Source organism: Camelus dromedarius, chromosome 6 (genome assembly GCF_036321535.1).
Source record: "Camelus dromedarius isolate mCamDro1 chromosome 6, mCamDro1.pat, whole genome shotgun sequence".
Classification (NCBI taxonomy): domain Eukaryota; kingdom Metazoa; phylum Chordata; class Mammalia; order Artiodactyla; family Camelidae; genus Camelus; species Camelus dromedarius.
In genome coordinates, this window is record NC_087441.1 from 26,127,820 (window position 1) to 26,255,264 (window position 127,445).

A 127,445-nucleotide genomic window follows, 5' to 3' on the forward strand; every position below is an offset into this window, starting at 1 on the left:
AATGGTACAACTCATTTCCGGGAGAAATGAATCATGCATCCTCAAACTGGATGTGGCTAGCTGGGTCTAGAGGGTTTCTTTCAGTCCCTGAGTCTTATACTCTCTAATGTCAGCACTGTATTTACTTAGAATGTAAATTAAATTCCTGAGCTGGGACAAGCCAGAGGAGAGACAGCGAGCTGAAGTCACTGCGGTAGGAAAGAGTAACACCAGGCACAACCTCAAAAAACATATTAAAGATGTAAATTTGGGTAGGAGAGATGCTGCGTTGTTGTTGATTATCAAATGTAGTCTTTTAATTTGATTTTTCAGGAAATTTGAATTTATGGAGTTATAGGACTCCATGGAATCAGGAAAAGCTGAAGGAAGTAATGTTAAATTCTCAATTCAGTTTGGTTGTGGATTTCTTTTTTAGATGTGGGGTAAATGTAATAACCTCTTGGTGGTTTATTTTATTCTCTATTTGAACTATAGTAATAAAATTATGGACAGTTTTGGTGGTTCGTTTTCCAAATGAGGTTTTGCTGATTGGATCTTTTAATAAAGTCATGGACTCATTAGATCAAAGTTTCATGCCCCAAGATTCATGTGAGCCCCTTTGCCTTTGCTGTCCCACTTTGAACCCCCACATATAGTCACACTGCTTGTCACAAGGAGAACCAGAGGAAAGACTATAAATAAGGGAGCATGTAGCTGATGCTCAATAAATAGTGGTAAAATGAATGTTGGTTGAAATCACAGCCTCAAATGCTTCCTTTGACAGCAGTTATCAATAAATGTCAGCCCTTTTAGCTACATCTGGTTCTTCCATATCGTAGAGTACGTCTGAGGATGAAGCAATGAGTCTGAACGATACTAAAATTAGTCATTTACATGTGTGACCAATATGGGTTGTTCCTTGACACTTGAAATGCAATAAATTTCACCATCTGTGGGACATTCACACACACACACACACACACACACACACACGCACGTGGAAGGTTCCAGATCTAGCTTGCACCCTACCCCAGGCTACACTGCTCAAGGGACCCAGACTTGAGAGAACCACAGCTCTTTTGAAATCATCTTCCCAGAGCCTAGCAATCTCTTTCTTTTTGTTGGAGAACTTGAAAGAAGAAGCTGTCATACATCCCCTGAAGCAACAGAGAACCTAGAAGGAGATTCAAAAGGCTATAGATTCAGCCTATAGACAATTTTTTGTATTATAGAAAATTTCAAAATTTAGAAAATTTTTTCATAAATATATGTTTGCATGGCTTCTCCAAAATTCTAAAGATCTGGCATCACTGGGCTGACATTTCCATGAGTGATCACTTGTTGGGGCTGAGCAGCCACTGCCCTTTTCAGAGGGCCCTGTTCACTTCAGTTTCCAACCATACCCAACTGTCTCACTCATTTCCGTAGCCCACCTGGCCCCTAACAAGTTTTAAGTTTTTGACCTGGCCTAAACATTGAGGGTGAGGGTGGGAGGTCTAAAACAGGGAGAGAAACCTCAAAAATATAAATTCATTTATCAATATGATTGTAGAGCTGACTCCTTGCCATAACTTCCATCCTGCAACTTCCCATAGCAACAGGCAAATAATTACACAGACCTTATCGTGGGTCAGGAAATATTTTCAAATTCATAGATTAACTCATTTCAATCTTCACAAAAACTCTATGAGATAGTTCTAATTTTACCTCCATTTTTAGATGAGGAAACTAAGAAACCGAAGTTAAGTGACACGTTCAAGATCACATTGTAGAACACAGTGCCAAGTGAAGAAATAAACCCAAGTAGTCTGACACCAGAGTCTTTGTTTTTAGTCACTATAATATGCTCTCATACCCTGAATCCACTCAGTTAAAAATTCTGTTCTTGAAAACATCTTCCCATGTCTACAAAAGGTATTCTGGCTAGTTATGCCTCCTATGGGCTCCCAGACACCCTGGGTGTATTACCACCAGAATCTCCATGACACAGCACTGGAATTGCCACATGAACTTTCTGTCTAGCTTTGAAATAAGGATGGTGTCTTAATCACCATTATCAAATATATAGCAGATATTTAAAATGTGTTTGCTGAATCATAAAATAGAATACGTGCTTTTAAAACTTTATCTTGGCTACCCTCCTGGATCAAATGATCATCATGTCAAAATTGGACCCATTAACATTCTACTGAATTGTCTCATTGCCTCTGGGCTCCCATCTTTCCATTGCAAGTTTCTCCTCCACAAAGGCAGACATTAATGGCTTAAGCTCAGGGGTATTGTGAGGATTAAATGAGATGTTTATAAAGTGCCTAACCCAGTGTCTGGCAGTTAAAAAACACTCACAATATAATACCTGCTGTTGTAATGCTGCTAGAATATTTCATTTAACATCCTTTTTATAAAGTTACCCCCAAGTCCAACTTAAACTCATGCCTCCAGCCTGCATGTGACATCTTTCTCATCTTCCCCTTGTGTTTCTCCATCTGGCATAAAGGACAGAGTGCCAGAAGCCACAAAATAAGTAGGTCTCAGCCCCCAGGAGCAGAAATTATACTTGAGGACTTGGAATGCAAGGTGAAGGAAGGACATTACTCTAATATTAACACCTATGAATATATTATGGAATATAATATATATTATGGAATATAATACAAAAGTCACATGCATTTTTCAAAAAATAAAACATAAGACTTTAAGAAAATTTCTACTTGCTGGTGATTGCTTTAGATTAATACCCTCAGACCCCTCTAGAAACTAGGTTCACAGTCTTATGAAAGTATTGTCCAGCACCCAACAGAACACTCATAACACTTCCTGTCTTCTGTGTTCTGAATAATCTTGTAGCCACTGGTTTCAATGACAACCTCTTCTGTGAATGTTTTCAGGTAATAACAGCAGTAGCCAACACTTACTGATCTCCTAGAGTTTGCCATTGCCAAGCACCCTGTTAAACAACTCACATTTGTGTTTTTTTGATGATTAAAAAAAATTTTTATTGAAGTACAGTTGGTTTACAATGTTGTGTTAATTTTTATTGTATAGCATAGTGATTCAGTTGTACATATATATATATGTGTGTTCCTTTTCATATTCTTTTTCATTATAGGCCATTTTAAGATATTGAGTATAGTTCCCTGTGCTATACAGTAGGAACATGCTGTTTATCTATTTTACATATGGCCGTGTGTAGCTATTATGTCTTTTAATTAGTCTAAGAACTCAAAGAGATAGGTACAACTATGATCTCATCTTTAAAGACCAGAAACAGCCTCGGAAGGCTTAAATCATGTGTCCCAAGTCACACAGCTAGGAAATGGTGAAGACATTCAAGCCCAGGCTTCTCACTCTTAGCCATTAGGTCACACTGCTTCTCGCACAATAACCCGTTGTTTCATTATTACTCTGTTGTTGATTTAAATGTGCATATTGAATTCTTGAGCTAAAGAGGTGAAGCTTATTTATTTGGACCTTCATTTAGTCCTTTATTTAGGCTGTCTCTCCTTCCTCAGCCAAACTGTGGTGATACATATCTAGTAGACAAAGTAAATGCAGCTTAGTGCATAGACCCTTAAAAATAGTTTCATTTTCCTTGAGAGTTCACATTTGTGCTCTATCTAGAATGACTTGCAATAAAATAGAAATCTACACTACATTTTAAATGCCTTTTTTAATGGTCCATTTTATTATAAAAATAGCACACAGTGAGTCAAATAAGAATATTCTACTGAAAGTAAACTTTAAGTCCTTCCAGAAAAGCTAAAATATTGGTATTTTGTTCAGCCAAAGCTGAGAAGAGATTCTAGGCAGAAGTCTCCAGTAAAACCCTATATTAAAAATTAAAAATAGAAGTATAAAATGATAGGCTAGATAAGGAAGAAGTATTTTTAATTTATAAATAAATAAATAGGGGAATTTTAAAAGAACATATTGGTCTTTCCCCACCCCACTCAACAGCTTCTGTCCAAATGTCAAGTCTGTGCTTCATTGACAAGGTGGTATGCAAAGAAAGGCCAAATCAAACGAGAAACACAGTCACTAAAATGTATTTAACTATTTACAATATCCGACCTTTCACAATTCAAGTGATTTTTGATCGCACATAACTTGCCAAAATAGCCAGCTTCTCTTCAGAATTTGTTACTATATTTTGAACTAACCACTGTTTTTTCCCATTCCATCTGAAAAAGTCTAGACCATCCACTCAACTTCTTACAGATCTCTTTATTTAGGAACTTAGGGAAAATTTCTTGAAAATCTTATGACGCAAATTCAATCAAATTCTCAATCAGTTACCAGAATCCTGTTTGTCTGCGTTTATCTCTTTTGATTACGAAGGTTACTTACAGGGAGAGGTTGTTTGATTTTGTAATCAGTAATGAAAAAAGAAAAAGAATAGTTACTAAAAGGAGGAGCTACACCTTCTCATGCAAATTTTGTTACAGAGTCCGTTATAACAATAGGCATTGGTAGCTGAAGGCTAGGTCTAGAGAAATGAGACAGAGCCTAAGGAAATGTGACAGATACTCAACCCTGAACCAGTGCCCAATGAATGATTGGACTGTCAACAAGTACTTGCTGTCCTATTGCTTGATGGATACATTTTACTATATTTTCTATCCTCTTTTGTATAGATTTCGTATATTCCTGTGATCCTATGGCTAGATTCAAAATGGGAGTATCATTAACTATCATGCGACTTTGGGCAAGTCAATCTTTCTCTGGGCCTCACTGTCATCATCCAGAGAATGAAGGGCTTGATTAGAAGATCTCTAAGGCCCCTTTCAGCTCTAAGGTATAGTCCACAATTCTAGGTGCTGGCTGTGATCAAATGCTATTCTTTATAAATATCCTAGCAACAAGCATAGCACTTAAAAATTACAAAGTACATAGTCAGAGATGAGGGTATGGAAGCTTTCAAAGGAAGGCAGTAAAGTATCTGATAAAAATGAGATGATCTGTGTACATCTAGTAAGCCATAGAATTTTTAATGATTTTCAAACTGATTGTAAGAAGTGCTTGTTGTAATAAGTTTAATATTGTAGAGGTTTATAAAGAAAAAGGCTAATTTTCTCCCCAGTTTATCTCCTAAAGTAACCAATTTCAATTTTTTTGGTGTGTAACTATCTATCCCTTTCTGTATGTGCATACAAAAAAAAGAAGTTTTTTTTTTCTTTAGAAAACATTAGAATTATACTTTCCTTTTACTTTCTTTTTTTTACTGAAGTATAGTTGACTTAGAATATTGTGTTAGTTTCTGGTGTACAGCATAGTGATCATATATATATATATATATATATATATATATATATATATATATATATTCTTTTTCATATCCTTTTCCATTATGGTTTATTTTAGGATATTGAATATAGTTCCCTGGGCTATACAGTAAGACTTTGTTGTTTATCTATTTTATATATACTAGTTTGTATCTGCTAATCCCAAACTTCTAATTTATCCTTCCCCTACTCGCTTTTCCCTTTGGTAACCATAAGTTTGTTTTCTAGGTCTGTGAATCTGTATCTGTTTTGTAAATAAGTTCATTTGTAACAATTTTTGGATTCCACATATAAGTGATATCATATGACATTTGTCTTTCTCTGTCTGATTTACATTACTGAGTGTGATAATCTCCAGGTCCATGCATGTTGCTGCAAATGGCATTATTTCATTCTTTTTTATGACTGAGTAGTATTCCATTATATACCATCCCACATCTCCTTTACCCATTAGGATTATACATTTTTTAATTTGACAATATATTAAGCATGTTTTTTATTAACTGTGTAATACTCTTTAATATGTTTGTATAAAGCATTTAATTATGTCCCTATATCCTCCAATTTTTGTTACTATAAGCACTCTCATAATAAACATCCCTATACATAGAGTCTTGCATACTGGGTGTGTATATTTTCAAAAAGTTTATTCTCAGAAGAAAGATTGCTAAGGCAGTGGATAGGTACATTGTAAGTTTGTACAAATATTGCTAAATTATTTTCAAAAATATTCATACTCTCCCTAACTATCTGAAAGTATCTATTTCCCCAGAGTCTTGCCTAGTTTGACTACACAACTTCTTTTTAATATTTTCCAGTCTGATAAGTGAAAAATAGTATTTTTTTATTTTAAATTGCATTTTCCTAATTACCAGGAATTTTAGCATCTTTACATACATTTATTTGCATATGTTTCGGGTTTTTTTTTTTTTTTTTGCACTATACCTTTACTAATTTGCTTTCTGTATCCTAAGCATCTTTTCTATTAAGTTTATTGTCTTTCTTATAAATGTATAGTTGCTTTTTTGTACAGAAGTTATATCAACTCTTTGTCACACACATTGACATGAATTTTGGAAAATTTCCCCATCTATTACTTAATAAGAAATGTCATAATATTCATCTTTTAGAATTGTTATGGAAATTGAGAGTGCATCAGTACCAGAAGTAATTTTACATCACAAAAGAATTGCTTTGGACTGAATTGTGTGTCCCCAAAATTCATATGTTAAAGTCTAACCCTCCAATGTGATGGTATTTGGAAGTGGGGCCTTTGGGAGATAATCAGGTTTAGATAAGACCATGAAGGTAGGGCTCTCACCATAAAATAAACACCCTTAGAAGAAAAGATACCAAAGAGCTTGCTCTTTCTCTCTCTCCTCTTACCAAATGAGGACACAGCAAGAAGGCAGCCAGCTACAAACCAAGAGAAGAGATCTCACCAGAAATTGACCATCCTGGCAACTTGATCTCGGACTTGTAGCCTTCAGGACTGTGAGGAAATAAATTTCTCTTGTTTAAGCTACCCAGTCTATGGTATTTTGCTAGAGCAGTTTAAGCTGATCAAGACAAAAACATTATACAAAACTCAAAGGATAATGTTTCCTAAAAGAGAGCATTATCCTTCAGCATCACCAATTATTGATGTATATTTAAACATTTTCCATCCAAATTGTTAACCATTACTAATTGAACTTTTTTTTAGCATTAAGGGTTTCCTTGTGCTCTAACTTTATTAAGAATGGACCATGTTCCCAGAGGTGAGGCGATGGGTGCGGGGAATATATATCTAGAGCTGCATAACGAACTACCTCAAACTTAGTTACATTAAACCACACTATTTTGTTATGCTCACAGAGTCTATCTCTGCTCCACAAAGTCTGGGACCTCAGCTGAAAAATCTCAAACAGCTGAGGTGACTCAGACACTTTAGGGCTGGAATTATCTGAAGCATTTCCACTCCCATGTCTGGCTCCTGGACTGGGATGACCCAAAGGCTGGGCTCAGTTGGGACCGCCCACCAGAGTGCCTACTCCTGTCCTCTTTATGTAGCTTGGGCTTCCTCAATCATCATGGTCTTTGGGTCATAGTCAAACTTCTTACATGGCGGCTCAGGGCTCCAAGTGAGGCAGTTTCAGTGAACAAAGCAAAGCAACTTGGCTTTATGACCTAACCTCAGAAGTCATATAACATCACTTCCACTGTAACATATTAGCTAAAGCAGTCACAATCCCACTCAGATTCAAAGTGAGAAGTCATAAATACCACTCATCAGTGAGAGCAGAATGGAAGAATTAGCAACCATGTTTTAAAATTGTCATCTATAAACATATTAATAGATATAGATATATGTACACATGTGTGAGTATTAAATCTCCTTTAATTTTCACAACCAATCAATTAGATAGGTAGTATGAAGTCTAGTTTTAGCTTGCCAGGTGTCATATAACTAGTAAGTTTCAGAGGCAGGCTTCAAATCCATCTACACAAAGCCATGCTAACTACTAAAGCCATTTTAACTGGAGGGGAGATCCCATTCATTTCAGTGCTTGTTATCTCCACTCCAATAATTTTGAGTTGACAGTATATTCGTGGTGGCTGATTTCCCTTGAAAACAAAATAAATCAGATGAGATGAAATTGTGTTCAATTTAAATAAATATAGAGGGGAGGGTATAGTGCAGTGGTAGAATGTGTGCCTAGCATGCACAAGGTCCTGGGTTCAATCCCCAGTACCTCCATTAAAATGAATAAAACTTAATCACCCTCAAGAAGAATAAAAGATAAATTCAAAAAAAATTTTAAGCATAATCTACAAAGCATAAACCCCAGGCAAACTTGGAAAGAGTTTCAAATTGAAGCCGGTCACATTCAGGGATCAATTCACCCTAAAGCATGGCATTTTCTAGAATACTGGGATGTGAAGCTTCGGTTCTTTGTCTCAGCCGGAGCCGTTCCTGCCACTGGACCTATCTACCCAGCTCACACTCTTGCCTCTGCAAGCCTCAGCTATTTGAATTATCTGAGAAACTGACTCAGCTTTTCATTTCCCAGCGCAGGTAGAGATGAAGCCAAAGATCATGGTTATAAAATGGAGAAAATAGGACTGTGGTACAGGCTACTAATTTCCCTCTAGCGTCTTCTCAATCAATACCAATCCCAATAGCCTACTGCATCACATACACAGCAGGGTGAGATGGCTGACAGGAGCAGCCCTCCATGCCGCAGTTCATTTGTACTCTACGTAGGTAAGTGGCTGGTGAACATCTTTCGGACGAGTCAAGTTGAGACTATGACATCTGACCTCAGTGAAGGAGTTATGTTGAACCTGATCGCAAAGGTTGAAATGTTGAAAAAAAAGAAAAGAGGAATCACTGAAAACACCCCTGCCCCAAAATTACATCTTATTAAAAGGCTATAAAATCCATTACCATCTAGAGTTTCTACTTCATTTCTCAAAGTCATTCAGAGGGCAATCTAATTCATAGAGGATAATGACCTTTGCAGAACGCTCTGCTGATCTGCTCTATTTATTCCCCCTGAGTGTGTACGTGTGTGGGGGTGGAAGTGTGTATGCCTATGTTTTCCAGGTCTCCATCAATGTGATTTACACAATGACCAAGTCTTGCTACACGTGGAAAATATCCTGATTGAGGAGACAAGAGATCACTGTAATTAGGACTGTCAAGTCTAAAGGAGTTCAAAGGAATATATTGTCTTTAAATAATCTTTGTATGGTTTAAAGGAGGAAACAGAGATCAATGCATACATTTGAAATCTGGGAGAGCTGTGAAATTCACTGTTTATGTGGAATGGATTATCATGAATACTCAAATGATCAATTAGTAATAAATTGATTTGTCCCATTGGACTACGTATTGTCACTTTTTTCACAAGGGAAGAGATGATTTTTTTATGCCTTTGTGTCAAAAGAGGCTATGTCATAAATATGTTTGAATACCATTTTATTATATCAAAACAATGAGAGAAAAAGCAGAGAAAGAGAGGTCTGTGGGGGGGGCAGTGTCTGCACGGGTGAGCAGGCTCAGGTAAAAAACAAGTGACAGAGAAATATGGGGAGGTGGCTTGAATTTTCCATCAGCTTTCTCTCGAACTAAGGAGCTCAATTTTGTAATTCCATCTGAAAATGCTTCAAATAGCAGAGATAAATAAAAGTCCAGTTTATTTGGTGAGCTGGCTAAAACTATATCCCTAGGGAAAAAAATCTTAAATGTGAATTAAATACGAGATTTGCCAAGACAAATACAGGTCTTTTTAGTGGTTTGTTCTTTTTCTTAGAAGTGTAATGACTAGCACATACTTGACATTCAATAAATAGTGTCAAATCAATTAACACTGAAAATATTTTTTGACCTTTTTGCCAATTAGAAGAACATAGCTGCTAAGTACTGTCTGTATAAGGAAGCTGTATATCTGTAAACTGCATGACTTTTTGGTTTTTTTAACATAGTAAAAACGAAAACCAACTGCAAAAATGCAGCTCTTAGTCTCTTATCTATAAAAGGGAGAGCAATCCTTAGCTACTGGCATCTCTTCTGCAAAATTCCGTGAATCCATTCTGGTATTGATTTTTTTATACGTACATAATTCTTCCTTTCAAAGAAAAATACAATGAATTGATAGTCTAGGTCTCGGTTTTCTTTTGTAACTTTTCCTTTGATATATGTATGAATTAAATGAAAAGAAATCTAATGTGGTGAAACCAAAGAATTCTAATTTAAAAAACAAGTTCTTTCATAGGTACAAAAACAAACCCATAAAATTCCCAACAGGCTTTCGTAATTCTTAATTGCATACATCACTTCCGCTGCGGCTGGTGTTTTAAGCATATGATCAAGTCATCTGGGCCAAAGAGGAATGTAAAACATTTCTCATGATGTAGTCTGTGTCCTTGTCTCCTTAGGGACATTTGTCATTAGATAGATATTTTGTTGTTTTTCACCTTTTGTGTTTTCCAGGTTGCCATAGAAAAAAAAAATCACATTCCATTTAACAGCTAATGGTGTGACACACAAAAAAAAACACTTTAATCTATGGGAAGAGCAACTTTCTGAAAAGTACTACAGCAGCATGTGTCTCTTGCTTTAGTGAAACCAAAAATGTAGGATTATTTACCATTTTGCAAGGCCCTTTTACATGAAGTTTGATACTGACAATTGCCTTATGAGGTAAATGGGGAGCATTTTGTTATTATTTTACAGATGAGGAAACCGAGGCTCAGTGAGTTGAAGGGATTTGTTCAGGGTCACACAATTAGAGAAGGGAGGTACCAGATCTTCCAAATCAGCATAGCCTCTCTCCATGTCATATGCATATTGGTAATCAGTCCTACCTAGTTACTTGTTTATTCTTTGTATTATGGTTTAAACATAATTCTTGGGAGGAAAAGTAAATATGCTACAAAAAAAAAAAAAGCAAATAGAGGTTCAAGGGATTCTTTTTAATATGATAGCTTTTATAAAATAAAAAAAAAAAAAAAAAAAAAAAAAAAAAAAGATGTGTCATCCCAGGATAGCAATGTCACTGAAGCTTAAAGAAGAAATGAGACTTAAAGGTCATCGGCTCTAACTAGAGCTCAGCACCTTAGTTATGATGGGAGTTTACTTAATGGTTTAAGAATCTCAAAGATATTTAACAATTCTTACACACAGCCTGGTGCCAGGGTCACGGCTGTTAGCTTTACAAAATTTTTTATTTAATTCATTTAAAAACCATTCCCTGAAAGCCTCACAAGGCCCAGGCTCCACTGTGTGTTGGGGCTACAGAAGTGAATAAGCATGTTTAATAAGAGAAAAAAAAAAAAAAAGAAGGTAAGTAAGTAAATTATTGACATTAAAACAAGTCACCTGTGTAAACAGGATATTATAAGAGTCCAGGAGTTGGTTTCCTTTCTCCCATCAGCAGTGGTCTGTGCTCCTTTGTAAGTATTAACGAGCCTAGTAAAGGAGACATTTAGTAAAGATTAGTTACTCTGAGCCTTCCTGCAAGCAGCCTTATTTATGAAAATAGAGGAAATAGAGAGATCAGAGATGCTTTCCTTTCCCTGGGAAGCCAACACAGTGCATTTAACCGATTGCTGTTTTATTACAGTGACCAAAATACAGTCCCAATGATAGGCTACCTGGTCAGACCAGAACCCCTGCCCTGTACTTCTTCTCCTCCTTCTGGCCAGCCTCTATTCATTCTTAAAGACTCTACTCTAAGCCACTCTGCCACGCCTCCAAACTAAGATGAGTTTCATACTTGTACATATATAATGATCTATAATATATCATTCTTCCAACAGTGTGTGTTTCTCCACTAGGCTGTGACTTCCTTAGGGACAAAAATTACTGATATTTGTATTCACAGGGCCTTCCATAGGATCTAGCAGAGACTCAGTGACAGTGACAGCATGTCCAAGGGGTGGCATATAGTGGGGAGGAGGGCTCGGATTTAACTTTATCTTCATCTCCTCCTCAATGGTTTCTATTAACCATCCCTCCTTCATCCCAAATAGACATACAGTGCACTTCAAACCAGTATGCATGCTGGACCAGTGGAACCAAGGCAAGGCCCCTACCTTCTACTTCCAATAGGATAGAGGCCCTCCTATTTTTGACTGAAACTTGAGCTGCTAAAATACTTTTAGGGGGGAGGCAAGGTGAGAAACAGGAAAGAACCTGAATGGTCATGATTTTTTTTTTAAATCAAGTTTAAACTGTAATTTACCTATAGCAAAATTTGCCTTATTGTATATAGAGTCTGATGAGTTTTGACAAATGCATGGACTTATAACAGAGGGGACACTTCCCCCATCCTCAAAAATTCTGTTCGAACTACCAGAATTTTACATGAACTCTTTAGAAGAACCACAAAAAGCTATCAAGATTGGAGATTAAGTAATGTAGCCTTGCATCTTGAACAACTTAACATATCTCTTCAAAATGAATTGCTTATTTTCCCTCGATCATAATGCCATCATTTGGTTGTGTTGCATTTTTCTTATGAGAATCTCAAAGCATTTAGCTATCAAGATTTCATTCTTATTCCCCCCAAACCTGGTCCAGCTATAAAGATTTATACTCCAGTTCAATGAAATAGGTGTATCTCTTCCCCAGTTAACCTGTATGTTTCTCTTCTTGCCATAGACTGCCCTGTAAATATGTTAACAGTGGTTAGGAGTATTGTTTTTGATGAGCTAGCCATTTGTTTTATCGTGGACATTGTGCCTTTCCCTTATTCCTCATTATATTCCTTTGTGGTGACATTGAAAAGACTCTGCATCCTGGGGACACTTGCTACATTTGGACTTGATTTAATGCATACGTGGAATGACACAGGAAACAGGTGAACGACTAAATAAAGGCATGAGTGAAAGAATGAGTGAGTGAGTGCCTCCATTTCATGGACAGGCACCGTGAGGCCAGGAGACTGGCGGGAAGCTGCACACGGATGTTGCCGCAGTGCCCAATGGGATGCCAAGATTATTTTCTTTACTCTGTTTAGCTATCAACTCTAATTTTTAAAAATCCCCATGAGTATCAACATAGAAAAGTAAAAATGGGAAAATAGGCCAAAAACAAATTACTTGGCTTTTTGAAGTGAATTTAATTTGCAAAGAATAACATTGAGTAAAACTGGGGGGGGGGGGAGTAGATTTTCACTTTTTAGGAAAGAAACGCTCTCCTCTCTTATTCACTGTGAGTCCTTCCTCTCCATCAAATGGATTCACTAATACTTTTTGGTAATGCTCCTTGTATTTTTTTGCATAAAATACTTCGTATATGTGCCCATTGTGTTCTTTTTTTCAACAGACTTCTTTAACGGAACACACACACACACACAATTACCTTCAGTTGCCCACTGTATTCTGACAAGTAGGAAGAGGAGACTAGAAGAGGTCCTACGTAGTGAGGGAGCACCCATTGTTATACCTGCACTTGCGCTTTATTTCATTTTTTCCACATTTGAACAGATCAGGAATAAATTTGATTAAATTTCCATTGAGAGGCGTTTTCCCCCCTCATTCTGTATCAACAGAATTTCAATGAGCATAAAATAAAAACGTTCTACATTTTATACGAAAGTCTGATTTCAGTGGTCCTAACAACAAAAACAAAAGAAAAAAGCTCTTGAAGTGACCCTCCCAAGGGGCGTCAACTGCTTTTCGGTGCGTCCTGAGCTGCTGCCTTCTCTCCATCCGCTGCTCAGATTATTCATGAATTGCGTCTTCAGCCCAGCTTTCTCTCTCCCTCCGCTTTTCTGGCGCGGCTCTCCCTCCCTCCCTCTGGCTTCTGCTCTTTCTTACTCCTCTCAGCTGCTTAACTACAGCTCCCATTGGAACTTGCACAGTCAAAACCAGCTCTCCGCTGGAGCAGCCTCCAGAAGCGCATCACCTGGAGCGGAGAGACTCTGCCGGCGCACCCGCCGCAGAGCCGCCAGGTAGCTGGGGGCGCGCAGAGGGTGCCCTTCTCCCGCTCGGCAGCAGCAGGAGCCTCTCCCCGGAATCCGCTGCATCCCGGGGTCCTGCAGCGGTGATGCCTGCGCTTCGGAGCAACGATGGAAAAAGAAAAGCCGCTGCTCGCGGCAACTGAGAGTGGGAATCGGTTGCTGCAGTAGCCGGTGCTGCAGAATGTGTGGGTGAAGACCTGAGCCCCGCTAGATTCTCCATCCCGCTCTTCGTTAACTATCTCCAGGAGGCAAACCGGGAACCAGATGCACTGACCAGGCGGGTGCCACCCTGGATCTATAACTGTGAACTCCCCACTGTGGAAAATGGTAAACAAAGACATGAATGGATTCCCAGTCAAGAAGTGCTCAGCCTTCCAGTTTTTTAAGAAGCGGGTAAGGACAGGTTTTTGTTTGTTTCTTTTGTTTTCTGCTCTTCTCTCAAATGCCTTTGATTGCTTGCCCGAGGTAAGCCTACGATTTTGTTGCAGAACCCTGAATGGAAACCGTGCTTCTGGTAGCAGTGGTCCGGCTGGGAAATCTACCTGCCTTGATGCAAATTTGTGGGTGGGGGCGCCTAGGAAGAGCCGCTTTGGGAGGAGGGGGTTGGGCTGGGATGTCTTGAGGGTTTGAGCTGGGAATGAGAGTTCCTCAGTCAAAGCCACAAGATTACAAGCAGTTTCCAAGAGAATTAGCCTGGGTACAGTTACCGCTGGTAATTCAGTCAGGGACTAATTCAGTAGCGCGCTCTCGCTCTTATCTTTGAAGGGTTCAACTTTTCCCACATCTTTCATTCACTCAGTCTCAAGTGCTGCATTATCATCTTCCTTCGTCAACATCAGCAGCGTCTGGCTTCCCAAAGCCATCTAGCCAATAACTTACTGGGTAAAAATAGCAAAGGACTAGAATGACCTTTTCCAGAAATGGTGGAATCAAGCATTTTTAAATCCTTCTCTTTCAAGTTGCCTCAATGTTCCTCAGTATGACCGCCTTTATTTTAGTGGGCGGTCTGAATTCAAGTGATAATGTGAGGTTATGCTGCTGTATATGTTTATTTCTTAAATGCCTGTTCTATTCACAGCATGAAAGTCACATTGCTTGTAAATGAGAAGAAAAGGTTGAGGTCCTTTTTTGTGTGTGTCTCAAAATGAACTCAGTTCATTGTAATGGTCACACCGGTGGTCTGCGTAAATCTGCAAATTTATACACAACTGGGAGAGACAAAATGAATGATTAAGTGACTGATGACTGACACCCTCTGGAGAGTTTCTTAAGTCACAGAAGCTTCCTCCAGCCCCCAGCTATCCCAGCCTGTTTAATGGACTTTAGGGCAAGTCCATCAAAAGGTCTCTCTCCATTCATTCTTCTGTCCCTTCATTCAGGTCCATTCTGAAGCCCAGCCCTTCATTTTATCCACCAGCAGAACACAATGAATGACACTCTGGGCTGGACTCCCTCCTGCACCAAATGGGCAAGCTGGGAATGGGAAGGCTGGGCTAGACCCAGCATGCCAGGTCCAGCCAGAGGGCTAACACGGGTTTCCACTTGCCTGTGATTGAGTTCTCATCTGTAACGCAAAATCCTCCCTGAAGTCCAGGAGCCAAAACATAAGCATTAAAACCAAAGCCAGACCTACCGAGTCCTGGCCACTCCTCCTGGAGCCCAACTAGAGGGGACTCCAGCTAAATCAAAGTAAGTCACTGCAGCCTTTCAGAGTCCACCATGTTTCTTGGTTTCCCCTGTAGCCAAAATATTTCTTTCCAAGGAAAGGGCCTTTTGTGAATACTAATTTCCAACAGTAAACAAATGTTTTGCTAATAAAAAAAAAAGTGCCATAGACCATAATTCAGTATTTAAACTCTTTACTCTCTTTTAATTAATTAATTTATTTGGTGGTACCAGGGGAAATAGGGGCAAGGGTGAGACTTAAAAACTCCTTAGTCAGGTATCTTTAACAACCAAGTAGCTGTCAAGTCAATTTTTTTTAAGGTTTTCTCTTATTTTCCTTGCTATGGAAATATACTAATAACTGTATTAATTTACCATCTGGTTTCTTTTTGCTTAAAACCATAATTTACCAATAGCTTTTTCTTGGTGCCTCTGTTGATGCCTCCTTAGACCTGGGTTTTGCAAAGAACTAGCCAGGGTACTGATGTCAAATCTGAGTACTTGCAGAGAGAGAGAACTTTACACCAAGATATCTGGCTGGCAGTTTCATCTGCCTTCGAACCTGGGTCTGTCACTTACTGGAGATAAGATCAGAAATCCCCCATCCTCCTGTCCTGACTGCTCAAGGATGGAAACTAAGCAGAATATTACTTTGTGTCAAGTTTGGATTGCCCCAAGGGATAAAGTCCTTGATTCTTGTCCATGAGTTCTCTTTTCTGAAAGTTCATTCCAGTTTGTACCATGACTTTGCTTTGGCTTTTGCTTGTTTGTTTGTTTGGAGTTTTTAATTACACAGCTAATAGGTAAATGTGTAAAACATCAAGACAATACTCAGGTAACCCCCACCTCCTCACTAATCTCCCTTCCTTCCCCAGAGGTTGTTAACCCTGTTGGTATCTATACTTTCCAGACCTTTTCTATATATTTGCATACACACTCATATACTAGAATGTCTTTGTTTTCAGCTAAGAATAATCCATTTTCTCTCTATTCTATTGTTGAAGTTCCACACATTTCTGCATATTTTTATTTTTAACCTAGCTAGAGAGTCTCACAAAGTGAACCTTTGTTGGGTGCCCACATTAAATTAATGAATAGATCTTGGGGGAAAAAAAAGAACACACACACACACATAGGTTTTTTAGGGCTTACTAAAAATATGGAGGTTAGGACCCAGATTTTGATTACACAAAGCTTAACTAGTGTTTCCTGTGCCTCTGAGAAAATTCAAAATGTTGCTGACAGAGGATGTGGATGATCTGCCCTATGATGCATTTAGCAGAATAAGTGTAGCCACCATTTATTGAGTGCTGTGTTCTAGAAGTTATGGGTCAAGTGCTTTACATGTATTATCTTATTTAATTCTCACAGTCTCCCTATGAAGTAAGAAAAGTTATTAAATGTACAAAGTGTGGCTTAGAGAGATTAAACAACCAGCCCAACATCCCTTAGCTAAAAAGTAACAGAGCCAACATTTAAACTTTCTTTGACCCAAAGCCTATATTCTAAATCCAGAATGTCTATTTCAACACACACTCCCCCCACTTTTTTTTTCTCCCCTATAGCAGTATCTTTTTCTCCTCAAGTGAAATCTTGATGCCATTACCCAATTTACAAAAGCTACGAAGGCAGCCAGTCCTCAGCAGACAAGCATCTCAAAGCTCCTGTCCAACCCTCAGTGGTGACTGAGGCAGCTCCGGGAACCCAGCTTCTAGGAACATGATCTGAAGAAAGACAGTCCCTGTGCTTGTTCTCCAAATCCTCTGGACTAATGCATTCTACCCTCACGTCTTAAAAGCTCAACTAAATCAGCTTAATTTCATTTAGTTGAGGATTGCTCAGCCAAACTCGATAAGAGTTCTACTTTCGTTCTCTACGTGTTAACGTGTTAACGATAAGTTAACATTAGATGCCTATGGATTATGTTTTATTCTTAAAGTCTCTGAAAATTCATTTAAGATGAATGGGAAAATGTCCTTATCAGTCTTACACTCTCACAATCCCAGAGCTTTAAAAAGTTATCAATTGTGCCAAAGATAATCCATTTTCATGGATTTAAAGATTTGTTCCATGGTTCAGATTCTTGCACTATGACTCAGAAAACACCAACAAATGACATTATCTTTGACTTGATAATCCATTTTGGAAATTCCTTAAGTAGGTTAAAAAAAAAAAAAAGATTTCTATGGACATAATTAAGTTATCTTTTGTAAAATTTCTAAGGAAAACTAGCCAGTATGGAATTTTGGATTTGAAATGAACCTTAGAAATCCTCTCGTCGACCTCCCTATGTTAAAGATGAGGAAACTGAGTGTCTGGCAGGTAAAGCACCTACTCAGACTTCAAGGAGGCTAAGCCATCCCTCACTGGTAGAATTTTCACATCCAGATGAAATGTGCTGTCCTCTTTATTATGTTCTCAAACAAGTTCAGTGCTTCATGCCTCATTCATTCATTTCTTTTTTTTAGCAGATAGAGTAGGAACAAAACCCAGTTCTTGTCTTCATAGAGCTAACTGCCTCATGACCACCAACTTTGACATCTCCTGTCAAACTTGTCTCAACTCAGATATGTCATGATTTTGCACATTTGCACAATTCCTTGTGCTGTTCCTTACTAACAATACATTTCATATTAACTGTCACTTATGCAGCACTAAGATTGCTGAACACTGTTTTAAGAGGCTTCAGTCTATTACATATTTAAATTCTCAAACATGAAAATCCTAAGGAAGATGCTACTGTTATCCCGATTTCACAGATGAAAAAGGAAAGGTGAACCGAGGTGAAGGAAGTCCAAAGTCACACAGCTAGCTTGTGGCAAAGTCAGGGGTGGGATCAAAGTGTGTGGCTGCAGAGTCTGTATCCTTAACCACTGCACATCCTCTCTGTGTCTTTAAACAACCCAACATGGTCAGAGGAGACTTGGAGAGGTCTGACAGCCTTAGGGTTCTCCTTTCTCTAAAACTCATCAGGAACAAAGCAAAGGCTTTCAACCTGGTTATGATGTTTACTCTAGCAGAGCTGAGAAGTGAAATTAACCTTCTCCGAAGTGGTTATTCTCCACAACTGTCCCATAAACTGCTCCCTTTATGTTTTATTTCCCTTTACTGTTCTATTATGTCTGCTTAAAGCATCTGAATTGGGATGATAACAAAGGTTCTTTTCTTAGGTGAAGCCCTCGATGTCTTCTCAGAGGGCTGGCATTTACTGCGTGTTTACTAAGGGTCCAGCCTTACTATGGTAGCACTTTACTAGAGTCATCCTCACATCGCTCCATCATGCCCATTTTACAGCCAAGGAAACTGAGGGTCAGAGAGGTTAAGGAACTGGTCCAAGGTCATGGTGCTAGGAAGAGGTGTAGCCAGAATCCAACTCAGGCAGTCAACTTTAGTATTTCCATTTGCATCACTGGAGTGCTCTGCTAAGAGTTGAACACTGCTGCAGGGTTGGCTCTCCCCACTGGAAATTACCTGTGAAGACGATTCAGAGAGGATTACACACGTGTGTGGTGGGGTGGTCATGTGGTCATCGCTACGGAATTGTTTCCCACGTGACTCCTGAGGGAGGTAGGAATACTTCCCAACAAATCAGAAGTGTGTCTCTGATTTCTCCAAGACTTATTTGATCATACTTCCTGAAACCATAGTGATGATTCCAATGGCTTCTACTCTGCTTTCTTTAGAAGTTGCTAAAATCTGATCTGTTTGAGTCCCTCCTGTGTTCACTCAACAGCATAGTACATGGCCCCAGTCACACTGTGCTGTAATATTAGGACCCACCTGAAGCTCCGATACGGCAGGAAGGTCCTTGAGGACAGAGAATCTGTTACCTTGTTCACTAGATCCTCTACTGGTCACCATATTTGTTCAATGAAATTATGAAAAAAAACAAATGAACAAGTCCCTTATTAACTTGTCCCAAAATCTTTGCCGTGTCCTCCTCCTCCCCACTTCTTCTGTCTTGATTAATAGCTTAGGAATCAAATGCTTTCTAATTATGTGTTTGAATATGGATTATATATAAATAAAGACTTTGAAAAATAACTTAAATCTTGTTCAAAGACAAGTTGTTGCTACCCTTAACAGCTGGCAGCTGCTTAGGGAAACTTGACCTCAGCTCATTCAGTGATCACTGCCCACCTCACAACATCTTTTCTGTAATTCTTTTCCTATCAGGACTAACAAGACAGATGTAGTCATGATTCACTCATCTCTTTTGGTTTGATTTTAACAGAAATCACTGACTTCAGTACAATACAGTTCTGCATCATGTACTCTCCCACCTAGAATCCTTAAAACATTTATTCAATTATTGTTTTTCCTCATTTTTCAGTGTGGTCTGGGAGCCACTGAGTGTGAAGAAAAATTGAACTCAAGGTCTGATAGCTGAGTCTTAGAGGGTTTAGACTGGAGAAGAGAGTGGCTAGATTTGGCTAGGCTAGAGGATTACACTTGGGTACCACAGAACGCAGGTGAGGAGTATCAGATGTTTGTCACCCCAGCAGCTCTCAGGAAAGCCCTAGGACAGTTAGGCTCTCATCCTGCTACAATACAGCGCTTGGAAAATATTTTGAATGGAAAGTGTAGCAGGGTTCCTTGAAAGTTTCATTTTTTGATAAACTGGTGCTAACGTGTCAGTGCCGTATATAACACTGGAGTCAGCAACGTCCTGAGCACACCCATATTTTATAACCTGTAAATGCGTAACAAGATAAAGGAAGTCTACAGTGGGGCGTGGAGAGAGCCACTGAAACACAGGTCCTCAGTTGAAGATTTCTGATTAGAAAAGCATACGGGGAAGAACTGTACAGGAATTGAATCAACAGAAAAGCTTAATCAGTAATTTAGGTAAAGCTAAAGATATTTCTTTAGAGGAAATACTGTGAAGGCATCTTTTTAAAGTGTGATTTTATTTTTAATGCACACTAGTTAATTTTTTAGAAGTAAGTCCAAAAAGTTAAATAGTAGATATCAACATTCTTAACATTTTTGGGTAAGAAGTCTCCTGACGTGCAGTGGGAGGCTGCTTCCTGCCTGCTGAATAGAGCCTTAGTTCCTAGCTTGGAGCCTGGAATCATTGGCTCCCCACCAAGCAGGGGATAAGGACTTTTATGCCTTCCATGGGGTTTAAGAAGGTTAAATTCACAGGGCAAACAGCTTCCCAAAGAGCTTTAACTGAAGCCGTGTGCACCAGCTCTCTGGAGATCTGCATCCCTCCCAGCAGGAAGGCAGGCTGCTCTGGCCCTTAGTTTCAATGCCTCTGCCCTGTCCAGGACGTGAAGGGCACTTGCAGTGACCTCCCCAAGTCCTTGGTCTAAGGGCAGGCAGATCCAGAAACTGGCCAGGTTTCTCTGGCAGGCGGCACAGTGAGCTGGCAAATCTTTAGAGATGATATGTGGGAGGAAGAAGAGAAGGAGGTGGGAGGAGGACCACGAGGGAGAGCAGACAGCCCGGCGAGTTAGGTGCTGCTCGGGATCGCTTCTGCAGCGGCTCCGGCTTTGCAGAGAGGGTTGCTGTTAGAGTTTGTTTTCTTTCACACCTATTTCTTCGCAGCATTCTCAAATGATTTCATAAGTATTTACAACAAAGGGAAGTGAAACTCAAGGCTGTAACTAGGGCGGTAGGAGAGTCTTCCCCTTGGTGGTGCAAGATGCCAAAATATTGCTCTAATTGCTTTCCAGAGCCTGCTGTGGCATTTTTCTGGGAAGAGTTGGCTTAGCTATTTTTATAGCATCAGGGTCACCTTGGTCTCTTTTCTCTTCCTAGGTCAGGGCACTCACCCAAAATGCCTTTGTTTGGGGAATGACTGGTCACATTGTTCTTTCCTTTTCTCTTCTTTCTTCCTCTGTCTCCTCCTCCTCTTTCCCTTTTTCTTTTTCTTTTCTCTCTTTCTCTTCTCCTCTCCCTGTATCCCTCTCCCCCATCTCTTTCTCCTGTCTTTGGAGGATAAGCTCACATCAAGGTCAAAGAGAGAAAAGCCTGACATGAGACACTCCTAGACGCATGTTCCATGGAAACTACTAACTCAGTGGCTTCAGGAATATCTTGTCATCTCTGAGTCCGTGAGAGTGAAATCGGCCAGGATGGAAGACACTGACAGCTCAGATTTTAGTTTCTAGAAATAGCAAGATAAAAAGGGCCCCAAAATAGTTAAAACATTTTAATGCTCAAGTTTCTGTAGAACCAACATGAAACTATACCAAGAAGGAAAAAAAAATTAAGTGACTTGTTTGAGAATTAAGAATAAATAAGAAGATATATTTTCCATCTTTTTTAGTCACAAATACCATCTTTTCCATAGAATGATCTTTCTGAAAACTGACTGAATTTCCTTTGAATCCTGAATCTTTGTAGACCAGTATAAATTGGGTTATATGGTAGGAGAAAAATATAAAAAAAAAAAAAAACTTGAGTATATAGCTTCTAGAGTGGTTAAAAAGATCTAAGTAAAGCTAAGTAGCAAAACAGTAGAAAGGTAGTGTAAAAGCAAAGACATTAAACACTGAACTCTGTTTACAGTCTCATATAGCTTCTCTGAAACCTAGAATATAAGCTCCCTGAGGGCAAAGATCTTGTCTGTGTTGTTCACAGCTTGGTCCAAGTGCCTGGTACATGGTACTACAATATCTATGTGTAGTAAACATATATCAGTAATATATGTTTAACAAATCAATACAAACAATTAAATCAAAGGGCTTGGGAGGAGGTATCGTGTAATTGTGATGTCATTATTTGGTTAAATAGAGAGGATACTGATAAAGAGAGGAAGTAAGACTTTAAAGAAAATCTTGATGTGATTTCCACTGCTTTCAGGTAGTGCCGTCCGGCATTCCAATAAGTAAGACTGAGGGAAAACTAGAACCCAAGACCTTGATGAATAAAATATGCTAATGCAGGTAACGAAATGATGTGTTTGTTTGCTCAGGCTTGGTAGGAACTAGATTTGAGCACTGAGCTTTCTAAACTGGGTTCTAGTGTTTGGCTTTTTTTTTTTTCTCCTTTTTTTTTTTCTTTTTTCAGTTTTATTAGATAGAATTGTTACAATTTGACTGCACAGATACAATGTATTGCATATAAATACATATACACAATATACTGCACATATTTTTTAATTTACATATATGTACTGTTCATTGTTTCTAAGAACGTTTAGAGCTTCAGCTTTTTAAACTTACGTAGTTATTAAGGGAATAAATCGAACCACAAAATAAGAATTCAGAAAGATACATACACCCTGCTATTAACAACAGTATTTATAATTGCCAAGATATGGAAGCATCATAAATGCATATCAATAGATGAATGGATAAAGAAAATGCAGCGTAAGCCACAAAAGGTCAAAGAGTGGGAAATGGCCAACTTTCTGGGAATCCCAGCCCCTTCCCTAGGCTAGTTAGACTGGTCCTTCCACTTATTAGCATATGAAGCTACCCAGCCCATAAAAACTGGCAACACGGTGCCTTCCGCCATCCCTCACTCTCTCCCTCTTCGGAGACAGCCCTCACTCTGTCTATGGAGTGTGTACCTACTTTTACTCTAATCTGAGCACCCAACCCCATCACCTTGTGGCCTTTCTCTTGCCCTTTGATGTATCTCTCTAAATAAATCAACCTTTACTCAAAAAAAGAAAAAGAAAAAGAAGATACAGTATATACAGTTTTGCATTTTTATGGTGCTAGATGTAAATGATTTTTTTAAATCCTTGTAACAAGTTGAGGGCTTGATTTATGAATACCCATAACTTGTACATCAGTTTTACAGTGATTAACAAGAAAAGATTAATGCATCTATCAGTAGTTTTCTGAAGATGTTTATAATGGAATGACGAAGCTTAAGGAGATAAGAGATCACAAAGACATTTATGGCACTGAAATTTCTAATTCATCTCTGAGTGAGTTTTGAGAGAAGCTTCCAGAAACTCTCTTCAATTTTCATGGGGACCTAGAGTTTGTATTAATTTGTTAGGGCTGCCATAATAAAGTACCACAAACTGAGTGGCTTAACAATAGAAATGTATTGCCTGACATTTCTGGAAGCAGCAAGTTTCAGAGGAAGGTGTCAGCAGAGTTGGTTCCTCTTAAGGGCTTTGGGGAATGAGGGATCTGGTCCAGGCCTCTCTCCTGGGCTGGTAGATGGCTGTCTTTGCTATGTATCTCCCCTCTGTATCTATCTGTCCAAATTTTCCCTTCTCATAAGGACACTAGTATGTTGGATTGGGGCCCACCTCATTTTAACTTGGTTACCTCTATAAAGATTATCTCCAAATAAATTCACGTTCTGAGATTCTGGGATTAGGATTTCAATATATTAATTTGGGCCAGGGGAACACAGTTCAACCCATCACAGAGGTTTTTCTCCTTACCATTGAAGCTTCAGTTATATCTGAAATGGAAGAGCCTCCCTAATAAGATGGGCTCCAAGGTACAATGTTGAAGTTATTAGTAAATTCTAGGAAACATAAGATATTACAGAAAAGCTATAACACTGGAGAGTACCAGGTGAGACAGAGAGGCTGGGTACACAGGAATATGTTTTTAAAAAGATAGTAATGTGTTGGATGTGGGAACTCAGTAGTAATTGGGGGGAAAAGTGCTGCTAAATATTACGTAGTAGAGCTTGAGGAGCTACGTGGTTGATAAGATGCCCAACATAGCATTTAAGAGCTGGCAACTAAGTAATAATGACCTGTAAATGAATGTCTCCAAAGAACATCAATATACTTGCTTTCTCTCCCAACCACTTAGCCTCAAAGATTAAATGTTACATAGTAAGAACTAGGACCTGGAACTTACTGTATACAGGGCCTTGGTTATCAGCTTCGGCAAAGCAGTCATATCTAATTTATTTGTCTATTAGTCTGCTTTTACGTAAAAGGGGCGTTATCTTCTCACCTTGCCACTCAATAAGGTGGTGAAGCCATGGCTAATAATTAGTTTTCCAGGACAAAACAAACACATTAAATCGGACATTTGAGACTAACCCTTCAGACTTAATCTCAGTTAGACGGAATTTCAGAATGTGTAATTTTTTTTAATCTAGCATCTTACAGTTAACTCTTGTGTTATCCAAAAATCAGAGCAATGAAAATTTCTAATGGTGCCTTTCTTTCTAAAGTCATCATCCTTCAAGCAATAGATTCAAAATTAGCGTTGAAGCTCTCCTTTTTTTTCCCCTTGTATTATCATCATCAACAGCCAACATGAATTGAGCACCTGTATGTTTTAGGCATTGTGGTAGGAATGCAGATATAAGAAATTACATTTTCTTGTTTTTCGGGGTTTTTTTGAAATTATATTTTCTTTCAGTCTCCCCATCCTAACCCATTCCCAGGAACTTGGATCACATCTCCTGGTTACATACTCTTTATAACTTCCTGTACTTTTTTTTTTCTTTAATGGCAACTGTCAATCTGTAATCACATATCTGTGTAGCTATTTAATTAATGTCCTTAACGTTAATTAATATCCTCCTGGACTATGATCTCTATAAGGGTAGGAACCTTCCCTCTCTTTGGCTTCCAGTTATATCCTCAGTGCTTGGTTCCTGGAGAGTTATCAATAAATCCTGTTGAAACAAATAAAAAGATAGGATATTATGAAATTCTGATTATGAGGAAGAAGAGAAAGGAGTTAACCTGAAAGCCCACATTGAAATTAAAAGTCCTTTACACTTTATTCTTCTTTGTTTTAAATGGAGGCTTATGTTAAGACTCCATGTCTGAGATGCATTTGTATTCTCAGTGACATCTCTTTCAAAACCGTCTTCTTTTCTATCATTTACTGTTCCCTGGGAGAAGAACCACATAATAAATTGCCCTTATAATTTAGCAGTAGGTTAAGGATTTTTCTTTTCTGAAGGAAATCACAGTTAGCATGATATAATCCCACAGGTTTGCCTCAGTTGCCAGGAAACTCAAAGCTAAATTTAAAAGTAAATTTCAGTGAACAAATTAGAGAAATCTTTACCAATGATTTCTCAGTTACTGAATTTGGTTTTGATCTTGTGTTTTTATTTTAACTCTCTTGCTTCGTGTATCTCATTGTCAATCTGTCTCAGGTGGTCTTAATAGTGAGATAGAAGGCATGTAATATAAATAAATAAACAAAGGGACCTATCAAGGACAAGTTCCAAATATTAAAAGTGGATAATGATTACATAAACGCATTACTATGATGATACACAGCACACACAGAAGAAATGTAGTTCTAAACCATGAAGTGCTTGTTTACTAGCTTTTCATCTTGAAAATACTGCTTGCCTCAGTCCTAATGAAATTAACCATTGGACCACAGAGCTAACTTTTAAACTGTTGATTTATTATCTCAGATATATAGCATAAGCTACTTGGTCTCAACGTAGAAGAGAAAAAGCCTAGGAATGTTTACTCTCTGTCCCACCAAACTAGATTATATTTTTCCAAATTGTACCAAACTGTACTAAATTTATTTATCTATTGTTGCATAATAAAATACCTTTAAATAATTTAGTGACTTAGTGATCAAAACAACATTTTTTTTTTTTGCTTATGATTCTATGGAATAAGAATTCACGTTGACTCATTAGGATGGCCCTTCTCCATGATGTTGGCTGGATCATTCCTCAGCTGCGTTCAGCTGCTGGCTTAGCGGGGCTGGAAAGTCCAAGAAAGCGTCACTCTCCTGACTGGTGCCTCATTGCTTCTCTGTTGGCCTCTTTCTTTCTCCAAGTAGCGTGGCACTCCTCACAGTCTCATGGGCTTGAGACAGCCAGACTTCTTATAGGGCTGCTGGCTTCTAAGAGGATGTGATTCAAGAGAGTAGCGGGATCTGCCCATCTTGTTAGGCCCATCCTTGAAGGTTCTACAGTGTCACTTCCACTGCATTTGATTTGTTAAAAAAAGCCACAGGGCCACCTCATGTTCAAGATGGGGAGGAATAAACTCCACCTTTCAGTGGAAAGAGTGACAATTTACTTTTACTACAATTGAATGTTTCTGTTTATTCCACTGAAGCATAGCATAATTTTCCAAATTGAATCCAATTGTACTGAATGCATCTAAAAAACTTTTAAAATCAAAACATTTTCAGTTACACTTAAAAGTCAAAGAAACACCCATGGGTGAAAGCTATTAAGGACTCCTAATAGGGATCAGACAAACCCAGTTGGATTCTTAGCTGCATTTTTACAAGCTTTGTAACACTGGGCAAGCTATTTAATGTTCTAAGCCTACTGGCTTATCCGTAAAAGGGGTTTCATGACAACCCTTACCTCTTAGAACTGTTACGAGGATTAAATGACAAAATGCGTGGAAAGCATTTAGCTGCAGTGCCTGGGACATACTAAGCACTCTAAACATATTAGATATTATCAAGACAGACCTCAAAATCATGACCTACCTTTCCAGCCTACCTTTCTATGCTTTTCATTATAGTATAAGTTGTGATTTTACTCATGAGTCTACTTATAGACATGCTACTATAAAACCTCTTTGCTTTTGGATTTTATTGCTTAAAGGTCATTTCTCAAAAGACCTCTGATGGTCAGCAGGTTCACAGTTTTACTGGGTTATTTAGACGTTTCCAGGGGGTTAGGAACTAGTGAACACAATTAATTATCTTCTATAGAAACTTCTCCCTGGAGCAACTGCAGTTGTCCGGCTTCATTGCTGAAATAATATTTCATTCGCACAGGGTCTCATTAAATCAAGTGACACCAAATTACTCTGCTTTTTTAGCTTTATGTGCACAAGGCACTGAAGGAAGAACAGAAACTCAAACCCTTACGTCCAACAGATAATCACTTATTAATGACATTCGATCCAAATTTAATGCCAGATTTTACTTTCTAATCTGCCTTGCATTGCCAAATCAAGACTTGACATGCATCTGAAATTCTGAATCATAACCCATGTAACTCGTGAGCACTCAGATGATCTTTAAAATTCATTTTATCACTCCCCTCCATGAAAATATTTCTTATAAAAGGCTAAAAAACTTGAATTGCCAGGCATTTTCATCCCTCTGCCTGACTTCTGAGATTAAACTCTTCCATAGCACTTCTGTCATGTGGACTCTCATCCATCATCTTAATTTCCGCTTTCTCGGTTTGCCTCCCTGTGGACCACTCCTCCATGAACGCCTGCCTGGCACAGCGCTGTCCAGGCTCTCCTCTTACCTCTGGGTTATTTCTTAGTTTCCTTTCAGGCTTCTCCTCTCTATCCTACGGGACCCTGTGGGCATATGGGAGTAGCCCAGGCACAGTCATTGGCTAATTAGCCGGTCTCCCGCTCTCACCATCTCTTTCTCTTTTCTCTCTCACTCTGGTTCGCCATCCTCTCACTTTCCCATACCCTCCACCACCTCTCCCCTTCCTCCTTCTCTTGCAACATACAAATTTATTCATTCCTGTGCTTTAAATACAACCCATATGTCTTCCTGAAATGTATCAGTTCTCTAAATGCCTGTTCCTATTCCCACTTGGCTGCTTAATATTCCCAATCAGATGTCTTATAGGCACCTTGAATTAATCATGTTCAAAAATTGAACTCTGGATTTTCCTTCTTACCTAATTTTATTCTTTCCCAATTCTCCCCAGCTCAGTAAATGTAATTGCCATCTATTCATTTGTTAGAGCCAGAAATCTCAGAATTATTCCTCTTTCTTTTCTTCTGTCATCAATGTAATGAATTCATCAGCACATCCTACTGAGTTTACCTCTAAAACAATTTTTTTTTTTTTAATTCCCCATCTCTTAATCTCCAGAGCCTTGGTGTAAACCACCACCCACCATCTTTTGGACTCTTTAATAAAGCCTTTTTACTCTCATGTCCAAATCTACTCTTCCTTGCCCTTCATCTCCTTGACTGTCCCATGAAGAAGTCACAGGACTTTAGTCAGATTATAGCAGTGAGGTTTTCCTGAGGGGAAAAAAAAGGCAGTGAAAGAGGAGAGAACTTCCCTAGAGTCTTAAAGAGAAATGCCCAACTTGACATTAGAAGTCGAGTTCCTTCTTTGGGGCAATAAATTCTGTTACCCTCTTGGATATTTACTGTTATGGCTTGTTTTTCTCCTTTTCTTGATTTACTTTCTTTTTTTGAATTAAAGAAGCATTTACTTCTGTAAAGAATTGAGGTATTTTGACCCTCTGGGGAACGGCCAATGCTAATTTGCTTTAGCTTAAATTATGTTATTCACACCCACCTACCTCAAAGCAGAAAAAAAATTACAGGGGTTGGAAAAGCTACCAGAGGCTCCAAAACCCTATCAGAAGGAAACAGCCTAATTCTTTCTTTGAAACTAGAATTAACAGATGTATCCCAACACTGAGTATTTCCAAATTGGAAATCTTTTTTTTTCCCATATCAAGTAACCTTTTGAAAGTGGTTTATTAAACAAGTATAAAATAATGTTAGAGACCATCTTTTTTACAGGTTTTACTGTGATGTCAGCTGACCACTTTGGATGGTGTTCAAAGTCCTCCATATTCTGGACACATTCAGAATACTTTATACCTGATAACCCACACTCCTTGGTTTAACCCTCCACCTTTATTACCTCAGGAATACATTGGACCTCCATCTCTTCATTTTTATCATTCTTCCACCCAAAAAGTCCTACTTTTGCCCACCCCTCACCCTTACCCTACACTTAGCTAAATTCTACATTTTTTTTCCAGGACCAAACGTATTTCCACGTGATCTGTGACACTTAACCAGCTGCTAGGAATTACACAGGTTACTTTCTTCAAATGCTTCTTCAACTGTTAGTAAATACTGACTTATAGTAATTACCCTCTACTGATTGATTATAACATACTAGCACAGGTAGCATTTTCATAGCACTCAATTTAGAACATGTTCAGTGATTTCTTTCTCCCTTGTGTCTTACAACTCAGGAATGCAGGTATCCTTAGCCTTGCTTTACCAACAGAAATAGTGGGCATCAGAAAGGTTAAGTAACTTCCTCATGGTCACACATATAAGAAGGGCCATATCAGTTGATGAGATTTGAGATTCTCTTTCCATTACACCACATCACTTCTCTAGCAACGGTTGTGTTTTTTCACTGGGCATTCTATGCTCACCTTCTCTTACTGCAGGAATTTCAAAAAATTGAAACGGAGTTCTTTATTATCACCCTAGCATTGTAAGATTCTTTAGTCTAGGAGTAGAAGAGAATCCACTTTTCTCAATTCTTTTTTTTTTTAGCATGGAAAAAATTTTAAAGAGAAAACACTGCCTCTTTTCACATTCCTGCTGTCCTCTTAACTAAGATCCACCCCCGCCCCCACTTTTTTTATTGAAGTATAGTCAGTGTACAATGTTGTGTCAATTTCTGGTGTACAGCATAAAGTTTCAGTCAGACATATACATACACATATTCCTTTTCATATGTTCCATCTTCTAAATAGCTTTTGCCTCCCACTTGCCTTGCATACTGAGAGTCTGCACTGCCATTTCCCTAGCTCACGCCACTTCCATCCTTCTCTGAAGAAATGACACCACCCCCTAATTGGCCTCCTGCTGCTGGTCTTGCCTGATGGAACCGTCCCAGCTGCAGTCTAGAAGAATTTTCTAAAATACGAGTTGATACTTGATATTTCCTGAATTCTTTAGTGTTTGTGTATAAAGTTTACTAAGATGGGGCTCTTGCTTGCCTCCCTCACCCCTCATCTCTTTCCCTTTCTTCTCCCCCTTCCTCATCCACTGAATTCCGTTCTCCAAGCATGTTGAGTAACTTCATTTTCTCCATCCACATGATCCTGCCACCAGTCCCGGGGTTCTTTGCCTAGCGTTTACAGATCCCTTACAGAGAGAGATGTCTATGAATAGAATTCAGAAACGTGGGTGGAAAAACTTACATGTTTATTTTCATTAACCTCCAACTGAAATTTTGTTCTTCCTCCAATTATGAATGTAACCAATAACTACCAGGACTTGTAACTTCATCACTGAAAGAAATCACATGTATTTTCATATCACATGACAATTGATGAAAATATCACAATATATCACATATGATTATCATTACAGTAGTTATTAGCTTTTATCTAGACCTCGTTTTCTAACACATTAAGAAATAATCACATATAGTACTGAATATTTATACAGTACTAAATTTTTTTATTTTGCTGTTGTTTAATGTAATCAATTGCCTTTGTAATCCTATGTATTTTATTTTATTCATTAGAAACTTATTCTCGGAAGGGACCTTTAGGCTTCAACAGACTCTGAGAAGGGCTCAAGGCTCAAAATGTCAAGAGCCCCTATAGTTGTTCCCCTTCCTTAGAATGTTCCTCTAACCTTGAACTCCGCACTCTTGAACTGGCCAACACTCACTCGTCCTTAGGGTGGGATTTAAAGTTAGCACTCGAAAGTCCTTTCCCTTATCCTCCAAGACTGGGAGCACTTCCTGTCTGTCTCATTAACAGTGGACTTTCCTCCGTTATGGGTTGATTTCACTATGGTAAGATTACCTTTCAACCATTTGACTCTAACACACATGAAAGCTCTTTGAGGCCAGCCCTATGGCTTTGTCCCTTTTTTACCCACCGTGCCCAACATGTGGAAGTGTTCAGTAGTCCTCTGTTCAACGTTGTCTGATTCTCACCCCATTTTAGCAGCATGCCATCCTGAACCATTCCTTCATACAAACATTTATTCTGACTCTACTAGGTCCCAAGGATTCTCTAGACACTGGAAATAAAGCAGAGAATAACACACAAAGAAATTCCTGACCCAGATGCTTACACACTCGTGAAATGAGCTAGTCATTAAACAAAATTTAGAAAGTAAAACACTTCAGTCACAACAGAACAATACTATGTGATTCCTCCTACAAGTGACGTAGAGTAGGCAAATTCAGAGACAGCAAGTAGAATGGTGGTTGCCAGGGGCTGGGGTGGGAGGACTGGAGGATGAGGAATTACTGTTTAATATGGACAGAGTTTCAGTTTAGGAAGACGCATCTGGAGATGGATGGTGGTGATGATCACACAACAATGCGAATGAACTGAACTGTGCGCTTAGAAATGGTGAAAATGGTCAATTCTATTTTATATATATTTCATCCCAATTTGAAAAAGTTAAACACACGATATTAGATGGGAAATGTGCTGGAGCAAAGTAACAGTGTGAAGGAGGGAGGAGGAAGGACTAGTAAGTAAGAGGCTGAGCTAGACCTCACCACTACAGGATTTCTCACTAGTTTCTGCTCAGGACCTGAGCTACAGGCACAAATCACGTGTTTGGAGGAAGATTCAGGAAGACATAAATCTTCCATTTGATCATCCGTGGGTACCAAGGTAAATGAGTTGCTAAATTCCCAAGAGCTGGACACCTTTCATTCCCCTTGTGCCTCCGGGAAAAGCACACAGTCCATTGGGGAAGTCCTCAGGAAGACCACCGGCTTCTCAGATTGTCACTTGGACCATTTATCTTTCTGTGCCCACTTTCAGCATGACATAAGCACTGCTCTGCCGTGCGTCATCGAAGAATTTATGAGGCCATTTGAGGAGGTGACTATGATTCGTTTTTGAAAATCAGATAATTATATCTGATTTATGTCTCTAATGGCCTCATAAATCATCTTAATATCCATGCTTCCCAGAGTTTAGCTTTATCCTATTTACCTTTCTGGACTCAAAAAAGATAATCAATGGGGAGTCTAAGTCTAATTGTAATCTTTTAGGAAGTCGTCTCACTTCTATTCTTTTTTTTTTTTAATTAAAATACAAGGTTTTATTAAAGTAAATGTTGTCAAATCTTGAAGTTTAAAGGTTTGATATCAAAGTTTGATTCATGAAACATCAAAACAATCGATTATAAAGTGAAATTTCTATCCAATCAAGGCTGTTTTGGCTTTGCAATGTCAACCATACAGCCTAGTTGGGCTTTTTTTTCTTTTTGAAGGTAGTTTGACTAATAAACAAACAGACCTTCTAATACTCTTGTTTGCCTCTAACCTAAAGGTTTCATCATTAAGGGATACTATGACCAGCAAAGCCTCATGAAATATTCAGTCTGTTACTCCTTTGTAATGTTAGCTTAGATAGTCATAACTGTTTGAGACTTTTAAAATCTACAAATCTTTCTCAATGAAATAGTGAGACTTTTACAGCTTATTGGAAACCAGTAAATTATGAGTCATCTTGTATTGTCTAGATCCTAAAGCATAGATTCTCGAACCTTACTTCTTTGAATATTAAAAATAGTATCTCCTGAGGGAGGGTATAGCTTAGTGGTAGTGTGTGCTTAGCATGCATGAGATCCTGGGTTCAATCCCCAGTACTTCCATCAAAAATAAATAAAGAAAACCTAACTATTCCCCCAATTTTTCTTAATTTAAAAAGTAAATAAATAAAAATATCCTCTCCCTCTTTTCACCATCTTCTGAGACACACAGGAAAAAAAAAAGAGTTTAGCTGAGAACACAGCCTAGAAACAAGCGAGTTATCTAATTATAAAGATGACATATGACTTAGAAAATAAGTTTCCGTGACCATGGTGTGCCATTAATTTCCCTCTTCGGGTCTTTTTTAATTCTGTCAAAGAGGACACTTCGATCATTGTGAAGATGGATTAGTAGCACTTCTAACATTCTTAGAAAATGGAAATATTTAAGTGACTGAGGACTTAGAGCCCTTGACTGAATATGGTATCAGCTGCTGGGTTTTAAGGTCAGTGAGGACTAGTGTCAAAAGCTTTTAAAAGTCATTTCTTCCATAATTCAGATGCATTTTGGATCCTTTTCTCCACTTTTCTGTATCTACTTAATTTCATGTTTGAAAAATGATCCGTCCTCCTATACCATGTAATCTATTCCCAGGCTGTATTTTAATAATGAAATTCATTTGTGCCAAGAAATGAGTTCTAAGGTAGAATTAAAGGCAAGTGATTTAACTTACCTGAGTCTTGCTTTCCTCATCTGTAAAATGCCAAAAGCTCTTTTCACCTCTAAGAGTAAGATTTCCATGAAATGATTTGCTCTCTTGGTGCGCTTTGTAACTAATGCATACACCCACCGGTCTCCTGCAGTCCAATGAATCCTCATCTGGACTCTTTCAAAAGGCTCCTTACAGGGCACTCCGCTACCCGTCTCTCCTCACTCCAGGCTATCCCGGGCACGGCTGAGCTGCAGACGAACGCGCAATATGCAAGTGACAGGTGTGGTGCTGACTTGCTCCAGAATGCGTTACAAACCCTTAAGCCCAAGGTCCTCAGCGACATGCCACCATCAGACCTGTCCCACTTTCTCTTCTTCTTCTTCTTTATGTCTCCAGCAATCATTCATTTGTTTATTCCAGTGTACTTACTGACGACTGACTCTCTGCTGAGCCCTAAGCTAGGTGCTAGAAGCCAAACCAGATGTGTTCAGGCAGGGCACTGCTTATGTAAAGATCTGGGTGGGAAGAAGTGGGGAATGCATGAGAAGAGGGATACAGACTGTGTGGCTGGGACAGAGAGCTCGAAAGAAGGAGATCAATTTGGGAAGTAAAGTGAGAAAACTCCACAGACCCTCACAAACCTCCTTAAGGAGTTATGTCATTAATCTCAGCACAATGAGAAATTCCATTGATTGAACAGAGTTGCAATTTTCTACAATTTTCCTCCCCAGGCTGCTGCTTCTGCAGTTTCTTCGGTGTGAACTACACTCTTCATCTCTCCAGCTCATAACCATTATCTACAACATCAATTTCAAATGCCATCTCTTCCATGGAAAAGTCCCTCCCCTCCCTAAAACTGATAGAGCTTGTATGAAAGTCATTTATGCCCTTATCTTTTCCAAGGACGAGACCTGTAGGGTCTGATATGGTGGCTGCATGTGGGTATTGAGCCCCTGAAATGTGACGAATCTGAATTGAGATGTGCTATAAGTGTAACACACACATCCAAGCTTCAACTCAGTTTGAAAAAAAATGAATATAAAATTTAAAAAACTAAAAAAGAGAGAGAAAATAAATATAAAATACCTCATTGATAGTTTCATGTTGATTACATTTTGAAATGGTAATATTTGGATATATAGGATTAAATCATATTATTGAAGTTACTTTTCTTGTCTTTCTTTCTTTTTTTTTTTTTTTTTTTACACTTTATTCAGTGTAGCTAGTGGAACTTTTTTTGGCTTATTTGTTTATTTGGGAACTCTTTTGCTTTTTTGTTTTTTTGAGTGGAGATACTGGGCATTGAACCCATGACCTCATGCATGCTAAGCACACACTTTACCACTGAGCTGTTTCCCTCCTCCGAGTGGAACATTTTAAATTACTTATGTGGTTTACATTATATGTCTGTTGAACAACACTCTTCTAGACTATATGCTTCTTGAATAGTGAATATTTATTCAATTTTGCATCTTTTTATGCCCCTAACTAAGAAACATGCTAGATTTTCCATAGTAAAGATTTAATAAATGTTGTTTAAATGCATTGCCATTCTCTGAAGTATTTTTTTTAAAGTACTTTGCAATTTTAGCACACTGCCTACTTTCCATCTGAGATGTGTAGTCAAAACTCCACAGTGAAAATCACAGGTGGGGAGGGGGACAGTTTTCCCGCTCGGCTCTGAGAACGGCTAATGTACCAGACACGGTGTGACCATGGCAGACACACTGGGCCACGACAGCTGATTCAGACGATTTCTTTGTTTCCAAAACAAGAGCCTGTATTGCAGTGTGTGGAAAGAGCATGAAGACAAGAGGATCTTTGTGGTTTCTCGCTGTTATCTGTGGAAGAAATCTGCGGTTAAGGTTTAAATTAAATTGACATTAAAAGAGCCTTTGTAGTTACTATGCGTGTTTTAACATCTGTTGCTATAGGTATCCTGACACTGAGCATTACGAATGATGGTTTAGGAGTGATGGAATAAAGTGTGGTTTCCTGCCTCTGGACAGTGTCTAGAATTGATGTGGTCTTCCTTAATGATGAGACATGGACTGAGGAAAATTGTTAAGAGCATAGAAAACATAACAGAAAGAAAAAATGATTAAGATACCAAGCATTTCTGGTATAAAGCAAAAAAGTATTTAGGACTTCCCAGTCCCACATCTGTAATTTTACAAATTATTTTGTGTTGGCGGGTTTCTGGTTTAGAGCACTTCTTCTTACAGTTCGTGGAGGTTCCCCCATGGCAACTCTGCATCCACATTCTCCTTTCCTGTGACGGGAACTTTGAGGATGAACAAACGTATTTTTCATCATAAAATGGTTTGCAGCAACTCTTTGCCAATTTAAAAACCGATTTCCAAGATATTATGGTTTATACCTGGGAAAGGTGGTTCGTTTTGGACTTCTCCTCTGGGCTCATTTTCTCTCTGCCTCCCTTAGGCACCTTCTGCTTTAACCAAACTCAGCTCCTCATTGTCCCTTCAAATGCCTGCTGCTGATCTAGGTTCCTCTCAGTCTCCACCCTCGCCCCACCCAAGGGTTCTCTCTGAATGTCTCCAGTCAAACTCCCCTCAAAAGCGTGTCAGCTTGTCAAGTTGCTATTGAAGATTCAGTATGAAATGAATTCTCACCCCAGTCTCTCTCCTGAGATGACATCAGCCTATGGCAGGCTGGTTCCAACCCATGTGCCTTGTTTGGGTTTAATCGATTGTGGCCAGTTTGACAAAGTCACATTACTGGTTTTTCCTCAGAAGGAAGCAGAGGGTGTGACTGACACCCAGAACTAATAACCTCCTTTCTAATATACCATGTATTATATGTATTAGTGGAGTGTTCTTTCTGTTTATTTCTCAGTAAATTTAAGTAAGCTCAAAGAAATTTTGTTAGAAATAATTTATTTAATTATACCAAGCATAGTGAATATGGCAGGTGCTAGAATGAAAATGTGTTTGTGTATTTGTTGTTGAGCTCCAGCACATTCTGTGGAGAGGCAGCAGGAGGTGATAGGACTCTGAAAAAAGTCAGACCTGGATTCTGCATCTTATTTGCTGTGTGACTTTAAGCAAGTCAAGTGACTTCTCTGAGCCTCAGTATTTTTTATCTATAAAATAGTGATGATGTTGACCTTGTGGGGTATTATGTGTAAGAGGTGATAATTACCCAGTGCCCTGAACCCAGCAGGCCTTCAGTAATAGAAAGCTGCTTTCAGTGTATTGGGACATTACTGATGGAATCATTGATAGAAATTTGACAGCATTTTTACTGAAACTAAGTCCTTATTTTACTGAGTCCTGAATGCTTGTGAATCTAGAATGGAGAAAAACATCAAACTCAGGTTCTGTAACCTCAGATATTGCATCACTCATAGATTATTATGTTTTCCATAGTCGTTGATAATATATGGCACCAAAAATTCAATGAAAACAAATAAAAACGTCTCAGTCAATCATTAGGATTTTAGCATATTTGATAGCCAGTGTGACAGTCTTATTACAAAACAGTGTCATCTTTAATAAAAATGTAAATTTGTATAAACCTTTATACAGTTTGCAAAGTGTTTCATAAACATTAGCTTCACCAATCCTCACAATAACTATTCTGTTCTGGAGGTAGGTGATAATGATGATGGTGGTGAGTGTTGGTGGTGATGATGATTTGGGAAAGGCAATAACAACCTCACCCAGGTGGAGGAGAGGTTGCATATATAAGAAAACACAAGCCGAGAAGGTCAGAGTTCTTAATTCTAATTCTCAATCTGGATCAAAAAAGGGAAGTTATAAACATTCATTAGGAGCATATTAAACTGTCACACATTTTTTATTTGGTCTTTGCAATGGTCCTATCAATTAGATAATATTTCCATTTGGTAAATGCGGATGTTGGGCTCGAAGAGTTTAGTAACATGATCAAGTTTAAAGCAAGTGTTCCAGTCAGAATTTAAATCCCAGCTTGCCATGTGCTTTTCACTATAACCAAGGATTTAATTTGGGCAAGTTATTTAACTTAATTAGCCTTTATTTTCACAGCTACAAGAAGGGTCTAAGTAAGCCCTTGGGACCTTTTCACCTCTGACCTTCTAGTCTGGGTCAGATGTCCCCTCTTGCAGACTAGTTTTCAGCCTGAATGATCTGAAGACACCCCAAGAGGCCTCATGTTTACCTTCCTTACTGTTTTATGCATTAGAGTCCACCCTGAGTCTGGTGAAGTATGCAGCATCCTTGTCTTAAGAAAATGGCTGGTGAAGTGAGACAGTCCATTTTGGAAGGCCACCCCTTCAGCAACTCCTTGCTCTCAGCCAGTCTGAATCCATTGCTCCTAATATGTGTTTCTCAGCAAATTTGGTCTCTGTATCACTTAAAAGAAATGACTAGCCTTTAGTATAGTTCATTGTCTCCCATTTAGTTGTACATTTTTTTTGCCTCCACAGCACCTAACACATAATAGCCTTCAAAAATGTTTGAACATATAAAGGAATGGATCTGCATTGAAAATACAGCACAATGACCCAGACGAACCCTAAGCTGGAAATCCGGATCCAGCCATAGAACTGGGTGCCCAGTTTACACTAAATGACACGCATGTGTGCATTTACTTTTTGGAGAAGCAGGCCCTATACAGGGACAGGAGAGTAGTAGTGGGGTACAGGCCCTCGAGAATGCAGAAGGTAAAAACCGGAGGGGATTATACAGTACCTGCTTTCCTGCTCACCTCAAGGGACAGGTCTGAGCAGTGGTGGAGAATGGATGTCAGGACAGGATGCTGAAGGGTGGTGTTCTCCAGTGGCTTTGAAACTCTGAGCGTGAATTATGCCACTGGGGCCTCTGGTGATGCTCAGATAAGACAAAAAGCTTGGCAAAGGAGTGTTTTCCATCCCGCTAAGCCCCCACCCCCATCCTTGCCCTCTCATGCTGGCACTGACACAGAGAGGCTAGGACATCACAAGGATGCCAGTCACCAGGAAAAGTGGCTGTGCAGAGCCCAGACAACACAAGTGGGGCTGGAGGCCCAGATGAGGTTAAACTTGCACAGACACACACACACAGACACACACACACACACACACATCTGGATTCATTTCTGGGGAGACTAAGAGACATAATTTGGCTGTTACCTTTAAACTGACCTCATTTGCCAAAAAAGGCTCCTGAGGGCTGGGACACATTCAAAGGAGCTAATCAGGTTAATAAACAGTTACTTGAGAAAGTTCTTACCAGTTGACCCTGTGGCAAAGAGATAAGATGTGTTTTCCTTGTGAGGAAAGAAAAGATACAGGGGCTGCAAAAACTCCTCCTTGATTTGAAGGGGAAGAGCAGGAATCCTGAAGGCCTGGAGCAGTGGTTCTCAAAGTAGGATCCCCGGAACAGCAGCAGCAGCTTCCCCTGGGAACTTGATAGAAATGCAAATCCTGCTCCCCATCCTAGATCTACTGAATCGGAAACTCTGGAGATGAGGTTCAGAAATCTGTATTTCAACAAGCCATCTATGTGGTTCTGATGCAGGCTGAAATTTGAGAACCATGTACCCAGTGGAATTTGAGAAAAAAATGGGGCTGGCCTGTGAGGTGGGAGGAAGCCCTGGCATTTGTACTGCCCCTCAGTGGGCCCCATTTATGTAATGCCTCTGCCGCTGGCCTCCCCTCAACCCCAACAAAAGATGAGGAGCCCAGCCCAAACCCGTCAGAGCACTGCCCCCCAGACCACGCCCCTCTTGGCCACACCCCAGTGTCTGTCCAACTGGGGTTTCCTGTACAAAAGGCCACAAGCCCTCTTCATGCTGAGCATGTGCTCTGCCACTGAGCTGTGTCCTCCCCCTGCCATGATGCTTCCTTGCCAAGGCTACTATATGTAGAATTCAGAAAAAAGTTCTGAAATCCTAGGTCAACTAGAAAATCGATATCAGTTGAACTTGAATAACTCCAAATTCCAAATGAATGAACTTTTCTTCTAGTCAAGGACTAAAAATATTTTTTCCACCACATGCCAGCTCTGGAAATTTTTAAATATGTTTGTTAAAAATGTCTTCATTTCCAGGAAAACGAGAGACAGCAAATAATTAAGAGCACCATGGAGATTTTAGGAGCTGGAAAGTCATGAAAAACATACTCAACTCTGTGATTTATTATTTCTCTTTAGATCAGTATAGAATATTACCTTTCCCTTTTCAGAAATTCATTTTTAAATAGCTCAAAGTCTACATCCTGTTGAATTAATGTAATTGTATATAATTTAATGAAATAAAAGAGAGCAGAAACACGATTATGTTAACCACTACCAGACACATACTATATCCTTCAAGATAACCAGACATAGGGACTTAAATCAGGCATAATTTCCATCTAGGAGAACTAACGATTAGAGTTAAAAGGTGTCTCATTCTAAATGAGGAAATCCATTATATTCATCTCCAGTGGTAAGGGATGATTATTATATTATAATTATATTCTGTAATGGCTCAGTATTTCAGCTAAAGTTGCTGAAGAGTAGAAAAAATAATTATAGCAAGCAATTCCATGAAGTGTACATCAGGGAAGATAAAACTCAAGGGACAAGTCTTCCGTGAGTATGACTTGCAGAGTTGAGCACACAGGGCACACTTTTTTTTTTTAAAGAAAGTAAAGTGATGATTTATTAAGGGATGGATAGTACAATCTCAAGGGGAGAGCGGGCAGGCTCAGGTGAGTGGCTGCCCTGAGTTTTTTTGGCAAGGTGGTTACATAGGGTGTAAAAATGAATGGGCAGAATATTCATTGGGGAGGGAAGGATTTGGGGTTATATTCCCTGATTTTTACCCCAACTCCACCCTCCTGAAGAGAGGAGGGATTTTTGTTCTTATTTAGTCTGGATCAGAAGTGTCATGGCATCTGTGCATGATGGGTACTTCTAATCTGCAAGGCTATGGAGAAATGATGGAGATGTGGAGAGACTGGGTCCCTGAGTTCACTGGTGGTGATGTAAAATAGTATAGCCATTCTGGACAAGTGTGTCTGGCTCCGGGGAGGAAATTTCTCCTGGGCACACTTTAAATATGTGTTTTGTGGACAGTGTTGGCTGATTTCTAAGTCACCTCCTAGCTTTGAAGTTATTTTCATGAGAGCCACTCAGTAGTTTTAAGACATGCAGACAGTAGCATTAGGCATTACAACATAAGGCCATTTGTGCATTTCAAAAATAGCCTTTAAAAAATAAATTCAGTTCTTGATTCTATGCTTATCTAGCATAGAATTTGGTTTTCTGGCTATAATCTCACAGAAAACTTTGTGGGAATTGTACATTACTAAAGCCATTTGGCCTAGAGATGCTGCCTCATTTGGTAAGAAAAGCCCTGGCAGTAAGTTTATAAGCTGGCTAGCCTTCCCCAAGTTCTGATCTGCTACAGAATGGTTGGACAACTTCAGAGAAGCATCAGCTTTATCTTTCAGAAAATGAAAACCATGTGAGAAGTTTTACTCAGTGGATGAATATGCAGAGAGGAGCTCTGGGCTAAATGCAATGGTCCACAAATTAGAAATATTGTTTATATGAACCACAGTGAAGTTCTGGGAAGAACAGTTATAACAACAAATAAAATTTCAAAGAGTAATGAAAGAGCTGTAAAGAAGGGACTCATTTAGTGCCTAGAATAACAACAACAACAAAACATTATTTGGGCACTTCACTTTACAGAATGAAATACTGGTCTGATTTCCTCTTTGATGTGCCCTTTGATGGACAGCTGCCTTCTTGAAGAGAAAGCATCATTTAACTTCAGTTACATGAGAAGCTCAAATATGCCTTGCTGTTACCTCCAACCATTGGTTCATCTTTCACATAATAGCTATTCAAATGCTGGGAAACTGTAGCCATGGCCTTCCTAAGTTTTTCATATCCATCTTTCTTATTTGATCTCTCTATCAGAGTTTCTCTAGAGAAACAGAGCCATTAGAAGATACATAAGAAGAGAGTTATCTCAATGAATTAATTTATACAATTGTGGAAATGGCAAGTCTGAAATGTATAGAGCAGGCTGGAAGGTTGATACAATCTTGAGGCAGAATTTCTTCCTTCTCAGGGAAATTTCAGCTTTATTCTTAAGGGCTTTCAACTGATTGGGTGAGGCCCACCCAGATTTTCATTAAAGTCAACTGACTGCAGATATTGATAACATCCACAAAACCCCTTCACAGCAAATCATAGATTAGTGTTTAATTTTATAACCAGGTATATAACCCAGCCACATTGATACATGTAACTAACCATCACAATCTCCTCTCCCCTTGCACCTGCTCTTATTTGGGTGGTAGCTTGTCAATACTATTAAATTCCGAAGAACAAGTCTAGAACCAGTGCTCCTGATTTGATTTATCAGGACAGAGGTCAATGGATCACCTCCCTTGTTCTGGCCTCAGTGTTTCTACTGATATAGCCTCATTCCAACAGTCCAGAAGATGGATTAGATGATTCCTATAAAGTTTAGTGTGAACCAAAATCCCTAGGACTTTTTCCACTTGAAATGTTTTTAAGCCAGTCTCTCTTATTCCACACCTAGGAGGAAAATAGTGAGTTGACCTGTCGTAGCTCAAGTGTAAGAAAGCTCAAGTACATAGTTAAACTTGATTAACTGTGAGTGACTTTCTTGGTACAAGTTATATGGGGGATTATAGTATGTCAGAATTGACAAGGTCATAAACATCTTGATTTCCCTCTGCCCCTACTTACCAAGTGCCTGCAAATTTCTCTGAAGTAACTAGTGACTCTGTCTCTTCTGAGAACCAGTTTCATCTTTGGAAAGCTGATTGTGAATAATCACAAAATTAATCACCCTTATTCATGTATGTGCATTATATGTACTCACAGAGGGCTCACGTGCCTTCCTGTTACTACCCCCTGTTTATCTTCTGATTCTCACCAATTTTTAGGTAAGTATGATCACTGCGTCTTAACGGATGAGAAAATACTTAGAGTTTAACTTAGTCGTTCAAAATCACACCTTTAATAAGTTCAAGAAACAACTCTTGAAATCAGACCTTCTAACAGTCCTAAGATATTGAGACAAACATCAAAACAGACAGAAGCTAAACCTATGAATGGGTAGGTGGATGAAAAAGTTTGATTAGGCCTTAAAAATACGGTTCTGGGCTAGATTCAAAGAAGCTGGAACAAAAAATGAGGCTGTGAAGTTTCCAAAGATTGGGTCTGCTACTTCATTCAGACCCCAAGAGGTGACAGGTACACACTTAGCAACTAATACAAAAAATATTTGTTAAACTTGATCCATGCAAGACACTGCTTGGGGTGACAAGATGTCTAAAGTGAAACCTGGCATTTATCAATACCAGTGGATGGAAAGGTGAGAAACACCTGGTGATGAAATTATAAGTAAATCACCAGCCACTCAAGTTCAAAATACGTCAAAATTACAAAAATCCTATGAAAAAATAAATACATACATACATACATACATAAATCCATAAATAAATAAATGCATGCTATGGAAATCACTGGTCCAAGGACATGTTAGAAATTTTACGATAGCCCTCAAGGTCTCATACACTTCTTACAAAAAAGAATAGCAACAGTAATGGCCAAGAAATCAGTCTTACAGACCGAACCCTCAGGGGAATTCACAGGGTATAAATGGAGTCTTCCTATTTCATATATACATCATGAGTTATTTTCTCCTAACCCTTCTAGCATGACATTATGGCAAAAAAATTCTTTTGTATTTCTCATAACTCCAGGAAGGGAATATACCTCATGGTAATCATCCATGAAAATAAACACTAGCTGGAATCATTAAAGAATGCACTAATCATGGGGCTATACAATATAACAGATTTACACGAGAAATCTGAAGTAAAAATGGGAGGGGGTGTCCAAGGAGGAAGATACTTCATGGAGTTGTAATAAGACTTCATGAAGATATTTTTAGAGTCAGGTTTTCAAGCTTGGGTAAGATTTGACCTAGCAAAACTGAGATGAGCTGAAGAGTAAAAGTCATCCCTATTGACAAGAACCCATGAGAACTCAGACGTTCAATGGTCAAAAAATGAAGGATTAGTTAAGAAAAGACTAAATAATCTGTTCTGGCTGGTATATGGCCCAAAGGGAGGCGAGTCATGGGGAATAAGATGTAAGTGGAGAGATTCCAGGTAAACAAAGTGCTTGGCCCTTAATCAGTAGAAAATACAAGTCATTGAAGGTACCAAGCAAGGAAGTGATATAATCAAAACCATGTTTTAGGAAGCTAGATCTAGCCGGAAAGTGTAGGGTGGATTGGAAGAGGCAAAAGAAGAAAGGGAAGTGAGTAGGCTGCTGTGATGGTGTTCAATCACCACTTAACCTGTGACTCTTGGGTGCTTAAAGAATGTTCCCTCTGGGACTGAGAAGGGAAAATGTACTACTGAGCTTGTTGTCTGCTGGCCATAGTTCTTAGTTCAATCAACAACATTCCCCTAATATTCAATTCACTAGAGACAGGCCTGGCATTCAAATCCTTTGTTTTCATACACTCTAAGTTTTTGTTTTGTTTTGTTTTAGTGGCTTTATTAGCCAAAGTACCCATAAAAATTCATTTGAATAATTTTGTTCCACGTTTTTGGAAAATTCTTTCCTATTTTTTGATTAGTGAGAATTAGTTTCCCTTATGTTCAGAATATTTGCTCTCTATTTCTTTATAAAATGCAAGTTCTTATTTTATTTAACACTAGACATGGACAAATGATCCTTTAAAAAAAAACACCTTTTATTATCTTCTAGCACTTGGTGGAAGGCTCAGGGGCATCTGGATTGTGGAAAGAAATGAAATTTTGGTCATTATCAATTTGGGATGTAAACAAAGATCGTAAAATCCAAACTTGTAAGAACAATTTGAGTTCAAGCAATCTGACAGCTTTTATTCTTGGGTGAATCTTCATCACACAGTCTACTCTGTCGTTTCCACAAAAAACAACCCCAATTCTATCTCCTCTTTTCCCAAACTGGGGCTGGTGTTCAGTTGGCATGTAGGATAAGTTACACTGATTTTGAAATATTGGAATCCTTCTATATAAGGGTTAATAAATACCCACTGTCCAGAACCTTCTGAGTGTCCTCTGCCTCCAATCAACCCAGTGGTCCAAAAAGGGCTGTCCCAAAGGACTCGACAAGAACTCTTCACAGTCTAACACACAAAAGGGTGAAAGCAAGACAGCAGGGGCCCTAAGCAATCCTGTCTGTGTGCTACAGACAATATCTGGGCTCTGTGCCCCTACTATTCAGCTGGTGAAATATTTTGAATTATCACAACTAACTAAAAGCAACTTTTTTTTCCCAGATAATTTTACTCCTTGCATCTAATTAGACTATGAGCTACATGAAAAAAATTATGTGTATTCTTTCTGAAGTCTGGGTTAAGAGGCGTCTCTGCCTCTCACTAGGTAGACTATTATCTCAGGTTTTTCCACAAGAGAAAAATATTTCCTCAGGGCGCATCCCTGGAGCTTGCAATCCAAAAAAGGAGAAAGCTCTATCTCCCTGCTTCAGTATGAAAAGAGACTGCAGAGAAACACCCTGATTGGTTCTGATTGGGTCACATGCCAACTCTTGGCCCAATAACCATGGCCAGTGGCATGAGGTCCCACAATTGTCTTTGCCTAATGTTTTATATGAAGCTCTCCCCATAAAGCTGAAAGGTTTGCTGTTTTCTTTTGAGGTTATATGAGGGCCATACTAATGAAATGCATTAAATATGTATTTGTGGACACCCGTTGGCAGATTTCACTGTTTCAAGGCGGAGGGATCACCAGGGATAATGTTGCTTCTGGGATCTTTCGTTGATTCTAATTCTTTACCTTTAATATTATTAGGTTTTTTTCACATCTCCAAAATGCTTCTGTCCTGAAAAAAATCTTTTTTTCCTTCTCCATTTACATATATTCATAGTAATGGTAATTTTCCTCTGTCTCAGTTGTCCTGAGGTCGCAGTGAGCTTTCCAGTTTCAGCACTTTCCATAGGATTTTCAAACAACGGCAGTTCATTCCTGCTCCCTTCTCCCATCTCCCACATGTTCAGTACCTCACACACTCCTTGGACATCGCAGGTACTTGGTAAATATCTATTGATTAGTTTTGACTCCCTTCTTGTGTTCAGGGAACAATTGCATCTTACGATTTTCTTTATAAAACATGAAGTGAGAAAAAGAATAGAATATTGAAATAGAAACCATTACCAACACAGCACAAGCATCATTTAGAGGAAAATCTTTTTTGCATAAAATTGAAACTGAGCTGTGCTGTGCAGCTTCTTTTACAAGAAGACTCAACGAAGGAGCAGAAACATCAGGGAGTCGTAATAAGCCCCTATTTTGGAGGTTAATAATCTTCTCTTTCATTTAGCACCTTCAGTTTAATTAAGTAATGTACACTGTTCACATAAGGAGACTTTAATTCAGTCTTATCATTACAATTTAAATGGATTTTTCTAACAACTGCCCTAAAACCATAAGATTATTTTAAGAGCCTTGTGAGTTTTTTCACAGTTTATCTAATGGAAGTAATACATAGTTATAGAAGAATGTGACTGGTGTGGCAAGCGGGGAGAACATGCAGTGGATAAACCAAGTGTTATTTGATCACTGTTCATTCAACAGCGCTGGGCGTGACAACACCATAGAAGTCGGGGCACTGAATTGTCCCAGCAGAACCCAGGCTATGTGAAGACATAGCTTGGAATCTGTAACGTGGCTGGAAGGGACTGCAAGGCTTACCTGCTTCGAGCCTTTCATTTCACAGATAAGGGCAGTGAAGTTCAAATGGGTTAAGTGACTTGCTCAAGATGGTTGCAAAGCCAGAACTAGGATCCATTTCTCTTAATCCCGGTCACTCATTTCTGTAGAAAATCATTTTTCTCTTTTAAATGTTTTTTGGTTCAGTAAATTGGAAATCCAAATCACTTGTAAACTGGCTGTTTCATCCCAGAATAACATAAAAGCCAGATTATATTTGCTGTTTAGGAAGTTTTCATGTGCCATGCCTGACCCTACCCTAAACCGTAAGAATCTAATAAATTCATAATAGGCCTAGATTATTAATGAATTCAACAGCTACATGAAATAATAAATGACATTGTATTCGATTCAGGGTGGGGAGGAGGAAGACGGGAATGAAGCGGTCTCTGAAGGGCAATACGGTAGAACTCCAACAAAGGACGCAGAGTGGCGCTTCCGCTCTGTGTTATCCTCAGGGATAACCCCTCCCAGTGCCCCACCCCCAACCCCGTCCACCCGGCGGCCTCCTACCCAACCTACTCAACCCACCCCCAGACCTCCAAGACCCCACTTTTTTCATGCTTCATTCTGTCTTCCCTGACCTTCATCCAGGATACACAGAGCTTGAAAATAAAATTTAAAAAATTTAAAAACTGTGGGTGAACCTTCATTTTTTTAAAGCGCCCAGGTTTAGAAATGCATGGAGAGAGATATGCCTTCTTGAGACCACCTGTGTACACAGTGCTCGTTCCCCTGGTCTAGGCTGCCTTTCCCCTGAGCATATTTCAGTTCATCCCGAGTACAGCTAATCTGATCACTCGAAAGCTTAAAATCCTTAAGTTTTCCCCCCCTGTGATTGAAGGATAACATTTCAGCATCCAGGCATTCAAGTCCCTTTGATACCTGACCCCCTTACTTCCCTGGCTTTCTGTCTTGCCCTCTGCTGTCTTACCCCCAATGTCGGCTCAGGACAAGTCCATCATGCTCTCCACCCAAAAGCCATCCCCATCACCTCCCTTTCCTGGTTGTCCCCAAAGGTGAACTCCTACTGGCTTAAACACTATTTTACAGCTGTTGATTTCCTTGTAGGTTTCTTAAGGACAGTTGTCCCTTATTTTTTATTCTCTGTGCTTTGACTAGTACCTGGCTTTAAGCCAGTCAACAAATATTTCTTTATCACTTGCTATAGGCTGGGAGCTGTGTTCTGGGGATAGAATCGTGAGCCTGTTGGGAGTTTCGGCTCAATGTGAAGGCAGACAGGAAATGGGAAGGGATGGGCTAGGAAGAGGGAACACACAAAAGAAACTTTGTAAATGTCCCGTTGATGAATAAATGAGAGAAAATAGTGTCTTTCTCCTTGTGAAACTCACATTCTAATAGGGAAACAGACAAGTAAATTAGGGTGAATGGGTGTTCTCATTTGCACAAATAAATACTCTAATGGGTCAAGGGGTAGTGGGAAGTCAGACAACAGTAGTCTGTCCCAAGTATGCGACACTTAGCAAAAGTTCCCAGATAGAAAAGAGAAGTCAGAGGAAAGAGTTTGTATTCAATCAAAGACATAGGAGAAAAGTCTTTAATACAACTGCAAATTAAATGATATGGTGGAAGATTTGGATGCATTGGGGGCACAATGGGAGAGGACAGTGCAGATTCTAAGGGAACTGGTGTCCCAGGCCAAGGAGTTTAGACTTGACCAGTTAGATAAGTGTTCTTCAACTGGTGTGTCACCTGTTAGTGGGTCGTGAAATCAAGTCAGTGGATTGAAATAAGCATTTTAAAGGAATAGATTAAAATAGGAAACAGTGCATTTCATGGAAAAAGAATAAACTTGGAAGTAGAACCAGTCATTTCAGTTGTATCTCTTTATATCATCATAAATGCACATCTGCACAGGGCTTTCTGACAGCACATCCATCCTCATCAAGCAGGTTTGAAGGCCACCGCTGCCATGGATGGAAAACCACTGAAGAGTTTAAAGCTGGGACAAGATCAGCTTTTGCATTTGGAAAGATGCTGTGGTTTCAGTGGGAACAGATGAAAGGGTCAAGGCCATTTAGGGGTTGGCTTTAAGAATCCAGATAAACGACAATAAAATAGCGATTCTCGGGTGGAGAAAAGAAGATGGACTTGAGAGCTGCAAGACAGATAGAAGTGCTGATTCATCCCTCCTTTCCACCTCCACTGCGACTATTCTTTTTCAGCCCTTATTATTTCTTTTATAATCAAAGATTCCTGACTCATCCAGCTCCTTGTGTTCCTGACCCACTTCAATCCATTCTTCATACTGAATTTTTGAGCTCACGCTTTTAACTGTTTGCTATGTTAACACTTACGATGTGGAAAGACACATCTGCCCATCCCACTCTCCTGCTTAGGACACATTAATGACCAGGCATTGCCCCACCACCCAACCTCTCTACCCAGCTTCAGCTCTTGTCTCTCTTCTTTGGGCTCATTTTCTATACATCCCATGCAGATTCTTGTCTCTGTATTTTAGCTTCTGCCATCCTCTCTGCTGGAAATGTCTTTCCCATTTCAATTCGCCTGGCTTCCTTTAACTCAATGTTCAAGACTCAGGTTAACTGTCACTTCCTCCAGGAAGCCTTCCCTGACTTCTCCCAACTGGACCAAATACCTCCCATCTTTTCTGCCACAGCAGTTTGTACAAACATCTCTTATGGCTTGGAGCCATAACTATATTAGCAAATATTAACCAGGCGTTCACCCAGTACCAAGAACTGGGCTTACTTGCATCGTCTCACTTTGTCCTCACAAAGCCCTGATGAAGTTAGTATTATCATTAACTCCATTTTACAAGTGTAGGAACTGCTCTGAGAAGTTTCCCAAACAGTGATGCTGGACATGCAGCCAGGCAGAGTGGTTCTTGAGCTCACGGTTTTAACTGGTTGCTACATTAACACTTACGAGGTAGTAATAACCCACAGGCTCATGGGGCAGTCCCCCCTGAAGCGCAAGCAACCTTCCTCAAAGATCACTTAAGCAATTCTATTTCTTTGTGTCTCCACCACCCAGCATAATGCCAGGCAGAGAGTTGTTGATCTTTTGCTGAAACCTTGAAATGCTGCAGAGTATGCAAGCCAGGTGTCAACAAAAAATTAATCAGTCAATCTAAGAAAGAAGTGGAATATTTTATCTGAGCCAAATTTGAGGATTACAACCTGAGAAGAGCATCTCAAAAAGCTCTGAGAATGTCCCGCTGGTTAGAAATCAAGGTCCAGGTTTGTACATTTTTTGAGACAGAAGGCTATACGTCAAATGATGTATTATTGACAGTTTACATAATCCAGATCTAAGCGACATGTGACCCCTTACAGGATCAAGGAGGGATATTACCTTTTACGGAGCTGTGTTGTTGATGCTGGAATGTTACTCCTTATGGGTGAGCAGGTACTCCTGCCCATGGGGGATATTTGGTCCATGCGTAATGCCAATAAATACACAATGCACAGTGTGGGGAGAGGAGGTCAAAGGGCAGAGAAGAATTTTTTTGTGTTTAAATTTTTCTTGTCTTGCCATAAAATATAAATCTTAGTTCACTCAGGTAAGTACTGAGAAGTGTCCAATGGATTTGACCATGAGGTTTATGGGTATCTCAGTGTGAACTTGTTTCAGTGGAGACTCTTTTTGTCCCAGAAAATATTTGGCAATCCATAAATATTGTTTAATAAATAAATTGCAATGGACTGAGGAGTAAATGTGAGGTGAAGAAACAGAGATCATGGCTTTATAAAGTTTAGCTAAGAAGGAAAAGGGTTGAGGTGGTGGTGAGGAGGGTTTCTGGAATGAGGAAGTTGGTGGGTGAAAAGGGGGTGTTATGTGTTTGGTTAGTTTGCTGGCTTTTTAAAGAAAGTTCAAGAACAATGTGTGGACTGTGCTAGGAGGCAGTAGCCAAGAGAGAGGGAGAAGTTAAAGATCCTGGAACAGGGGATTTCTTGGAGAAGACAGAAGGGGAAAGTTCCAAAGCGGGTGTGGGTGGCTTTCCTGTGGCCAGCCGGCCAGGGTTTTTCCCAGGGGCCAGCCCAACACTGCCAGTTTCCCTGAGCTTCGTTTTTCAATTCCAAAAGCAAATCACACATACTGCCCCTTAGAGATCTTACCTGAAATCATTCTCTCCTACTTTTTTTTTTAACTTTCTAAATCCAGGAAAGACTAATTCAAACTAAAAGGTTCATTCCCAGAACTTAAAGCACCAAGAAAAACTTTACTTCCATTTCCAGAGAGAGACTCGTGTCAGTAAATTCTGAGCTTTTTCTACGTAAAGCTTGGTAGGGTGGGTCCCTCAGTGGGGAGGAGGGGGAGGGGGATTTACAGAACAAAAGCACAAGGACTGTGTTTAGTGTTGAATCCTCACAAACTCTTGCGGAGGTAAAGCGGGAAGAGGGGGTCAGCTGCAGGGGGAGATGGGGTTGGGGATGTCGGCCACTTTGAGCAGCACCATAGAAAAGGATGGAGCCATGTGGGCTCTCTCCTTCCTGTCTCTGCCCACTGTTCCTCCCCAGCACCCCATCCCCCAGACCAGGTCTGAGGAAACACAGGGTTAGACCCTGAGATTCTAGAACAGGATGCAGCTACCTTGGTCAAGGCTGAGAAGAAAGGACCGGAAAATCCCAAGGGCAATGAATGGCATGAAAGGATGGGGAATTCCAGGAGTCCGCCTGTCTTCTCAGGGTGCCTGCTCCTGGGAGGTATTGCTGTGTAAGGCAAATAGTTCTACAGAGAATACTTATTACCTTGATAAAGAATGGTAGCAAAGCACGTTCAGATCTATAAGTGAACAATTACAGTGATTGTCAAAAATAATCAAGCAATTGCTGTTTTTATTGCCTACTATTTGTAAGACCTAATGCTAGCTTCTGAGGAATAAAAACAAAAACAAAAGCCTAAGAAGCTGTCCTCATTCTTATGTTCCAGTTGGAGAGAGGATGTGGGCATAATAACAACCGGTGAGCATCCAAGTGCCAGGGTTGCAGACAAGTACTAAACACTACAGATGCTCAGAGAAGAGACGGCTGGACGATGAGCACATACAGCTGGGGTGGAGAAGTCAGACGGACATCACTGACCTTGTATGGTGGCACTGCTATATTTCAGGAGTCAGGCTAGGAAGCAGCCCCAGGCACCAGTGTGAGAGGACTTTGCTTCCAGGAGCCTTTTCCTGAATTACATTAATGTTTAGAGCCAGCTTGCTGACAGGTCGCCTCTGGAAAAGGAATAAGTATGGAGGTCTTTTTTTAATCATCAGTTGAATTATTCAAATAATTGAATTCTAAAAAACTCACTTGACTAGATCTGAATGGAAAGTTATTGTGGCAGCCTAGAAACAAAGTCAGTTTTCTATGATAAAAAATGCCCCTCTGGCAGAGGGGAAGGTATAGCTCAGTGGTAGAGTGCATGCCTAGCATGCACAAGGTCCTGGGTTCAATCCCCAGTACCTCCATTAAAAATAAATAAATAAATACCTGATTATCTCCTCCCTCAAAGTAAAAAAAAAATAACAATTTTTTTAAAATGCCTCTCTGGGAATTGCTGAAGTTGTGTTCAACATCAAGTTCACTTGGATTTTAAGGGAAAAAATAGCTCTTTACTCCTGGAAAACAAAAGGAAAGATGAGAGGAGCAGGCACTACCTTCTGAGTTCACAAATAAGTACCTGAACGCTCTCTAATTTTTCTGCATCAGCTGATATCATTATCAGCTAGACCATATTAAATTAAGAATAATATTTGTTTACTCTTACATAATAGGAAAAAAACCACCAACGGAAAATCCCTCGAAGCTGGCCAATCTCTTCAAATCACATCTGGTGATTCTCTGGTCTGAAGGATTATTGCTTTTGGATTTTTGTTTTTTTTTAAACAAAGAAATTAATCAAACCGGAGCAGGCTGCTTTAGCAAAGAAATTGGCTTAGTATTTGGCAGGCACACTGCTCGGTGAGAATAGCTGTACAGTTAAAAGAAGGGCCTTACTGTTTGACCCTATGTCTAGGGAGATAATTGCTCCTTAAAAAGTCTGAGGCTGTTAGGAGAACAGGCTTCTATAAGCCCCAAGTGAGGGAGTTCTCAATTTGCTCGGGGTGAGGAGGATGTCCTGCCCCAGTCTGTGTTTGTTTACCAGGCTCTCCACAAATGGGTATGTAGCTCTGGATACAGGAGGCCCAGGTGGCCGAGGAGCCAGGCCTGCGGCTTGTATCCGGGCATTCATTTTTCTCACACACGCAGCTGCTCCGGTTTTCCGAGAGCCATTGTGACTGGTCCCTGAGGGGCTCCCAAAGCCACTGGCTGTCAGCTACTCCCTCCAGCACAGCAGCTCACCGCCTGGAGGGACACAATAGGCTTGCATTCCCTCCAGGGCAGAGGGAGCCTTGTGCACTCAGCAGTTTTGGAGGGCACCTTGCCGGAGTCCCGGGCCAGAGGGAGAGCCCTGGTACTCACTCCCAGTCCAGCCTCTCACCCAAGATCAAGTACACATCCTCAACCCTGTCATGAATCAGACCTATAAAAACCACCTGGGAGGCTGGGAAGCAGTGAAATGCGTAAAGGAGTAGCAGGCAGGGACAGACTGAAGCCAGCGTGAGGACTTAGCCAAAGGAAAGAAAGCCTTTCAAGAGGCAGCAGGCAATTAATGCCGCCCTGTTACAAAATGTATTACCCTATCTATTTTTACAACACCTTTCTCCCTGATGCTTCTGGAAAAATGAGTATTTCTAAATTTCCCTTGCCACCACATTCTCTGTGGAAAGAGAGGCAGTACCCTTACTCCCATGACCGGAGGCCTCAGAATGGGTTCATTCATGGAAGGTTATTTGGAATCCTGGGCTTTTCTAGTGAAATCTCACCCCACCCACAACTTGCCCCCAGTGGGAGGTGTGAAGGCACAAAACACATACTCGCTCTTAGAAGACTTCACTAAATCATGCATTTCAGTAAATTCACATGCACTGTAATATATTCTAAAAACCAAGGCCCCAGAAACAACAGTTTAACACCTAGACACATACTTTACAAGAACATTCAGGCAAGTTTTCTGGAAGACTTCAGAAGAATGTGGCTATTTGTTTCAAGTTTCCAATTCATCTTCACAGCTTAAATCTTTCCCTGGAAATCTAGACTCAATCCAGCTGCCTATTTGATAGCACTCTTGGATGTCTTACAGCCTTATCACCTGCAGCCTTATCACCTCGCAGGTCTTGACTGGAAAGCCACCTTCTCAGGGAAGCTTTCCTTTCTTATAAAATTAAAATTGAGCCCTCCCACCCTCAATGAGCCTGATCACTCTTCTCTGTCTTCTTTCCCCCTTACTTATTATAATTTACTTATTGTATTAAATAATTTATTAACTCCCTTAATAAATTAATGTATTCCCTTAGTCATAAGTCAAGCTCCATGTGGGCAGGTTTTAGGGGAATCTATCCTGTAAACGGCTGTATTCTCAATGCCTGACACACAGCTGGTCTTCAGGAATAAGCGGTGAATGAATGAATGAAAGTTAAAATGTCGAAAGCATTGGATTTTTTTTTTAAGATAGAAGATAGCAAATCATTTTATTTCTTCTTCATAGAATTCTGCTTCATACTTTTTCTACTTGGTAGAATAACTTTAAAGGTTAAGCAGTGACTCTTGAAGGCATAGGGTAGACTTGACTAGGGTTTTATTTGGCCAGCATTGTTTGTGTGCTTGGGGATTTTATTTGTTTGTTTGTTTTAATTTAAATTTAGAAGCCCTTAGTAAGCGAGCACTCCCAGTTTGCCACAATCCCTACTGCTCCCTAGTTTTATACTTGGGTCATAGGGCTGTACACATTTCCTATTCCTACCAGCCCCTGAAGGCATTGAGTGTGCCCGCTTACCCCTTAGTAGAAGCTAGTTCAATGATTTGCTTAAACCAAGAGGTGTAGTTTTTTTTCCCACATAATAATTTACAGTGTGACTTTGGGCAAATTACTGACATCTTTGGCTATCTTCTGACTCTGAAATTCTTCAAAAACATCTGTGGGTTGTTTGACAGCCTATGCTCAAGGTCATCCAAACTATTTGGAGAATTTCCAGCTGGATAGCAAATAAAATGACAACTCTATATGATTTTTTTGTGTATTTTAAAATCCTTAATCCCTATGGTTTCTAATATTCAACAGATCATTTAAGTTCATAGGTCATTTGTATTCTTTGAAGTGAGATATAATATCTTTATATTCTTCTTCCTTAATAAAATCAGTTTATTTTTTTCTATAACCTAATGAAAGGACATGTTTCCACTATAAATTGAATAATTGTAAGACAATATTACATGAGTTTTGCTCTACATATAGTGGTCCATGAATATAAGATTTACATTTCAATACATCAAAATTCTTAATCAGTCAGGCCATACAAATTCATCTGATGAAATTTGTTTAAAATCTATTCGTAGTCACCCCAAAGTTAAGTCTATGGCAAAAGAGACATTGAAAGTAATCCAGAATAAAAGATTGATTTTAAAACACAAGGTTGGTGACTAATCAGGAAAAATTACCAAACTTCAAACTCAAAACCCTCTGAAGAAGAAGAATAAAAAACTTTTCCATCTCTAATGAAATTTAGTACTTTTTAGGTTGATCAAAAACACATTTGGTACGGCCGTCAGGAAGAATTTCCATTGTCATCTCAAACTTTTAGACTTTCATTAATGAATCAAGTAAACACTTTGAATGCACCTTCTAACATGCTTATGGGGCCACAGAGTGCAAAGAATACTGTTGGAAACCTCCCGTGTTAACATTAGGATAGTAAATACAAAAAAAGATGATTTTCAACAGCCTGGAAAAGAGTACATATAAATAAAGCAATTAAAAGATACATATGTAATCAAAGAAAGAAATATGATGATTTTAACTGCTTGAGATTCTTATAAACTTTAAAAGAAATTATTCTTTAAAAAATTAAACAAGACACTGTAAAAAGAGGGAGAACTAAGACATCCGTGTTCCTAACAATGGCTGCAATAGTTTCTATTTTGCCTGTTACTGTCTTGCTTTGCCTATAGATAGTGCACATATTTTTACATTTGCAATGACAGTGATTGAACAATTCTGTATTTGGATCTCTTTCATATAATTATGTTCTAAACATTTTCCATATTGCTACAGTCTTCACAATATTTATTTTTAGTGATGGCATAATATTCCATCAAATTGCTTAAACATTCTTTTGCTGTTGCAATTTTAGTTTATTCTCGGTGTATTTTTAAAAATCTAATTGTCAGCATTACTAACTAAAATTCAGTACTGTGATTTTATCTTTTCATCCTTTTAGTATACACTAATTTCACCAATTGGTTAACTATAAAAGAACCCTCAGGAGTTTCAAAGACCATGGACAAGACATACTAGATCAGGATAAATTTTAAGCATTTGATGACAAGTCTTACAGCACCCCAACACTTGCTAAAACTGCATGCTTGTAAAGGAATAGATGTTGGATTCAAGGTGCCTGGGTCCTGCCTTTGCTTGATACCAGCATTGTGTCTTGGGGACTTTTGCTTCACTTCTCTGTGCCTCTGTTTTCTCATCTGCAAAGTGGGACTCATAATAGTGCATATCTTATAAGACTGTTCTCAGGATTAAACAAAATGATGTATGTTAAACACTTAGAACAGTGTGTTTCATATTAAAATGCTATGTAAATGTTATCCTTTTAATATTAGAATAGCTTTACATTTTTTTTTCTATCTTACAGGAATTCTACATGCAAGCAAGACAAGTGGAAAGTTTTCACTTTAAAATAAAAGTGAGATAATTTCTTAGGCAGAAGCAACTTCTTTTATAATCAAGTTTTTGCAATAGTAAAATATATGTTAATTCATTTAGCAGCAATTAGAACCTAAGCTATGTGGTTAGTATTTTCTCTGGTTAGAATAACTGGCAATCCACCTTAGACGTTTGTGAACTGCCAAGCTAACAACAAAATCATAAGAGTCAAAGTAAAATAGGGACCATCTACTAACACTATGTGCAGGCAAACACTTGGACATTAACAAATACTGCAAAATCTGCACAGGAAATATTATTACCCCAATCTTACCGATGGGGAGACAGATTCAGTGAGGTGAAATGACCAGCCAAAAAACATATGTTCCTGGAAAATGAGTGGCCAGCACTGATCGATTCAGGTTATGTTAAGGTTTAACAGATAGGGACATTGTGAGACTCTTTCCATGAGTGTCCATTCCACCATATTTTATCACCAAATCCCCATTAAACATCAAAGGAGATAAAATGCATTTTTTTTTGCACGTTTTAGGTACGAAGATGGATCAAGAGCCCAATGGTCAGTGTGGACAAGCATCAGAGTCCCAGCCTGAAGTACTCGGGCCCCTCAGTGGTCCACATCCCACCAGGAGAGCCAGACTTCGAGCCTTCCTTGTGTCAGACGTGCCTGGGAGACCACGCTTTCCAAAGAGGGGTTCTCCCTCCGGAGAAGGAGTCATGCTCATGGGAAACTCAATCCGGGTGTGAAGTAAGTGCATTTTTGCTCTGGTTCCATTCTCCTGAAAGGATTCTAGGCCTTTGTTTTTCTTGTATTCATGCCATAGTATGTCCCCTCAAAATGTATTTATATATATTTATTTTTGAGGTTGGGGTGGTGGTAATTAGGTTTATTTATTTATTTTTTAAGTGGAAGCACTGTGGATTGACCTCAAGACCTCATGCACGCTAAACATACACTCTACCACTGAGCTATACCCTCCCCCACAAAATTTATTTTTTAATGCACATTTATAAAGCTTCTAAGGAGGATAATAGAATTGTGGCCTTTGTTAGCCCATTGTACTAATTTTTAAAAAATAATTCTTATTTTTTATTGACATGTAATTGATTTACAATGTTAGTTTCAAGTGTACAGCAAAGCAATTCAGTTTTACATATATATATATATTTATTCAGATTCTTTTCCATTACAGTTCATTACAAGGACTTGAATATGGTTCCCTGTGCTACCTAGTAGGTCCTTGCTGTATATCTATTTTATATATAGTAATATTGTACTAATTTTTTTTAAATGGACTTCATTTTTTAGAGCTCAATTCACAACAAAACTGAGAGGAAGGTACAGAAATTTCCCATACCTCCTCTGCCCCAACACATACATAGCCTCCTCCACTACCAACATCCCCACCAGAGTGATGGGTTTGTTACAACTGATGAACCTACATTGACACAGCATCACCCAAAATCCATAGTTTACATAAGGATTAACTCTGGATGTTGTACATTCTACAGGTTTGGACAAATGTGTAATGACACGTATCCATCATTAGGGTATCATACAGAACCGTTTCACTGCCCTAAAAACCCATCTATTCATCCTTCTCATCCCCCAACCCCTGGTAACAGCTGATATTTCACTGCCTTCATAGTTTCGCTTTTCCAGATGCCATATTAGTTGGAATCATACAGTGTGCTGTCCTAAGTTTTTATGCTGTTCCAAGATGGATACAGCAATGTTTTGGACAACTGGAAATTCCTCATAAGTTTTTTGATCACATAGAGATCAATTCTTGTATGATGCAAGAAATATAACAGTGGTCTAAAGTTTGTAACCTCCACTGAAATATTTAGTGCAACATGACCTGACCTGTAACAGAAAATTATATCAATCTTTCACTACTTTTCCCATATGTACTCATATTTTTGATATACACTTATATTTTTACTGACTTATTTTTCTCTGTTACTACAAGAGATTTAGGGGGTTTTGTTTGTTTGTTTTTTAACTTTGCTAATCCAAGAAAATCAGGTAACTGACTTACCTTGCGATAAGTTCTAAGATTTAAAGAATTTAAAATTGTATTTTTAACTTATAACTCATTTAGGCTTATTTATTTTGACTTGTAAACCATCAGATTAAATGTTCATCTTATTTTTGTTACCAACTTATTGACATAAAAACATGACTTGAAGACAACAAGACATATTATTACAAAGTACAATTGATTGCAAGTGATCTTCCAATATATTATCTCAAATTAGTGCATCATAAGATGATAAATGTTAATAACGCTACACACCGTCCTTTTTTTTTCAAAGTCAGCATTTTCCAGAGATGAAGGGATCATTTTAGCTGCTAAAAGAAAAGATAAAAACACTTGAATGTGAATTCTTTTTAACCCTGAGATATGCAGTGTATAATACCTGCCGGCTTACTTTCCAGGGTTATTGGCAACGTCAAATGAGACAACATTTATGAAATATGTTGTAATCTATAAAGTGCCAGGCAAATATAAATCATCCTCTCTTACGTTTGCTAACTTACATATTGGCCAAGCCTGTGAATCTGTAACACTGAATTAGACTTCCATGACCAGGCGAGCAGTTGCTGATCTATGAACATTTGTTATGGGCATCTGTTATTTAACTAGACACTAGCTTAACTCCACGTTGGTCATAAAAGGCAATACATAGATTCTAAATGCAGGGATGGACATCCTTTCTCTGTAAAGGGCCCGAGAGCAAATATTTTAGGCTTTGCAGGCCGTACGGTCTGTCATGTCTATTCAGCTCTGACCTTGTAGGGAAAGCAGCCATAGATAACATACAAATGAATGGACCTGACTGTGTTCAAATGAAACTTTGATTCACAAAAACACGTGGCCGGTCCACCAGTCATAGTTTGCAGATTCCTGGACTCAGTCTAAAAGAGTCTGCCAACTTCTAAAGAGTCAAAAGAACTATTCATGACTCACAGGCAGAGAGAGGGCTCTGAAAACCTTATACAGAGCACCAATGCCTGGTACTAAATGTTTACTTGAGGGCCTACTATATGCCTGTCTGCTGGGGAGAGGGGGTGGATTAATGAGTAAATGGAATTTCACTCAGGAGGAAACAATAAACAAAGAGCTGGAAGGAATTTAAAACAACATTGTGATTCATCCTTTTACTTTATCCAGGATTATAGGTGAATCTGTCTCCAATTTACAATGGATTACCTGGCTCTGCCTTAGCTGGGGCTTTTTCTTAAGGTCACCACAAAACAAGAAGACACTTACATTTTAACAGTTTAAAAATGAATCTATATTTTGTGGTCCTTTAGGGGGTTAAACCATGAAAAATTTCCTTGATAAGGCACTTCTACCCTTTTAGGAAATGGAGTTGTGTGCTGAGGAGGTGGAGAGGCTGTTAGACACGGGGGCCTAGTAGTGAAGACCTCAGGTTGTCTCTCTGACAACTCCTCATGTGGATTATTTTAAGCAACTCATTAATCCATCCTTCCTGCTCAGTGTTCCCTCCTATGAAAATTGAGATTATTCATGCTTGCCATCGGGTTTCTTTCCAGGAGTCCTTTAGTGCTTTGCAGATGAGATAGGATTTTTAAAATCTTTTGTAAATGTAAAATTGATGTATAAACAGTGTTCTGGGGTCAGGCAACCCACATTCTGGTGCCAGCTCTGTCACAAGGTCAATATATGAACTCGAGCATGTCACAAAAGCTCTCAAACGTCAGATGATGGGAATAACCTAATTAACTCTCAAACCCTTTTTAGTCTGAAATCCTGTGGTTGGAATTTGATGACCTATAAATGAAAATAAACTCTGTATTCGATGTACAAAGATAAAGCATAGAAAATGAAGTGAGAATGTTTTAAATAAGATAAGAAAGCAAACAAAGTACAAGTCCTTTATAAATAATTGTAGAGGTTTTTTTTTCCCTGACTTTAAGAATAGTACATTCTAAATGTTACCTTGAATGGCAAAAAAAAATCTCTAAGAGTTCTGTTGCAGTTAGTTTGTGCTTGGCCTTGTCAATTGTCTAGTTAGTAGCCTTTAAACATATTTCTCCCTTGGAAGAAACTGGGATATTATACATATTGCCAACAAATCACCCAGAAGAATAGCAATACCTTGATGTTACTAGCAGTGCTGTCTAAAATGGACTGTTTATTAAACAGACTTTTCTGGAAATGAGATGGGAAGAGGATAACAGAGCTGAGTAAACTGTTACTGAATAGTGCATGCCAGTGGAACTCAAGTTGAATCAACTTTTAGGCCATAAAGAGGTAGTAATCAAAGTAGTTTTTTGATGGGTGCATGCTGATTAAAGATATTCACAAACTCTGTCCTGCAGTATATCTCTCACTGCACCTTCCATATCCAGATCAACCAAGCTGGAAGGAAGGGCAAGGAGTGTTTTGGAGTGGGAGTGAGGCAGGAAATCCAGTGTGAGGGAAAGCATAAAGTCAGATCAAGATGGCAGCCTGAACATTTAATGTCATCTCTTCTTCTTGCCTTAAATGACAGAAAACACACACATGGCCACTCACGTTTTAATTTATAGTAGTGCCAGAAAATGAGGCATACTGCTGGATAGAGAAGGGGTAAGTAAGGATCTCTGAAAAACAGAAGGCAGGTAGGATTATGAGGCTGATGAGAAAACCACAGTCCAAAATGATGACATCAAAGAACAGATGTAATAGACGGGGACACTGCAAGCTCATGTACTCAAAAGGACCTCGTCGGTCAGCTGGAAAAGAAAGATGTTCCAGGAAAGACCTAATAAAAGGGAAGTAATGTGAACAATATTACTGTCAGAAAAATTATCATGTAAGACAAAAAAAATTTGAAAGGAACACAGGGGACTATTTCACATTGATGAAAGAGCTACTACGAAGATACAACATTCACCAACCTTTGTGCACTTAACAGCATAGCATGGAAATATTTAAAGTGCCAAATAATAGAAATACAAAGAAAAATTGAAAATTCATATCACAGAAGGATATTTTTGTCTTAGTTCTCCCAGAAATTGCCAGGTCAAGAAGACTAACAATATGTGAGGATTGAGGGTTTTAATAAAACAATGAACCAAATCTGATTTGTGTTGAGACTTGTATCTAGTCAACGAAGAGTATACTTTAAGCACACATGGAACAGTTACAAAAACTGACCAAGAATTAGCTCATCAAATTCCAAAAAGCAGAGATCACACTAGCTGATTACAACTTGATAAAATTAGAAACTGAAAACAGTGTGAGAGCCAAACACCATCCTTGGCCAATTCACCCACCTGGTATTCCTAAACACTCGTCCTACAACTCTCGACTTACGTAGGAAATTAAAAAAAGAAAATTAAAAACCATTTTAAGCGATTACACCACCATCTGGGAAATGCAAATTGGAACATTGAAATCCCATTTGTTTTTAACCCATCTGATTATTAGAGGTGGAAAAGATTGATGATGTCATATTGGTAAAAGTAAGGGCCAAACACTACTGGTGGGAGGATGTGGGGACAATGTTCCTCTATTACAAATGTTTACATCCCGTGCCTTTTAACTTAGCAAATCTATATTTCTACCTTCACCTTAGATACATACTTGCTTCTGTTGATAGTGGGGACAGGTACAATGATACTCAGTTAGAAAAGCAAACTGAAGATTGGTATGTGGATAGCAGCATCACATTTTTTTTTAACTTCGGATTTCTCTTTTCATGTCTGTGTGTGTGTGCGTGTGTATGTGTGTATCAATGAGTGTATCTGTGTGTCTGTATAAATGCAAATAAAAAGATCTGGAAGTATACACTTCAAACTTTTGAAATGGTGATTACACCTTTCCAAGGATTCAAATGGAGAAATGATGAGGTGGGGGAGAAAAATCAAGAAGGACTTTAGGGGGAGGGTATAGGTCAGAGCACATGCTTAGCATCCACAAGGTCCTGGGTTCAATCTCCAGTATTCCTTTTTTAAAATAATAATAATGATGATAATAAATAAACCTAATTACTTCGCCCAAAAAAAAAATAAAAAAATACAAAAATAAAGGAACTTTAGTTTTGCCTATAATGGTTGAATCTCTCAAGACCATATTAATATATTACTTGTAGGTTTGGGGAAAATATTATGCCCACCAGGAAACTCACTTGTAGAAAATGAAGGTACACTCAGTCTCACTGGTGGAAAGTCAGGCACCATCACAAAGATGGCTTCGCACCATGAGAGCATCTTATCTCTACGCTATAAAGAAAGGCAAGAGGAAACACATGGTATTTGTGCTCCCACAGCACCTTGCTTATCCTGCCGTCAGTCATTTCACCTTGCCGCATGTGGTGGCTGTGTGCACACCCATTCATTCCTCAAGCTCCTTGTGGTTTTTAAATCCAGCATGTTCGTTTCTTATCTCCCCCAGAGCCTTGCCTACATGCTAAAAGTTAATGTGCCCCTTTTCTTTCCATTTGCCTTTATTAGCTGAAATGGAAATTTTGTTCATGCAATTTTTTTTTTAAAACATGAAAAGGAGAGACTAGGAAAACACTGTAGCCTGTGCACGCTGGTTATAAATCACACGCGTTCCAGACGCGCTGCCTGCCTAGGGCTCATGTCTGATTCTTGTTAACTTTGCCCTCCCATCTGGGATAGATTTGGCTGAGTGAGGATTTCCTCAGACTCCTCTGTCTGTCTTTCAATTGAAGACAGCTCGAAAAGTGCTTAGTCAGCGGCCAAAAACTGGAGCCAGGACCCTGCGTGCTGACTTTAAGGCCTGGTGGAGTCAGTCCCCTGGAAAGAGCTGCCAACTTGGAGGAATTATTAACCACGCTACTACAGACCCAAGAATTAATGTTGAGCTCTTGACGTGATTAAATATAAGGTCACTGCCTCTTCATCCTCCTCAGCAAATCACCACAGACAATAATAGAAGGCACTTTTAATTAAGCCAACTTGACACAGTTCTGGGAGGGCATCCTCCCCCTGCGGCTTGCTCAGCACTTTGGGTGTCTCCTCTCCACCTGCAAAGCCACAACAGCTCAAGGAGGTGCACTGTTACCTTCGTTTTCCTTCTCAAAGCTGTTGAGCTGTTCCTTTGATGCCCAGGAAGCCTGGTAGTAAAATGGTCAGCTGAGGAATAGTTTCCATACCGATTTACTTTCACATCGTCTGGAGTTCTTCTGATCTTTCTTAAGAAAAGGCTATAAAAGACAGACGTAAGTCAGCCATATGGCTTTGTAGATTTCTGGTTTCTTTCAATTTACATAGTAAAAATGGGTTTTTGTGAAGGCTCATGGGGAATAAAATAATCGTGTTTCAAATCACCATCTTCCTCCAGTTTTCTGCTCTTGGCATGACGTATCATGGTCTCTAGGGGAACGTCTGGTGATTTCTAAGCTTATCACCCGCAAGAGTCCTTGTTCTGCACCAGATTTTAAGCCATGTGATTTTTGAGAAGGCACTTACCACATAAAACAAAAGATCAGGCACTGAGGGAGGGACAGGAAGATGCCCTTTTCTTCCGCTTGGTGTACTTAGGATGTGGCAAAGTGGATGACATTCTATCCAGAACCAGAAAACCTGGGCTCTGCATCCAGCTCTGCCATTGGTGGGTCACGTGACCATCTGCCTGCTCCTTGATCTCCAGAGGCTGACCTGCAAGCACCGCCCACCTCAACTGGCTGATGAGAGGATGGGTGTCAAATGAGAGAGCATGTGTGGAAACTCCTAAAAAAAAAAAAAAAAACCCATAAACAGCATTTGAAATATTATTAGTTGGCAAATACACTTAAGGGTGACAAAAGCTGAAAAGACTTTAAAGCAAAAAAATCAGTCTTAAGCAAAACATTCATCACATTTCTAAGCTTTCCTAACTATGGTAATAGTAATAATAATAACAGAGAATACTACCTGGGAAATAATATGTTTTGGGAAACATTAAGTTGCCCTCTTAGGAGAGTGAAAACCCCTATAATCACTATTGCCAGTAATATCTGAATATTATTGTTCTAAGAGTGAGGTAGAATTAGAAAAAAAGATAGTTTTATTCCCCCCAAAACTTGGAATTTTTTCCCCTAGAAAAGCATTAAAAAAAAAAAAAAGGGCATTAAAAAAATTATTTCAGGCAGGAGTATGGAAAACAGAGGAAACGCTATTGGTTTTTCTTGGAAGTTTTCAATATTTTTTCTCTTTATTCTACAGTAATTTGAAGTGTCCTAAGTAACTTACAATCCAAGCATTCCTCTTTGTCTAAGTGCCAGCGGAAAGATCACCTTGTTATCTTATAGCTCTTGTTGAGAGCTACCAGTTAGCTGAAATTTCCATTTTTAGATTTCATATGTCTTTTAACGTAACTCTTATCTCCTTCCTGACTTTTCCCCATAATTTTCAAAAACTATACAAGAATGACCATAACAGCATTATTGAGATTTTTCTTTACATGCCGACTGTTTTTATTTTTTGTGTGTGCTATCTTTTTAGTACCCCAGCCCCGTATTCCTAATTTTGTCCATGATTGTATCATAGTGTGTATATATGACAATGAAGCTGCCTTTTTTCCACTTATCATTTATTGAAAACATTTGTATGTTGCAACATAAATTTAATCATTATTATGGTTAACGTTGCATCAAACTGGTATCATTTAATGTAACCTTAGACTTTAGTTGGCCCTTTCATTTTATTGATTTTTTTCTCTCTTTTGGATAAGGCAGCAAATGATTTTTCCCCTCAACTTGAATAACCTTAGACTAAATTGAACCTTAGAATAAATTCCCAGTAATGGAGTAGTGCTTAAAGATAATTGTGGTTCTTGTCAAAATACTTTCAAGACCAATTTAGAAACAGTCAAGTCAATAAAAATGCCACCAGCACCATACGAATAAATCTACTCCACTAGCATTTTATCCCTTGAAGATAGTGGCATGTTTTAATTTTTGCTCAGTGAATTAAATGATACTTCAGTGATGTGATATGCCTTTCTTTGATTACCAAAAATGTAAGCAATTTTTCTGTTTTTTAACTAATTACTTGCAATTCTTCATGGGAACTTTTTTGTTCTGTCCTTGCTTCTTTATCTGCCAGAATTTTGCATTTATTTTTGTCAGTTTAAATGAATTACTTCTATGTAGACTTACATTCTGTTTCAATGTCTTTCAAGTCTATCTGTGGCAGGTTTTTTCCCCAATCTAAGTCTTGGTTATTATAGTCACAAGAATGAACCAAGTCTGCTTTTCGTAGTATTAGAAAGGGGACAGCCACGTCAGCTTAAAGCTAAAAGAAGCACACTCCCTTCCACCCAGAAAGGTATAGGGCAGGACCCTGTTGTCAACAGAAAGCCTGCATGTGAAAAAATGCCAGGTCCTGGCTGATTATGGCTTTCTGTCTGCCACGTGCACATTTTGTGTCTGGCCAGAAAGCTCGATAACTAGGAAGCTGGCTCCTCCTCTTCCAAGAGGACTTCTGTGTTTCCAGCCCATGTATCCAGGTCTCAGAGCCAGGAGGCCACCTCCATCCAAGTCAGTGCCGCCCCTTTCTTCCAGAGGCGAGGGCCGGGAGTCTGGAGGGGAGTTCTGCCAGGATCAGGGCACCGGAGGAGGCAGCGTGGCCTCCCAGTCACTGCCTCTCCCGCTAGGCACTGACCAAAGGATTGCTTTATCCACAACTTGGGAGACACTTCTGCAGTATTTAAAGACATGATTCAAGTCACAGAAATTAAATTTGAGAGTCAGACGACTGTGGAATAAAACAAGTTTATGCTTGCATTCATAGCTCACTGCATTTTGATTACCTAAGCTCTTCTATGAGTTACATCCCACCAGTGTGCCTCGTTCCCAGGAGATAAGTCTGGAAAGGGAGAAGGGAACCGATCCAGCCTAGTCAGAACATGAAATATTCCAGGAAATTTACTCCCTGTCCTCTCCTGAAAATCTCTAGCCAGTGGTTACACTTACCCTTGGTTTGGAGCATGTTTTGTTGGCTCTTGCTGTATGTAACCAAACCTATCCTACTTCTAATTAAACTTACTCCTTTTAGTATAATCCTTCCCAGAAACCGTATGACTATTTTCCACTATAATAATATCCCTGCTTAGTAGTTTTGAGACTTTAAACATTTTAAAAGGCTTTTTACAAACTACTAAAATTCCACAGGCAACATCAGAATTTAAGAAATAAAGCAAAGTCTAATAATAGTATGTCATTTGATTTTTTTTATCATTATTTCTCTTTTTTTCTCAAAGTTTACAGCTATATATTTTTTTATTGGATTGCTTATTAAAATGACAGAATTTAACCCATCAAGTAGTGTAAACGACTCTATACAGAACAAGTTAAACAAAATTTTGAGAAAGATTTAATGATAATTACTTGAAACAGTATAATTTATCTCTAAACTTTATCTCTGGGGATCTGAAAAGATTCTTCTTATAAACCTTCTAAAGAAAAAGTAACTAAAAATGATGACTATCACCTTGAAACTTCCTATTCACATCAAGTAATTTGCTTCTTGTTCATTCTGCTTACACACAGAGATTTGGATAAACACCTAAATGTGTCCAGAAACACATTTGCCCATGGTGTTCATGATAAATAAGTCATTCTATTTTCACTTGTCTTTGTGAGCTAGTAAATAAATCAATCTATTTCTAGGCAAGATTCTAGCAAACCTCAATTTGGGTGACATCAGCTCTTTAGAGAATCATTACAACTGATATTATGTAAGTGACTCAGCTGTATTCCATAAGGAGATTAAACTTTTCTTATTGACCTTGAGTAGCAGGCATTGGTGTAAGAACATATTAAAAATCTCTTCGATAGATAAACAACAAAGTCCTACTATATAGCACAGGAAACTATATTCAATACTTTGTAAGGTCTATAATGAAAAAGAATATGAAAAGGAATATATATATGTAAATGATTCACTATGCTGTATATCAGAAATTAACACAATATTGTAAATCAACTATGCTTCAAAATTAAAAAAAAAAAACCTTTTGAAGTCTAGTCAAACTTTACAGCTTGCTATCTATAATTTTAGTGTACTTTCCAATGCCCATCAGCCTTGATAACTATAAATACACAATTCTACCCTCAATTCACTTTTCTCTCTTGTGCCAGTAGATGGTTTTCCTTTTGAGCTGATTTTAAAATGACCTTTTAAGAGATTCACCTAGATTTCTACTTGAGGGAAAATGCAAGAATCCAACACCTCAGGCAGAGTTAGATAAGTAGCAGACAGGTGGCTCCCTAGTTAAGTAAAACAGGGAGCTGGGGTTATAGATCTACGTAGATGAGAAAATGCTAAATGCATTAAATTGGTAGCACCAAAAAAGAAAGAGAGAGAGAGAGAGAAAGAAAGAAAGAAAGAGAGAGAGAAAGAAAGAAAAAGAAAGAAAGAAAGAAAGAAACAAAGAAAGAAAGAAAGAGAGGAAGGAAGGAAGGAAGGAAGGAAAGAAGGAAGGAAGGAAGAAGAGAAGAGAAGAGAAGAAACGAAAAGAAAAGAAAAGAAAAGGAAGGAAGGAAAGAAGGAAGAAAGAGAGAAAGAAAAGAGAGAAGTGAATGACCATTACAATTCTCTTCTTGGTTTAGCATTGCTTGTTTCAGCAGCTCTGAGTTATTTTTAAAACAAGCAATTTGATACTAGCATGAAGACAGACTTTTCAGGTAGGGATCACCTATGCAAATGGTGAGAGGGACACCAGAATGTGGAATCTCCTCTGAGCTCATGACAGAGTTTTGTTTTTTTCTCTCAACTAGTGTTTACTGATGGGCCAGGCAGTAGTAGTAAGTCATGCAGTGCTTCCAGGAAATGGGAAAATACTGACAAGTAACCAGGCAGTTCTAATAGACTGTGATGCGTGCTACCATCGGGGAAGGGAGAGACTGCGCATAATAAGGGTCCCATAGCCCACTATTGGTGGGGGTGGGGGCAGTCAATGAAGGTTCACCAGAATAGAAATCTAAATTTAAAAATAAGGGATGAGTAAATTAGACAGGTAGGGAAAGGTGGGAAAGAGAAACCCAGGCAGATGGGACAAACAACCCAGAGCCTGGAGCACCGAAGTGACATAGTAAATTCGGAGCAAGGGAAAGGAAGCTAAACCTGGACACAAAGAGGTCAGATCATTAAGGCTTTTTACAAGGCATTTTAAATAATGTACAACTATCCTCAAGAAACAAAGATCCATTTAAATGTTTCAATCACAGCAGTTTTATCATTGGGCATAAAGAATGGATAGGAGAAAGTCAAATTCCAGAAATTCTTCCACTGGAGATTTATGGCTTTGGATTAAGGTTTATGGCTCTGACTCTGTTGAGGCTAAATATGCTTGAGATTTAATACAATAAGCCTGATTCTTGTTTTGCAAAGAAAAACAAGGAGTCCAGATTTAGAAAAGGGTAACATTAACCAAATTACTAAAAATGCCCTCATTATCAAAATGGGGAAGGTGAGTATAGCTCAGTGGCAAAACACATGCTTAGCATGTACAAGGTCCTGGGTCCAATCCCCAGTGCCTCCATTAAAAAATAATAATAATTTTTTTTAGTGGAAAGATGGGGGAAAGGAAGAAAAAGGGGAGTCTGAAACCATGAACAAAATTTGTCATTTGCCAAGCTTGTCATTATTTAGTGACTGAGGAGAAAAGGTGAAATTAAGATGTGGGAGAATTGAGAAGTTTCAAAGAGGATGGTAGTTGGAGGGATGGGGGGACAAGGAGGAAGAGAGGAGACACAAATGAGCACAGGCTCTTCACCATCTTGTGTTTGACTTGAGGAATCTAGTGGAGTCTTGCAGAGGCAGCACTCACATGGAGCGGAGTCAGGGAGTCCTCTCTGTTGGGATTGATTGTACATGAGTAAGCAAAAAGCTGAAAAGGCCAAGGAGAGCAGATGTCTGGAAAATGCTTCTGCACACACGTCATCTGTCTTTGTATGGGAAGACGACGCTACTGACCTTGTACCAATGTTGAGTGTCAGCCCCAGTATTAAAGACTGGATTTGTACCGATCTGTTTCTGTCCTCTTGCCTAATCTCATGGAAGACACATAGAACAAATTTTCTGTAGACTTGGAGGGTTAACCTGGCTGACCTTCCCTGGACTTAAACAAGGGGCCTTGGTCCTTTAGCACAATAATCAGCTACACTAATCAGACCCATGGTTGGCAATATATATAAGGAAAAGAAAAATCACAGAATTTGAAGAAGTGGGTTTTTTTCTTAAGTCATTTTTAGCCACCAACGAATACAAAAGTTGCAATTTTCTTCATAATTGAAATCATAACAGCTGTGAGAACTCGGCTGTTTATCAAACTGTAAGGAGAAGTCATAAGGCTTTATTTCATGGATTAAGTCTAAAAGCTGTATGTACTTTCATGAAGTCTATAATGGATTTGTAATGGTTCTTATAGTTGATAATATTTATTTCGACAAGCCAGAAATACCAAGTACAAAAGATGTTTAAAGCAAAAATGGCATGGACTATTTCACAAACACACAGGCTGAAATTATCTATAATTGCAGTGAATGACATAAATTGTATGACATAAAGTTGGCTCTGGCTTTCATTTTCATGGTAAGGACAGCTTGTAAATCAGTGACGTGACTCATGGGTCTCAGAGATGGCGCATCAGTCCAGCACCTGCTTTCCCAATCAGTCAAGTCGCGTTCTTACCCAAACACAAATAACCGTGGTATGATTAACCTCAGCCCCCAAAATTAATCTTTCAGTATTGAAAGGCTGTGCAAGTTTAAGCTTATAGGGTTCATTTCCTCCTCGTTGTGTATACCATGAACTTCATTCATTAAAGACAGTGTAATTTCTTTCTGCAGAGCATCTCAGTGGTGAATGCCATTTTGGGTTCTGTGTTTGTGGCTTTGTGTGGGCCACACGTAGGTAAATTTTACAAAAGGCCACAGCAGATGTGGCTGTGAACTGAGGCCATGTGACAAGCAGCAGCATGTCACCCTCACCTCACTTTGGGGAAATCCAAGCTTGGCAGTTGCCACACAGGATGTCTCATCAAAAGGGGGGACTTTCCCCTCTGCTCTGCAACACATTACTTCCTTCCCCTTCCTCAACTCTGTGGTACAAAAATAGTCTCAAAACAGTTAACGATTTTCCCTACAGTCATGAGTGAATGTACTGGTGGTGGGGGGGTGGGGGGATGAGGGAATGAGAGGTGAGTGTTCAAGTGCTGGGGGAAAGGAGAGGCAGTGAAAAAAAGATCCCCCAAACACTCTGGTCAGCCCACCATATCTCCGAGGGGGCTACTTAATAGTAACTAATATCAAAAAAAAAAAAAAAAAATCTTTGGCCCACATATGAACCAAGCATGGTTTTGGTGTTAGATCTTAGTTCAAAGCCCAGCACTGACCCTTACCAGCTGTAACTTGGAGTTTCCCCATCTATAAAGTAGATAATCATACAAACTAAACAGGGTTGCTGGAAGGTTTCCAAGAGAGAATGCAGAGACATTTATTTCATTTCTCTCTGCTTCCATTCTCCTCCAAACCCACCCTGGTTTCCCAGGCCTAAAAGAAATCAAACAGGTCTGCACAATGAGAATTACATGGTGACTGAACAATGTGTCATGTGCCCGATCGGCAGTCAACTACTTCTCTTTACTTTGTGATCTGTATCCATAGGATGCTACACTTATTACTCATAAGCCTGTGTCCTATGTCTTTTTGTTTAGCAAAAGGAGAATTAAAAGAGGAAGTAGAGGTTGCAAAACAGGTACATTAGTCAATGAGCTTATGTTAGTGTAACTTTTGTAAAACAAGTGAGCTTTTTACTCATCAACGTATTTTGTCAACGTTATTTCTAGTCTCATTTCCAAACTCCTTGAACTAAACCAGTGGGAAAACTGGAGGAAAGATCTTTTGAGTTTGCCTTTCTCTAGGGCAAAATTTTTAGTATTTCATCCTGAATTCTGAAGGTTAGATCCCGCCTGAACTCCTATTATGGACAAAACCACACAGATTGTTTGCTCAACCCACACTGTGACCTGAAATGTTATCACAGAAAAATAATTCCACTGACATTTTTTCCCCATTGAACCACAGTCACCTCTGGCAGGTCAGATTCTCTGTATAATCTCGAGATCATCTTTAGCAGGTATGTCTTTACCTTTAATTCTAGGAGATATTTGCCACCTGAGAGACTAAATTATTAGGACCTAAAATATAAGTAAAACACGACTCCTAGAGTTTTTTGTTGTTGTTCAGAGTTTTCTCAAACTCAATTTTATTATTTTAAACTTTAATCTCATCAAAACTTAATTTTTCTTTGCCTGTAAGGAAAAAATGCAATCAAGTTTTTAAAACATAAATAATAATTATCTACATATTGATGAACAACATTTTAAGCTTTCTGAGAACAAAGCCACGCAGTATAATTCCTCTGTGCAGGGTGAGTGAATGATATAGATTAGAAAACCACTAGCAATTTAACTTCTTCAATGATTGTACTTTAAAATTGTAAATTAGAATAAAAATAACAAGACCATAACTTGGTATATAATGAATTGCCCCAATTATACTTTTATAATTTACTTTTAATTTACCTCCATGCAGGCAATTTAGAAATAAAACTTAATCATTAGTATATTAAAGATGGCATATATTCTTTATTATCCTCATATTAATCTATTATGTTTTTAATTTTTTTATTGAGGTATAGTTGATTTACAATATTGTGTTAGTTTCTGGTGTACAGCAAAGTGATTTAGTTATACATACATATGTACATGTATAGACTCTTTTTCATATTCTTTTCCATTATGTTTTATTACAAGATATTGAATATAGTTCCCTGTGCTGTACAGTAGGATGTTGTTGCTTATCTATTTTATATGTAGTAGTTTGTATCTGCTAATCCCAAAATTCTAATTTACCCCTCCCTCCCCTCCTTTCCCCTTTGGTAACCATTGGTTTGTTCTCTATGTCTTCCTATGTCAGAAGATACAACATGTATTAAAAAGGGTTTGTTGGCCAACTGTGTTTTGGAAAAGCCCAGCTGGATTTCTCAGCACCTCCATTTGGGCAATAAGCTCTGTGCATCCCCAAGAGGGAAGAGCCTAAACATTACCCGGATACACTGGACCAAAAATCTCCTATAAAGAAACATCGTTAGGAAAAGGCTGCCTTGGTTGAGATTTGGCTTTCTGCCGACGATGCCACAGCTTCTCCCACAGCCTCAAACAGAAATGGCCTCTTCTCCAGCCTCCCCTGCCTGGAGGCCGAGAGCTGGGCGGGCACTCTCTTCCGTAGCCTCCGAGAACTTCACCATGTTGACTCAAACACAGCCTTTATTGCCATCATCTGCTAACCTCCAAGACACTGCTTCCTATTCTTTAATCACTTTGGTGGCTGATGTATTAATTTTCTTCTCGACTCTTTCACAAACAATCATTCTGGGCAAATTCAATATTCACTCACCTGATTCAGCTAATAATAACAATAGTAGTAGTGACAGTGATAACTAATATGTTATTTTTGAATGTCTGCTGTGCATCCATAAGTATCTTTCACACTTGGCATGCATTATCTCGTTTCACCTCCACAAGCGCGATAAGAAAGAGCCATCATCACTTCCAATTTACTGATGAGGATAATAACATTATTTAACAAGTGCAAGGATGTACAGGATATTGAGGGGCAGAACCAGGGTTCAGAGCCATATTTAGCTGATCCACAATATCTTTCCTGCCTTATAGCTATTCAGACTCTGTCCTCCTACCTCTGTACCTCCACACCACATCAGCCTGTGGGCACGGCTGTTTGTTGACTCTTATGATTATCCTAAATGACTTCTCCAAGTCTTTATACTCTGAAGTTTCCTTTCGACCTTTCACCACTGTACATCCCCTTCTCCTGCATCAAGCCCTCCAGTCATGTCCCTTGTACCAATGCTGTCACTGCAGAGACCCCCCTCCTTATCTGTTGAAGCAGCACATCCTCTCTTCATCTACTGGAGATTCTTATAGTGTGTTTAATGTCGGGAGGACCTAACAAGCTGAGCATAGTTGGTAGATAGTTTAGAGCAAAGATGACACCGGCTTAATTTGCTGGCCAGATCTATCATCATTTGAGAGGTCATCTTTGAGTGCACCCTTCTTCCCCAGCGATCTGGAGCCATCAGGCAACTGCTCTCCCAGCAGCACCTTCACATGTTGGCTGTCATTCCTCGTTCCTCAGTGGTCCTTTCTCTCTATGCCCGGCATGTATTCTATAAAATCACAAATTGATGGGATGTTAAGATTAGAAGAGGCCATAAAATTCCTAGAGCCCAACCCCTTCATTTTACAGATAAAGAACAGAGGCCTGAAGAAGGCCATAAACTGACATTATCAAAAGAAATTGCAGAAAGATTAGATAAAAGTAACCAAATCTGCTGATGCCCTTTCAAAAGGGATTTATTTCACAAATGTATCTCTATCTCTTTCTTATCTGCCACACTGTCATGGTTTTAGATCCACGTCTATTAATGAACCCCCTGTGCACATCTATTTCTCTTGCTCACTTGCTGGTTGAGAAGCTTGTGTGTTACCAGAGGGCAGGAGGACCAACAGCTTTTCCCAGCAGCGCAAGGAGGCTCTTTCTGTTGGGTGGGACGCTTAATGCAGATTTTGTTTGCACCAGATGGCTGTCCCCCAAAGGCCCCAAAGCTCCTGGGATCATTAGGATTCCAGATGTGCTTGCTACCATCAATCTGGGGTGATGTGACCACAGCTCTCTTCTTGCCAATTATGTTCTCAGTTGTTAGACTCTATTCAGATATGTTGTTTGGCATGCTCCTAATATTTTTGGTAATTTTCACTTTCAATTTTGACCCTCAAAAGAGGCATTATGCAGTATTTAAAGACATTTAGAGTTTAGGTAGTTTAATGTGGTAGTGTGATCTAGAAACGTGTTAGTGAGCATCTGAGAAAATCTAATTCCCAGGTCCCACAGTTCCAAGGCGTCTCCTTTCTTAATACATCAAACTTGTTCTGAATTCAATTATACTCTTTCCATTTTGCAAAATAACTCATCTTGTGTGTTCGTCAGTGGGATATTCTTTGATATTAGGGAAAAAAAATTTTTACTTTAATGTTCTCCAGATTGAAGATTCTTATTAAGGCTGGTCTGCCTTGTTTCCCAGTTGTGCTAATTAAAAGTACTAATTATTTCCATGCTAGTATCTCAGGAGCATCTTTTGATGCATGAAAGATTTTGAGGGAATTAAAAAGACAACTGACTGACTTTGGGAATCATGTGAGAGAACTGATATTCTTTAGTCTCAATTAAAAAAAATAGTTTTCATGTCAGTTCATTTGACTTTCATTCTTACTTCTTTGGTTTTAGGTCTGTTCTGGATTTCTGCCATGTGGGAAGTAGTTGCCAGAATCCCCTTTCTTTATATAGCAGTTAGTCTATAGCTTCACTCCTGAAGCTAATAGGCTTCTCAAATGCAGTTTTCATATCTAATTCTTGTCATTTATGAAGGAGTAAAAACAGGTTTCCAAGGTCCTTCTTGCACCTAAATTCATTGATTCTCTAAGACCTTATGGTCAATTTCCTAATTTTTAAATCCAACCCATTTGCTATTCTCCTGAAAAATAATCCAGGTGTGCTTAGGCAGGAAGTCAGTTATTTACTTTTCTATACAAAAAAAGTGGGAGAATGGAAGAAAGATTATCTTTCCAGCTGGAAGGCAATCCTTTCCCAAAGATACAGACAATTCCTTTCAATTTTTTTCTAGCTTCCAGAACAATTATACTCTAAATAAAGAATTATTAAGACACATAAACTGAGGGAGCCTTCATATGGGGAGTAAGATTTCTATTCACACATTTACTGACACAAAATTTTGTGAGCTATGTGAATTATCTAAGTATAGTATTCTCAATGGCAAGTTTATTCTATTTTAGATCCTCTGGGATTGCAAACATGTAACTTATTTACTCCCTTCAGTAGACCTTTGCTTTAGAGAAGAGAATATTTTGGTGACAAGCTACCCCAGTGGAGTCAGACTATGCAATAGGACATAAAAAAAGCAAAGCAAGCAGGAAACAAAATAGTTTTTTTTTAAGTCTATTTAAAAAGTAAGTATATATATAACTGGATTTGAGTTTATTTTATAAAAATAAGGCCAATGAAAATGAATTCTACAAGTGGAATGCATTCACTCAACAATGAATTTACTTGATAAATAACAGTGCCACTGTTGGAGATGCTCGCTGTGGGTGCTTTGTTGTTTAACTGTAATGTTGGTGGGAGGCACAGGGACACTGAAAAAAGCAGCAGTGGCTTCTACCTGAATCCCATTAGCACTTGGGAGTTAATATCCTCCTGATTTTTGAAAAAGAAGAGAATTGGAACTCAAAAGGTAGCAAATTATTCCATCCTGCAATTAGTGTAATTATCTCGAAAACCTTTAACATTCAATACTTAGAATAAGGCTATTTTGGGTATTTGAGTTGCTGGCAAGCTACCCTAAAACAGTCATTTCTTAATGATTTTTCAAAAATCACTTATCTAAGGCTATTGACAGAAACAACGAACTCCAGGGATGAAGCGAAGAATCTATTATAAGAAGAGAAAGTACCCAGTAGTATGTGAGGTGTTGGAACTGAGTCATACATAAATTTTTCTTAATTTCTTCACTTTCAAATTCTAGTTCCTGGAATAACTCCTTCATAACTGACTCACAATCTATTTTGGGACAAACCTGCCAGTACTACAACCCTTTCACTGTACATTACAATTCACACAGAAAAGTCAGAGGCTGTTGGAATAATCAGATAACGCTGACTAAGGAGCCTCACATACATGTGGCCCTGTGTTAACACTGAGCACACAACCGCCCAGGCAAGGCTGACCTGAATTCTCTATATTCTGAAGACCTGTTTCCTAATGCTGTGTCTGGAAAAATGATTTGGTTAGAAATACCTAGGTCATAATTTAGGTGAAACACTTGATCTTGTACTTTATTTAAAATAGCTATTTTTCCTACTTCTTTCCCATCAAAACCCTTCTGAACCTTTAATAACAAATGTTATTATTTTAAAGTAATCCCTTTTCTGTTTTCCAAAAAGGGCATGGAGCTACATTTTCATCTTCATCTTAGTTGCTTTCTCCCCTTTTGTTTACCATGTCCAGCTAAATTGGTTTTAGGGTTTACAGTAACTCCCTGACTTTCAGAAAATTCTCTTCAGCCACCTGAATCTGAGGCCCAGAAGGGACGTTAGGACATTCCCTCACCTTCAGGAAGAGCCACCCAAAGAAGATACCACACAATGATTATTTTTCATGGTTCTGGAGAAGACTGCACAATCCCAACCTGCATCGCATTTCAATATAGAACTATTCTTATTCTGTCTAACCAAGCCTTCATACTTCATAGCCAGCCTGTTTTCTCTTGCTTCATAAGTAATGCAGATAGCCCACCATTGTTTTATAAAAAGTTCTCCATACACTCAAAGAATGTAGTCAATTGCAATCTGGACTTCTCTTCAAGAGAATGAATAACAGTCCTGTTTACCTCTCCTCATGGGTCTTATTTTCCAATGCTTGAATCATCTTGCTGTCTTCATGATTACCTTCTGAATAATTTCCAAGTTTTCCAATCGAGTCTTCAGGCCTGGACTCCGGGAGTTCATCTTCCAGAACAATATTAAGTTGAGATCATCTAACTGCTCCTTCACATCATATCCTCATTCTACATTTATTTACTTTTATATCAGTCTTTCTGAATGTCTTCTTAAAAAAATAATTTTTTTTAATTTAGATTTAGATTTTTTTATTCTTTTATTTTTTTTGAAGTGTAGTCAATTTAGAATGTTAGTTTTAGGTGTACAGCAAAGTGGTTCAGTTACACATACATATACATATATATTTCCAGTTTCTTTTCCATGACATCTCATTATAAGAAATTGAATGTAGTTCCTTGTGCTATACAGCAAATTCTTGTTATTTATCTATTTTATATATAGTAATGTGTATCTGTTACACATTAAACTCCTAATCTAGATTTGTTTTTAATGCAACTGATTGGTTTCAGGTAAGGGTGTCTATATAAGAGTAAACATTTTAATGCAACACTGATGACATACATAAAATTTCTCTAAGAAACATCCATAGATATTATAACTATGGCTAAAATGGCTTTATGGTTTCTCTATTTAAGTTTTGTTTCTAATATTTTTCCTCTATTTAATCTTGGATGATTTTCCAGTTCTGTGTTTTTCCAGCAAGTTTCTGGCCAGAAAAAAAAAAAAATGAGAAACTAGCTGTATAATACTACTACAATAAATAGGCCAATTTAGTTTGGCATCAGTGTGATTATGAACAAATTTAGAGCCTTTAGGAATGTTTTGGGCTATTTCTGCATGAATTATATTTGAATCCCAGGTTTATTGTTTTCCTTTTTTGGAAAGCAGGCTGAAAATGATTATAGCAGATGCAAGCACTCAATTTGTAGTTCATTAATTTCATGAATCCCTCTGAAATTTTGGGCCTTCAGAAATGGTAACCTTGACTGGCATATTCAGTATAGGTCTTTGGGAAGTTCAGTAACATCTTGCCTCGGCATGTGGATTTTCATTTATCTTGGGAGAGAACCAGGTCCATGGGGAAAGCAGGCAATGGAAATAATGACTGAGGCTCTAGGGCTTAAAGGAAAATCTTCCTTCCCCATTCCCCCTTTTCCCAATGACACAAAATAGTCCTGTCAGGAATTAGTGCTAGAGAGCCTCATCTTTGCACAAGTCCAGAGAAACTTGAGAGCACCAGATTAGAACAGAAGACTGGGGGTGGTGTACATGTGCATTCATGCTCATCACTAATTCTGTGCTTATACCTCAAAATCGTATCATTTGTTTATTGATCGTTTTTATAGTAACATTTTGAATCAGGGACTTTTCTAATCATTAGGATATTCATCCTTACAATCCATTTCCTAGATATGGACAGAGCAGTTCTGTTTGCATTAAGATAGGTAGGTAGGTAGGTAGGTAGGTAGATAGATAGATAGATTGATTGATTGATTGATTTATAGATACAGATGGTAGATAATTTTTAAATTATGAAGAAAATATAAAATATTATTAAAAATCAAAGAAATAAGAGACAAAAGAAAAGCATCCATAATCTCACTAGCGTAAAACAACAAACATTTCTTCATGCATTGATTCGTCTGTCCTTCTATACACAATTGAAGTACAATTTTATATTGTGATGTCTTTTATGTAACATAATGTGGCAACATTTCTCTATATAAAAACACTTCAGAGGCACCATGTGAATAGTGGCTATGTCTTTACTCAGTCATTTCCCCATTAAATATTAGGTTGCTTCCAGTGTTTTGTAACTATGAACAGTATTAAGACAGCTTTGTGCCTATAGATTTATGAATTGTTTATTGAGGATAAATGACCTAAAATTAAGTAAATGGAATCAAAGTATTGAGGATCTTAAAGCTCTTTATATATAATCACTTTCAGAAAATGTTTAAAAATTAAAATACAATGAACAACCCGTAAGAATACCAGTTTTACTATACCTTTGCTAGGATTGAATATTGCCATTTAAAAATTTAATTCTATCTATTATTACGAGTATAACCTTCTTTTCAAACATGAGTATTCTAACCAAATACCACTATTGCTAACTTCATCTTTTTACCTGGGGAAGAGTCAAATATCTATTTTTTAAAATATGTAGGTAGGTGACGGCTCAGTGTTAGAATGCTTGCTTAGCAAGCATGAGGTCCAGGATTCAATGCCCAGTACCTTCATTTAAAAAAAAAAATTTAATAAATAAAATATATGGGCAGGCATTTTCCACTTAGGTTTCCAATGAGTAGCTTGAATTATTTGAGGAACATGGTAATTAACCAGTGCATGGTCTTCAGTTATAATCTACCTGAGTATCCTTGAGGCAGACTTTCCATAACACCGAGGACTAAAGTCTAACTTAGCTCAAGGAGAGTTATATAAACCGTTGTGTTCTGAGAAGCCGTCCTGCAGCCTTACTCAGCAGCTATACTGCAAGGTCAGGTCCTGTTAATTATCACATCAAACTCTTATGCCCTGAACTAAATGCCCTTTTGCGTACATATAGACTTTTTAGTGGCTAACATTGGGCAGCAAGGTTTTGATAAAAGAAATGTTTGAGTTCAGGAAAGAAATCACAGAGATTCTAAGCAAGCCTTTTTCTTTTCTTTTTACCTGATTTCCCCCTTTCTGACCCTGAGGCCTCATTCTTGCTCTTTTCTACAGAAAGCAAAGTTCAGAGATGTTTGTGTGAGCATGCACGCACACACACACAGAGGAAATCATTGCAGATAGAGATTCGTGCACGTATGCGTGGGCATTTTCTGTATAGCTCTATGAGAAATCATGGGTGGTGATTATGGGACTGGAGATAGACAATCAGGAATAATCTTTCTCCTTAATATTCAACTTAGTTAAATGATTATAAATCAATAAAAAATGTTAAAAAAAATCAACTTAGTTAAAAAAATGGATAACTTCCATGAATGTTCAGAAAAGATATTCTTCCATCTCCTTTTAAAAAAACTAAGCACATGTGACCAATATTAATGGAGTTGGCACTTTTGTGATTATAGAGCAAATGAAACAGGATGGAGTGACTTTAGCAGATGTTGAAGTAATAGACTGTTCAGATTCAGTTTCTATTATGCACTTGAATACTGCAAGTTTACTCTTGTTAGGTTAAAATACTCAGTGGAAAGAGTAAGGGAGGTTTGGGGACCAAGTCGAGATAAGTAACAAGCACAGCATACGTGAGACAAAGCCTTGCCATAAGTCTACCCCTGAGTATCTGTCTTCTGCAGCCCCAGTGATTTATAACCTGCAGCCACAGCAGGTACGAGACCAGAATTGTCATTCTCTTTGTAAACAGTTTTTGTAACTCCCCATGGGAGAAAATGAAGTAACGTAAGCAATCACCTACCCCTGTTTGCCTAGAACACACTTCTGTTTCGAGCAGAACTGAATAGGAAGATATGTATAAAAACAAAACCATGGTTTATCATTTATTTATACACCAAGTCTTTATTGATTGACTGCTAAGGTTGATGCCAGTCTGCTACCATGCTAAGACACTGGAAATTGGTGAATAATTCAGAACACTGTCCCTTTTCTACAGAATGCTGGTCTAGGAATAATTACAAATAATAAGCAATAGAAAGACTTTGTTTTATTCAGGAAGTATATATTTTTTGTGCCTTTTTTGCTTTCTCCTTCCTCCTTCTTTTATTTCTATTTCCTTGAAATGGAGAATTTTCCTTAATTTTTTACCTTTAGTTTCTGAAAAGGTATCTTATTTAATCATCTTCATTTCCTCACAACAAACTAACAGTTGAAACAGTAATATATTTTACACCATCTGGGAAGAAAGTGAATACCAATGCTATCAAGAATGAATTCCACTTGCTCTTGTCTTTCAAATGAGTTTAAAAAAAAAAGGTAGATATAAGCTCTAAAGTTCAAAAGAGTAAACTCCAGATAAAATTTTCAAATAAGATTTTATTAATATCCTCACATATAATAGTTATATTCTAAGTCATTTGACTTCAAGTGTGATTGTATCAGGAGGCACTATAGTGTAGCAATTAAACACCAGGGCTTACTAGCTACATTTACCATTTCCAAGGTACCTCAGTTTCCTCATCTGTAAAATGGGGATCATGATAATAATACCTTTCTCTTAGGAACATGGTGAGCATAAAGTGAGTTAGTTAATGTGAAGCACGTAGAACAATATGTGTTTCCTCCTTGGTTTAAGAGTAGTCCTTTGCTGCAGCTTATTTATTGCCTTACAAGTGTTTCCAGCAATGCCTGCTGCTCTTCTGGCCTGGATGAGTGATGATCCCCTTGCTTCGGTCCTTAGGTAACTCTCAGGCATCACTATGGGACCAGGGACTAAGGAGGCAGTTGTAGGGAGGGTGAGTGTTAACTCTTCAAGACTGCCACCAAGTAGGGAGGGGGTGGGAACAGGCACCTAAAAACATTACGAAGGTTTCCTACAAGGTTGCCCTCTCCTTTCTTATTTTATTCTGCCTTTGCTTGTTTGTTGTAAACCTTCAACTCTTTTCCAGAGTTGTAAAAAATTTAGTTCTGATGATTTTTGCTTGCTTTTTGATGTTTCTGTCAGGGCACAGCAAGTTGGAGTTGCCTCCTCTGCCTTTTGCTGATGTCACCTCCCTGGATAAGACTGTAAAGGCTAACTTGTCCACACTTCCTTTGTCCCCAAAAGGGGACAAGAGTCCCCAGAGATTCGTTCTAAGGATTCACTGAGTAATAAAAATAATTAATGTGTCTGGCCCATTATAAACACTCTATAAAAATATTTTTAGTAATTATTATGCTGAAATAGAGTGTGACTTGAAATGCTTGATATTCTAAGTCTCAGAAAATTTCCATACTGGATTGCAGTGGCATTTTTTTTCCTTTTTAAGACAGCTAAGGGTGGCACTATTCCCTCCTCGGTAGCCATCTCTTGCCTTTAAGTCTCTGGAATGTCTATGTGATCCTTGGCCAAACTCTGGATCCAGAATTCTATTTCATAAATATTATAGGATCTCTAAAAGGAATGATAAAATGCAAACTCCGTTCACTTAAGGATTTTCTAGAGCCCACTGAGAAGTAAATAGAAAAGAAAACATAGAAAGAAAAGGCCAAAGTAAAACTGGGTATGGAAAATACCTGCAGAGGAAAACAACTAATGCAGGATCTTCTTGGAACTTGCACAGACTCACATGGTTATTCTGCTTACTTCCCAGAAGTCAGGAGCTCAAGTGATCTGGCTGGGATCAGACCCTGCACCTCTTAAAATTGAAATTTAGTATTAAGGAAAACTCTCCACTTCTCCACATGTTATATAGATGTTTTTCATTCTCTGGACATTCTCCCACTTATTTCTCCATGAGCCTAATGACTTACCCACTGAAAACCAAAGAGCTGTTGGATAAAGAATCATTGTCAAGATGGATGATTAACTTGGCTAACTGCTAGCAAAGTTTCACAATGAAAACCTTCCATCCCTGCCATACGAACCTTTGTAAAAGATGCATTCATGGTGGTTTTTCTTATGCAAAAAATGCATTTCGTAATTGTCAGGTATTGTTTTTAACATGTGTTTCATATCAGATACAAGAAAGGTCAGATGACGCTTAAAAAAAAAAATGTTGGCCAGACTGGCTGTGAGTGAGTCTTCCAGCACATCTGGGAACCTCTGTAAAAAATTAACTCAACATTCTCAACTCTTGGGATGGCCAGAATATTAACTGTTTTTGCAGAAGCACTCTGCAAGCCAAAGCATATAAGAAGTATTTTTAGACCTGTAGACCATTAAATACTGTACGGCTAGCCTGCTGCAAAAGAAAAACAGCAGGTATTTAAATGGAGATGTCTAGTTCCATTCACAGAGGGAAAAATAAACCATACATTTGTTGGCAATGGCATTTGACAATTTAGACTCTATGGCTAAAGTGTTATTGGAAGATTGAGTATCAGACGTTTTTTATTAAAAGAAAATTGAACATTAAGAGTTATAGCACATAGCAAATTATAATCACATTGGCCTTGAATCTGACATAGCTTCTGTGCAGAGAAGCAGTAGAAATATTTCTCCTAGAACCCTACACAAAATCCAGATCCAGATTTCTGGTTTTTTTCCCCCTCCTGTCAAATACCTTTTTGGAGGTAAGTTCAAGGAGAAGAATACTAAGAAATATATTGTCATTGGCAGTTCGAGATAGTCAAGGCATTTCTCTTTTCCCCATAAAGCTTAGGAGTGTGATGTTTGTTCATCGATTATCTTAGGCCTGGGAATCATTCTTTATATTACCTTTAGATAGTACAGTAACCTTGAAATTGCCACATTTAGTTTCTACCCTGTACCCAGTGGATAAATACCATTTAATCCATATTACTTCTGTTTGAGAGAAGTTGGTTTAAGCATGTTAGAGATTCTTGGGGAGTTTAAAAATAAACTAACACCCCAGTCCCCTCTCTTCGTGCACGGCGTCCTGGCATTGGTACTTATTTTTTAAGTTCCTCATTGCAATGTGTAGCCATGATTGAAAACCACTGGAAAGCAATGAGAGTTATGCAGATAACTGAGCAAAGAAAGTGCCAGTCTGCACGCTCAGCAAGCACAACGCCTGTAAAGATGTCTTTTTATTTTCACTGATATTACTTGCACACAGATAACTCAATTAACAGAGCAAGCTTTTTGTATCAAAAGATTCTATTTCTCCCAGCCTCTTCTAAGTCATGATACTCCTGTTAACACATATGATTTCATGGCCATGAATAATAATAACTCTTACAAATTATTGAGCCCTAGAGGATTAACTTCTAACCCTAACCCTAACATTAACCCTAACTCTAACTTTGCCATTTTTTCCAATAAGGGGACTTAGGTGAAGAGAGATTGTGTAATTGCCCAGGGTCACATGCAGAGCCAAGTGTGGGGCTGCCATATTTTGTTCCAGGTCTGTCTGACTCCAGAGCCCAAGCTCCTAACAGGTGTATAATTCTTTCTATGTAAATGATTTAAAGTAAGTGGTAAATGCAAGGATGCTTCTCTTAATCACAATGGATGGATTATAAACAAAATAAATAACTTCTGTCTCTCCATGTGACCTTCTGTGAGTCACTCTACCTCCTTCTGAATCCATTTTCCCATCTATTAAATAAGGGGCTGACCTAAGTCATCTGTTAAATCCATTCTGCCCGCAAAATACTTTTATTCAGTGACATATTCACTTTGGCCACTTTAACATCTTTTGAGTTCTACCAAATCAATGGCATAGTCAATAAACATGCATTGATTTCCTTTTCTGAGCCAGGAACAATCTACAAACACCATGGCCCGAAATAATTTTTACTTAAGAATTTAATTATGTGATTTGGTATAAAATACATAAAAGTTTGACCTGGATTCCAGTCAAACCAATTCCATGTGCCTACTTTGTGCTTTAGTTTATACATGCAGATGTGTGATTGTTGATTCTGGCAATATCATTGAAAGAATATGAAAGAAGGTGGACTCCCTTAAAGCACCTAAAATGACCTTATATGGCCCCACTCCCTACTCGTGTCACCCTGTTTATTGTCTCCACAGTGCTCATTTCAATCACCAGCATTAGAAAATAATTTCCATGAAGGCAGTGACACATCCGTCTGGTTCCCATCCACATTGTGGCTCCTAGCACTGTACCTACTAAATAATGTCATCCACAAGTATTGAATTAAATGTATCATAGAATTAATTTCAAAATTGAGGATAGATCCAAGTCTTAAGAAACCAGTATCAGTTCTCATCTGGCATCTTGAAATATAACTGTGGAGACTTGAACTTTAGCCCTCAATCAGTCACTAACTTAAGCTACACTTCCCTCTAGACTTCAGTTTCCTCATCCATAAAGCAAAGAAGATCTCTTCCAGCTCCCCGAATCTCTGATCCTCTGAACTCTACTACTGGTGTAGAATACAGAAAACATCTGATTTAATAGAGGTTTAACCTGGATATCTTGACCTTGTGAAACTGAAACCCTTGCTGGGCCAAGTAGGAAACATAAATAAGCAAAGTGGGTTGGGTGGTAAATTGCCTTAAGCAATTCATAGTCACAAGGGCCAAATTGAAAAATATCAGACCCCAACAAGAATGCAAATGAAATAAAGCCACAAAAGGAAGAGCAGTTGTCTACTTGCTTGGAATCACAATCTATTCAGGGGCCAAGAATAGTCCCTATGCTCCATATTATATGGATGTAATTAATGTTAAGCAACTGAAGGAGGATAAATCATTGGCTAGCAGAGACTGAAATGATAAGATTTATGATCTCTGATGAGATTCCTTGATAATCTCTTGATCAGACTCCTGCTGTCCCCATCCAAACTCTATATGAGGCTGGAGTTTAGTGATATGAAATGAGTGAAACAGTGTGGGTAGATTCTCATCCTGTCCTGTATAAGGTAGAGGATTGTAGCCCAGAGGTGAAGACGAGAGAAACTCACCTGCCACGACTATCTAAGGGAAGCCTCACCACTAGGCACCCAGAGGGGATATGATCTGGGTAGCTCAGAGATGGAGTCAGCCCTCCTAGGAGGCCTGAAGACCCAGCACATGAACAGGGGGCCATGTGTGCTCTGTGAGCCAGCCATGCTGGCTTAAGCACAGTGCAGAGTGATGGACAGCTGTGACCCCAAATGACCATCCTCTTGGTCACTAAGTTCCAAAGCTCTGAAGTATTTCAGACTCCTCCATCTTCCCTCATTTTCAGCCATTCATCAAATCTCCCCAAGTCATCCCAGCTGCCCTTCACATCCATCCCTTCCTTTCCATTTTCACAGTCCCCATGCTCATTCTGCTCTCATCAACTACCCTCTGATGGTACAGCAGCCTCCAAATCTCCTTGGTTTTGGTTTTTGAGGACTCTGGCCTCTCACACAAACTGCCAAGGCTCTTGAATTCCCTCAGAGTGAAGGACTTATTAACATTCAAAGCCTTCTACTATCTGGGTTATAGTTTTCAATCATTTCTCCCAGGAGCCTTCTAGTCCCATGAAATTGTTCACCCAATGGTTGCTTAAACATACCTTGTTAAGTTTTGCTCCCACACCCTTGTTTGTTTTGTCCTGCCCAATTTGGATACTTTTCTACTGCCTGCCCACCAGTCCAAATGTTTTTTGTATTTTGAAAACCTGTCAAATCCTCCCTCCTCTTTGAAACCTTGCTCCACAGTTTTACCCACACTATTGCTTCCTCCTTTAAACCCTGACCAAACTGCATAGCTGTACACATTCTTCACTTTGGGTTTGGAGGTGCTTAATATCAGGTTTCACTTGGCTTTGTGAATGTCTAAGTTCTGTTCCAAAATCAGAATATAAAGTCCAAGCAATCAATACGTTTCCTCTGTGTTCTTATAACAATCTTGGATTTAAACAAATGCTTAATAAATACATTTGGATGTAATAAACCCATCCAAGAGAAAAAAGTCAAGGAAGGCCTTTCTTCCTTCCAGATACACAGAACTGAATTCAAAATTAATGTTTGCAGGATGGTTTTACACCCTGTGATAGTGTCCAAGGGGCATTTCTAAAACTTTACAAAAGCAGCTTGAGGAGGAAAATTTCATTTCTCTAGATATGAAGTGTCCTTGCTTACTTTTGAATATCATGTAACTTGAGATGCAAAAGAATCAACTCCCCTGGCTAACAAGAGACAAGCATTTTGAGAATTTCTGTTGTACTTTAGGAAGAACTAATGACTATAGCATACTGCTAAAGTGATTTATAAAAAATCATAAGTAAGTTGTTATGAATAAGTGAAAAATAAACCAAAGAGAAATTCATATATTCTGATTTATTTTCCTATATCATCATCACAGACTTTTTTTTTCAATTTTTAGATTATTTATATATATTTGTATGTTATTTTGGATCAATGTTTTAAAATCAGGGTGAGATGGAATGGAGAAAGATGATCATAACTCTTTTCTTTTTAGCAATCCTACAAATATTCCAACTTGCCATTAATTGGATACATTTTGTGTAGCTAAGACATTGGCTCATTTCTCACATCAGCAGAACTTTTAATGTCCAGGTTCATTCCCCAGAGCTTGTCCAAAATTTCTAAACACCTAACATATCTCCCTAAATGTGATATTCTAATACCACATCCTGTCCCATAATGTTAAAATCCTTCTATCCTCATTCAAATACCCCTGTCTTTCTAATGCTCTAATGTTATAGTAACTTATGAAAGTCTTAGATTTCAAAACTATAAGGATTAAGCATTTGGCAATGACCTAGAGATGATCCTCTCCCCTTCACCTTCACACTCAACACTTTAAGTCCTCTCAAGCAAGGAGATTTTCCCTCATTCCCTCCAGGGATGCACTGGAAATAAGTTGAAAAATTATAACACTCTATTAGAAAAATAATTTTATAAGATGACATCCCCACCTAAAAAAAACCAAAAACCTATAGGGATTTAAATAAGTGAAGATCAGTTCCTTTGACATTGTAGAGCTCACAAGTTTAAAGGCTCTATTTCCTAATCATCAGCTCCAAATTGCTCTGCATGCAAAATAATCCAAGTACTTATTCTGTTTTTCAGAACGTGCTTGCTGTCATTTATTAAATAAATACTTTAATAACCTTCATTGAACTTTAATAAATCCAGCTGTTGTTGAAATTGTTAGTTGTGAAAATGGCATATGGTTATGCAAAAAAAAATGACATCAGTTAAAAACACATTCTAAAGAAATTACAGATGAAATATCATGATGTCTGGTGTTTACTTTAAAATTTTCCAGCCTAAAAAAGGGGGGATGGATGAAATGAGACTGGCAAAATGTTAATAATTGTTAAAGCTGGATAATAGGTACACAGGTTTATTCTACTGTTTACATTTGTGTCTGCTTGGAATTTTCTCTAATAAAATGTTTAAAAACTTTACACTGTTGTTCTGCTGTTCTTACATCATCACCTTTTCACTTTGCCCCAATCAGACTTCCAGAGTGTACACCCTCTGGTATATCTTTTCCCAGGGAAAGAAGGAAAGAACCACAGAGCCCACTGTGGATGTATCACAACTTCAGCCACAAGGGTCTTGTGAAGACTCAGTTAAGACTGACATCCAATACAGAATTTTAGGTGGGGAAGGTGGAAGGATAAATTGGAAGTTTGGGATTTGCAGATACTAATTACTGTATATAAAATAGGTAAACAACAAGGTCCTACTGTATAGAACAGGGACTATATTCAGTATCTCATAATGATATAATGAAAAAGAATACAAAAAGGAATATGTATATAACTGAAACTCTATGCTGCACACTAGAAATTAACATAGCACAGTAACTTGACTAAACTTCAATAAAAAATAAATAAATATTTTTTTAAAAGATAAAATTTGGAAGAAAAATATTTTTTTCTCATTTCTGTGAAGTACCTCAAACTATGCAAGTGAGTTTTAGGGCACTGCTTACAAACAGTTGCAATATGTATAATTATTAAGGAATTTGGGTAAACGTGTGTTAAAATACACTCTACAAGCTCTAGAGATAACTTGCCGTAGGTACTTTGGGAATCATGAAAACTAGCATGTTCTACTTGCATGGCAACAACACAGAGAGCAAGAAGGAATTCTTGATGACTGAATTTAACAAGAGCAATGTAGAAGATGTCTCAAACAAATAGTGATACAGAATTATTCATAAGTAAATGAGATCTGAAAGAATGATGCTTGTTTGGCACAAACACCACAAAAACACAAGGTAATTAGAGCTTAACGCAGGAAGAACTGTTCATACATGACCATTTTCCCAAATGGGTCTACAGTTATAAAATCAATTAGGATTTTTTGGAATAAAAAAATATTAAATAATGGTTAAGTAGCAGAGCATTCTTTATTGCCACAATATGTTAGATTTATAGGTTCTTGGAAACATTGTAATTACTCACATCTGGAAATAACACTTGTGTAGTTCTTCCCGACTTATTCTTCAAAACCAGTTCCTTACTTCAGTGGCTAATATCTGGATCCTGGCCTGGGAGCCCCCAGGGAGTTAGCTCACACATCAGATAAAATGTCTTCTAGGGGAGAGTGATCTCAGTAAAGAGACTTAAAACCATTTCATGAGGCACGTGGAAGGAAAGAAGGCCAGCTCATCTGGGAATGGAAGGCTAAGGTGAGACATAATTGCTACTTTCAAATATTTTAGGTATTATTTTATCAACGAAAGAGTAGAGCTCTTCCACATAATTCAGGGACGAGCTAGAACTAGTGAGGAAACTTTCAAGGATCCAGATTTCAGTTCAACTTACAAAGACCTTTCTGACAATTGGAGGTAAGACTTTAATGGAATAGGTAATTCCTTTGAAGGAACTTCTCCTGAGGCCGCTTAGTAAAGTTTGGGGGATGTTTTTGTTTTGCTGCTCAAAATGTTATCCACAGATTGGTGCTGGTCTACACATTCATTCTTTTTTCCCTTGAGATTTATATTTGAATGATTTTTTAACAATAATTTTACTCTAAAATTATGTTTCCTATCAATTAAAGGCATATTATATTACCAGAAAATTCTATTAAAATGTAAACCACTTATAGATTTATGTATCAAATATTTTATGTGTTTATCTGACATACTAACAGGCATAGGGTGATGACATATTCCTAGACGTTTCTGTGTGTGGGAAGGGTAAGAACACTTAACATGAAATCTGCCCTCTTACAGAATACTGAATTGTGCAATATTGTAATGTTAACTACAGGCACAATGTTGTTTAGCAAATCTCTGGAACTTAATCTTCTTGCATAACTAAAATTTTATTTTTTATATAATTTTTATAGTTCTTTTTTTTAAAATTATTATTATTATTATTATTATTTAATAGAGATACTGGAGATTGAACACAAGACCTGAAGCATGCTAAACATGCATTATAGCACTGAGCTTTACCCAGTCCTCCAACTAAAACTTCATACTCACCATATAGTAACTCCTCATGTCCCCCTCTTCCAGCTCCTGACAACCACCATTCTACTTTCTGCTTTTATGTGTTTTGCTACTTTAGATACCACTTATAAGTAGTCTCAGGCAGTCTCTTTGTTCTTCTGTGTCTGGCTTGTTTCACGTAGCATAACATCCTTGAGTTTCATCCATGTTGTTGCATATGGCAGGATTTCCTTCTTTTTTAAGGCAGAATAATATTTCATTGTCTATATATACAACATTTTCTTTATCCATTCATCTGTCCATAAGCATTTAGGTTGTTTCTACCTGTTGGTGAATTGAATAACGCTGCAGTAAACATGGGGGTGCAGATAACCCTATGAGATTCTGATTTTCACACATTCTCTGAAGCTAGTTCACAACAAGAGAAAGAGCTTGTGCCAGATTATAAACTGACACACTGCATCAATAAAGACTTGCTGTGGAAAGAAAATGCCAACAGGACTAGACAATGTACTTAGTGACAAACCTGAGTACTTTGACTATCACTGCAATAGAAGGAATTTATCCACCAAATAGTAAATCCTAGAGACTTTTCACAGTAATCAAATATCACACTACAATATATATAAATGGAACATCCTTTTTAACACTAAGACTTACACTTCCCTGATTGAAAATATGTTTGAAAGCCACACATCACAGTCATATAAAATTGAAAAAAAAAAGGATTACTGTTCTCTGGAATTTATTGTTAGGAATCTATTAGTTGGATGTGCCCTAGGCCAAGTCTTCAGGTTGAATAAATAACGCATATTGCATATATGCATAGACTTCTATTTATAAATATAGATTCTGCTATAATTATAAATGAGAATTCATTTTAAAGTACACCTTATGTGTTTTCCCAAGTACATATACTACAAGTTCTATCTCTGTATTGTAGAAGTCCCAAATGCTTTTTATGTGATGAATATTCTTACACTAATATGTTTGCTAATCATGCAGGGCCCATGCAACCAGCTGTGCAGTTTGCATCCTGCAAAAAGCATGGGATAAAGGAGCAGGTAGAGGCTGAACTCCATCCCCCTGCGCTTACCCAGCCATGAGCCCTGGTAGTGAGATCGCATCAGGCCTTGGGTCACCAATCAGCTGTTTGTCCGGGATGGAAGGGTTTCCCAGGATAAATGCCTTTCAGTGCCAGAGCCAGTATAGTCCTGGACAAACCAGGATGGCTAGTCGCCGTAATCAGGGCACAGATGTGCCGTCTGTGCTAGCCTCAGCTTCGGAAGCTTGCCTGTAGAACAGTAAGCTTGAAACAATGGAAACGGTAAAGCCATCCTCACATCGTTTCTTTTCTCCTTATGTTTTCAAGGGGAAAGAGCCATGTAACCATGCCAACATCCTGACCAAGCCTGACCCAAGAACCTTCTGGACTAATGATGATTCAGGTATTATTGGAGAAATACACTCTGGCCCTGTGATGTACAGGAAGCATTCTGCAGTAAAGTCCTGCACCAAGGCCAGGTTTGGGGGAAATTTTTGGTTTTGCTTGTTTGTTTCTTTATACCTAGTTCCACACTTGAATATACTTCATAATCACTTTTTTAATAATACAAGTTCCCTTAGTTTCTCTCCTGTTTCAGTATCTTAAGTACATATGCCATCAGGTGCAGCTTGATGAATTGTGAAGTATATTCAAGTGTTGGAAGAACAAAGCAATGAGTCTCCTTCCTGGAGGGGGAGACAGAGGAATAGGATACGGTGGGCAAATACACTGGTCCAAGTCTCTCTTCCAGGGGAAGAAAAGGATTAAAAAACCTAAGGTGAGTCGTATTCAGAATCCTGGGTGGAGGGCAGGTGTGACTTGTGCCATCATCCCGGAGTATAAATCTAATCAGATCAGAGGGATACCCCTTTTGGAGATCAGAGAATATGATTCACGTTGTATAATTAAACATGACACTCAGATCAAGGATAGGGTAAGCTCTGCTAGGAAATGGAAGACATCTTTTCATTCTTTTTCACATACACATTGAGCCATGAGGCCTCATTACACGAAGTAAAGACACTAGAGATGAGAAGGGAAGGTTAAACAAAAGAGCAAAATAATTAAGAGAATGATACCAGAGCTTTCACCTTCTCTGATTAAATAGGGTCTAATTAAATGGAGAACAGTGGTGATAGCTAATATTTGTATTAGACCTCATGGTTTTACAGGGTGTGTTCACAAAAATCCAGCTTAGTGTTTGGGCCACACCTGTGACATGGGAGGGGCAGCCCATCCTCACTGTCCCCGTGGGAGAGATGAGATCAGACGCTGAAGGAGGTGACCTGACATCCAAAGCTCACGACCAGAGGACGCCAGGGCTGGGAGGAAGACAGAGAGCCTGCGCGCTCAGGTCTGTATCACTCTTCCTCGGAGGAAGAAGCTCTCCTTTGAGAAGCAGCATGAGCTAAATTGGTGCTTTAATCTTTTCTTCATAAAAGAGAGAGGCTGTGCCTATTAGCAGAAGCAGGAGGGATTGAAGAGGAGAGTGAAAAACACTCGACTGCCTTTTGTTCAAAGTCCAGGCTTATGGTCTAAACGTATTATCAATTTCATCTGTCAAAAAAAAAACTGTTCTGTCTTGTTTTATGTCTTTTGAAGAAAGATGAAGTAACACGAAAGTGAACTGGACTATTTACGCCGTCACTGTGGTCCCTGAGTAGTACAACCACAAAACGAACAAGTGTCCACTGGCTAATACTGCCATTAAGACCTACAGGGCATATGCTGTGAAGAAGTTATGTAGAACCAGACATTACAATTCAAAAATAAATGATCCTTATATCTGAAATTATATTATTTGAAGGTAGACTTAAACTGGAAAGTTTAAGATTCGTTGTGTAAATCTTAGAGTAATCGAAAAATAAAACAAGCAGTATAGCTAATAAACACCCCCCTCAAAAAAAAAAATTCTTAAAGTTCTGTAAGGAGAATGGAATGAGAGGGAAGTCTGTACAGGCCAGGTCCAGAAAATGACGCTCAGGTACTTCTTGGAGCTGGAGAAATTATGGTACAAGACAAGCGAACACAGAACATGTACAGAAATAGTAACAGGAAAGCTTCAGATCTACTCATCTTAAAAACTTTTTTAAAAAATTATCTTTGTGTCATCAGTAGGGTTACAAAGAGATAGGGCTCCTTCTGTAGCATCTCACCTAATGAAGACCCTCCCTGATAGTCAATTCCTAGACTAAGCTCTACGTCTAAGGGTTTGGTGGAGGGAGGTAGCTGTTCAATTTCTGAGACGTGGGTATTAAAATCTCCACCTGTGGTGGGAGAATTATCTTTTACTTTTTAAAATTTAATTTTTGCTTCATATATTTTGAAGCTCTGATATTAAGCACATACAGTCTTATCATTGTTATAACTTCCTGATGAATTTGTAGTGTTCCTCTATCTCTGGTACAAGTCTCGGTTTGAAGTCTTTTTCTCCAATATTAAGATAGCCAAGCCAGTCTTCTGAGGCCACTCTTCACATGGTATATCTTTTCTATCCATTTACTTTCAATCCATCTGTGTCTTATAGTTAAAGTGCTTCTCTTAATCTACCTCATATAGTTAGATTTTCCTTTTAAAGACTATCTGACGATCTCTGCTTCTACTTGGAATGTCGAGACCACTTACACTCAATGTACTTGTTAGATCAAACTTGGGATTCGTTTTCCTCATGTCCTTTCTCTTCTTCATTTGCTCTTCTTCCTTTTATGACTTCTCTAGAATTATTTGAATATTTTTGAGGACTCAGTATTTATTTGTCTGTTGACTTAGCAGTGGCTCTAGGGGTTACAAAAAGTAAGTAAGTTTTCACAGACCATTGCAAAACCTTGTAACAGTTTCTTTTCCCATCCTTTATGTTATGGTTGACATATATATTGCTTCTACTTATGAAATTAAACCTACAGTATAAGCTATTTAAAGGAAAATCATCTTTTGTATTTTCCAAGATGTTTATCATTTCTGATGTTCTATGTTTCTTCTTGAAGGTGAAGTTTTCCTCAAGAATAATTTTCATTTAGCCTGGGAAAACTTCATTTATCATTTCTTATGATGCAGTAATTCTCTGGCATTGATGTCTCAATTTTCTTTTATCTTTGCAATGTGCCTTTTTAAATAAAAATATTTTAATTTAATTCTTGAAGGGTATTTTTTCTAGATGTGGAACTCTGAGTGGATGCCTTTTTTTTTTTCTTTTTTAATTACTTCAAAGATGTTAGGGAATGAGGGGAGCAGCTCAGTGGTAGGTGCACATGCTCAGCAGGCACCAGGTCCTGGGTTTAATCCCTGGTACCTCCATTAAATAAAAAAAAGAAGAAGAAGAAAAAGAAGAAGAAGAAGATGTTTGTTCATGGTCTTCTGGCCTCTATAGTTTCTAATGAGAACCTAGTGATATTTAAATTATTGCTACCCTGAATGTAATGTGTTGTTTTTCAATGGCTGCTTACATTTTTTTAACCTTTGTTTTTTATCAGTTTTGTGTCTAGCCTAGAATCAATGTTCTTTTAGATATAGACTCCTGAGGTTTGGGAAGTTAAACATCCTTCTAGTCTATTAGTAGTTTTCTTAGAATTTGAATCTGAGGAATGCAACTGTTTCTGCTGTGGTTTCTATAATGCAGCGTGCCCTTTCTTCCTCAGGACATCAGCATTCTAACTAAAATTTTCCTGCTTTCAATTCTGTTAAGTGTAAGCACAAGCTAAAGCAACTCCACAGCCACCTTCTGCAACATGCAAATTTATGAGCCTGCAAATAGAGTCTTTACAAAGGCGCAGTATGAATTTTATTATGGTAACTTTTACCAATCCCTGAAATTATTGTGATGAAATGGTTCCATCAATTCCTACAGAAAATATGTATCAGTGAATGGAATATTTCCATTCAAAGCCAACAATCATCAGAGAGTATTTTACTCATTCTAATGTATAGCCTCTTGATACAGAGTTTAAGTAGAGTTGACTATTAGAGGTAACTATTTCAGACTGCTTACTAGAAATCAAAGGTAAATTTTAAAGTATTTTGCTTTGAAGTGGAGAATTACCGAGGGTTGGCTCACCCTGAAATCCAATGATTTTCCTGGATTTTCCTACCCATTATCTTTTTGCTTAACTACCAGAGATGGGACTGGCAAACTCAGTTGCCATATGCAGATATGGTAGTTGGAGAGACAAAGGTAATTTTTTAAAAGCTTTCTTTTAACACATAATGGAAAAGTAGCATATGTTCATCCTAGGAAAGAAATGGAAAATTAATCACCCATAATCCTACCACCCATACTTTTTTAACTGGATTTGAGTCTCGTGCATTCCCAGCATTTGTTCTGATGATAAGTAAACAGGCTGCCCAAGTTTAGGCTTTTTCCTATTATCTTTGTTTTTAGACTTTGAAACCTGAGTTGTTTGTTTTTTGCATACCTTTGTCTTTCAATTGGTTGTCCTGCAGTAGCCAGTAACATCCTCTTAAATGAGAATTTCAAGGTAGAAGGAGTTTCCCCACACTTTCAGAATGTGTATTTTTCCAAGTACTATTATTGGTGACACAGATAATGGTCTTTACTTAGATAAAGTCAGATAACAAACTAGTTAAACAATAAGGTTTCTTTTGCAAGGGCCATGGTTTTAACTGGACACCTGTTTTGCCAGGTAGGAAAATGTAATTCCTTGATGCTCTCCCTGGGCTTTTACTTGAAGTCACCTTTTAACAAAATGCAGTTCTACCCTTGGAATTTTCAAACTGTCCAGATTTCTTTCAAATGAAAATTAAAGATCAAGATTCATTATTGTGCAAATTTTTCCCAGAGGGAAAATTTAATTTTCCCTTATATTTTCAGGATTATGCATTATTTCTTTATAGTTTTTAATCATTCACCACATTTTAAAATTTAGCCTAAATTCCTGGGGTAAAATGATATATTCATATTTATTCAGCAGCAGTAAGAATTTATGTATCAAATGTAGAAACGAAATGATTCATAGTTTGAAAACATACGGACTGCAGAAATATTTCAGTATTTCAGAAAATACATAAAATTAGATCACTGAATTAATATAAGGAGAGGAAGAACTTTTATATAGTATTTTTTAATGAAGAAAACATAATTTCTAGATTTTTTTCTTAAAAAGCAAAACACTCTCATATTTGATATCTAGAAAACAGTTGCTTCATCCCTCAAAATATGTCATTATCTAACAAAAAAAAAATGTGATAAAAGTTAAACACAGTCTGCTTACACAGAAATTTTCCATCTGACGCTTGTTGGCCAGTGCAGACTTTGCCTCTTGCTGTTATAGATAAACCCGTTTAGTAAAAATCTATGCACACATGAAGATCTCTTAAGTGGACTGACCTCATTTACTCAGATCCTAACTTAAAAAAGTAGCTATCTCAGTAATAAAGTCACCTTGCCCACAGGAGGAATTCCCAGCATCACAGAGTGCCACCAACGGGAGCCGAGACGGAGCTAGGCTTTGGAAAGGTCAGGGCACAGTCACAAGAACCCTGCACCCTGGTCTGCTTCTGACTTCCCTACTTCTGCCAACTCCAACTTTTCAAAATCAAACTTGGTATTTATTCCCTCTACATTAGATCAGGAAGCCACAACCATCCTCAGTTTCCCGAACCACATCTCTTTCAACCGTTTCCGTGGTGTAGTGGTTATCACATTCGCCTTACCCATCTCTTTCAGCCAACTGGACTCACCTCAGACCTGACTAGCGGGCCACCTGGCCACGTTTGCCAGCTAGCCATGCGAGGAGCAGCAGGAAACCGCCCCACACAGCACATTCTGCTGTGGTTAGTGCTGTGAGCGCTTGAGTCAGGCTCCCTGAGTTAGCCGCCAAGTTCTCTGCTTATTACCTGCATGATTTTGGACAAATGATTTCACCCTTCTGTGCTTCCATTTCTTTTACCTGCAAAAATGGAATTTTATAATAGATCATAGAGTTTGGTGAGGGTTAAAGAGCTAATGCAGGTAAAGGTACTTACTGTATCTAATGTTTAGTTAGTGGCCAGTTAATGTTAGCTCTTACTTAAAGACTTATGTCATTTATACAAACATGAACACAGAGCCTCTGCCTTGTATAGGATTTACAAACCATGGGTTGAAAGAATACATTTTACTGTTACTATTTCATCCTTTTCTGAACCTATAGCTTGTTTGGGTTTTGGGGGTTTTTTTTTGTTTGTTTCCCTTGAACCATGAAGCTTGTCATTCTCTGTCTGTCTTCTGTTATCTGGGTCCCCATACACAGGACTGATAAGCTTCTTGAAAATAAACATATGGCTGGACATGAAACCCTCGAACTGGAAAGAATCTTAGACATCGCCTAGCCATTTTGATAAAAGATCGCCTTCTTAAGCAAGGATCCATAAAGTCAAAAAAAAAAAAAACTTAGTTTTGCATGACCTTAACCATTTACAATGGTAGAAGTTTCCCAGTTCAAGGACAGATTGTTTATTCCTGTAAGTAGCAAAATGTCATTTCAAAACTTTTCTGTTTAAAGATACGTAGACTCATGTTCATCTAGCATTTAAGTTACGTTTGGCAGCAGAATTTTATCAAATCCTCTCCTCACGATGGTCCTGCTGCCTAGTGTGTGAATGTGTGAATGTGTGAATGTATGACTATAGACTCAGCACACAGAAGCCCCCTCCCTCTCCCTCGGGCTGTGTCAATGAAGAGCTTAGCTTTCTGAAGTTTTACAATTGGAGCAAATTCTGTTTCTCCCTTTGTTAAACTCACAGTTTTCTCTTCCTCTTAGTTATGACTGAAGTTACTTGTTATTTCTGATGTTTAACTCAAGGCTAAACCAGCAATGTTTCACAATGGCTGATTTTTTCTGATACCCCAGCATTCTTTTTAAATATTTTCACAGTATTTCCTTCTGCCCATTTTATCCAGATCATTCATTTCATGTCTGACATTGTTGATTTCCATAGTATTAAAAGACATTTTATCACAACTGAAATGGTACCAGGAAATTCTCTCACTTAAAAAATGCAAAGAAAATAGATTAAATGCAACTTCACAATTTTAGAAGTTATTTTTCTCCTATTTTAATGAATCTTTTCTTGTTTTATTTGTTTTTATCAGACTAATATGACAACAGATTTTTTAAAAATCTAGTAGATTTTAGTTACAGTTAAAGTTAAAATGCCCAAATGTATTTTATTATTTTAAACATGTTGAAATATTCAGCTTTTGACAGCCTTCTTTTGGCCCAAGAAAAGTGTCCCATAATACAGAATACATAATACATTCAGACAATAATTCAGGAGGTCATATGTGTATCCTAGGAAAAATAAATGAAAAAAGGCTTTTGGATTGTAGCTTTAATAACAAAAATAGTTAATCTGGTCAAATATAAACACAGTTTTCAAAATTTGAAGAAAAATTATTTTACAACTTTAAAATTGTATGTAATAAGGAGAATAGACCAATGACTAATAAAAACAGGCATTCCCAAGGATGAAATGGCCCACAGAGAGCAGTGAGTGCAAGACAGAAAGTGAGAGGTTAGGAGTGGAGGTGGGGGATGCGTGGTGTGGGGGGGCCATAGGGAGATGGAGTTTTGTATAAACCCAGAATGCTCAAAGATGAGAACAGAATTAAAATTTAGAGTGCAGGAGGGATAATTTGGGGTTTGAGATTAGCAGATATAAATTACTCTATACAAAATAGATAAATAACAAGGTCCTACTATAGAGCACAGGGAACTATATTCAATAGCTTGTAATAAACTACAATGAAAAAGAATATATATATATGTAGGTGTGACTGAATATGTGCTACACTAGAAACTAACACAACATTGTAAATCAACTGTACTTCAATAAAAATTAATTAATTAAAAAAAGAAGGAATCCAGCAAAAAAAAAAAAAAAAAAAAAAAAATTTAGGGCAGGGAGCCCCCAGCAAACTCATTTACAAAATGAGAGTTGACTGAAGTAGATCAACTCTAAGATTCTTTCTTACTCTGAAACTCTTTTATTCTATGAAGGTGTAAATTGACAATAAAAAGAAAATGCAAAAGGATTTAGGGGAAAAAATGGGCCCAAGCCCCTGGAATAGACTTAAATGAAGAATGTAACTCTGTGAACCCTGACCCTTCCTCCTCAGAAACACATGGCAATCAGCTCTTTCCACCGATTAAAATTCTGGCTCTTAGAGGAACATTTTATACAAATAGTTCAGCTGCACTTTTCTTGTAAGGATTAAATTACCTAACACGCTTGAGTTTTCAACTTGTCCTCCCATACCTAATCTCAGCTGATCTTCCCAGTCGCCCTGAGGGATTAAGTAAATGGGTGTTAACCCCGAGGACAGTTAAGGAAGTTAAGTGCTTTTTGCCCAAAGCTAAATATTTAGTCATAAATTCTAAAACACAGAACTGGAAGGTCAGATCTGCTGGAAACTCCTCTGGTTCTCCTTCTACAGCTTCAGAAAGGTAAGAGTGAAGCTTTGTGATCAAAGTAGCTTGAATGTGGACATGCGCATTTGGGGAAAGGCAGTAAGTAGAGGATGAAATTCAAACCGAGATGTGATGTTGCCATTGGGCGGGGGAGCTGGGAAAGGGGGAAATTAAGGCAAATGCAGGGTTTGTTTTACAGAAATGAAATATATTGTATACCCTTCTGCCCAGCACTCTGCTAGTTTCTATGGACAAGGAAGAAACAGTTTTCTCTTTCAAAAGCTTAGACAAACTGGACAGATACAGGTAGACTATGAATAAAATAGTGTAAAGACAAGTTAAAATCATGGCAGTTGCCTACAGACATGTGAAAGATCGGTCTTTAAAACAGATCAGGAGGCAGACAATGTTTTACTCGTTAAAAGCAGAGCTTTTGGTATCAGAAGAAAACCTAAATTTGCATCCTGGTTTTGCCATTACTAGCTATGTCACTTCACACAACTAATGTTTATCTCTTTAAGTGGCAGATCTTAAGAATGTATAAAGGGATTTTTCCATAAAGGTCATTATGAGGATTGAATTGAGAAACTGCACAAAAAGCACTAAAGCATAGTGTCTGGCACTTAGTAAAATCAAGCAATGTTAGCTATTATAATAGATGCACGAAACTACGGAAGTTAGACAGAGGAACATATCATTGTGTCCTTAGCATCACCAAAGTGCCTGGCTTTAAAACATACAGAAGAGCTCTTCCTTAAAAATCTTTCATGAGGCTGTTTGAATATAAGCTAAGAAAAAACTTTACCAATTAATGCTAGTTGACAATGGTAGAGATAGCTTTGGAAGCAGGGGTGACTCCAGTGAAAAGTGAAAGAGAAAACTCAATAGATGGATATCAGGAACATAGTAGGGAGGCTGATAGTCCCTAAGGTCCTTTTAACACCAACGGAATCTGTTCACAATTCTATGAATAGCATAAAGTAAGGCTGGCAGTGCTGTTCAAATGAAAACCCCAACTTTCATATCTATACACACACAATGGTTTCAAACTTTAAAACAAAGATAAAAAGAACATTTAGTGTGCTGGCTCTGAACTGTCCTCCTGTCCCTCATACACATGACACATGAATAGAGTAGAACTAAGGTGAGCAGAACGGTTGGGTTATTTTGGGAAATGGTAGTGGGTCTACAGTGGTCCGGCCACATGCCTTCACCTGGTCCCTTTGTGGGATAAATTATCAGGAAGCAGTCTGTGAAAATCTGAAAGAATTGCTCCGTGAGAGAAAATTATTGGCTCTTATGTGGAGGATAAGATGTTAGATCCAGCAGTACCGTGTTCTAACAAGCCTACTTGTGTTAGACACTTTTACTAGTATTCCCAGAAGTGCTCCAGCTACGGCTAGTATATTTGTTCCTCTTTGACCTCTTTATGTAAATGTACTTTCTAATATTTTTAAATATTTTAAAATTTAATATGAATGTGGTATGTAATGTATATTATATATACTGTGTGTATATTACATGATATACACACAGTGTATATGTGTAATGTGTAATATTACTTGTGTAATATGTGTAATATTGTGTAATGTGTGTAATATTACTTCTAACCTTCTGTAACTGTTTTAAGAAAAGAAATGGAAAAAGAAAGCAGCCCTGGGGGAATCTTAAAAGGTCCCTGTTAACCTTACAAAAACCGATGATCTTAAATGAAATGAATGTCCTAAGAAAAGAACATGGGAAATGGAAAGAGCTAGGAAGAAGGAGGCAGAGGAAAGTAGCAAGTGGGGCTTAGACAGAAACTGGGTACCTTGGGCTCATTTCTGCTCTTTGGTTATCTGTTCCCTTTATAAAAGGAAAAGTCAGAAGGCAGCGGTCCATCAGTGATGCTTACAAGAGCAGCTTGTGGATATAACATCACAGTATTTACAAGGTGGTAAAGAGAAAATGCTTTTACTTTAAAAGGTGAAGTCAAGGCTTATTACACAGAACTTGCCAAGCTGGATTTATGTTGGTACCGAAAAAGGTTAATTTAAACAGCATGATTTGAAGAATGAATTTCCAATAGTTCTACCACGATGATCTATGTTTGCGTTCTAAAGCTCTAGATTTTTAAACAATATTTTATGAATTGTGAAATGGAAGCATTGTAGATTCTAATGATAGTAATAGTCTTATCTGTTTGGAATATTCATTTGCTCTAAATGTGTATAGAGTACGATACAGTTTTAAGCAGAAAGTTTTACAAACAAAGAACATTATAGTAACTTCTTTAAGTGACCATATTTATTTAGTGTAGAGAGGGAGGTCTTATTCATGATTCCTTTCTTTTGCTCACATCTGTTTAATTTCTTCTGTGTAATTTTCTTGTGGTCTTTAAAAAAAAGCTTATTTTCATTCTTTTAGATGTCATTTATATCTTTTGTGAAGTGGTGATTATGAGACAAAATAGAAAAATAAATAACAGAAAGGTAGTTAATATATCTGAAACTCCTAGTTTAACCATCAGTTTTTTTTGTTGACAACTAATCTTGTTAAAGAGTCTATAATCCCAGTTCAGAAACAAATAGAACTATCAAAAGCATCTGATGGGATAACCATGTGCTCTTACATAACTAGGCTATAACAGCTAATCATGGAAGCTCTGATCATGGATGTAATAATAAAAACAAAAATGAATTTACTCATGTTAACTAGTCTAGGCTAAACGTCTTCCACAGAAATGTGTCACCTGAGCGAAGGATTGAGGCTTTGAATATTCATCTTAGGGTTTTAAAGGTGAGAAATAAAGATACGTAAGAGAAATTATGGTGGGCCCTACAGGGAGATTTATTCATCAAATCCATCCAATGTTTACTGAACATCAATTATAAGCAAGGCATATGTTCAAAGTGAGGAAAGATATTTGCACAAAATAATCCTTCTCTTTAATGTCTCAAATTACTAAAAAGGTGTAAATATATGCATAGATTCCTAAAATCCCTGCTCAGCTGAGGGAATCGTTGCTAGTGGTGATGAGACCAACGAGGTTATTGGTGGTCTTCAGAGTTGGGGATGAGCTTCAAAACTTCAAGAAAAACTGGGATGAAGATGGGGTTCCTGCTCTAGCTCCTGAAATTCTAGGAGTAGCCAATTACAGAGGCTCAATCAACGCCTCCCCGAGTAACAGATGTCAAGATGTCATGTTTTTTCAAGGCCTTTTTAGGCATCAGAAAGCCTAAGCTGCCTGACATATGGGGTGGCTGGCTCCTTCCCACTGTCAAGTTGTGATGCTACCGTGTAAAATATAGGTGACCCTCTGAATTGCCCACAAAAAATTGTCTAATGCCACGACAATGCCTTCCATACTTTCACTCAATATTTCCAATATATGAAGTGGACGGTCCTATAGTGTAGTTGGAGCATCACAGTAATCTTTCTTTGCTTGGTAAACTGATGCAGTACTCAGTTTTCATAGGGTTACAAAGAATGTTGTGAATTATTAGCTAAAAAGAGAGTGGGAGGACTAGAAAACAATAGTACCCAAATATGAAAGCTGGCCAGCAATGTTCTAAAAATAATGAAACATGCTCAAATCTACTAAGCACCAAGAAAAAAGCAACTGGAGATGTGGAATCTCCAGGGAATAAAAATCCAAGGGGTTAGTATCAAGTCTGTGGATTATTGCACTTTCATATCCCTGTGTGAGAGGAAGCTCGTGTGTCATACCCTCATGTGATGGATGACACCACTGAGTTACTGATACGATCACAGAAGTGGACAGCTGCAATACCACAGCCCCTTTCTGGGACATAGCTGGAGGCCACCAGTGAGGGAGAATCCTCTCTGTGGGCAGAATTTAAAAGCAGTGCACCTGGTTGTTCAATTTACTTGTAAGGAGAACTGGCCAGACGTGTGATTATAATACCAATTAATGGACAAGAAGAACAGTAAACATCTGACAAGGACTTTGCATCCTCTTCTAGGCAAGGGTTAGTAGGTTTTTGTTGGTCTGCAGGATAGTTGTATCATGTTAGATAGAAATATGACCTTGTCACTGTCCTTTCATGGAGATGAAGTGTGATTTAAGGAGATGCATTTGGGTCCAAGTTGACAAAGGGTGGGCTTGTGATCGTTCATTTTATTCATCAATTTGGCTGGGCCATAGTCCCCAGATATTTGGTCAAACAGTATTCTAGATGTTTCTGTGAGAGTGTTTTTTTGTGGGACATCAGCATTTACATAAGTGGGCTTTGAGTAAAGCAGGTTGTCACCCAGAATGTGGGTGGGCCTCATCCAATCAGTTGAAAGCCTTAATAGAGCAAAACCTGACCCTCCCCCCACCCCCCAACCCCCACCCAAGTAAGAAGGAATTCTGCTGCTAGTAAATGGCCTTCAGGCTTGAACTGCAACAGTGCTTCCCTGCGTCTCCAGCCTGCTGACCACACCACCCTACCCGAGCCCACCCCCCAGATTTTGGACTTGACAGCTTCCATAAGACCATGAACCAATTACTTAAAATCTCTCTCTCTCTCTCAATTCCCTTGCTCTAGAGAACTTTCTCTGGAGGACTAATCCACATGTACGTGTATATAATCACAGAGGATGAGAATACAATTACCCACCAACTTGGTACTAAGCATTTGCCCCACTTGCCCACAGACTATGGCTCTTGCCACTTCTGGCAACCTAACAGTCTTTCTGCGACAGCTGTAAAACTCCTTTGTCCAAGGTGGCACTGCATAATAGGGGCCCTTTTATCAAGACCTTATCACAATGGGGAGAAGGATATTTTTAAAAGATATAAAGTAGAAGGGTTTAGAATTAAAGGTTCATTCATGCTTTCTGGCAGTATGAAAGTTGTGGAAGAACTTTATGATTGCAGGACATGAAGGAAAGATTCTGTGAGGTGGCTGTGTTACTCCCTGTGTCCTCAGGCTGGACAAGAGTCCTGAAGCTCTTGGGGAAAATTGACTGAATAATGTAAGTCAAACAGGTTAAGACAACATTCTTTTCTAGAAACCAAATCCAGGTGGTATCGTTAATGAAGAGGGTCTTCCCTCCCTTTATTTCTACATATCTACGAATCCAGCATGACATTTTGCTACCACCATCTACTGAGGGTACCTCTACTTTTCAAGATGATGCGAGGCAGTCACAGAATGCCAGGAAGAGGCTTTGAGAGTACCAGGCAGTCTTCCTGATTATGATACTCTTAGAGAGACAGCTTGTTATCTCTTTCTTTAAATTCTAAGGAAAGAATGGTTCTCCTTCGTTAATTGCCAGTGTCTCATGACTATGAGCAGTGCAGCACCTACAAAACGGGGGAGGTTCATAATGGGAACAGGTCAGAGGGCCTGCAGCTCCAAACAGAAGTAAATGGGATTCTCATTTTTAAATTCTGTCTTTATAGACAGTAAAGAATTTGGGGGCAAAGGAGACTTCGAGGGGCAATGTAACAAAAGAAAAAAGAAGCTACATTTTTCTAACTCTTTGGAAGATTCATCTCTGGTCTTGGAAACAAGAGGCTAAACTGATGTTTTCCCAAGCTGGGCAGGTGAAAACTGAGATGGCCGCCCTCCCAGTGGCTTGATACTCTGAACCTGACAAAGTATCCATTGAATGTTGTCTGTAGAAAAGAGCATCTCCTTGAGTTTTTTGAAACATGGTTATTCAGTATAATCATTTAATGATCCTATTGGCCCAAAAGCCTTGTTTTCAATACCTTCATAGTACTTCATTTATAAAATTTAGCCCTTCTGTTTTTTTGAAGTAACTGAGAAGCATTAATATGTGGTATGTAATGAAATAGTTAAAGCTAAAGGTTTTCAGGTTTGGCTTGATTTTGTTTTGCTTTTTATAGTGAGGTGTCACATGGCTGTTTGGAAATGTACCCTTGATTATTTGCTGACAAGAGGAAAACTAAATTTGGTTGAGAACAATTCATGTGCCCAACAATATATCAGGGGCATATTATTAAACCTTTTTTATTAAGCACTTCCTAAGGGGTCAGGCACTCTGCGAGGCACCAGGTATACTCTGGAGAATGAGACAGATAGAGACTACTTTTTAGTTGGGAGAGACAACCACAAGTACCAAAAAAGTCAGATAATGAAACAATATGCAGGTAATTGAAACAGCGATGTTTTCTCTGAGAGCTGGATGGCAAGAAGGATCCAACCACGTGAGCACCAGGGGAAGCATTCCAGGTGGAGGCTACAGCACAGAATCATCTGAGTCAGCCCCAGGTTTGGCTGCAGAAGGAACAGGGAGCCGAGGGGAGGGGGAGGGGAGAGTGGAAAGAAAGGGAGTTGAAGAGTGATCTGGTGGAAGATTGTCAGGCAGAAGAGAAACATGAACTGTTCGTGTTGTCTGGTCTTCAATGAACTCGAAGTCTAGAGAGGGACCTGAGATTTCAAAAACTAACAGCCCCCAAATCCCTGACAATGGAGAAGGGTGAAAGCATGGAAAGGATGAGCTGGGGGCAGAGCGTTTTTGCAGGAAGTCCCCTGAGGTGGCTCTGGGCCTTCCCAAGTGTCTTTGTAGATGACCTTTCCCCAGCTATCTCAGAACTGTGCGGTATCAGAGCTACAGGAGAACTTCCAGCACATTCACTTGAGAAAGTGAATATTCTAAATGGTTCACCAACATACTCAAGTCTGGATTTTAATGGCGTGACGGCATAGCTGGGCCTTTGGGAAAGTAGAAATATCTGTAAGCCTGCCTTTGCTTTTGGGGGAGCGCTGTTCAATTTGACAGAATAAATATAGGCCCTGCCCTCCCTGAGAATGGCAACTCTGCCCACCTTGGGCAGCCTTGTTAGATTCGTGACTTAGCACGGTGCCTGGCACAAAAGAGGCACTCCACGGAGGACGGAAGGATTAAAAATAACAGGCCACCATCCGTTGGAGCTTGTATCTCTTTCCTTAACTGGAGGACAAGCTAAATGACCTAGAAGACGTGCCTTCTGTGCTAACTGGCCTTCTCTGACCTGCTTTCAATGACTCTACCCTCTCAATGGGCCCTGTTTACATTCCAGTATTTCCCATCTACCTTGAGCAATGAAAAACTCCTTTGGTTTAGCTTTTGGCTTACTCTCTACTTCTTCACCTTAAACTTTAGCTTTTACTTCAAACACTTAGTAAATAAGCATCTACTCCGTTATCATGGCATTCAGCTCTTTGATACTGCGTCTTCTGGAACATTGTCTATGTGGAGACCAAGGGAGGAGGAGGGAGTTTGAAAAACAAAAAAGATCACCGTTTCAGGCCTTTATAAGAATTTCCATCCAATTGGCCTAAACTTGACCCAGCAGATTAAGTGACCCATACTGTTTCTATTTTTTAAACACAGCACATAACCATTCCTATTTTGATTTCTTGGAGCCCTTTGTGTTATACGATGTGTTCTGTTTGAGGCTGTGATACACGTGGGGTGGGGGTTAAGGAACACAGACACGTCATGTTTTCTATGTGAGATTCCAAGTTGAGCAAGGCACTTAACTAAATTCTTTATTTGTTACTTTTCTCAATTTATATTAAGTATTAGTATGCTCATTGTACAGATTAAGAGATGAAGATTTGGGGGTTGGGTACAGCTCAGTGGTAGAGCACATGCTTAGCATGCATGAAGCTCTGGGTTCAATCCCCAGTACCTCCATTAAAAACAAAGAGAGAGAGAGAAAGATTTAGAGAAACCCTGTCTAAGGTCTCACAAGTGAAGAGCCTCAATTGTAGCCGACTTAAGGGTTCTGCAAAGATTCCTTTCCTCATCATGTGACTGACACTCCTGAGCTTGCTATAGGAGGTGACATCAGAATTTATGAAGCTTACATTCAGGGTTGAAATCAAAAGCAAGCTCACTAAATTCTTTACAGTAAAATGATGCTGGTCCACCTTCTGCCAGCCATCTCGTCCCTCCTGGTTTTCCCGCTGCTAGTTACTGTCACATTTTTCTTACTACATTGCTAGAATGTGTAGGCAGGGTTTACAGGAAACAGTCCGTAGCGGTGGCCCGACCTTCTGTTGCTTCTTGCTAGACTGATTATAGGGTCAGAAATGGCCGCTAACCCATCCAAGACTAGCACCTTAGCTACTGGGGAGTTTCAGATGGACTAATTTTGTTTATTAAAGGATTGGTTTGAAAACAAAAAATGAGGGAGGGATTCACCCTGAGCAAATGAAAGCTTCACCTTTTGAGTTTCACTTTAGTTTAGCAAAAGATGTCTGCCAGAAATCCAGGCTTTTTATTTACTATCAGCACTTTGTAAGTAAAGTTGGGGTGCAAGGGAGCCCTTTATACTGTCTTCGTGTCGGTTACAACTTTAATATGTGTGCCCCAAGAAGGGCTCGCCCTGCAAAGAAATTCCAAGCCCTGTGCTGCCTGAACTCTGAGGTTGGGCTGCAGGACACGCAGGGGACGCAGGTGCAGACGTGGGGTCACTCTGGACAGAGTAAGTCGAGAGGCCCTGAAGCCCGAAGCCCTCTGGCCTGATCCTCACCACAGTGCCTGACATTTTATCACTGCAAATTAATTTTTCAATCAACAAAGGCCTTTTAAGATGGAAATGCCTAGCAGTAAACAAATGCCTACCCAAAAATGCCTAATAATAAAGCAACGTCAGTAATACGTAAGACTTCAGGGAAAGCCATGGTCTTTTTGTGTTTAGAAAGTCACAGATAGTATTGAATTTTGACTTCAAAAATTTTCCAACTTGTTCTTGAATTATTTTTCATAATCATGTAGAAATTTCCTTGGATGTCATTTTCCAGGGCCATCCTGAGAGCCAACTATAAAGCTGTTGAATAAGTTCTGTGCCTCACCCACAGAACTCACAGTGTATTCTCATCGACAGTTATTTTGTGTTTTTATTTCTTGTTCGTTGGATTACGCTACATCAGATGTTGACAGCGTTACAGAGAAGGTGAGCTTTCAGCCCAGCACAGACCCACTGGCTTGTTGCTCTCTGGATTTCTATTCCGGCCATGTCCAGAGCTACCACTGGCCTCCCTCCTTTAATTTATCCCCTGATTGAAGTCCAAAAGTTACTATAAAACTATCCCCCTCCCCCAACTTTCTTGTGGTCCGACTTTCTAGAAAGGATGGGCAGAGAACATTGGTGTTATCACCTCTGACAGATCGCTAATCCCTGTGCTAGATTATAACCACGCTTGTCTGAACTTTCACTCATCTTCCATCCATACATAAATGCCCTCATTCCAACTTCCAACACTTCCTTATATGTTTGTGTATGCAAATTTGTTCATTTTTTAATGAGATAAGGCTAGTATAAAAAAAAAAGCAAATGTCCTTCGAAGGAGTAACAGTTAAATGATCAATCACATTTTATTTTGAATTAACTTTTCAAAATATATTGGAACATTTCCCTTTTTGAAAGGGATTTTCCTGGGTGGCTTTTAGATCTCTTCACAAGAAGGTTCAATTCACCTTTGTGGGTAATTCCCCCACCTGTCCCCTCACTATGCAAGGTCATTTTTACCACTGTCTCTTGCATCTCATACAATCTTTGATGCATAGTTCTAGAAGAACCTCTGGATGAATGGATGAATGAATTCCACCATGCCTAGAGCTATGTCAGACATGGAGATGCCAATGCAGGATAGTAATCAGCAGTCCTTCAAATGGGTATGTTTTTTAAGACATTATTTGGTGGAGGGGAGAGGATTAGGTTTTTTTATTTTATTATTATTATTTTTAATGGAGGTACTGGGGATTGAACCCAGGACCTCGTGCATGCTAAGCACACACTCTACCACTGAGCTATACCCTTCCCTGCAAGGCATTATCAATTCCATATTTACTGGGGGGAGATGGACAGGCAGTGGGGGGGGAGGGGCAGATTTGTGCCAGCTAAGATCTTTTTCATTTCACTTGAAAGTGCTGCCTTCAGCAGCAGCAGCAAGAGGGCCATATACATTTGCTTGCCTGTAAAGTCCCAGTCAGGACCATATTTCCAAATTATTCCAGAGATGCTACATAGCACGTTAAAGTTTGGTGCTCATGCTATTTCCTCTGCCTACAATGCCTTTCCTCTTCTGTACCTAGCTCGTCTTTCCAGGATCAGACCAAATATTATTTCTTTGTGGAGACTTTCCTCAATAATACCACATCGGCTGCCTCTCCCCAGTAGAAAATTCCTCTCTGTTGTTCCATGGCAGATGGCTCAGGCCTTTAACACTCCTCGTGCTGGATTATAATGTACATGTGTGTTTCCCCACTTAGAATGAGTACTTCTGTGAAGTCAGATAACTGGATTACTCATCTGTGTCCCTTGATCTTAATATTTGTGCTTACCTAATGAAAGCGTGTTAAATGCTTGCACAAATTAATAAATAGTGGAAAAGGAGGGAAAGAGGGAGGAAGGAAAGAAGGAAGGACAGAATGAAGGATGGATTGGTCCAACATCTCCTACGGTAATTAGCTGAGAGCTGGGTTTTGAGTCAGTCAGCATTACTGGGAAGAGAGATAGGAGGCAATATTTCAGCATTTGAGGGACCACAGAGTATGTCACTGCCATGGTGGAGGGGGGAGTGGGAGAGGCATAGGAGTCAACTTCAGGGACAAAGAAATGTTACTTGAAGGAGAGAAATCTGATCCTAAAAGCAAGCTTTGATACCTCACGATTTTGCCTATCATCCGTCCAACCCAGAAGAAAAATAACAATAATTGCTTAATCCTTAATCATTAAAAAATGTTGTTAGAGAAAACAACCTAAGGTCTCCAGACCAGACAGCTACATGTACATTATTTAACAAAACCCTATTCCAAAGTTTTTACAGTGTATAGTCATGTTTATTCAAAACGATTGTCTTGGGGAAAAAAAGAATAAGCTCTGTATAAGTAAAGCATGTAGTTTTGTGGGTTTTAATAACTCTTAATACCATTATTCTAGATAATGAGTTCTCTTACTTATCTACTGTATCACATTCCTAACTCCTTTGTGCATGTCAATTTTGACAATTATGAATACGAAGGTAATAATCACTATAGAACCTGTGTTCTATAAATAGACATTTATTTAACCACCATTGCTAGTTACTTATCTATAATAGCTATGCTGAATAAGCTCGTTTGTCATCACCATTTTCTATTTGATGAATACTGGAAAAAAGACATGCACTTGGTGTCAACCTCCAACAAAAACTGATCCATTTCTTTGCTCTCTGGAGTAATAATTATATTTTCTGGCATTTCTATGCACTTTTTTTGTTGATGCTCCAGGGAAACAAGTTTCTATGCATTAACCAATAAGCATGGGAACCTAAACTGTGCACAGGATTGCTCTAGGATTTATGACACTTTGAGCAATACAAAATAATTATATTGCCCTGTTATCAATAAAAGATATTGTATCTAAGGAATGAAGACTAACACAGCTGACACATTAATTAAAGAAGTAGTCCAAGGGGGTGATAAGTTCTTATAAAAATATTTTTCAAAGTATTTCCCCTAATATGTTGAGAAATACCAGGAATTGGTTTTCTGAACCTTTAGTTTAAATGGAAAGAATAATACCTTAATAAAGCTTTCAGGTTGTTGTATTTATAGTTCATTATTAAGGAGAGATAAAGTGGAAAATCGAAAATGATTTTCGTATTAAAATACACTTGCATTGGAAAATGCTTTGTTTCAGTGCAAACATTACAACTTGGTGATTAATTCCCATTTGAAAGTTTTGATTGCAATTTTCCCAGTATAAGGCATAAATGAGACGATTGGCTTGGAGGAGTAATTAACGTATCTCATATCAAGCCGCCTTTACATTTTCTTTGCACAAGGTGGTGTAGAGAAATTACCTGGAACTGATTAAACCTCAGGAGAGAAGTGGGGGAAAGCATGCATTTGGGAGCAGTTCTCCCGGAGAACGCGAGCGCCCTCTAGGTTGTATTTATAAGCAGAGTCTTGTGACGCAACTCCGGTCCCTTCACCAGCAGGGAGTAAGAGGGAAGGGGCCGGATTCCTCCCGGTGGGAGCATTATCTAGACCAAAGAAAGAGGCTGGCGACGGGAAGGAAGAACCGATCAGGCGTCTGAATAGCGGCCACAGGACAACCTAAAGCCTGTCCAGAGTTAACGGGAGCGGGTCATACACAGTTCCCCCGCCTACTTCCCCCTACCCCATCCACCCGCCGCCATGTGTCACCTTCCTGTTCGGAAGTCTTAGTAGGTTGCCTGGACAGAACAGGGGGCGCCTGCTCCACCCATCAGGTATCCGGTTGGAAGAAAAGCTAGTCTCAACAACTGGATTCCCTCCGTTAAATGATAAGTTTAGCAGACCATCCGTCTCCAACTGCTGAACATTAGGGTAGGGGGAGGAGGGCGCACATCAGACGTTCCTCTTCTGTTCCAACCACAAATCATATGGTTGTGCCTCTTCTCTATTCCACTTAGAGCCCTCTAACTTAAATTCCACGTTCCTCCTGGAATGCCGGCAGAGCTTCTTTGAGAAAATGAACCCTGTGCATGTGTTTTGAATTTTTTCCGTGATGATAATCAGTCAAGTTACATTTCTTGTGTGTCTTGCTGGGGGTGTAATAAACCCAGGACACTGATGACTGTAATTTTCTGGGTGATGTTGCAATGAAGGGAATAAGTGGCCCAGTGTTGAACTTTGCAGCTTGCTCCCTTCCTGTATGTAAATTGCCTTCATATAAAGTGGGGTTCATAACAGGGCTGGGACAGCTGCCTCTGACTCGTGCTGTCTTGTCATCTCAGTTTCCAACCTTATCAGGCACATAGCAGGGAGGCTGCTCCAAGCATAACTAACCTCTCCCTCCAGCCTCCAGAAAGGAATCCCCAACCTTCATATCCTAGGCAACTTGAAGAATGAAAGAGGAGGCTATAAAATCCCCTTTGAAAGGTTTGTCTGCTTTTACTACTATAATTTGGATGGAATGAGTAAAACAAAGATGTTTCAGAGGATTGGGGGTTGCTTGGCATGGGGAGGAGATAGGAGATGGGGAGTAGGGGAGGATCTCTGATGGAGATTTCTTGATGTTTAAAAACCGAACAAGCAGAAATCTTGGTGCAGATTGGTGTTTCTGGGCATCCTTTGAAAAATCTGCTCTCTCAAAAGGGGAAGGAACCATGTGGGAGCAGGGCTAGGCTAGGCTTGTTGATTAAGGGGGCACTGGCAATAACAAAGTCATATTCTAGGAAAAACCCATGCAAGAGGAAGCAGAAATGGGCCAGTTACTGTGATTTGGAGTTTCCTCAACATTGCTTTAGGTTGAAGTGTCAGTTTCAGGCAATCCTTAGTGCTTTTTTAAGAGTGGGAAATTTCCCAGCCAGTCTCCAGGAGAGAGGATGTGTGTTCTCTTATGCCAGTTTGGGGCTGTTGTAACTGAGCAAACCAAGAAGCAGTTGAGGCTACAGATGGCATTGGGGCAAATGAGGTGGTTGTGAGTGCAAAACAAGTTCTTGTCCAGAACCAGAGAAAAAACTTTACATGCTAGTCTTGGTTTTGACATCTGGTATTTCGGAGTGTGTCAGATCCAGTAGGCAACTTTAAAATGGCAGGGCCAGCAACGGGTCATGGCAGGGCAGTCACCGCAGACAGCACCAGCGAGCGCCAGGTATCCGGCCCTGCAAATCTTAGTAACTTGCAGCTCTCTCCCCTCCTGGCCCAGCTGGCAATCAGACTGCAGCTCCCAGGCATCTCCCAGCGGCCGGGTTACTGGCAGGCACCGCACCGCTACTTTGCAGAGCTTTCCTCCTGGCTTTGCTTTCTGGAGCGGAGGAGGCACCCGGCTAATCTCTCAGGATTTAAGGAGTCAGTTTATCTGGGACTTGAGAGAAAGAGCAAAGTGGTAAAACTTTTAAGTCTCCTGGGTCAGCCCTGAAATAAACCCAAGGAAGGGTAGGGAAAACACAGACTAAGGGATTTGAAGACAATGGGATGCGACCCGGCGGAGTTTTCAGGTCGGGGAGCGGGAGAGGGAACCTCCGGAGTCGATGATGCCCGGAGTGTCGACACCGCACCGCCCCGGGGTCAAGCCAGGTCGGTCCCCTAACTTGCCACCTCTTCACGTGTTCTTGGCATGGCAGGGATTAAAAATGCAAGGGAAAAAAATTACATGCGCTACGGACAGAATGTTCTCAAAGATTACTTTAGGGGGAAAAAAAATAGAGAAATGCAGTTTTTTTTTCCTTTAGTGCAGAGACGAATTTTATTTCCGCCCCCTCCCCTCCACATTCCTGACCTCTCCCTCCCCCTTCCCTCTTTCTTTCCTTCCTTCCTCCTCTTCCAAGTTCTGGGATTTTTCAGTCTTGCTTGGCTTTGGCCGAAAGCACAAAAAAGGCGTTTTCGGAAGCGGCTCGGCCGTGCACAAGGGCCATTTGTTTGTTTTGGGACTCGGGGCAGGAAATCTTGCCCGGCCTGAGTCACGGCGGCTCCTTCAAGGAAACGTCAGTGTTCTCTTGTCGCCCTCGCCCGCTGCGCGCCGGGCCGCCGCTGCCCATGGGGGAGATGCAGGGCGCGCTGGCCAGGGCCCGGCTCGAGTCCCTGCTCCGGCCCCGCCACAAAAAGAGGGCCGAGGCGCAGAAAAGGAGCGAGTCCTTCCTGCTGACCGGACTGGGTAAGCGCCGCTGCTGGCACGCCGGGGACTTGTCTCCCCTACTTCCCCACTCGTTGCTGGGATCCCGCCAGAGGGGCTGGGGGTGTACTGAGGATGGAGGAATGGGGCCGGGGTTGGAGGGAGGCGGGAGCGGGGGATCGGCCGGGCGCCCTGGCTCCATGCTGACCCCGAAGATAAGGACAACAGGGGCCACCCTCCCCCGGCGCTGCCGCTCTGTGCCCCAAAGATAACTCCGGCTGGCGGTGCGCGGCCACCCGGCAAGGGCTGCGGAGGCTGCCGCATGAATTAGGGGAGAGGATCAGGGTCTGCGCCGGGGTCGCGAGTGAATCCGAGCTGAGGGTTTGAGAAACCACGGTGGGCACACAGCCACCCCGACCGCCGCGCACTGGGCAGAAAGCGCTCAGATTTCCTGATCTGCCGCGACTCTGATTTCCCTCGCTGGGCGGAATAAATGAGAAAGGTGGAAAATTACCCCGGCCGCTCCCTCCCTCCCTCCCCGCCCCCTCTGCCTGCGGTTTCCCCGTCTCCGGCCCGGGAGCAGAGGGAGGCCGATAACAGCCCCGCGCCCGGACCTCCCCGGGAGGTCCCCGCGCCCCCTCCCCGCCCCGGGCTGGCCCTCTCGCCAGGGGCGGAGCCGTCCGCCGCCTGCCGCTTTGCCGCCAGCCGAGCCGCGCGGCGGCCGGGGGCGGGGGCGGGGCGGGGCCGGGGGAGGGGCCGCGCCGAGCCGCTTCCTCATTGTCGCGTGGGATCCGCCCCCGCGGCCGCACAACGCTTATAAAGGCGGCGGCGCGGCCCCGGCGCAGAGTTGGCAGAGCCGGTCTCCCATCGCTAACGACTCCCTGCGCCCTGTCTGTGGCGATGACGGTGAAAACCGAGGCGGCTAGGGACACCCTCACTTACTCCAGAATGAGGGGAATGGTAGCAATTCTCATCGGTGAGTGTAGGAGTCCGACTGGACTTCTTTCTCGGTTACGCGGAGTGGAAATTTTTGGAAGTCCCGGATCAGATTAGTGTTTGCGGCGTCGTCGGACGTTACAAAACCGTCTAGACATTTATTTCTCCTCTCTAATTCACAGCTTTCATGAAACAGAGAAGGATGGGCCTGAACGACTTTATTCAGAAGATTGCCAATAACTCCTATGCATGCAAACAGTAAGTTCGGGGGGATTTGGGAAAATAAAAAAGTAGTAAATTTCCATCTACCAGCAGCACAGACGCATTCTCATCTGTAAATTGATCAGGAAGCCGAAGACTTCCAGGGGATGGGGAACCCCTTTTCTCTTTAAGTTCTAACTATTGGAAACATTTAAAACATTAAAGTTAATTTGCTCATTTGGCTTGTTCTAAAGATGCAAAATAAAGTTTTCGTGTGCCTAACTCACCCCCAGTCTCCATGAGAAACAACGCTTATCTCTGTATTTAATTGGGTTTATTACTTTCTTTAACTAGTATTTTCTTTATCTGAGTGATTGATTTTGGGTGTTCTTAAACACTGAAATCTCCGGAAAAGTTAAGCCAGTAACTCACTATTGGTGTTGGTCTGCCCCCTTGTGGCGAGTTAGGAGATTCTAAATTGTTCCTTTCTTTGCAGCCCTGAAGTTCAGTCCATTCTGAAAATCTCCCAGCCTCAGGAACCTGAGCTTATGAATGCCAACCCTTCTCCTCCGGTAAGTGTTCTCTATTCATGATGCATCAGTGGTGGAATCTTGTAAATGAGTCAGCCAGTCTCCTACACTGATGAATTAAAATAGCGTTTCTAAAATGCCTCTTCAGTTCATGGCATAACAAGTGACATAATCACTTAAATATTGAATCAGTGGAGTAATCTAAAAGGCATATTCTATAACAGTGCTTTCTACTTAACAGCACCTTGATTGTGTACAATTTCCATACCCTCATTTGCAATATTAGTGACATGTATGGAAGAAAAGTAGTTTTGAATGTGCTTATAGATATATGGGGACTTGCCTCAGTTATCTGCAGATGTAATACCTTTTACGTTGACTGTACTTTATTATCGATATCTTCCTTTGAAGCACGGATATTAAAAGAAATTTTATTTTCCAGCCAAGTCCTTCTCAGCAAATCAACCTTGGCCCATCATCCAATCCTCATGCTAAACCATCTGACTTTCACTTCTTGAAAGTGATTGGGAAGGGCAGTTTTGGAAAGGTAATTTTACTTCTGATGCTCTCATTATTTACAGTCTTTCGTACACTTTTTTCACATTCTCCCTGGATGAGAATAGCAAAATGATTTATACTTTAAATTGCAGGTTCTTCTAGCAAGACACAAAGCAGAAGAAGCATTCTATGCAGTCAAAGTTTTACAGAAGAAAGCAATCCTGAAAAAGAAGGAGGTATGAGATGTGTCTGCTGGTTGGGGTTGGCGAGGAGACAGGCATAGACATTATCTTGGAATCTTGATGCCAAGTTGAAATTTGCCACTAAATCTTAATTGTCCTTTTTCTAGGAAAAGCATATTATGTCCGAGCGGAATGTCCTACTGAAGAATGTGAAACACCCTTTCCTGGTGGGCCTTCACTTCTCTTTCCAGACTGCTGACAAATTGTACTTTGTCCTCGACTACATTAATGGTGGAGAGGTGAGCAGAAGGGATGGGAGCCCCGATCCTTGCGCGTCTGTGCACAGTCTCCATCATTTTAATTTGAGAGGAAAGTTTTTAAAAGAGACTTAGTAGGGGGAAAAGTTACCAGAATTAGCATTTCCTTTAACCTGCCAGCTTTCAAATGGTTAATAGACTATTTAGGGCACTTCCTGCAATTGTTCTCTTTAGCTGTCTGTGTCCAGACTAATTCAGTGCATTGTGCTCAGGCTCTGGCGACCGAGGCTAACTCCGTTCTGTCTCCCACAGTTGTTCTACCATCTCCAGAGGGAGCGTTGCTTCCTGGAACCACGGGCCCGGTTCTATGCTGCTGAAATAGCCAGTGCCTTGGGTTACCTGCACTCTCTGAACATCGTTTATAGGTGAGCCGAAGAGCTCTTAAGGCTACCTTCCCAGGTGTAGCCTTTGATGGGCCTTAAAATAATTTGTGTTCAGGCACAACTTGGTCACCTAAAACCAGCATGTGAGCTGCCTTGACTCCATGCCACTAGGAAACTGGCCAACTAGGATTGTGCCTAATCCTGAATAGATTAACAGAACAAGGACTCCCTTTTTATTTTCACTAACACAACCATACTGAATGTAGAATGCCTCTAATACCCCTAGCAATGATCTTTACACAGGATCGCTTATGCGGTGAAATTAACTTACACGACTGTCTGTCCATTTTTTTTTACAGAGACTTGAAACCAGAAAATATTTTGCTAGATTCGCAGGGACACATTGTCCTTACTGACTTCGGACTCTGCAAGGAGAACATTGAACACAATGGCACAACATCCACCTTCTGCGGCACCCCTGAGGTAGGAGTGCTCCTGATTTGGACTGGTCTGCCCCCTCCTCCAGGAAGAAAGAATGCAGAAGTGATTTAACTACAGAAAGAGTAAATGGTTCCTGCAGATTTTTTAGTCCAGTTCAGTGCAAGTAAGATACATTTGCTGCTTGAGGCATGAGAAATTCCAAGGCCTCATGTTGCTTTAATTAAAACTAGCTGTTTGCAAGATCCATGTCATAAAAGGTTTCTAAATCCCCAAGTAAGATCTGTGGGATGCCCAATAGCTTCCTAAACATATACATGGCCAGTCAGTCTCAAAGTCCAGCAGTTTTACCAGGAAGTAAGCCAAAGAGACAGATCCTCCGAGTGGACCCAAGGTCTCTTAGCCCTTTCAAAGTGCACACCTGGTCTTGGGATTGCGGGTTTCGGGGGCTCTAAACTCTCTCTTTTCCTGGTCTGTCTTTCAGTATCTTGCACCTGAGGTGCTTCATAAGCAGCCTTATGACAGGACCGTGGACTGGTGGTGCCTGGGGGCCGTCTTATATGAGATGCTCTATGGCCTGGTGAGTAGCCCGTGGAGGACCGTGGAGTATTGCTCCTGGTTGATGAATGCTCCCTAGAATGCAGTCTGCAAATCCAGGCTTATCTGGGGACACAGGCTCCAGTGCAGACCTGTTCATTGTGTCTTGCCCTTTGTCAGTTAACTTATCAAATGCTGATAAGACAGGTCTGTAGGTTATTCTCTAAGTGTCTTAGGGTAAATGCTTACCTCCCTGGTGGATTTTTCTTATGTAAATTCAGCTTACTATATATGGGCCGCACTTAAACCTATGTGAGAATGAAAAACATGGCTTATTGGCATCTACGCCCTGATAAGAGTTGCAAAGTAGACACTTAAAACTCCAGGGCAAAGAAAACCTATTAAGGGAAAGACTTAGTCCAATCCAGTTTCCAGTTTAAGACTTAATCGGTAATGGATGCTCTACAGAACTTCCAATTAAGTATTAAGTAGCCTTCCCCCTTCTTTCAGCCTCCCTTTTATAGCCGAAACACAGCTGAGATGTACGACAACATTCTGAACAAGCCCCTCCAGTTGAAGCCAAATATTACAAACTCTGCAAGACACGTCCTAGAGGGCCTCCTGCAGAAGGACAGGACGAAGAGGCTGGGTGCCAAGGATGACTTTGTGAGTAATGTGTTCCTGTTCTCCTGGGCTGTCTGGGCCAAGCACTAGACCTCACCGCCTTTCTTGAATGTCGCCTGTCTAAACTCGTGTTTCTTCCTCAACAGATGGAGATTAAGAATCACGTCTTCTTCTCCCTCATTAACTGGGATGATCTCATTAATAAGAAGATTACTCCCCCTTTTAACCCAAATGTGGTGAGTAGCTCTCTCTCTCCTGATGTAGCGAGGCCCAAAGGGCATTTCTTTAAGTCAGAGTTGGGAGGGGTGGGGAAGGGTAGCCCTCCAGGAATAAATTGGCAGATATTTGATTCATAAACCATTATCTATTTTACCTACAAAAAAAGTAGAACTTTTGTTTCAACAAAGCTCACATGATTTTTCAACACACTTATAAATTAAAGCACCGAGAGGCCCAAAGTAAGCCTGAGCCCCATAGTGTGAATGTGGTGTGGCTTTGGACTCTGTACCTGAAGTGGTGGGGGATGGGAGGCTTCCGTGTAGTGCCCTGAAGACTTAGCGCCAGTACTTAAAGCCGGCCTGGGGATCTCAGGACTTCTGCCCTGTCTGCACAGTGAATTCTTGACACCGAGTGTGTTTTCTCCCTCGACAGAGTGGACCCAGTGACCTACGGCACTTTGACCCCGAGTTCACTGAAGAGCCGGTCCCCAACTCCATCGGCCGGTCTCCCGACAGCATCCTCCTCACAGCCAGTGTCAAGGAGGCGGCCGAGGCCTTCCTGGGCTTTTCCTATGCGCCCCCTGTGGACTCTTTCCTCTGAACAGTCTTGGGGTTGGTTGCAGAGGATTTTTCCGTGTGTTTTGGGAACGTTTTAGTTAGCCTCTTGGCGGAGCCGCCCGCTGACAGGACATCTTAAAAGAGAATTTGCACATCCCCGGAAGCTTGCACCTCTTGGCAGTCTTATTGCACACTGTTTGCTGGAAGCTTTTCGAAGAGCACATCCTCCTCAGTGAGCTAATGAGGTTTTTCCTTCCTTCCAATGTGGTGCTATCTCTGAAATGAGCATTAGCGTGCCGCCCGAGACAGAGGCAGTGGTCTCGTTAGAAGGAGGGCGCTGTTCTAAGAAGGAGCTTCTGAAGGTCTGTCTGGGCTGTGATAACGAATCTTATGAAATGTGCCTTTTCTGATGAGATCGCGTTAGCTCCAAAGCTTTTCCTAGTGCCGAGTGTTTCTGTTCTCTGTTTCCCCTCGTGGACTTCCTGTGTGATCAGCTGTATGAGTGTGGTGTGCTTGCTCACAGAAGGACTCAGTTCTAAGCATCAATGTGACACTTGCAGGACACTACAACGTGGGACATTGTTTGTTTCTTCCATATTTGGAAGATCAATTTATGTGTAGACTGTTTTTTTTTTTGTAAGATATAGTTAATAACTAAAATTTATTGAAAATGGTCTTGCAATGACTTGTATCCAGATGCTTAAAGAAAGCATTGCTGCTACAAATATTTCTATTTTTAGAAAGGGTTTTTATGGACCAATGCCCCAGTTGTCAGTCAGAGCCTGGTGTTTTCATTGTTTAAAATGTCACCTGTAAAATGGGCATTATTTATGTGTTTGGTTTTTTTTTTTTTTTTTTTGCATTCCTGATAATTGTATGTATTGTATAAAGGAAGTCTGTACATTGGGTTGTAACACTAGTATATTTAAACTTACAGGCTTATTTGTAATGTAAACCACCATTTTAATGTACTGTAATTAACATGGTTATAATATGTACAATTCTTCCCCCCTCCACCACCACACACCTTTTTTTGTGTGTGATAAACCAACTTTGGTTTGCAATAAAACCTTGAAAAATATTTACATAAATTGTGTTAGTGTGTTATTTTTGTCTATTTCAGTTGAGGGGGAAAATAGTAGACTCACTTGAAACTTAAAACCAGAGCAATGGCTGTTGCCAGTTCCAGCTCAATGGGCTTCCTTCCTCCAATAGCATCAGCTTCTGACTCAGGAGAGAATAGGATGGTCTCAGAGCCAGTTTACACTTCGGGGCTTCTAGCAGCATTTTATGACGTCAGTCATCATCCATAAATCCATCCGAACAAACCATTGTCAATTTACCTGTCTCACAAGGACAGCCATGGGCAAATCTCTGCCCTTACAGAGTCTGATGAGAAAGGCAGACTTTTATTTTTAGTTAGTTTTTTTTTTTTTTGGTGGAAGCAGGGAGGTAATTAGGTTTATTTGTTTTTTAATGGCGGTACTGGGATTGAACCCAGGACCTCATGCATACTAGGCATGAACTCTACCACTAAGCTATACCCTCCCCCAAGGCAGATTTTTTTAAAAAAAGCAGCTTGTTGAAATGGACATCAAGATAATCTGCAGGTATAGGAGAATGCCCCTGAAGAAGGTGAGGATGTTTTTCATAAATGGCTTTGCTCCAAAAACAGTGAGCTGGCAGGACTCCTGGTTTCTGAGAGTAACCAGAGCTGGGTCCAATGTCAGCTTAGAGAAGGATCCTGAAGGCACACATCTCTGGTTTGAACCAGAAGCCTCTTGAGCTGGTATGTACCCAGCACTGCATGGGCCCACCTGACTCTGGGTCCCACTGGAAAATTTCTTGTAAGAGAGGGGAAGGTGGCATATTAAGAGATCATTATTTTGCATCCAAGTTGTTTGGACTTTAAGCCTTTAACTAATTTCTAGCACACACCGGCTCCTCCAGTGTTTGGTCTTGCTGCTGCTTTAACCTCTAAGCCAGCTGCACTCTCTCTACCCTGACCTCTCAGTTTGCACAAAGGTTTCCCCGGGGAAAGTAGTGATCATTCTCCCATTTATCACGGCTCTTAGATCTCACCTCCCCATCAAGGCTTCTAAGACTGGTTCAACAGGTGTTTGGAGATCGCTTAGTCCTTCTCCCTCAAGTCGATGATTTCTTGCTGAACGTGAGCCCCAGATCAAGCTCTGCATTTCAGTTACTGCTCTACCCCTACAGCGATTAGCTGCGTATTAAATCCACTACCAAACCCAAAAGCAAAACCAACTAGAGTGATGAAGAAAGTCCAAAGTCCGAACTTTCCTAGTAAAGGCGGAGGCTAGCCCTGACGGGGAGGCTTTCTTCATGTTTCCCCCTCGTTCTCATGATCAATAACAGTGATGAATTCCTCCTTGAACAGCAAGTGCTTAAATCACATTTTTATCTGAACACAGGTCTTGCAGCTGGGACTCTCATCTAATTATAGATCACTCAGAGGAGCTAGTCACAGATCACAAAGCTTTTTAATTTTTTATGGGTGGAAATTTGGTTTATGGCTTTAGCCAATCTGGTAGGTATGATCTGATTTACACTGTGGAGAGCTGATGAGCCAGAGGCATCCCAGGTGTTGACACACAAATGGGAAGAGCTTAGGTCAAACACAAGTGGGTGGGAAGTGAACAAGATGAGAATACAGAAGTCCAGAAAGAACAAGGGTCAATTAAAAAAAAAAGGCAAATATTTACTAAACACTATGACATCAAATAGCATAGGTGCAGAGGTATCTTTTATCTAGGGGTGTGGAGCACATCCCCGGCAGCATTTGAAACTTCATTTGAGCAGGATGGTTGGTCAAAGGGACAATTCCCTTGTCCATACTTCATCTGTGGAGCTGCTCAAATGTGGTCTGGAGGAACGCAGTCAGCTAAGATTTGCACAAGTTAAAATGGGACTCTGAAACCACTGCTACCATGGAGATAAGTCAAATACTACTCTTTAGGGAATTTGCCATCTACTTGGGGAGACATGGCACACATTCATGGTACAAAGCAGGTGGTAAATTATGGGTAAAGGGAACCTCAGAAGCCCAGAGGCTCTCTGTGGGTTTGGCTGCCTAGAGTAGGCTTTACAGGGGGATGCCAAAGACTCTTACCAACCAATTCTGCTTCTGGAGAGCCTAACAGGATGCAGGCCCTGAGGGTGAGATAACGCTAATAGTTACTACTACAGAGCTCCTACTAGACATGAGGCATTGGTCTACGCATTTTAGACAAAACTTACCTAATCTTCAGAATAAACTTGTGATGTCAAAAGTGAAGAAACTAGCACAGAAAGGTAATTTGCTGGAATGTGGTGAGGTTAGAAGTTAAATCATGTCAGTCTAGCCCCAAAGCCCATGCTTGTAACCAATACGCTATTCTGCATAATATTGCCACCTAACAGGTGACGGCAAGAATATAGAAGCAAACACTGTGTGCTTGTTAGTCATTAACTTATTATCTCATTAGTCTCTTATTAAGATACCTTCTAAGTGTCATGCTAGGCAAAGAGAGAAGAGAAGGGGGTGAGGGGAGGGAGAAAGAATTTGCAGTTATAATGTAGACATTAACAGTTGTTGATAAAGATGAGGAGCAGCTGGAAGTATGCATTGCAATAGGAGGGTGAACTGTACCACAATTTTAGAAAACTGGCACTTACTACTTAACAAAGATAGACAGATTTATAACTTATGACCCAGTAGTTCTGCTCCATGGTATACACCCCAAAGAATGTACATATATTTAATAAAATTTTTGCAATAATGTTTATAGTAGTACTATTTATTTTAGCCCCCTAAACGGGAACAATTCAAAATGTCCACCAAGAGCAAAATGAATACATATAACGGATAAAATGAATAAATATAATGGAATACCATATTATGATGAAAACAAATGAATAATGGCTACATATAGCAACAGGGAATCAGTCTCACAAACATGGAAACCAAACTGTATAATTTGATTTATATAAAATTTGAAAGAAGGCAAACAAAATAAAGCTTTTATAGGAGTCAGGACATGATTGCCTTTGGGGAGGGGAGGGTGGAGATAATGATCAAGAGGGCACATGACGGGGCTGGTCTTCTGGGTACTCACAATTTCTCGATCTTGGTGGTGGTTTCAGGAAGTGGTTTTGCTTTTCTTTTTTTTTTTTAACTGGAGGTGCTGGGGATTGAAACCTGGACCTTGTACATGCTAAGCATGCAGCTCTACCACTGAGCTATACTCTCCCCTTCTCTTTGCTTTTTGATATTTCATCAAGCTAAACACTTATGACACGTGAATTTTTCCATATGTTTGTTATATATCAACAAAAATATTAAAAAATGTGTGGTGTGATAAAAACAGGATGATACGGGAACACAGAGGAGGGACATCTTACCCAATTTGGGGTTTAGGGAAAAGGACTGAGTTTTCAGGTAGCTTAGGACAGAGATGCTTAGGAAGATCTGGAGGGTCCAGGTAGACCATCTTGGGAATTGAATCTTGAAGATGAGGCAGAAAGAAGGGCATTCCAGCTACTGGCTACAGAGGCGGCCTGTACAAGGAAGAGGCAGCCTGTATAAGCACAATGAATGGGGCATTGGAAAAAGAGAAGGTCTCAGGCAGACCGAGGTCAGAATCTCAGCTCTACTCATTTGCCCTCTAGCATCAGGCAAGTAGCAACTTGGGCAAATGTCTAACTTCAGTTTCTTTAGGGGGAAAAAATGCACACAATGCCTATTTTTTCACTGGTATCCACGACACAAGGTCAGAAGGAAATGGAATTCAAAGAATGCTAATTAATTTCTTCTTTCTCCACTTACTACCTTTCTCAGTTTCCCCTTATCTTGAGTAGATTTTTGGAGAAAAAGATATTGAAAAGCAGCGAGAAGTCGTTTTGGACGGGACGTGGACCTTGTGATTGATGTTCTTGGAAGCCTCGTGGAGAAGTTCAGATTTCACTAGGTAGTAAAGAGAAGCATTTGGAGGTTTTCCATGAGGAAAGTGAAGTGACCAAAAGGCGTGTTCTGGTGACTCTTGCCAAGAGTTGTGGGGAGTGTGGGGAGAACTTTGGAAATATTAATAATAATAATAATAATAATAATAATAATAATAATAATAATAATAATAATAATAATAATGCCATTGAGAAGACTTCTGACAGTCATCACCCTGGTGGTGGCAGGAAAAAGATAGGATATTTTGAAGGCCCAAAATCAATGGAGCTTCATGAGTTGCTGGGAATGGAGGAAGAAAAAGGATGAATCCAAAGGAAGGCACATTTAATGTAGTTTGTATTGTAATGTAATTGACTCAACTTATTGAAGTGCTTTTCACAGCTGCAGCAACAGCCTCTAGGACCAAAGCCACCCACCGACTTCTTCACTATCCCCAAGATGTAATGAATCAGCCGATAGATAATCAATCAACGTACTTGGCGAGGCAGGATGCTACACATGGACGCAAGCTCTCCCCCATCCTGATAAGAAATTTCTCATCTCATCCATCAAAAGGCTCCTGAAATCCTACCCCATATGCCTCCAGCCTTGTATTAGCAGCATAATAGTGTAAAACTTAACCTGGTTGTAATCAGCACAACGCTTCTTAAGAAAAACACACTCATCCAAATTAAGTCCAATTTGAGAAACTGGTTAAATGTTTTTCTCACACTGCATGAAAATTGTCAGCTAATCACCAAAAGTAACACTTAAATTACTACTACTTAGACTTCACTCGTAGCTTACATGTGACCTTTGCAAGTCTGCTTTGGCCATTACATGTTTGCTATATAAGAATGTGTTTAACATACGTTTTCTCACCTTTCCACATCTTCTCTGTGAAGGATTTTAGCAGGAAGGCTAGGAGCAATCCTTGATGTTTATTTAGTGTTTACCTATAACACTATGTTCAGACAGATACGTTTGTGTATTTATCTTGGAAACTGCAGGCTCTGACAGGCAGGGCGGTTTCCTCTTTTCTGTGTTGTCTGTTCTGCGCTCCACCTAGTGTCCCGCAGCAGGTATGATGATGATGCTGCAACAACAATGTGTAAGGTACAGACTGTTCACAAGAAAATATACACACAGATAATCACCTCCTGTCAACAAGGAACATAAGCATGAGGACATGGTGTCACTTCACAGACACATATATAAAACAGATGAGTGGCTGCCAATTTGGGCATGACTTCCAGGTGATTTAACACAATTCTGCTCACCTTTGTTTTACTGCCACTTTGGATAGTCATAGACTCTGAACCCAGCATTCCAGAGACCAAAGTCATCGCCCTCCATAACCAGACCATTTGATTCCAGGTGCTTTGCAGTGTTGCTAGCAAAGGCCAGTACAGATCTATTTGTTTGGGCAATTATTAATTAAATCCAAGTTCACTTAATTAGATTAATTAAGGTTAAGCTGGAAACAGTTTGGAGTCTAAATTGTAAACAATGATTATATTTTCCTCTGAAAGATCATGACAAAGATCATGACAAAGGGACATCCAGAAATGATCTAATGCTTGAATTAGATTATACTCTATCTAATAATAATGAACAATTTGCAATAAATTTAGAGAAAATATTTTTCAAATGTGTATGTGACAACTCTTTTAAAATATGGCAAACCAAAGAATTAATAATCAAAGAGGAAAGAATGTGAAAGCAATGAAGCTTCCTTATATTTTTCTTTCATTTGTAAATGGATAACATGCTTTTGGTAAAATAAATAAAAACATGATGGGTCAAAATGAGTAATAATTTCACGATTGCCTCACTGCTCAGCCATTTACATCCCAATTTTTCCTGGCTGGAGACAAGCCTTTTGATGTATTCTTTTAGAAATTCACTATGCATAAACAAGCATAAAGGCTTACAATAACACAAGATTAGAATTTTAAAAGAGGGAGCAAAGGAGGTGTCTTGATTGCTGGTTGATTTTTTTTTAAGTTACCGTAAGTGTTCATGTTTTTTAAAAGCTCAAAATCTCACTCATGTGATTCTAGTGTTAAAAAACTTTCGGTGTAACGTAACTCTTGTACTGCATGTCTTCTTTTTCGTCTGCTGCAGGATGAAGACACAGCAATCTGGTTTCATGTTGCAGAACAAAGTGATAGACTCCCTGAGACCGGAGACCCAGCTTTCCAGGTTGCCCTTTGCAACTATGTACGATTTTTGCTTTGTCCACAGTCTTTAGGACCTAACAGCTCAGCAACTTCACTGTTACAGAAAAACAGCTAGGAGTCATCTTGGTCTGCCACTCACCAAGCTGTCTCATGCCTAGGGCATACCTGAATATTTTCACAAAGCTGACCTGATTCAGGGATAATACTTTCTCTTCTAACCATCCCCCCGTTCCTTTACGTCACTCTCCCTTATCAACTCTCTTGTCCTTTCTAATACCATAAAATCACAAAAATGTCAGGGATAGGGGAGGTCACTATTAGCTCCAGGGCCGTGAACTCAGTGCCTTCAGGAGCCAGAGTTGAAAATCATATTAGATTAAGAGGACGGGAGTCATGGGAAATGCATTTTCTCTTAAAAGCATTGAAATTAAAGCAATAAGATCAAAACCAAAAGCCACCGTGTTGACGAAATAAAATGAGTCTATGGCCAGAAACACCTGTAAGTGTTACAGCGTAACTTCATATCCAATTGTGTAAAATTCAACGACCCTCCTTCTCTTTTGCATTCTTGTGCCTTCTTTATCGTTGAGCAACACAACAAAAAAACGAAATCCCAGACACTGAAGATTGAAAGCTCTGCTTCCCCCAACTATGCAATCGTAAGGAAAGAAGGGGCTCACTGGGACACTAGCTTGGCATTAGATGAGACCAAGTCCACTCTCCAGTTCAACAGAGTCTGTTCCCAGCTTCCAATCATATGCACACACCTGGTGGCCCCAACGTCCATCAGAATCCCATAACCAGTTTTGGAAAGGAAGCAGGCAGGCTCTTTGGTGTATCACCAGAAACAATTAAAGGGCCCCCCTGAGAGCAGACCACACACTCACTCACAAGGGAGAAGAGAATGGATCACACATTGTTTATAATAATCTGAAGAATTTTCTGTTTTCCATACAAGAACAAGGATTAAACCTGGCCAAGCTGATCTGAGTTCCAGAGAGCAGGAAGCCAAGTAAAGATACGTTGAGAGGAAGCACAGTCAATTAAGAAAACCTCTGATTCTTGAAACCGAGCTCGGCTTCTTAGTCTCTCTGAGCCTTGGTTTATTTCTTCCTGAACTGGGACTAAAAGCACTTCTTTTGTACTGTAGAAGATCTGAGGTAATGTGTCAAGATACAGAAAAATGTATTTTAACTTAACGAGAAAGTAAATAATGGTGTTGCTGAAACTTGTCCCAGGAGCGAGGGGCTGGGACCACTCAGACCTACTGCACGGACCCTTCGTAACTTAAAACATGGCTTCCAATCAGCTCCTCCAGCTGTGCACCTTTGGAAGCACAGAGAACAATCCTGTGCCCTCAGAGTCCCAAGCACGACCCCCTTTCCAACTGCAGCAGGAGGACTGTGAACTGTAAGTTGAGTAAAGAGTCCCACATGCTGGTTTTATAGACTTCAAGATGTTTCTAATTATCCCAAAGGATTATTAAACTGTCAAATTAAATTTCTTTCAGGTTTCTTTAAGAAACACACACCATAAAATAAGGGAGAATTGTATTGCTTTACTCACCAACAAAAACAGAGTGGCACAGTGCTATAATAGCCTGACATTTCACCATGCCAACCTTTTCTTTAAGGAGAGAAAGGGTGAGTGACACTTTCACAAAAGCTTTGTTTTTTATTTTTTCATCATTGCAAATAGCATTACAGTCAAATCTGTCGAAGAAATCTAGGGATATTGGGGGCGTATCTGGATACAATCCAGAAGATTTGGA

General features: G+C 39.4%; 1 protein-coding gene across 4 annotated transcripts; it reads left to right on the plus strand.

Annotated features, from left to right (window-relative positions):
* Positions 1–13,690: 13,690 nt before the first annotated feature.
* Positions 13,691–119,640, plus strand: SGK1 (serum/glucocorticoid regulated kinase 1). 4 transcript variants are annotated; one of them, XM_010988702.3, is made up of 14 exons: positions 13,691–14,107; positions 56,263–56,478; positions 90,577–90,652; positions 114,306–114,381; positions 114,821–114,896; positions 115,297–115,401; positions 115,505–115,588; positions 115,702–115,833; positions 116,104–116,216; positions 116,534–116,657; positions 117,097–117,192; positions 117,660–117,815; positions 117,920–118,009; positions 118,425–119,640. In XM_010988702.3, the coding sequence occupies exons 1-14, from the start codon at positions 14,039–14,041 to the stop codon at positions 118,590–118,592; spliced, it is 1,581 nt and encodes a 526-aa protein (XP_010987004.1). In that variant the 5' UTR covers positions 13,691–14,038; the 3' UTR covers positions 118,593–119,640. The 4 variants fall into 4 exon arrangements, with proteins under 4 accessions (XP_010987004.1, XP_010987005.1, XP_031312234.1 ...); XM_010988703.3 differs by lacking the exons at positions 13,691–14,107; positions 56,263–56,478; positions 90,577–90,652 and adding an exon at positions 111,308–111,512; XM_031456374.2 differs by lacking the exons at positions 13,691–14,107; positions 56,263–56,478; positions 90,577–90,652 and adding an exon at positions 112,919–113,229.
* The last annotated feature ends 7,805 nt before the right edge of the window (positions 119,641–127,445 follow it).

What these genes read in the sequence shown, in the direction of transcription:
- SGK1 (XM_010988702.3), top strand. Translation starts at nt 14,039, where the DNA reads ATGGTAAACAAAGACATGAATGGATTCCCAGTCAAGAAGTGCTCAGCC. An exon ending in TCCAGTTTTTTAAGAAGCGG is followed by an intron (nt 14,108 to 56,262) that starts GTAAGGACAGGT and finishes TGCACGTTTTAG; the next exon opens with GTACGAAGATGGATCAAGAG. An exon ending in CCTTCTGCGGCACCCCTGAG is followed by an intron (nt 116,658 to 117,096) that starts GTAGGAGTGCTC and finishes TCTGTCTTTCAG; the next exon opens with TATCTTGCACCTGAGGTGCT.